The sequence below is a fragment of the Meriones unguiculatus genome, chromosome 16 (assembly GCF_030254825.1).
Source record: "Meriones unguiculatus strain TT.TT164.6M chromosome 16, Bangor_MerUng_6.1, whole genome shotgun sequence".
Classification (NCBI taxonomy): domain Eukaryota; kingdom Metazoa; phylum Chordata; class Mammalia; order Rodentia; family Muridae; genus Meriones; species Meriones unguiculatus.
Window position 1 is genome coordinate 64,509,605 of NC_083363.1, and position 104,962 is coordinate 64,614,566.

General features: G+C 43.7%; 2 protein-coding genes across 5 annotated transcripts; one reads left to right on the forward strand and one right to left on the reverse strand.

Moving 5' to 3' along the window:
- Positions 1–2,453: 2,453 nt before the first annotated feature.
- Positions 2,454–13,104, forward strand: C16H2orf49 (chromosome 16 C2orf49 homolog). Its single transcript, XM_021652931.2, has 4 exons — positions 2,454–2,621; positions 4,388–4,554; positions 8,457–8,832; positions 10,396–13,104. Exons 1-4 carry the CDS (start codon positions 2,523–2,525, stop codon positions 10,450–10,452), a joined length of 699 nt encoding a protein of 232 aa, XP_021508606.1. The 5' UTR covers positions 2,454–2,522; the 3' UTR covers positions 10,453–13,104.
- Positions 13,105–15,784: 2,680 nt separating this feature from the next.
- Positions 15,785–87,914, reverse strand: Fhl2 (four and a half LIM domains 2). Of its 4 annotated transcripts, none has more exons than XM_060369974.1 (6): positions 87,761–87,914; positions 45,923–46,096; positions 33,167–33,341; positions 23,628–23,797; positions 20,873–21,059; positions 15,785–16,368 (listed from the first exon to the last, which is right to left on the reverse strand). In XM_060369974.1, exons 2-6 carry the CDS (start codon positions 46,076–46,078, stop codon positions 16,217–16,219), a joined length of 840 nt encoding a protein of 279 aa, XP_060225957.1. In that variant the 5' UTR covers positions 46,079–46,096; positions 87,761–87,914; the 3' UTR covers positions 15,785–16,216. The 4 variants fall into 4 exon arrangements, with proteins under 4 accessions (XP_060225957.1, XP_060225958.1, XP_021508605.1 ...); XM_060369975.1 differs by lacking the exon at positions 87,761–87,914 and adding an exon at positions 58,570–58,716; XM_021652930.2 differs by lacking the exon at positions 87,761–87,914 and adding an exon at positions 57,918–58,124.
- Positions 87,915–104,962: the final 17,048 nt, after the last annotated feature.

A 104,962-nucleotide genomic window follows, 5' to 3' on the forward strand; every position in this document is an offset into this window, starting at 1 on the left:
CGGACTGACAGCCCAGCCCCGACTCACGGGCCGGGATGCCTCCGGGACCTCCGTGTGCCAATGCCTGCTGCTAGTCCAGGCAGAAGAAATGCAAGTCCCGAAGGGGAGGAGCATATTTGTAGGCTATTCTCTCCTAGCTGGGAGTCCCGGGGAGATCCCACCCACTTCTTTTAGAGCAACCCTTTGGGTCAGGCTGTAAAGAATCCTAGGATCCTTCTGTATAAGATGGAAACCCAGTTTCCTGATGAAGGGCTAGGAAGCTCCTCCAGAGTCCTCAGTGCTCGCAGCAATACACAATAAAGCCAGGTTTCTCCAGTTATTTCCCGTCTTAAGAACCCGCTGACAAGGTAATTTAGGGTTCCCTCCCACCACCCCCACACTCCCACCACCCCACACCCACTAACCCTCCAATCCCCCCCGCCGCCAACCCTGTCCCCAGAGTTTGCAGGAAAGATGCCATCCCAAGACCCCTGAGGGTGGATAGCAAATCATACTATTCTATAGTCAAAGGAGGAAGAAATGTAGGGGTGGGGACCTAAAAAGATGGTGGCACACGCCGGTAATCCCAGCACTCTGGAGGCAGAGGCAGACGGATCTTTGTGAGTTCAAGGCCAGCCTAGTTCAGGACAGCCAAGGATACACAGGGAAACCCTGTCTCGAAAACACACAAAAAAAGAAGAAACGGGCTAGAAAGTTGGCTTTGCGGTTAAGAGCACTGGTTGCTTTTCCAGAGGTCCTGAGTTCAATTCCCAGCAACCACCTGGTGGTTCACAATCATCTGTAAAGGAATCTGATTCCCACTTCTGGTGTGCATGAAAACAGAATACTCACATAAATTAAATGTATCATAAAACAACAAATCAACAACAACAAAAGAAAAACATGGCCAGGGCTGGTACACTGCTAATCCCAACACTGGGAAAGAGGGGGATCTTTGTGAGTTCGAGGCCAGCCTCGTCTACAGAGTGAGTGCGAAGACAGCCAGGGCTGTTATACAGAAAAAAAAAAAAAAAACAAAACAAACAAACAAAAAACCTGTCTCAATAATAACAGCAACAAAAACAAACAAACAAACAAAAAAACCAAACCAGAGCAAAGCAAAACCAAAAAAACAATACAAACAATAAACGCACTAATTTAGAGAGATAGTACCTAACCAAATCCCAATGTTCTTTGGAGGTTTGGTGACAATGGAGCTCAGGTAGGAAGTGCCTAAGGATCATTCTCCACAAACAATTCTTGCTGTGTGCAGGTGTTATGTTCGACACTGAAGACCCAAAGATAAAGAGAGAGAAATGTAAAAGCCTTTAGGAAAAAGCCCATGAATGGGATTATCAAAGAAGTGGAACCTTTTACCCCTCTGCCATATGCCTTCTAAGAACCCAATGAGAAGTTGCCACCGCTGTGGAATGGATGCTCACTAAATGCCAAGCCTCCAGCACCTCGGCGCTCCCAGATTCCAGAACTGTGAGAAATGTCTCTGGTGTCTGGATGGTACCTAGCACTCATCAATGTGTCTGCACACAGTAAGACACTGGGGTTGTAGGAAAACCAGACATTTTAATAAGTAAATGTATCCCTACCATGCTCTGAGGAATGAGAAACAGTAACGTTGTCATTAATACTGTTATAAATATTAATTGCTAAGAACACAAACCCAGAATGTGAAGTACTTCGTTAATTGTTACCTTTATTTTGAAGTTCCTCACCTTAAGCCCAGATATATTTTTTTACAAATAACACATTTGTAGGGGCTAGGGAGACAACTCAGTAGTTTCAAAATGCTAACTGTTCTTGCAGAGGACCCAGGTTCCATTTCCAGCATCTACAGCTTACAACTATAACTCCAGTTTCAGGAAATCCAATACCCTATTCTGGTCTCCATGGCCACCAGGCACATGCAAAATGCACAGGCAAAAATGCAGGCAAAACACTCAATAGATATAACAAGCAAAGTAATATTTATAGCATACCTTAAATATTACTTTACAAAGAGAACCAATACCCAAAGTCCTTAGTGAATATTTTTCTCCTGTATTCCTCCCATAAACATTTTTATTATTTTTGTTTTGAGACAAGATTTCACTATGCAACCCACTTGCCGAAAACTCAGTCTCCCAAGTGCTACGATTATGCCATCATCCTGGCCACAAAAACCTATTGGGCACCAACTAAATGAAACACAATACACACTATCAGCCCTCTTGGTCGATTCTGTCTCTCCAAGTAGTCCGGAGAATCCGTTCCCCTTCTGCCATGGGACGTCACAGGAGGCGCGACCAATGGCGGCCCGCTCGGATTGCTTCACCTTCCGTGCTTCCGGCGCGACCCGGGCAGGATTCCCCACCCGCTCGGCATCCTAGTCCCTCCCCTTGGCTAGGTGCGTCAGCCAGGCCTGCTATGCTCGAACTCCACCCTCGGCGCGCTGAGCGACAGCAGAGCCCCGCCCCCGTGGGTCACTGCCGCGACGCTTCCGCCGCGGTGCCTTGTGGGTAGCCGGCCGGGGTCTCCTGGCGACGACCATGGCCGGGGATGTGGGCGGTCGCAGCTGCACCGACTCGGAGCTCTTGCTGCACCCTGAGCTGCTGTCGCAGGAGTTCCTCCTCCTCACCCTGGAGCAGGTGGGGAGCTCGGGCCCGACTGAGGGCTGACGGGCAGCCGGGAGGACAGGCAGGCCTGCGGGAGGCTCGTGGCCGTTCCCCGCCCACACAGATCCGATGGGGCTTGCCTCCCTCGGATCCCCAGAGAAAACCTCCGGAGAGCGGCTGGAACCTCCGGGAAATCCTCAAGAGTTCGGAGGGGTTGTCTCAGCAACCGCTGCCTGTGTGCAAGCGTAGGCTGCGGAAGAGAGGGACTGGGAGAACAGACCAGGAGGGGAGAAGTCTGGGGCAGTCAGGGCTGGATCCCAGGCATCTGAGTAGTCTGTTTTACAGCTCCTTGCCTCCCTTGGAAACGCTGAAACTGAGTTTCGGAGAGGTGGACTTGCTTCCTAAGATCATTATCTGGACAGTCACGGATAGGAAAACTTAAGGCACCTGGCTTTCTAGGTGGTGCTTCCTCCCCCCACCCCCCAGTTGGTGTGACTATCTTTGCCTAAGATAATAGGCAAAGCACCAAAAAAAAGTGTGGTGACACTTATTTAAAGTGACAGAATTGCTGAAAGTTTCGCTAGGGTTTTACGTGGCACGTTTTGTTTTCCGTGTATGTTTGTTTTTTTTTCCTCTCAGTACAATATCTTTCTCTAATTTTTTGAAGTTTTCCTCCATGTGGTATTTTAATAATGACCTTCAACCTGTGGCTCTCAAGCTTTTAATCACACCAGGATTATTAAGGGCTTATTAAACATATTATTAAGCTTTATTATCAGTTTCTCATTATGTAGGTTCAACATGTGCCCTGAAACTGCATTTAACCAATTCTTGCTGTTGACCCAAAGGCAACACTTTTAAGCAGGAGACAGCCCCTTTCCAGTGCTTTCCAAGTAAATGGAGTCCTCTGGGAATGTTGTTCAAGAGCCTCAGTGTACCCCACCACGGCAAGACAAAAGCCAGCTATACACTGTATGAAAGAGGAATAAGATGGTTTAAAAATTCAAAAATGACACCAAACTAATCAGCTGGCGTCGGCTTTTTGGTTATACAGGGCATGCATTCCTCAAGTCTCTGCGTGGTTTGCGTTACTGTGCCACAGGGTGTTGAGGGGGAGCTGGAAAATGGGGACGGTGGAGTTGCTTAGGGGTATATGGAAATGGCGTGGAACAGGCTGCTCTAACGGTGTTAGTGTCATCGGAGTGGAAAGTTAACTTTCCTTCTGCTATAGTTAAAGTCATTTCAAGAAGCTGTTCAGGAACTGTGTATGTGTGTGTTGGGGTGGGGTCTCCATAGTAAAGCCAGTGTGTGAAGTACTTAAAGCACTGGGTTCAGACCCCAGCACCAAAACAAACAAAAAGCAACGAGAAATAGAACAGGGTGAGACTGCAATCCTGCCCCACCAAGTTGACCATAATAGTCATGCTCAAAGTAGCTTATGGACAGAGTTTTGATAATATGCTTTCTTTTCCCTGTTTCCCTCAGGCAATGCCCCATTTTCATTTGGATTAAGAAGGGAGGGTTGGTAATGGTAATGGTCCTCTGCTGCTGGAGTTGGCCAAGAGTTACAGCCAATATTCCTCTCATAGCAAGGGCATGTGGCCAGTCTAAGACGAGGCTGAACTTAGTATCTGTAGTTTAATGGGTCTTTAATACCCTATCCGATACCATTTGCCTTTTAAATGGATGTGATTGTGAAAATAGTTTTACAGTTTAAGCATAGTGCTTTTACCATGTTATGTGGATAAGTAGTTTTTAAATAAGATGTTTTGAAATTATTTTTGTTTGCTTTCACACAGAAGAACATAGCTGTTGAAAATGATGTAAGAGTAAACAAGGACAACCTTACTGACCTTTACGTCCAGCATGCAATACCATTGCCTCAGAGGGATTTGCCAAAGAATAGATGGGGGAAGATGATGGAAAAGAAAAGAGAAAATCATGAAGTGAAAAATGAAACCAAAAGGTACTTTTTAATGGTTGTTCGTATAATCCTTTACAACTGAAGTGTTTTGTTTTTGGTGAAACCAGGTAAACTTAAGCAAAAAAAAAAAAAGATACTCATTTGGTAACTGTCAGTTGAGCATTAATTACTATGATTGTTAGTGGGTACTGGGTAATACTGACATTCCTTTTTTCATGTATTAGTTGAGAGAAACTTAAGTTAAATGTATGCTATGATGGTAAACCATGGAGAGAATGCTAACTTAGTAAGCTAGCCAGCAGCTACTTGACTTGGAAAGACCTGTAAGAAATAGAGATATGTTCTGTTCCACACTCAGAACATGGATTGGCAATATGCCTGTCAGGTATCAGGTCTAGGAATGGAGAGAGAAGGAGGTAAAACAGCTACTGTGGATGAATGGTACGGACTGTGGGATCAGTTGTGAATTTTGAGGATTTTCCTTTACTCTAAGATGATAAGCTATGAGAAGGTTTTGCGACAGTGATGGTTGTGACCCTATAAGATTTGACAGAATCACCCTCCTTACTGAACTGAGAAGTAATTCAAGGTAGGGGAGTTTCAAGGATGGAATCAGGGAACTCAGTTAAGAAGGATGTGCTGCAGTAGAGCTGGCCCTGGTGGCAGGGACATGGGTGAGATGGCATGAGAGTGGGAGAGCTGGCCGTGTCCCTTGCTGTTGTGGCAGTGCTGGAGAGCTGGCGGACTGACCAGCTTACCTATCACCCAGGCCCAGATTCAGGTCTATGATTGGCCCACCCTAACTGTTGGAGTGCATGAAGGGACCGGTCCTGCAGATCCAAAGCTGCAGGAGCTCCATGACACAGGACAACATCAGGATACCAGAGGAGTCCTGGTGGGGATCTAGTATTGATAGTGTAGCAGAAGCCAGAGGCCTCGAACCAGACCAAGGACTCAGTAAAATGAACATTTGCAAGTAAAGATCTGTGGACAAAACCGTATATTGTGGGACACACTGTCACATAGTACAACTTCTATGGAGATTTCTGTTGTTATTTTGTTTTTATCTTATTTATTTTTATTTTCTTTTGGTGGGGAGGTTGAAGAGTGGAGGGCTGATGCGAAGGGATGGGGAGTTGAGTAGGATTGGGGTGCATGATGTGCAACTCACAATGAATCAGTAAAAGGTTTGGAGAGGAGGAGGTTGTGCTGTAACCCAGGCAATAAATGATAGTTTTGACTAAAGTAAGGAATTTGATGGGCTATGTTCTAGATGTATTTTGTAGGTAGAACCAATAAAATCTGTAAACTTCTGAGGAAAAAAATGAGTCAAGTACGATCTTAAGCTTTTTGACTAATGTGGAAATGAGTATATCGCTTGGATTAAGTGCTGTCATTTAAATTTTAAAAGATTTTTAAATTCCAGAAAACTGTAAGCAAATTACTTTATAAAGAAAATTACATTTAATTGATGAATGTTGCTGAGTGCTTCATGAGGGCAACATTCTAAGATCCTTGAGTGTTTGTTCTAACAAGTGGTGGTATTGCTGTGTTACGCAGGCCTGATCTTAACAAGGCACTGTCATAGACAGTGCACTAGAGACAGGAGGGGAAGGAAGAGAAGACAGCTGGGGAAAGAGGGGCTTGTAAGCTCTTAACCTCTTGTGATTCTCCAAACTGATGTGATTAACAATGTGAGTGTAGCTTAATGTGTGTATGCTCTTAGTGTTTTGAAAAAGATATACAGACATCATCGTGCCTCTGATCAGGAATGATTACACATTAGTGCAGGCTACATGTTAAGGTTAACCTTCACTGAATTATGTTACATGTACCGTTCTTTTTTTACTGATTTAGGTTCTTAAGTTTAAGCAGTATTATTAGCACATTTCAGCTTTTGTTCTAATAATAAGCAAAACTTCCAGTGCTGGTCATACTTTTTTCAAAGCTGCACTTAATATGACAGTCTCTGAGTATTGTTTGAAAAAGATTTTTGGCTCTATTTTAAGATTTGCAAGTTGTGGGATGAGGTTTAAAGCTCAGTTGTGGAGCACTTAACTAGATGGTGTTCAAGGTCTGGGTCTGATACATAGCACCATATGACCCCCAAACCCTGTGTTCTGCTTGTGCACCTACACAAATCTTGAGCCAGAACATTAGAGTTGAAAGGATCTAAAAGTATTCTATTTTGTTGAACTTTGGAACCAGAGGAATGCATGACTTGCCCAAGGTAACACACAATGTGTTAGTTTCCTTTCTATTGCTGTGAGAACACACTGCCCAAGGCAGCCTATAGAAGGAATAGTTTATTTGGCTTATGGTTCCAGGGGGATATAAAAGCCCGTCACCGTCACAGTGGGAAAGCATTGTAGCAAGCCCTAGGCATGGTACCAGGAACAGCTGAGAGCTCATATCTCAAACCCCAAACAGGAAGTAGAGAGAACAAACTCCAAATGGCATAAGGCTTTAAGCCAATGGTTCCCAACCTATGGGTTGTGACCCCTTTGGGGGTTTCTAATAACCCTTTCACAGGGCTTGCCTCAGACCATCAGAAAACATGGCTATTTACATTATGATTTATAACAGCAAAATTATGAAGTAACAATGAAAATAATTTTATGATGGGGGGGTCACCGTAACATGAGGAAGTGTTTTAAAGGGTCCCCACATTAGGAAACTTGAGAACCACTGCACTAGAGTCTTATGGCCACATAATGCAGGCCCTCCCTCAGATGGTGGAACTGACCAAAGGTGAGAGTGGGCATGGAGGCCTCCCCATGTGTGTTAAAGGTCAGGCTGTGTTTCACGATGCAAGCATGCTCCTTTGGTCTATAAACACCATGGATTTATTTTACACCAGATTTATAGAGTATTTTTTTGTAAACAACAAATTATCTTATTGAAGCATCTTTACAGTCTCAGCCTTCACTTCCACTCATCACTCCCTCAATCATTCATCCACAGCAATGGCCAGCCCCATGAGCTCTATTCACTGAAAGTGCCCTGTGCTGGTTCATTTTTAATCTTCTATACCTGTTTTTATTCTGTGTTTTCTATACTTATCTATGTTTAAATCCACAAATATTCATGATTACCTGCAGTATTCAGGCCTGTGCTTTGGAGTAGTAAGATGTACCAGTTAGCCAATGGGCATGAAGACTGAGCAAATCCATGATTAAAATTATACAGATGTTTTAATCACTGATTGGAAAGTGTCCAGACCTTGGAGACACTTGTTGAGTACAGTAGGGTTTTTGCTTTGTTGTTTGTGGCTACTACTCTTGGTACTTTCTTGGTACTGTCTTATAGTTTCTCTTTGTAAGATAATAGTTGGTTATAATTGCATGATCAGGATAGCATTACTAATAAGCTTCTCTTTTTTACTCTGAGGTTAACTAATACTTACATTAGTTACTTTTCTGTTTCTTTGATAAAACACCAAGATCAAGGCAGTGTGTAGAACGAGGGGCTTACTTGGGCCTATCGCTCCAGAGGGATGAGTGCAGCAGGCTGCAGGCAGAGAGCTCACATCTTGAAGTGCAAGCAGGAAATAGAGAACAATCTGGGAATGATGGGAGTCTTTGACCTCTTGTACCCTTTCCACAGTGAGGTTCTCCTCTAACAAGGCCACACTTCCTAAACTGTCCAGACTGCACAGCCTACAGGGGACCAAGCATTCAAACTCCCAAGACTATGAGGGACATCTCATTTCAACATTTTAGAAATAATTACATTTTTTATAAATGATAATAAAATTTCTTATAAATAGTATTTTATACTTTAAAGCACTAGAAAATTGTTTCTTTGGGCCTGGAAGTCTTATTTCAAAGTTTCCATTACCACAGTCTGTTCAGGAAAACTTGCTTCTTCTTGTTCTAACTGAAACAGTGCACTGATATCCAGCCTGTGTGGTGCTTTTCAAGAGAACATCTCTCTGATTTCAGGAGCACTGCTGTAGACGGACTGAGGAAAAGACCCCTTGTTGTGTTTGATGGGAGCTCAACAAGCACAAGCATCAAAGTGAAAAAGACAGAGAACGGAGCAGACGACCGGCTCAAGCCTCCTGCCCAGACAGGCTCCAGCAGTGACGCCATTCGGAAACTACCAAATTCCTCTTCAAGGGTTTCGCCCCTGATTTTGTCTTCCAATTTGCCTATGAACAATAAAATGGAACACGGTAATAAGGACACTAAACAGAACCATGACTTAACACATAGGAAAAGTCCCTCGGGTCCAGTGAAGTCTCCGCCTTTGTCCCCTGTTGGAACTACTCCCGTGAAATTAAAGCGGGCTGCTCCTAAGGAAGAGACAGAGACCATGGTAAGTGTGGGTGGCTTCTGAGCTGAGTGTGGCACTGAGCATCCACCTGTAGCCCCAGGTCAGCCAGCCGTGCTTGTTTGCCTGTTGGGGGGTAGGGCGCTAAAACTAGGCCTAATTCCTTAGTGAGACATGATCTGGAAACTGCGGAGTTTAAAACTTGGCTCCTTGTCAGCTGTAATGGAATTTTGATAGTTGAGCTGGCACTCTTTCCTTACTATGATGATGTAAAGGACCAGCCCTTGCAGCAGGGAAAGCCTAGTGGTCCCCCCCCCCCCGAACCTGCTGAAAGCCTGAGTAGGTGCCACCTCACATACTCAGGCTCTGCAGTATTCCCAGTCTATCCCACTCTACCCACAACAATACAGTGTGCATCCCTGGCCAGGCGGGCTGAGGAGCAGAGGGTGAGGTCCCTAAGCTCAGTAAGTGCTGTTTCAGGGTGGGTGGATACTGCCAGGGAAGAGAGCTGACGTGCCCACTTGGCTGCCTTTGAACTCTGCTTTTTATATTACATTGTTCATATACTGGCATTGAAAATACACCTTGATTATTGTTTTTTAAAGTTCACTGAATTTCTTTCTATGCAAAATGAATTCAGAAAGGCAAATTTCCTAAAATTTTCTCTTTCTCTCTTGGAATTAAAAAGCTAAGTACTCCATTAGTAGTGAAGCCCAGAATGTTACTGTCTGTGGCAACACATTTACGAAGTAGTGTTTGGGCCTAGGCCTAAGGCTGTTTGTACTTCCCTTAAACCTACCCTAGAATCTGTCCTTCCCTGAACACCAAATTAACTTTGGAAGGATGGAGAAGTTCTGAGGAGAGTCTCTTTCATATCTGTGTTCTGCCATTTTGAAGCATCTAGATACTTAGATTCCACATGCGAGTCACAGTCGCATGACTTTTCCAGTTAGGTGGCCAGACTGTGCTTTGGTTACAGGGCATACACTGGACACCAATCTGCCTCCGTACACATCACATACATACATACCTACCTTCGTGAGATAGATGTGGGATGAAAGTTAGACTAATCCACACCTGAAATTGTACAATGAGGAGTAAGCCTTGAGGCTTACACCATTTATATGTGTATGTATATATAGTGTTCACTATATATACATGTAGACACACATATATATAGGTACTGCTTAGAAATGTAAATATGTAGTCAACATTTCCCATCAAGTTTAGACTGTGACTTCAGAGAGGGAGGTGGGCTAGGTAAAGAAGTAAGTTTGCAACAGCCAGTACTCAGCTGTGCTCATTAGAATCGCCCTAGTAGCTTCTAGAAAGCCAAGAGATCCTATTCCCTCTACCTTCTGAAGTTCCTGGCTCTGCTGTTTGTGGGTAAGGTTTGTGTAAGTGATCTTGGTACAAAGCATTTGAGAACCACAGAACAGACAAATGGAAGTTAAAGAGACTTAAAAAAAAAAAAATCTGAGCACCATTCCCACCAGGGGGCAGCCGTGCTCTAGCACTGCTGTAGCCAACTTTGGCCGGATGGGTGCTCGTTTAAGTTGTTCTGAGTCACCTTTGCTGTTATAAATTGATTCTGCTCCTGTCTTCTAGAATCACCTGAAGCCTCCAGAAGCTAAGAGGAAGATACAGCACGTTACATGGCCGTGAAGGGAAGCCTCCAAACTGTAAATAGTCCACAGCATTTTCAGGGGTCCTGATTACTGTGGCATTTTCTTGAGGTTTAAAATAGGTTTGGAAAAATAAAAGTCTTTCCCTTCCTTCCCTCCACTTCTTCCCTTCCTTACAGTGTCTTGACTTTCATGTCCCAGTCAGGGAAGACTTTCTTTTTAGAATAGAGCTTTGCAAACATTCTCTGTAAGTTTCTTTTCCCAAGCAGAAGCATATAGCAGTTCACAGTATTGTGGTAAATATTGCCACCTGCATTTTGAAGGGTTTGCCAAGAAAAGCATTTTGATGGTGTTCATGGAAAGCTTTCTGTTCTTCAGCTGCATGTGCCACTGTGTCCCATGGAAAGCAAGAGGGAAGTCAGGGCTTGCCTTTCTTCCCTCTCAGCATCAAAAGCTGCTGCCGCTGAGTCTTTAGAATGTTCCTGTCTTTCAGGGGTCCTGCCTAATCTTTTGTGCCGCTTGAAGTCCCACTGTGAGTTCAGCTATTTCTATTTCTTTTAAAAATGAGACAGATTTCAAAGTCTTCAGGCTGGGTGATCATGTTAGAGTCAGTACTTGATGGCAGAAAGTTTGGGAATGATGGGTGCCGGAGTTCTAGACATTAGAAAGTCCAGAACATGTGGCAGTGGTGGTGGGGGGTCCTTATTGGTCCACTGTGAAGTAGACAGTGGTCACTGTCAGGCCACTGGAGTTGGAATACTGAGAGTACAGCAGGGAAGTGGACTTCTAGCTGAACGAGGTTCCTGCAGGGCTCTCCCTGCAGGGTTAACTGGCAGTCTCTTTATTTTTGTGCAAGTAGCATTATCCACTTGTATAATACAGGCAAATGAGAAAGTACTGTTCGCTTTACGTTCATGACTTCTAGTTTCTGCTCCCTCCTTTATATTTCTAACTGAAAGTGAAAGATACTTCATGCTTTTTTCCATGTATAATCTTCAAATTGGTGGTTTGCCTTGTTGGTATGCCTTAGGGTCATCTCCTTTATTTGATATGTTAAAACAAGAATTTTAGTTCAGGTCTCAAATAGCCTTACAGAAAATAATTCAGCCTTGCAGGTAAGTACTGTTCTTAGACATCAACCCTATCGTTTTTAAGCGTTCTGCTTTTTTTCCAGACTAAATTTATACACATAAGACACAGTCGATGCATATTAAGTGTTGCATGAATTGTTGATGTTACAGTAACATTTTAAATCTATTGCTATCTGCAGGGCTGATAAATTAATATTGTTGAAGGGAACTGTGCTCCTATATGTACTTGTCAAGGGAGATTTTAAAAATGTAGCTTTTAGAGTAGAATGACATTTTATATTCAGTTGACCCTTCTGCTTCCACCGGCATTTCTCTCTTTAAAGAGAGAGTTAGCCATTTGACAGTTTTAGGTCAGTGGGAACTTATTTTAGTTACTCAGTGAAATTAATTTTTAATTTGTATATTTAACTTACAGAGTAGGTTGGTAACAACAGCTGAGCTGTGTAACATTGTTGCTTCAAATTGAAGTTTATCTATGGCCATTCAGCATCTACGCTCACATAGCAGCATATTATTGAGCTGTTTTGAGTTTGAGAGGTGGAGAAGCTTTGACCCATGCACTGTGTATTACGTATTCTCTCTGTCACAGAGCGCCGTGCCTCTAAAGGGATCATGGAACTGGCTTCTTCCACATGGTGAAGTGTGCCAGGTGCTGGGAATCTGGAGCAGCAGCATTGGGAGTCTTGTTCTGAAGTGGTGTTTCAGTTTGAGTTAGAGGACTCAAAGAAAGTGGTGAACAGTTCTGGAGTAAGTTTACTGACCAAAATAGCATTAGTCTTGTTGCTTTTGGTTCTGTGTCCCAGTGAGGCCAGCTGTTCTTATTAGTGGGTGGGCAAGCGGATAATGGCTTTCGAGGTAGTAGGTAGCTTGTGAGGTACAAGAGGCACCAAGCCTACCAGTGGCAAGTCAGCCTTGTTCTTTTTTCCTACTTTGTATATCCTGCTCTTTCCTGTTCTTCCTCTCTCCTCTAGGTCTAAGCTTCAGACTTAATTGCAAGTTGTATTGTATCTGTGACCTTACTCCATTCACTAACGGGTGAAGGTAGTCTGACCCCAGTCCTCTCACTCCCGAGGGATCATAGACTGCTGTGTGATTCCTAGAGTCTGGAACCCTGCAGCACCAGGGCATGAAAGTGCTTCCCAAAGGCTGTTTCAGCAGCGTAGTTTTCCAGAGTAGCCTTATTAGTTTAGACAGCTGCCAGACACCTGGAAGAGTGGCTCACCACTACCATAGGCTCTATTTGCTGGTGTTAAAATTCTTCAGAATTGAAGTTTTTCTTTGAATTATGTTTTGGTTGACTTAAGTGTGAGAGGCAGTTTGAAAACTGATGTGGAGACTCATTCAACAGCAACAACCTTTTAAAAACTTACATTAAGTAAAACTGCCAGTAGATTCAATCATCCCCTTTGTGTGAGAGCTTCCTCTCCTTAGCATTGTTGAGAGGCTACTAATTGGTTAACATGTTTTTAAGTGTGCTTTTATTATATGCTGTGTAAGTTTTGTAATTCAGTAGAGAAAAGGTTGACCTTGTAATGTATGTTTTTTGTATGTATTGTCTTTTAAGTAGCCTTATCCTTATTTAAATAAACTAAATAAAATTACCTTGAGTAGATCTGTCACTTGAAACAAATAAAATGAAAAAATACTCCTGTGACTTACATGATTGAAGAAACTGATTGAGAAAGTGTCATTGTGTGTGCCATAATCTTACCCACATTCAGACAGCCCAGCTGGGACCTCTTTGTGAGCAAGAGGGCATTTACTGACGCCATGTTTAAGACATCTTGCTTGGTGCCAGGTGGTGGTGCCTCTCGCCTTTAATCCCAGCACTCAGGAGGCAGAGCCAGGTGGATCTCTGAGTTCTAAGCCGGCCTAGTCTACAGAGTGAGTTCCAGGACAGCCAGGGCTACTGCGCAGAGCAACATTGTCTTGAAAAGATACATTGTTTGGCATGAAAAGAAAGGGAGAGAAAGGGGCATGAATCATAAATCAGCTTTGAACCCCGATGAACTGTTTAAAAAGGATATGTGATCTTGGAGGAGGGGTGTCACTGGTGTGGGCTTTGAGATTTCAAAAGACTCCTGCAATTCCTAGTGCTCTCATCTTTTGGTGTGGATCAGGATGTGAGCTCTCAGCTGTTTCTTTACTCCACCATCCTTTCTCCAAATTCTCTCTGATATCCCTTCAAAATCATGGCCTTTTTTTTCATCAGCTAGTGTTTTTTTTATAAGGTCTCTGTCATGGTGTTTTATCACACCAATAGGAAACTAGCTTAGACAGTGGCAGAACCTCAAGTCAGTTATACGTCCAGAAGACCAAAAATGGTTATAGTTAGTTTTCTGTTGCTGCAAAAAGACACCATGACCAAAAGAAACATGGAGAAAGTATCGTTTTTGTTTACAGTTGGAGAGGAGTAAGAGTCCATCATGGTGGGGTACTTAGCAGCAGGGCCAAGAAGCTGAAAGACTGAATCTATATCCACACACAGGAAGCAGAGAGTGAACTGGAAGTGGGGTGAAACTATAAAACCTCAAAGTCCACCTCCAGTGACATACTTTCTCCAAAAGGTTGCATAACCTCCCCAAACATTGCCACCATCTGGGGAACAAGTGTTCAAATACTTGAGACTTTGGTGAACCTCTCATTAAAACCACACCCGTGTCACATCCTACTAAACATTACCCAGATTAAAAAACTAATAAGCACTAGCGGAGAACTTATTGTTTTGCTAAATGTACATGGAATCCAACTGCCTTTTGCACACTTGTTTATCCCCATAGACTGGGGCTGCTCTCGGTTGCACTCTGTGCACTAGGTGGTGAATAATAAGTACTTGAGTGTTCAGATATACATGAGTTATCTATATCACTCCAGCCAGGGGAACACTGCAGCAAAGAAGGAGGAATGCAAGAGCCAAAGGACAGGAAGAACTGGTGAGAAATTCTGTCTTTTAGAGATAGCATGCTGTTTTACTCATGAAATCACCAATTCTGGTTATCTGTACAAGATGGGTTCCTCAGAATTCCATCTTGACTGGATGAGGGGTTTCAAAGGCCTCACCCCTCCCTTAGGAGCTATTATAATTAACAATTGCTGGAAAGGAGGAGTAATTTTCTTCCACTGATAAATTGTCCATGCTTGAGTAAATAACCCCACTCATGCTCATGCAAGCAACCCTAATAAAACAAGGTGGATTATAACATGAATGTAGGAGAGGAGGGCTTGTTGGGGTTCAGCAGGAGTGGTAAGGGGAATAGAGAAGGAAAGGTGAGTGAAAATGACTCATACATTCTATACATGTTTAATAAAAAAAAAATCTGAAGGACTTCCTGTACCTATTAAAAGAAATAAGCTGACTTTATAGTCACACACTGAATGGAGGTATTCTCTTTTGCACGGCTTGCCTCTTTATCAAACTGTCTTCTTAGGGAATAGAAGGAAGAAAAATTGTCATGCTGTGATCCTAAAGAGAAATTAATGCATTGTCAGACACACAAATTTGGTTCACTGTGTCAGAGATAAGCTGCTAGGCAAGATTCTTGTACAGACTGTTGCCACAATGTGAGTTCTTGGTGTGTCTGGGCATTGGTTTTCCTCTTTAGCGAAATCCTGAAGATGAGCTGGATACAATCTTATAATACCTGTACTTGGAAAGCTGAAGCAGACTGATACAGAATAAGACTCAGACACCTCCTACGTATATGCACGAGTTCTCTCTCTCTCTCTCTCTCTCTCTCTCTCTCTCTCACACACACACACACACACACACACACACACACAAGATCTCAGTGCCTCAATGTGCTTTCCCTTGCGGGGTGCTGAGCTGAGGGTGTTAAAGGAGCCGGGTACTGTCTCTGGCCTCATGTTGCTTGTATCTTCACTTGATGGATGAGAAGGCAGTCAGTGCTTACAGAGATCTGTGCCAATGGGACAGAGCAAAGCTCTGCTACTGAAAGTGACTCAAAATTTGGGCTCCCTGTCATTAGCCTTCTAGGCTTGCTGCCATTCATATTTTGGAACACAGGTTTATACATCAAATCTAAAATGTTTGTGTTCCAGGAGAACACAAGGAGCCCTTGTGTGGGAGAAAAGTTAGTGATGGGAAGCATGATGTTACCAGAAGGCTTTCTTGAAACAACGGGTGGTGAGGTGGTGCATTTTTGACAAACACCACCCCAGCCCAACCTACACTGACCAACAGAATGTACTACAGGCCATGGCCACTGTACCCTTAAAAATGTTATTTAAAATAAAACTAACATTTAATCATTATTTCACACATTGTGCTTTTTATTCTGAATAACTTTATTGTAAGTCACATAAATCTTATTCTAGGTTTTACACAAAAAGGAAGTTACAATGCTGCAAATCCCAGCTTTCCCTTGAAACACAATTCAAGTTCATAACAAATGTTAATTGCACTTTAAATAGGCCGTGAAAGAAGGATGCATTATAGAGACACTCAGGACTTTTTCATTTAATCTGCCTTGAATTTCTATAAAACTCCAAGCCATCTTCCCATCCAGGATTTACAGACGGGTTTTCAAGCCCCTGGGACTGAAGTGGTTCAGAGAACTAAAGGGTTTCAGGAAACATGAAGCCAGAGCAGCGAGAGGAGGCCTTGTGGTGGCTGGTGGGAATCAGAACATAGCTTTCCTGGCTCAGAAAGAAAACGCTGAATCTGTACCACAGGCTGCGGCTTCCGTGCTGCCTTCAGATGTCCTTTCCGCAGTCGGGACAGAGGATGTCATCCCTCTCAGTGAGGAAGCCTCGCCCCACCAGGGACAGGGAGCACTTCTTACAGTTAAAGCAGTCGTTGTGCCACTGACGTTCCTCAAAAGAGATGTACTTTGTGCCACCAAGACCTGTGCACAGGAGAATACAAGATGAAGTGTGTCCAGGTGACAAACTGCAGCAAAGCAGTGAGCTTCAGACAAGCAGCTGAGAGCAGAGAATTCACGCCTAACCACCATCCTCCAAAGCCTCAAGGAACTCAGGGTCATCAGAAGAACAGACACTGAAACCAGTTCCAACAAGGGTGTGATAATACTTGAAAAAGCCCGGGTTTGGTCTAGGTGTGTAGCTCAGTGGTAGAGCGATTGCCTCTGGGGTGTAAGCACCTGGCTTCCTCCCCCAGCACAGTAGAAAGAAAAGTCTGCGTTTCCTTGATTATTGTCTGTTTTCTCCTGAAATGAAACCTGCTCCCCACACGATAAGGGAGCAGATTCCTTTTGCCTTTGCTGACTACTGTAACAAATGGAGTGGATGCAGTGAGGCAGAAGAGAAGGGTTAGGAAAGACCAGACCCTGGTCTTTCTGGGCTAGGTCATCCCAGGCATGACCCTGGGATCAGCTCCAAAAGCAGGAGCTGAGAATGAGAGAAGGGAGTCAGTGAGTCAAGGTACAGCACGGTGAAGGAAGGCCGCATCACAGGCCAGAGCTGCCCCTTAAAGTATTAAGGACTGAGCAAAACCGCAGTTTTATCTTTTCACAGTGCTGGAGGCAGGGCCAGGGTCAGGAATGCTTCAGAAGTGGTTGACCAATGAGCCACAGCCTGGGTTCCAGTATTGGTGAACAAGAAAGCTAACACATTTCACTTCCATCCTTTTTCTAATTCATGCTTGACTAGTCTCCATGACGTGTTTAAGGTACACAGGGGCTGATTGCACTGTCAAAAATGGGTCTATATGGCCACTGGACACCCTGATACAAGAAGGATGGAACACATGGACTTATGTCACAGTTGCCATTTGTTCTGGAGAAATGCAGATGATGAATTTCAGTTGTCAAATGTTTGGTGCAATAAACCATACTGTAACAAAGTAGCTCCACCTACACCATTCCACTATTACCAAGTTCTCAGACTTACAAAGATGCTCACTCACCAGATAGTGTAACAAGCTCCTCCATTCTGGGAACATGTCAAACTTCTCCTGTTTGGCAAGCTATGCCAAGGCTAACTAGGTCTTAGCATGGGTTTCAAAGAAGTACCTGTGTCCTTCAAAAGGCCACTTCAGCTCCTGATGGAGGACACACCAGCAAAACTCATCAGCCCTCTTTCCCTAAATAACATTTAGCTTAAAAAGGAACAAAAACAACAACAAAAACAAACGAACAAAAAGGCAAATTCCTAGAGCTGAAGCTGAAGATAAAACTCAATGGCAGAGTGCTTGCTTGCCTAGTATGTGTGTTGCCCTGTGTTTGATCCACAAAACCACAATGGGGGGGGGGAACACTTGAGTATTCAGCTTCCCTAGAACCAGAGCCATGGTGCTGGCCCTGGGCAGAACCCAATCTATGTTTCAGGCCCATCCTCGTAACTTGTCTCTACCTCTGAATCGCCTACAACGCTCTGGAAAGTTCCAGGGCTGAGGCTTGGGAGATGGTAGTGTCTCTTCTTAGCAATGATCTGAGTGAGTTGTAAACCTGATGCTTTTTAATTTTTCTTGAGATTTTTATTTTAATATTTATATGTGTATACCTGAAAAGATGTCTGTGCACCATGTCTGTGTAAATGGCCAGAAGAAGGCATTGGATTCCTGGAGTTGGAGTTACAGACAGTGTGTACTACCATATGGGTGCTGGGACTTGAACCCAGGTTCTCTGAAAGAGCATCCAGTACTCTACACCAGGGAGTCATCCTACAGCCTCCCTCCAGGAGGATTTTAGACACCCTGGAATCGCTGCCATTCTATACGTCTCCTCACACCCTTGTAAAGGTCTATGGCAGAGAGCTGGGGTAGAGAGGAACGCTGGTGGTGAGGTGTGAGTGTGCAGAAAGATGTGAGAACACCATGGAGGGCAGGAGTCCCAGCTTAAGCGCCTCACAGGCTAAGCGCCTCTACTTTTGCCTGGAAATGCTGGCATATGCAACAAGAGGTAGAAACAGGAGCCAAACAGAACAAAGGGAAGGCTCCCAAAGGAAACATATGCAATAAATATATGCAATATATTAATTTAAATATGTGTATATTCACTGCTCATTTTTATGGTGGTTTTATCCTATAATGCCCCTAACAAGACTAAATTAACAAATACTGAACTGTTGCTTTTAAGAAAGGCAAAATAGGTTTCTAAAATCCTTTGTCACGTTTCAAATGACCAACTCAAATGTTACTCTACACGTACTTCTCTTTGAATATGAGACACTTTAATATAATTTAAAATCATTGACATTAAAACCAGCCAACAAAACTAGAATGCTTGACTAAACCCTCTCTAATGCACTTTTTCTGTTAAGGCACATTGTCTTACACTTAGGTGCCCTACATGGAAATGCTCTGCCTCCAAGTAAAAAAAAATGTAAAAAAACAAAACCAAGCCTATTTCACTGGGTGTGTCTTCTAAAGGACATGTATTTAAGGGGCGGGGGGGGGGGGGAGGCTGCAGCCCAGGTCCTGCACACACCTTTAATCCTGACACTCGGGAGGCAGAGGCAGGTGGATCTCTGTGAGTTCAAGGCCAGCCTGGTCTACAGAGAGAATACCAGGACAGCCAGGGCTACACAGAGAAACCCTGCTTTGGGGGGGAGGAGAAAGAGGAGGGAGATGTAACATAGAGCCAACGCTTCATTTGTCCAGTGTCAGTGAGAAGCAAGGATGTCTGGACACTCAAACCTCCGCAGCTCTGTGCACATCTGTGTGTGGGTCACTAAAAGCAACATGAATTGAATTAATTAACCTTATTGAATTAAGGTTGCAAATCAATTTTAAAGAGTAGACATGTTTGTAGCTCTATGTGGATAGATAATGTGATCAATTACAGGTGAGAAGTAAGCATCACTGTACATAAAATTGTAGTGTTTTCCAGTTATTCATAAAAGCAGCTTAAATTGTGTTCAAGAGGAAAAGCACTAAGGACCTATATGAAACTTCATCAAGTCAGTGTGTGTAAGTCTTTGGAAATCTGGCTGAAAGCACATTTTATTTGAAATTTCAAAATCATATATGTATTTTAAAAAAGCAATCACTGCTTTTCAGAGAATCAATTCTGCTGTTTTAAAGGGAGGATTCTGCTTTTTTGTTGTTTTTTTTTTTTTGTCCAAACTATAACTGCAGAGAATATCCATGTCTAATAATAAAGTACTTCACATTTATACTACTTTTCTATAAAGTATAAAGTGTTGGAAATATTTTCTTATCAGAAATTATGAGAATGGCAGCAAAGATGCCACTGAAAAGGTCCCATTTTCCTCCCTAACTAAGTTCAAGGGAAATACAGTGTCTAAGCCACTAGAATCAGATGGCTCAACCAAGGAAAATTTAACTGTCTTATACATTTTGATTTTACATGCAAATAAGGTATGAGCTCTGGGTACATGCCAAAGGCATGCCAGCTGGGAAAGTCTGCAGGACCACGAGACTTGGTTCTAGCAAGGCACAGAGTGGGGTGCGAGTGTGTCTGTGAAGCCACAGGACAAAGTGTGTGGCTCCTTCTCCCTGCCAGATATGTCTGCTGACTGTGCATCAGGGACGAAGAGATGGTGGGCTGGTTAGCTTTCTGTCAACTCCAACCAACCAAGGGTTATGGGGGAGGAGGCAAGTAGTCTGTGGGTATTTTCTTGGTTAGGGGTTGATGTGGGAGGGCTCTGATGTGGGGAGTGCCAGCCTGGAAAGGTGGTCCTGGGCTATACAAGAAACCATGTTGAGCAAGGCATGGAGAGCAAGCCCATAAGCAGCACTCCACCATGGCTCTGCTTGAATTCCTGCCTCCAGGTTCCTGCTCTTACTTCTTTTACGGTGTTTATCAGAGCAATAAAAAGCAAACAAGGACAGATGGTCTGAATAAATGGTGTTGTAAAATCCACTTCAGGAAACACATGATAGAACACCTGCATTTTTTGATCCCCACCTGATTGGCGGGTGATGAACAATTAAGGGACTGTAGGCTGAAGCCATCTATATCACCTTCAATATCTTTAGCATCTTAATCCTGATACTGGTCTGCCAGCCAAGCACATTTTGGGCTCTCTGTCAAACTCTTTAGGGACTATGCTATGAATAAAATGCTCAGAATATGCCTTGTGTCCCCATCTAGTTGTGGTCGTTGATCAGAAGAATCTCACCAAGATGACATTGGACACTTCAAATACCAGGTCTGCTGTTGAGGCTGAAAAACACCATTAATTTCGCTCACATGACTATAACAGACTCGTGGACCCAAGCAGACACACTCAATGACAGGCTAATGGTTCCCCATGACCAGTCTTGAGGGAATGTCACCAGTCACCAGCTGTGTCCCAAGGATGGGCAGCAGAGGGGCAGAACTGTGTGCTGGGCTCAGGGCCTCAGGATGTTAACACTCTAGGCCTTCATGTTGCTCCAGGAAGTGGAAAGCCTGTGCCCTGGAATTGCCTTCCTGGGACACTTACCGCTGATGGGGTTGGTGCACCCAGCACATTTCTTGGCATACAAGTCGCAGAAGCAGGTCAGGCAGTAGGGAAAGTCATCCCGTGCCGTGAAGCGTTGCCCAGACAGCTGCTTCTTGCAGGCTGTGCACACGAAACACTCCTTGTGCCAGGGCTGCTCCCGGTAAGTGACACCCCCTGTGGTGATAGGCTAAGGGAGACAAAGGGAAGAGTCAGGGCCCACCCATTTCCTGTAGACATCTGTCACTGCTGTTGACAGCGGATGATGAGAGACAGCCCTCCACCCCCCACAGTTTGTTGTCAAGTTTGTTGAAGCTGTAAAGAAACATCCTATCTCAGGCACCTCGTGCTCCCGCCCACACCACTCCTATTGCTTTCTCCCTGCTGATGCTGGGTCTTCGGGTGTCACAGGGGAACAGAGGGCATGGGTGCTATGGGGCATGGTCACCATCCCAAATAGGGAAGTGACAATATTGAAGACATTGACCCCTCCTTCTAAGTAGCCCTGCAGCTGAAGCAAGACATGGCTAGAGACCTCAGCACCTCAGTTCTATTTAGGAAGTTGGAGTGACAAAGAGAGAGGAGCAAATCTATGTAGAACCTTCCTTCAAATTCCGGCAAGTAGTAAGCTCTCCTGATCTGGTCTCTTGCTCAGCCTGTACAGTAACTAGAGGGTCAGGAAGGGAGAGGCTTAAAGACACCTGGAATTGAGATCGGCTGGTGTGGCCCAAAGGGACCACATTGTGGGAGCCAAACCCTGTCTCACAGTCAAAGGTTTGTGAAGAAGCTGCAAGTGATAAACAGCTTACCATACCACAAATGCATCCTGCAACCTCCAAATATTGCTTTTCATGTTAATTTCAGTCATGGCCAGTCTAAATAGGTCTCAGCCTGACATGCAGAAGATGAGATGAAGATGCTCCAGGCTACATTTTAGTGCTTCTTACATTTTGAATGGTGTGGTAGCATTTGGCAGTTGCTGGGGTTCCTGTATGAAGCTAGTGCAGCAAGATGCTATTTCTATGCTACGGAGGAAGGAACTTTGACCAGGCGCTGCCCAAGAATTAAGTCAGAGCTGGTTAACAGCAAGGCAAGAAGTAGAATCAGGACTCCCATACATCAGAAATCATTTGCCTGTCACTCCCCTGCCCCAGGGATAGAATTTATGGAAAATATTCTGGGTCTCCATGTTCTGTGAGATACAGGAAACATGCATGTTTAGTCTGCCTGGGGGTCCTCCCTGCTCCTCCCTCTGTGCTCGGGATCCAGCACCCTCCACCCGCTCACCCTCCACAATCTCCTATACCCTGCACTACTCCACCTCCCCCACCTCTCCCTACCCCTTCTGCTCTCTTCACCCCTTTTATTCACCCTTCCCACCCCTCCACCTTCTTCATATCTTCTACTCCCCCATCCCTCCACACTTCCTCACACCCTCCACCCCTTTTCCCATCACATCAGCAGGCTCACCTTCACTTCAGCTTAAGCATGGCTTTCCTGGAGATTTCTTCCCTAAACACCTGCAGCCGTCACCCCTGCCCAGGTTAGCTGGTTCCTTTGGCTGCCTACTCTGTGAACAATCTGTCCTGTCTCACAGCACACATATCAGGACAACCTGCTTCCTGCAGAGCACTCTCACCTAGATTAAAACCCAGCCTTTGAATGTCCTGCCTGGCCTCCGACCTAGTACCTCAGGGCTTCTTTCCTTGTCCAAGGAGGGATGTGTCTAGATTCAAAGCCAGGAGTGTATTTAGGTAGCATACGTTCAAAGGCATGTGCCCATAAGGCTGTGCCACCTGCACTTTTGCAACTAAAAGGACCACACAGGAAGGCAGATGACAGGAGGGGAGTAACTAAAGAAGCCACAGGGAATGCCACCATGGTGTTGCAATGTGGAGTTTGTAGGGGTGGTCTACAGATTTGTAGACCCAACAGTGGGGCTGAGCTCAAGGTCAAGGACCTCTAAACAGTGCTTGGGTTTTTGTTATGCATACGTACAAATATAGAGTGTCTACGGCCATCAAACATACAGGAGTGAACATTCAGGAAGTGCTACCTGACTTGCTTACAGAGTTCATGATGGGTTAACCCACATAAGAGCTTCCCCCCACATCAAGATGAACCTTACTGAAAGAGACCAAACTGTTTCCAAGCCAGAAGGGATGGCTGACAGCAGAAAGATACCCCAGAAGAAACAAGAACTTAGAGTGAAGGAGTAAGTCCAGCAAAGAACAACCATAAATGTGGTGGAGGGTACAGGTGAGCAGGAAAAGGGAGGAAGGGAGGGAGAGGGCACAGGTGAGCAGGTAAAGGGAGGGAGGGAGAGGGCACAGGTGAGCATGGAAATGAGGAAGGGGAAAGTCTTAACAGGTTGGTGTGAGTCCTAATGCCACTGGGCCCTGGAAATGCTACCAACTATGGAGCTGTATGTGGGAGAGAGTGGTGGACCTCTCCTGTGGTCCTTGTTTATTAACAGAGACAGGTTAAGATAGGGAGTTTCCCTCCAACATCAGATCATAAACATTTGGAAATGTTCTGGAAGGCACATTTTTTTTTTTTCCCCTCAGAGCTCATCTCTTTGAAAAAAGAGAACAGATCACAGACCCAATAGATCAATGCACAGACGCCCACAAGAACAAAGGTGCAGGGCAGGAATGGCCAAGCTCTCATAGCATAGAGATATGACACATATTCCTTCATGACAGCTGGGCCAAGGATGGGCACTGAGAAGGACAAGGCCCTGGAGGATCTCGAGCACCTTTTTGCACTGCACACACTGCAGGGCGTACTGCTTCTCATAGCAGGGCACGCAGAAGTTCTGGTTCTCCTTAGGTATGAAGCTCTTGGTTCCGATGGGCTGCTGGCAGCGATGACAGGTGAAGCAGGTCTCATGCCAGCTGCTGCCCTTGTATTCCATCTTGCGGGTACCTGTGGTCAGAGGCAAGAAAAATCAGCAGCCGTCAGTAGACTGGCTTGGAGTAGCGTGCCGCCACAGCCTGCTACCACCTAGTCTGATGACGTGGCAAGCCTCTGCTGCTCTAGCAGGCTCGCCTCTAACTGGAGATGATTCCTATTATGCCTTTTGTTTTAACGTTATATATGTAATCCTAGAACAATATGTTATATGGTAGGAACTTGAGGTTTACCTTAAATATGGTGGCTGGAAATGTTAAACAAAAATTAAAATGTAAGTGTCTTTCTACATTGTAAAACATGAATGAAATCAGCACAGTTTAGCTAATTCTTTTTGGGGTGGTGCTGCTAAAGGCCACTACATAGCCAATAACAATCTGTCTGTCCATGGTTTCAGTTATCTGTGGTCAAACTGAAAATATTTAATGGAAAATTCCAGAAATAAACAATTCACTCATTAAAGAAAATCGCACAGCATTTTGATGGTGAGATATCACATCGCCCTATCCAGTCTTCAAGGATGGGCATTGCCCTGTTGCCCAGGGCATCCGCACTGTGTGTGCTACCCACCCACCACAGTTAAAAGACCAACTATCATGGTATCATAGAGCAGCGATGACTAGAGGCCATTGAGATGACTGAGCAGGCAAATATTCCTGCTGTGAGAGCTTGACAACCTGACTCAGATTTCCAGAACCCACCATAGAGGAGCAAGCCAAAAGGTATCCTCTGACCCCTACAAGTGCATCATGGCCTCTGCATACCCCACTCCAACACACACCATGTGGAAACAGACACACAAGATAATAATAAACAAAATGAACGTCTGTGGGATTGATGATCTCGAGCCCACCACAGTGAGGCACTCCTGCACCACCCGCTGTGTGTAACTGGCTGGGTGAGCCATTTGTGGTGAATCCCTCTGGTTTTCCACACTGTGCCGTGAGCTAGAACTAAATCTACTCTCGTTACTACTGTCATTGGACATTTCTACCACTCATCATCAGCGTGTTCTAGAAAACAGAAACACATTTTTCTTCACTCCTCCATCAACAGCAAACACTGCATTTATCGGCTGATTTTTTCATATACCCTAACATGTGTGTATATTTATAAAATGAGCAAATTCAGACCTGAAGCTCTGTGCAAGCATCCTTTGTATGATGCAGTAGAATGGAAAAGTTATGGGAAGGAAATAGAGGGGTCTCTTGTATGCGATACCTTAGGGACAGCCCACAGTCTGTGGGCCACACCCACACTGCTGTCTGTTTTATAAGCTAAGGGGGATGCTTATGTGCTAGGAAGGACTATACCAGGGCCCACAAACAGGGTGCTTATAGAGCACAGGCAAGCCCAAGCATTTACTGTCATGGTCTGTCTTTTCACAACAGCAGAGGAGCTGCAGAAATGGCTGAGCTTGTGACAGACACTGTGTCACTTGCAACAGAAACAAGACAAAACAAAACATGTTTCTGGCTTTTAAAAAAGTATAAGGTGTTCCTATCTAGCCCTGGCTGGCCTTGACCTCACAATCCTCCTGTCTCAGCCTCTAGAGTGGGGATTCTCCATGCAGTACCACATCTGGCTTTTGTGGATTTGGTGGGAGAATTTTTTCAGTGGTGAGGATCATATAAAGGAAGTAGAATATGGGCTGAGTGATGGCAATTCTTCAGGCTTCAGCCTAGGCCCCAGGAATGGGGTTAGGTAGCTGGAAGTGGCCCGCTGCTCCAGACCCACAGAATTATGCAAGCAGCCGTGAATCAGTCCTTAGCTCTTAATAAACACCGCAAGGCTTGGGCTGTATTTTTGCTGGCAGCGACCAGTCAGGAGAGACCTGTGCTTGGAGCACCAGCAGTGCCCTGAGATTACCACAGAGGCATTAGACAGAATTCTCGGGCCACTTTCTCAGCCCCTAACTTTTCCAAGAGCGGAAATTCTGGTTCTGTGTACAGACCATGTAAAATGTGCGGGCCCATGTGTGGGCAGCACACAGCAACGCTTAAAGTAGAGGCACAGTTTGTCCTCCGGCGACGGGCCCTGAAGTGAAAATGCCGCTCAACAATCGGGGCTCGGTAGTTTTAAAGCGTGCTTCCTTGGCACCCAGGGGCGGGCTCCTTTACCACCATGTATACCTCACATGCCTACTCTTGACTTTCTGAGCTGTTACTGTTAGGCAGGCCACCAACCAACTGATTTTTCATGGAATACAGTCAGTTACAAATCTCCAGTGGTTCACTCTTGGTGTATGCTGTTTATTTAAACAGGATCTGGCTTTGTACCTTTGGGTGCTCTAGAATTGATAATGTAGAGCAGGCTAGTCTAGCCCTCTGCCTCTACCTCATGAGTTCTGCGATTACCAGTATATGCCACCATGCTGGGCCCTGAAGTAAAACTGATAGCAACAAAGGGCAGAGTTACCATACAATGTGGCTAGCCTGGTCCCATTCCCATCCAAACACATGAGTGCAGAATCAGGAATGTATGGGTGCAAGATCAGAGCTGCTGAGCCTTCTTGAACCCTCCTGCCTCTGAGATCAGCAAGGAACCTGCTGACAGAGGGCTAGCCTGTTGTGCAGACTGGCTTATGATGAAATTCTAGTTTCCTGTCATGCCAGTGTGGGGTATGGAGCTGGATAAGGAGTAGGACTTGGACTAAGCCTCTGTCCAGTCAATCTGAATCTACTCCTCAGAAGTCTGCCTACTATTCACCTGGTTCTTTTGTGTTGTGTTTTAATTGGTATCTGATATCTACATTTATCTAATAGAGTAATATAACTCTAAGCTATAATTATAAACAGTGAGTAGTGATCAAATCAGGGCCATTTCTATGCACAGTCACGTCTGTAGTACCAGCTATTCAGAAGGCTGAAGCAAAAGGATCACTTGCGCCCGGAGTTTGAGGCAAGCCTGGCAACGCAGAGAGATTCTGTCTCCTAAAATATAAACAGAAAAAACAAATCTCCTGGTCTGGATGCTGCTGTGAATGTGTTTTTCAGATGTGATTACTGTTTGCAGCCAGCAGACTTAGAATGAAGCAGATTATACCCCTTGCAAGAGAGAGGCCTCACCCAATCAGCTGAAAAACCTTCTGAGTAAAGACCAAAGTTTCCTCAAGGGTGGGAATTCTCAAGACCAACTCAGAGAAAGCGCCTATGCTTCTAGCCCTGTGGAATCTGGATGCTCCGGTGAAAGCTGCAGTGTGGAGGATGCTCCTTGGACGTCAGACCTTCCATCACCTCGTGGGCCAGTCTCGACACACTTGTACCTCTGGGCTTACTAACAGACTGCCATGAGTCTCTCTCAAAGACAGTGAAACTTCCAAAGAGCCCTGTCATGGCTGGTGCTAAGGGTTCTAGTCTTTCAACAGGTCCTGAACTGAGACTTTAAAACAATTTCAACGAATCATTGGCAGACAAATTTCTAAGACTTGTTGGGAGGGGATGTGATGTCCCTGTGAAAGCCTGTGACTTCAGACCTGTCATTTCTTCCCAGGAGAGCCAGAAGTCCAGGGCAGGAGCCAGGGTGGAACAAAACAAACTAGTCTCCCATGGCCCGCCTGCTGTTCAGCAAGGACAACACCAGCAGCAGAGAGGCTTCATGGGGAGCAGAGAACAGCGAGTCAGAGCACATGCGCTGCAGTGTATAAAGGTCCCATCAGCCACGCTGCTCCCATATTCAGATTAACACGGATTAACAGGGCTCACTTAACCATGCACTGATAGAGGAGAGTCTTACAGACCATGGCCTCCCCGTGAGGTGAGCAGACCAAGGCCCACATAGCTCCTAGCCACACGTAGGGCATAAAGCAAAGAACACTCAGGTTCTTCTCCCAGCAGAACCATACAGAGATGCCTCACTGGGATGGGCCCCAGGACTGTTCTTCTGTCCTCTGCTAGGGTGTGTGTGTACTTTGTGTGCTCGCTACAGCAAAGGCCTCAGGGACTCCTCGGCCCTCTACCTTCACATCGATGTCCTGGAACCCAAGTAAAGGAAATGAGCCACACTGCATGTGTGAGCATCCTTGTCCACTTGTCCTGCACCCGTGCTGGTGTAGTGTATCAAGAAGCACAAAACTCTCACCGGTGGAGATGGCCATGCTGCTTTCTACAAACCCCAGTTCTTCCTCTGTCCCTTTACTTTCCCAGGGCCTGCCTGCCTGTTCCCAGGCACGAAGGGTCCTAGCACTGGTCCTCTGGGTATGAAGGATAGGGAAAGCTGGAAGAACTGAGGGTCTGCAGAAGTCACATAGAAGATGGTGGAACACTGCTAAGGTGAAGAAACAAAGCCAAAAGGGGAGAACAGAAGTAAGTAGAGCCTGGGCATGGGTGGCATCTGTGTGGCTGGCTGCAACTGTGTGGCTGAGCTGCAGCTGTGTGGCTGGCTGGGCTGCAGCTGTGTGGCTGAGCTGCAAGCATGGGGATGTTCTTAGAGAGATCCTGCCCACCAGAGGAACTGTAAATTGATTTCTCAGTTTAGAAGACTACATATATATATATATATATATATATGTGTGTGTGTGTGTGTGTGTGTGTGTGTGTGTGTGTGTGTGTGTATTTTTCTGTTTATTGGTGTGAGGGTTTTCAATCCTCTGAAATTGGAGTTTCAGACATTTGAGAGCTGCTCTATGAGTGCTGGGAATTAAATCCAGGTCCTCTGGAAGGTCAACTAGTACTAATGGCTGGACCATCTCTCCAGCCCGACTAGCAAAGATATAATTAATTTTTTTTTCTTTTTAAGATAGAGTCTTGTGCTGGTTTTGTTTGTTTGACTGCTTTTGCCACCATGATATGACATAGACTCACTTGAAATGAGGGAGCCTCAATTTCTAAGTGCCCCCATCAGATTGTCCTGTAGGCAAGCCTCTTGGTTGATGATGATCATTGTGGGAGAGATCAGCCTTCGGTGGGCAATGCTCCAATGTCCATGATCATGCCCCGCCTGGGCCCCAAGTTTGTAATTAATGTTGCTTAAAAATTCCACCACTGTTGACTGCCATGCAGCTCTGTCTTCCCCACTCCTCCTCAGCTGTGCTTTCAGGCTGGGTGCTTCTGTCCCTGTCACAGTATGTCACCATCGTTTAAGTTGTCTTAACCAGAAAAAATGTTGCAGCGATAAGAATTTATCTTACCGAAGGTCTAATTATCTCCTTTGGAAAAGTATTACTTCTCGCCTCATATATCTTCCCCAAATACTTCCCATATGTCAGTCTGTCACCCAGAACTCTGCAGTACCTCTTCCTTGCCAAAAGCAAAGGAAGCCAAAAATAAAACAGAAACTGTAGCTGGTTAGCCAGTCTCCCAGGGAAGGGTCAGGGCTCACGTGCCATGAATGTAGCTCAGCGACAGGGCTCACTGGCAGGTAGGAGGCTGTGAATACCAGAGCATGGCAAGTCAGAATTCCACTCTAAACTGTCTCTCACGAATCATGTTCTTCACGCATCAATGGAACCCGGCTACCCAATGACACGGCCTTATTCCATTGGTTGTTTTAGATCTTAACGTTAGTATTTGCTCCACTGAACTACAAACTCAAAACCCTTGACCTAAACTCTCCCCACCTTCTCTCTCTCTCTCTCTCCTGTGTGTCTCTCTGTGTGTGCGAGAGGATGAAACCCACCTGTAGAACCCAGAGGTCAACCTCAGGTATTGTCGCTCAAAAGCTGTCTTTTTCTTTTTCTTTTTTCTTTTTTCTTTTCCCCTCACTGGGACTTTAGGTTCACTCATTAGCCAAAAATGGCCGGGTTTTTCTAGACTCTTTATCTGAATGACGACATATTCACTAATAGATGTTGCAGACAGCCCTGAACAGCCAGATTGCCTATGTTCCTCACACAGCAGTGATGGCAAATACTTTGAAACTCCTAGGGAGAATGGGTAGTCCCTTCTCTCCAGTCCTGGTAGGAATTAGCTGCTTCTGGGTCTTACATTTTTTTTCTCCTTGGTAAAAGTGGTTAATGTATCTGAGGTGGGGAAGACAGAACAGAAATAAAGGGTGTCAATAACTTCCCAACAAAATGCACATTCCCGTGAAGAGCTCGCCGTGGCCCTGCCACAGGAAAGAACACTACACGCCTGTGGAAGGGGGTTGCTGTGGCTGATAACTGGAGCCTGGGTACACTTGACCCAACAAATCATGCTCCTCCTTTCTGTGAGCTGCTGCTGTGAGGGTGGTCACAGACTGTCACTGGACCTCTTCCTGTCCCTTCCGCCACGTGAGGAAGACCGCCTGCCACATGGAAAGCACGAATGTATCAGAAAGTAGGCCTCCTTTGCCAGACACAAGAATGATACCTGTAGTTCCAGCTACTTGGAAGACATGGTGTGGGGGGGGAGTCAATTCTTTCTACCCCTCCCCGTCACATGTAGTCTCAATATTGTTCTCGTTGAACATTATTCTCTTGTGGGTGTTTTTAGACTGTAGCTTATCATGTAACTGGCTGGCCTAGAACTCAGAGATCTGCCTGTCTCTGCCTATGGAGTGCTAAGATGAAAGATGTGTTCCAGCTCAACTGGCATTGGATGTGATTTAAAAATAAATAAATAAACTTTTTAAATGACTTTATGCTGCTCTCATTTATCAGTGGAGCAAACCGAATTTCTTTTAGACTTCACTTTCAAATTTAATATGTTTTATAGCTTTACTTAAAAGTTCTTTGATTAACAAACTTCAAATTCTTTTTTGCAAAACTATGCTAAAATAATAGATATTAGTAATAATATCTATTATTATTATAAATGATTATAAGATTATAATCATTTATAAAATGATTATAAAATTATAAATACCTTAGGTGACTAAATAGCTAATACATTAGGAAATTTCAACTTAAAATCACAATCATAGATCATTTTCTCAATATGTACTTTAAAGTGTAAAATCCCAAGGTTAATTTACATTTTTAAAACCTCATACACATTTCAGTGGTTACTTAATATTACTGTACTCCCAAAGGTATGGAACCTATTGACACTGCAATATGATATTGTGATCTACAGATGTGTTAGCTGTCTTAGGACACATAAAGCCTGTGGGCCACACAGTTGATACACCTGGTGATTCTGAAGATTTTCTTCCTCCTCCTCCTCCCCCCTTCTTCTCCCTCCCCCTCCTCTTATTATTTTTTGGTTTTTCAAGACAGGGTTTTTCTGTATAGTCTTGGCTTTCCTGGAACTCACTCTGAAGACCAGGCTGGCCTCAAACTCACAGAGATCCCCTCTGCCTCCCAAGTCCTGGCATTAAAGGCTTGTTCCAACACCTCTCAACTTAAAGTTTCTTGATATGCCTGCTTCCCCTTGATTCTAAACCTTCCTATAATTAAAGGATTCTAAAAAGGCTGTCTTGACACTTTAAATTATTCATTTATCTTACATAGTCTCTGGCTGTGTGTGGCCCAGGATGGCCTGGAAAGTACTGTCCTCCTACCTCAGCTTCCCAACTGCCCAGGTTCAGGACTGCATCAACATAATGCCTTGTAAGCAATTTGAACTCAGTCTATACTCAGTTTGTCCACTAGAGGGCGCCTGATGTCCTTGCTTGGGCCATTGTCTGCACAGGATCTGTGTCCTCTACATTAATAAATCGGAGCCCACAAGCCCAAAGTTACACTTCCCTAAATCCTGTCTGCTCACAGATATCTCTATCCTCCGTCAGTTTGCCAGTCTCCCTGCCCCCACCAAATGCAGGTGATCTGCTACTGCTGCTTTGACCTACCTAGCCTTCAGGGAGGGCCCACACTTCCATGGATGGACTCTCTCTGCTCTCTGTGTATGTGTATACAAAGCTACACAAAGCTACACACCCATTAGCAGCTACGTGACACAAGAACAACACGATCTGGCTCTGGACACCCTTTAATAGGTCATGCAAAGGATAGTCCTCACAGTGGCCCCTGATCCAACCACTTGTGCTAAATCACACCACCTTCTAAATATAAACCTACCACCTTCTAAATCATACCACCTTCTTAGTTGCTTGGCGTCAGAATCCCCAGTCAGATTCTCTGAGCTGCTCTAATGCTTATCTTTACATCATGTGTATAAGATTTGTTTCTTAGGTCCCATATTTGCATATATGTATTTGTGTGCGTTTTTGCAGTAATGGTAATCAAACCCACAGGCTAGGCAAGCACTCTACTATTGAGCTATACCAGTCCTTCACCATATGCTTATTAACTTACCTTGGCTGGTCTCTAACTCACAGAGATCCGCCTCCTCTGCCTCTGCTTCTGACATACCGGGATTTGAGAAGGCATGTACCACTTAGACCGGGCTTGTTCTCTCACTTTTTAAAGTAAAAAAATTCACTTTTCTTACATAAAACCAAAACTTAGAGGAGAGAGAGACCTGACCCCACCCTCTGCATTTGAAAAAAGAGGCACCTTATCATTATGTCTAGTTCTTAACCCAGTTGTGGTTCTGTCCTTTTTTGATGTCTGTCTGCCTAGGACATAACTCCATGAGGTCAGGCTGAGGGTGCACCTCTCAAGCCCCAGCTAAGCAGCATGTAGCTCTTGGCCAGTCCGGGCACAGCTGGGCACAAGTCATCGTGGCTGAAATAACAGAGTACAAATTCAGCAAGCAGGGCAGAACAAGCAAGCACATGTACTGGGAAAAGTGAGGCAGAGGAGGAGATGCATTTCCAGGGAACCACGGACATTCTTTTACTGGTCAGTTCTCTCAAGCCACAGGCTGCATGTCCAAGTAATTGCAGACCAAGAATCTCCCAAAAAACAAAACAAAACAAAACAAAACAAAACAAAACAAAACAATTGTATCCATAGAAAACTTACACAGACTTCTGTCCTTACTTCCCAGAGCACACAGTGTAACAGTGTTCATATAACACTTGTAGATGATATAAAAAAATGTTCTATATAAGCATTAGGCTGTTTTGTTTGTTTGTTTTCTTGTTTGTTTGTTTTTGTTTTTTTGCATAGGGTGCTTGCGAACTTGTAGGGTTTGGTAGCTGGACTGTGAATATACCAAGGGGTGATTAGACAGGAGTTCCACCTGGAGATTCCACTTCTCCTAATGATACATCTCACCCCACTCCCACCCCCATATTTTGTTGGGGGAAGGGTTCCAGATAGGGTTTCTTTGTGTAGCCCTGGCTGTCCTGGAACTAGCTCTGTAGACCAGGCCAGCTTCAAACTCAGAGATCTGAAGGCCTTTTTCTCCTGGATGCAGGAATTAAGGGTGTGCGCCACCACCGCCTAGCTCCCACCCCTGCATCTTAGATTGTTAAACACATCTTCTAACACTGAAATATTATCACCAGCATCTGTGGTCAACTGAGACTCCCTCCCCACGGCCCATCACAAACTGGCTCAGCACCAGAAGGGCTTCTCCTGTGCCATGTGCACCTAAGAAAGGCATGCGCTCTGACCTGGCATGATGGTCTTCTTGCATTCCTGGCACTTGGATGAGTATTCATTGGAATAGCAGTCGGTGCACAGCAGCTGCTCCTCCTTGGCAGCAAAGGGCTTGTCCACCAATGAGCTCCCACAGCGGGAGCAGTGGAAACAGCCTTCGTGCCAGTGCCGGTCCTTGTAGGACAAGTCCTGGAGAAGCAGACACACAAATCGTCAGAAGCAGGACAGAGAAGGTGAAGCTACTGACACACAGCACAAGGTCCCTTGGTGCACTGCATGGCTGGACTGTGTGCACACACGAGTGTGTGTGTGTGTGTGTGTGTGTGTGCAGGGCAGCATGGAGGGTGGCTTTTGTAAAATGTACTTCCTATAAGAAGTATTGTCAGAGATGGGCTCCTGTGGTCACAAGCATGGCAGAGAGACCCTGGGTGTTGAGGCGTTAACAGGATCCCGGGCCAGCAGCTGGGGTGAAGATGGGAAAGAGAAAGAACATCTGTGTGGACAGTGTGGGACGGGGGAGGGGGGGTACAGAGACAGGGTGTCTGTCAGAGCTTCATGTCACTGGCCAGGCCCAGGGTGAGAAGGTTTATGCCCAGCTGGATCAGGACATGTTTCTGTCAGCATGGAGTTCATTTCATCCTCAATGCTACATGGAGAATAAGAAAAAGAGTGAATAGGGGAGCCAGGATGGAAAGGAAATGGTCAGCACTGAGGAAGGAGGGTCTACACCCAGCTGCCTCTGAGGAAAAGAGAGGAGAGGGTTTGCTCCGGGTTGCCTTTGTTGTACATATGTGGAAGGCCTGGAGAAGATAGAAGCAGGGTAAATGATAAGGATGACCAAAGAGTCCAGGGGAGAAAATCCTCAACCTCATGTCACCCATAGCCTTGCTTGAAAAATGATAAAAGACCTTTCTATGTTTGCCTTAGTGATTTTGAAAGCTCTTGTGCAGAGCAAAGTGATAGTTTTTGCAGCCTTTTCATGCCCAGCTTCAAGTTAGAAAGTCTCTGCTCCTACATTGCAGCCATTGACCCACACCACCATCCACTGATCAATTAGGCAGAAGCAGAATATGAAGCCACGATGTTTCCTGGACTAAGGCTCAAACATAGCACACCAAGAGCAAACACCCAAAGCTCTGTGAGCTGCACCAGAGTGACACCAAGTAGAGGTGTGCACAGGCAAACATTCCCTTTTGCTAACACCAACCCCGACTCTGCCACTGAACGTGTTCTCAGAACCTAGAGCCAAACTGAAGTTAGTTGATTTGGTAACCAAGCCAAGGGGTGTGTTTTTGCTTTGTTTTGTTTTGTTTTGCTTTGTTTTTAAGATGTAGGACTAGGTGGGCTGAGAGACGGCTCAGTGGCTAAGAGCATGCATTGCTTGTGTAGAGGACCCATGTTTAGTTCCCAGCATCAAGACTAGGTGGCTCATGACTGTCTATAGCTCCTGCTCTAGGGGACTTGACACCCCCTTCTAGCCTCTCAGGGCACCTGCACTCATGTGCTCATATTCACAAGCAGAAACGAATACATACACATTGGTTAGCATGCCCAGTTTAAGCACTGAACAACTTTGGTGTGGCCGTGCATGCCTGTAATCTCAGCACTCAAGAGGTGAATGCCACAGGACCAGAAGGTCATCCTACTTGACTTCACTTCTAGGAGATGTTTGGTGTCACTCCAGTACCATCCCTGCAGAAGGGGTGGCTTCTTAGAGCGTCTGAAAGAGCTGTTGCTAATGGAGGCTGATGTGGAATGAAGGTGAGAAAAGTGTGAATATTCTCAAAGAAACATGGCCAGTTTACATCAGCGTGGCACAAGGTAGAGTCATTTTGGAAGATGGAATATCAACTGAGAAAATGCCCCACAAGACTGGCCTGTGGGCAGGCCTGTGCTGTATTTTCTTGATTGACGTGGGAGAGACCAGCTTACTATGGGTTGATGGTCCTGGGTTCTATTAAAAAAAAAAAAAAAAAGGCAGCTACACAAGCCATGGGGAGGAAACAAGCCAGGAAGAAACCCTTCTCCACAGTCTCTATATCTGTTCCTGCTTCCAGGTTCCTGCCCTGACTTCCTTCAGTGATGATGTGTGACCTGAGAGCTGTAAGCTGAAACAAGGCCTTCCCCTGGACACTTCTTTTGGTCATGAAATTTTTTTTCACAGCACTAGAAACCCCGACTTTGACGTTGAGGGAGAGAGCCTTGTTTCTGTGAGGTTCAGGAGTGTCAGTGAGGTGCTCCCTTGAGGAAAGGGACCAGCGACATGCCTTACAGACTTGCGGGACTCCCACAAGTCTATGTCTGATGACAGTAGGGGGTAAGAGAGTAGAAGCCTAAACCCGTCTTTTGCAGGTTAAATAGAATTTTTTTTTGTGGGGAGATCACATGCGCTTTGTTGTTGATTTTGACAAGTGACATATAGTATAAACTGCTTTAATTTGAGCCCACCTGTCTCTGTGTTAACTCATTGCAAACTGCTAAACTCATACAATGTATATGTTATCATTACATATGATATGATACATTACATATATTGCTATCACTTGAATTAGGCAAGACCTGGGCTCTCTCCATACATATACCCATCTTAAACAAAACCCCTTAGGGGACAGGTAGGAAAGAAAATAACACAAGTGTAAAAAATAAACGACAGAAATTTCCACTATTACTGTTGATTAGGACCATGTTGTAAGCTCACAGTACTACACAGCCCTGAAAAACAGTCAGTACTGAAACTCAGAGACGTTGGAAAGCTTGCCCACAGTCACACAGCCGGCATGCAGCCACGCCTGGCTTTGGGCTCAAAGTCAACCCAAAGCTGTGGTGTGGCTCCACAAACCACACTAGAGGAAGATGGCTTTTTCAGAAGTTAGCTGGCCTTCCTTCGTAATAAGTCTCCCCACCAGTGAGGGCTCTTGGCGGCAATGCTGCAGACTGCTTTCCACGGTGGCTCACTGCTGGACGGGAGTGAAAGAGAGAGGTTAGAAGCCTCTTTTGTAAGGCGGCCTATGGTTACTGGGCAGCAATCTGCTCAAGGAACAGCCACTGAATGCACACCAAGGGGTCATTTTCATTAGTAGGAGAAAAGCAACGCTGTTTGTTAGTTACTCTTCACTGTGACCAAACACCATGACTAAGGCAACTTATGAAAGTATTTAATTGGGCTTAAAGTTTTGGAGAATTAGAATCCATGATGGTGGAGCACAATCATGTTGGCAAGAACTGAGATCTCACATTTCAAAACAGCAAGCAGGAAGGCAGAGTGTTAGAGATGGCAAAGGGTTTTAAAACCTTAAACCGGCCCACAGTGACACACCTCTTTCAACAAGGCCATACCTCCTAACCCTTCCCAAACTGTCAACTGGGAACCAGGTATTCAGATGCCTGAGACTTAAAGAGAACATCTCCTACAAACCACCTCCAGGGTCAAGGAGATTTGCATTTTGAGGTAATCTTCAGAAATGACAAGAACGGGGGAGGAAACTTTTAAGAAATACAATTTGGAAGCAAAGCCACCAGATGTCGCCAGTCCCCACCCAGGTTATCGAGGCCCTAGAAGGGCAGAGTCCGATACAATGAGACATTTGCAGAAAAGCTAGCTGCATGCTCTAAGGGTTCTAAGGTGTTACAGGAGCTCATTTTTCTTCCCATAGTGAACAATCCTGCCACAAAAGCAGACTGCCTTGCTGATGGTCATTTGATCCTTGAAAGTATTACCTTAAGGTAGTATGAGCATTGTCATATTGCCTGGGATAAGGTAATAAGGTAAGATAAGGTAAATAAGTAAATAAGGTAAATATGAGCACTGTCGTGTCCTTTAGATGGAAGCATCAATGTAGGACTTTAGACCTGTCCAAGGCCACAGCATCTACTGACTTGATTACTTCTCCTGCGGTATTCCAGAGTCTCATCCACACACCAGAAGGTGCCTGCCCTTGGCTGTGACAGTTCACACTTGCCTCCACCTGATGCTGCCATTTCTTTCTGGCTGTTCAAGAGTGAAGAGATAGGGGGGGAGAGGGAGAGGGAGAGGGGAGAGGGGAGAGAGAGAGAGAGAGAGGGAGAGGAAGACGGGAGAGAGGGAGGGGGAGAGGGAGGGAAAGGGGAAGGGAGAGAGGAGTCCCATCTCACTCAGAGAGCACATAGAGATCACTGGAGGCCTGTGAAGAGTTGGGCAGAGCTCTCCCTGCTGCCTTCCTGGGACCAGGGATCTCAGCATTTTCTGGGGTCTTCTTAAGTTGCCTGCACCTCTTGCATGAACACACATGCTCACCACAGATAGCACAGGGAACTGATCACTTTTAAACCTTTCTGACAGAAACATTTTCTCTGAAGGTAAATACCAACCTCTTATTACATTCCTCAGTTCAGTGGTGGACCCGAAAGAAAAATGCCACTAACAGAGTTGCAGTACCATTGCTGGCAGGCCCTGGGTGTGTGCATGTGGGGCAGTGTGAGTCGGACCGACCCTTCCCCTATTCCAGCTAGAGATGGTGAGGAGCTTCTTGGCTGAACCTCAGGATATGTGAGGTGTGCAGGCAGTAGGAGGGCCAGTTGTCACATGAAAAGTGCTATTATGGGATGGGTACCCAACCATTAAGATCGGGTGCCCAAGAGCCAGACCAAGTGAACCCCTGACCCTCCACCTGCCAGCTGCATGGTTGAAGAGAAGCACTGAGCCTCTTAAGCTCAGACTTCTCTTCTGAAAACCAGAAGTAGGGTTCCTGCTATTGGTTGTGACAGGAGAAGGAGTTAACATATGTAAAAGGCTTGCAGCTGCTTTTGCTTCGTACAAACAAAGCAGTGAATGTTAGCTCATAGTCATGAAAGTGGTGGCCTGAAAGTGTCACTTGCTCACACTAAAACTTCCACATGAAGATGGCAATGAAAATCAGAATTTCTTTTTTCTTGTGTCTTCTTGCTTTCTTTGAGCTTACTGTGGAGACCAAGCCTCAAACTCAGCATTCTTCTTCATTAGCTTCCCATCAGCTAGGGTTCCAGGCATGAGTCGCCACACCCTATTAAAACATTTTAACATCTTGAAAGCTCTACAGTAAGAATTCCAGCACTCTATTTTTGTATAGCGCTTTTAAACTTTCCTTGGCCCTTATGATCTGAAAATATATTTCTAAAATTCAACTTGCCTATTTTGAGCCACACAATAACCCTATAAGATAAAACTTTATGCTTATGTATGAGCAGATTTGACACAAGGACGAAAAAAGAAGCTGTATTTCCCCAGCTTCCCCCCACTCCCATCCCCATATTTCCACCTTCAGTGATTCAGCAAACCAAAGTGTGCTATCGTTTTTGTTGTTGTTATGATTTGTTTATTTGTTTGTTTGGTGGCATACCAGTGTCAGCCCTTTCCAGATCATCTCAATATGCTAACCAGCCTTGGCTTCCTCCAGCCCCAGGCTTTTACTCCCCCATCCATTTCCCTCCTCTCTGCCTGCTCAGCTGCAGGATCAGCCTATGTCTCACCTGCCCTGTGACAGTTATGGCCATTTCCCTGGCCAACCCCATGCATTTCTCTCAGACTCACACAGGCAGAGCCACCCTAACTGATTAGGCCATTGAGCTCTTCCAGGAGCTGTCTGGCTGTGCTCTTTAGAAGTCTGAGGTTGCTTGGTTGATGTCACAGCTTCCACCTGGTCTCCCTGCTCCCTATACTAATCAGGAAGTGGGCAAAGAGTGCACGTGAGAAGACTGGGATGGACTGTGCTTGTTTCAGAGCATAGAGAGGCTTCTAGGCCCATTTAGCTTCAGTATCTTGAGTTTTAGTGGGAGAAAAGGCCTTAGTCCCAGGATGCCCTGAGGCTCAGAAACAGTTCAAAAAAATACCAGTCAAAAACTGAGATGATGGGAGGGAAGGAGAGAGGGGGCTACAGCTGGGACACAAAGTAAATAAACTGTAATCAATATAAAAAATAAAATTATATAAAAAAATAAAAAACAAACAAACAGAAAACTGAGATGATCGGTCACAGCTGACCAGTGCCTGACACTACATGCCAAATATTCATCATGAAGACCCAGTGCCAAATGATCTTTCCATTCCTCAGAGTCACAGCTCCAAATAAAACTTGAGCATTCACAACTAGCATCATGCTGGTGTTGGCTGTTTCATTTTTTTCTACCTTGTTTTGTACAAATGGCCCTGATACCCACAGAGTCTGAATCTTTGGGTTCAATCAAAAACAAATGGAAAAGATTCAAGACAAAACTTTCATCATATTAAACATGCACATTTTGGGGGGCTAATATTCCCTAAATAACACGACACAATTCTTTACATAGTATTTATACAGCTGTGAGTACACAAGTAATCTAGAGACAGTTTATAGAAAACTGGAGACTATGTGTAATTACATGCAAATTCTGCACTATTCTATATAAGAGACTTGATTCCTTTCATATTCTAGTACAAAGAGATCCTGCACCCAGTCTCTTTCAGAGACTGAGGAGGACCATACCACATCAAGAGCACTGACAACACTTCGATGCTAAGGGTCAGGGTAGTTGAACTGGCTTAGCATGCCTAAAGCCCTATGCTCATCCCAGCATGGAAAATGATGGGGGTGTCTTCTAGAGATTGTAAAAAGAAGAGAAAAGAGTTTTTAATTTCCCAGAAAAATATAAAACACTACAGCTAATCTTGAAACTGCAGTAAAATGTGATGCTCACAGAAGAACAGCACAGACACTTCTCTTCAGGCTATAGTCACTTTGAGCACATTCCCAATCTAGGACGTGGTTCTTGCTTATCTCCAGATGTACCTTGTTGGGAGTTCAGCTGAGCCCTAGGAGAGTCAGTGACCTGAAGGAAGCTCCAGGTCTTTTTGTGGCTTTGACTCTAGGCAGCAGGGTCTCTACTGCTGCCTTCCCACAGTCCCTCTGCACAACTCTCCACCCAAGCTAGATGTTTTGCTGTCATCTCCCCAAACTAACTGCTTCTCAAGCCGTCTGATTTCAGAGTATAAGTGTACTTGCTCACAAGTTATGCCCTGCATGCTGAGATGCTCTCTGCTTTGAGACTATCAGCTGATCCTGTATCCACTGTGTTCTTTCAGATCCTCATGAATGAAGTCTGGAGAAACGGGCTGCAGGCAAGAGGGTGCTGCCACACTGTTCCGGAGGTGAACAATTTCTTCACGTTGTCAGTTTCCCTGACAGCTCTGTGAGGTAAGCAACCTCATTTGATAGACACAGGAAAGAAGGCTGATAGGTGGCAGAGCTGGTGCCTGTAACAGTGCTTCTTGAAGATGGAACCAGGTGTAAGCCTAGGCTGATTTGTTTCAGGGTCCTGCCTTGAGCAGGCCAGTGCAGAGTGCTGGCTTCTTGAGCAGAGAGGTCTTTTTTATAGAACCCAGCCAGCTTTATTTCTCACTCTGAAGGCCCAGATTTATTAAATTTCCTTTAAATATAGTGTTTTTTTTTTAAATTGTCCAAATAAATCCAATACTCACCCTTTTCTACATACTTTCAATGCCTGTAGTCAACCACAATATAAAATTATTAGTGGAAAATTCTGGAAATAAACACTTTTTCAGTTTTAGGTTGCAACACATCCTGAGGAGCATGACAAAAATCTCAAGAAATCCCACTTTATCCCAGATGGAGCACGAACTGTTCTTTGGTTTGCTGTCCTCACGTGTATATGCAGCCCTTGGCAGCTGACCTGTTAGTACGGTCTTCTGTACTTGTATGAACCACAACCTTAGGTGTCCACCAGGAACCCAGGAATGCACCCTGAGGGGCAAGTAGAATCTTTGTACCCAAGATGTCTGTGTTCATTGCAAAGTCTACGGACAGATTCTCCATGGAAAATCTATAAAGGTGGTTCACTCATTAAGAACTGAGAAAAAAGGCCAAGGAATGACCCATCTGATAGAGGAACTTGTGTCTGGGCCTGATCCCTGGGTCCTATAAGTCAGAAGAAATCTGACTCATAGGAGAGCTGTCCTCTAATAGCTACACAAACACACAATGACCCACATATGTCTATATGCACACACACAAACACTAATGAAAGGAAGGAAGGAAGGAAGGAAGGGAAAGAAAGAAAGAAAGAAAGAAAGAAAGAAAGAAAGAAAGAAAGAAAGAAAGAAAGAAAGAATCATTCTAATTTGTAGACCAGGTCTCACTAGGTAACCTTGGCTGGCCTAGGACCTTCAATTTAAACTGGAATAGCTTTGATCTCATGGAAATTCCACTTGCCTTTGCCTCTGGAGTATTGGGATTAAAGGCATGAGCCACCACACCCAGCACAAGATCTCATATTTTTAAAATTTAAGAAAAAGCTTGAAAGTCATGCCCAAGAATAAGCATCAAGTTGGCAAAAGGCCATGAGAGGAAGAATGGAGTAGCACTCTTAGCAGAGAAGGCCTGCATCATGCTGGCAGGAAGAATGGCCTTTCCCTAACACCTCCCTACTCTACCGGTGCTTGAGAACTTTTTGAAGCATGATGGGACATCTGGATCTTCACTGGGTATGTGAGGACCAGAGTCTATCTTAGAGTTCACATATGCATACCCCAATAGAGAACTTTCTAGATTTTCTGTTAAAAACTTTCCAACATTAAGTGAGAAACTGTATTCTGATGGAGAGAATCTGTCCAAATTCCATTATCACTTTAATGTTTCCCACTTAATTGACTAGAAAAGCCAATGAGTAGCCCACCTCTGTGCTTGGTGCTCCTGAATCAAGCCTCCAGACCACAGACCCTGTTATTCACTTCTAGATGAGTAGAGATAACGCCTGAGTGGACCTGGATGCTGCAGGTGAGGAAGTTTGGTACAATCATCTACTTCATATTTAACTATTCCTACCCCGCCCCAGGGAGTGGACCTACGACTTCCTCTTGAGTTTCCACAGGCTTGTGGAATAAAACCTATTGAGAACCTCAGTATTTCAGGACCCGAAGACCATGGCCAAGGCTGCATGCAGGTAGGCAGAGAGCATAGCTTGTTGGTTAGGAACCTTCCAAGTCTATCTTTACTACTTTCTAATCCCAACTCTCATGGCATCTACAAAAGATGAAAAAGTCCTTTATCCATGAGAGGGCCCTAGATGGATTTAGATTAAACAACAGAGTAATTTCCAACTGCCAAGGCCAAGTAATTACACAGCAGGTGCTAAGTGTTAGGTGTAATCTTGGCTACTAGCTGTCCTCTACAGGCACATTTCATGCTCTTACTGCTCTCTTCAGAGCACCCCCTCAGGGTATGCTGGTATGTGACAGACTGCTCTGCATCAGGACTTTGCCCGCAGAGACATGGGATATCCCGTCTGAGGCCCTATTGTTAAAGTCATCAGTTTTTCACGTGCACAGTTCTCTGTGAGCAGCCTATTTTTCTTGACTTTCTGAGGTTCAAAACTCAGGCTGATCAAAACAATTCTATAGCCAGTACAAAGTTGTTTTCTTCTTCTTCTAATATTTACAGGTATCCAAAACAAAATATTAAAAGATGTAGTATTGGAGGGTGACACAGTTACTTTTGTTTTGTGATTTCTCAACTGCTGCACTGGTTGTCAGAGTCAATGATCTTGCCCCCGGAATCACTACATTCCTGAGGAGTGACTGAATGCAGAAGAGGAGGATAGCTAGGTAGCTGCCCGAGAACAATTAAATAAATCTATGTATAGTAGCTACAAGGACAGGTTCTCAAGACTCATCTATCTCATGTAAGATTTAGTTAGTACCTCAAAATTCCCACAGGCCAGAGATCTTAACATTTTACAGACAAACGTGTCTTCCAGAGAGCTGAGCGCAGTCCGTGGTGGCTGGACCACTTTAACATGCATGAGTGGCCATCGGCTCAGTTAAGCACCCACCCTCCTGCTGCAATTCTTGGCTTTACTTCCTGAAGAAACAGAAACTTTTTTTTGCGGGGGGGGGTCACTTCTTCCTCCACAAAATCAACCATACGATTACATTTGACAGTTAAGAAAATCACAGCAAAACATGTAAATCCTCCACTGTAAAGGTCTCACTTTAACCCAACATCTCGTTGTTCCCAAATGAGGGAAATCACAGGGCAGGACCAATACCCACTGAGCTCAAGTTGCTGATGTGGGTTGAAAAGTTCAGCACACTAGCTTCTACCCTTCAGGAGTCTTGTTGACTTTGGTTCCTCGCAGAGATTCTTATTTATTTATCCAAAAAATGCCTCTGGAAAGAAGACTGGCTTTGGGATCTTTCCATTAAATCATTCTGGAGAAATGATAAGTGACTTGTGTCTTCTTTTTATTTCAGTCCTTGGTCAGGGATGACTAGTCCCAGATATGCACATTTTTTCCTTTACATTGTAGTTCTTCTTAGGAACACTATGTAGACCTCTTACAACTTAGCTATTTCATACCCAGGCAAAAGTTTGATAAAAATACTTGACTCTATCTAGGAGTTTGTTTTCCATGTGGGCATTTTTACTGATACTTGCATCATGAAAATGGATAGAGAGTTGAGGGTTCTAGGAGGCATGTGTTACAGAAAGTGGTACATAAGGATGAAGGGTGAATTGAAGAGAAAACAGAGGCATGGCCTCACAACATCACAGCTGCCAATCAGTGTGAAGACTTTGTGTGAGAACACTTATCAGAGTAACCTCTCTCAGCAAACACCCAATTTTCCATTTTACAGATGTGGACAAGAGTACAGAGAGGTCAAGTAACTGGTTGAATTTCATATTGCTCATGAAACGCCTAAACAGGAAGAAATGAGACTGTCCGGCAGCTGAGTTCTTGTGACTGGCCTATAAAATAAGTTGCATTTTCCTACGTAGTTTAGCTCCCAACATGGAGCTATGGGGAGACAGCGGAACCTGGAGAAGGTAGAGAGGCCCTTAGTGATCCAGGGTGTGCTTTAAAGGGGGGGGGAGATCCTGGCTCCAGTCTCTTTCTAGCTTTGTTTCTTAGGTCACAGAGCAAGCGGGTTTGTTTTTCCATGTGCACCTACCTTGATCAGTTGGTACAGACCTCAATAAAAGTGTGTGTTCATCCAATGGAGGGAATCCTCTGAAGCTAGGAGCCTTACTTACTCTTTTCTCTTTAGAAGCTAATGATCTATGCTACCATAACGCGAGGCTAACACAGAAAGAAGAACACTTCCCAACTGGAACATAACATGTACCAGCACAAACTGGAGAAAGGAGGAAATGCAATTTGAGATGGGTCAGGTCAGCTGTTTGTTCATGGTGGCCAAACTTGCGAGCATTTTAAATTTGTCTGACAGAGCTTTTGAGTTTCCTCTAACACTCCATACAGCAGTCCTGCTCTGAAGGTAAAGCTACCAGGTTGCAGCCTGGTTTTGAGTGACCCAGAACCACAACCTTCATTTTTGCCCAGCCAAACATCTCTCTACACCAGAAAAGTATTGAGAAATCTTTCCTCAATACTTAGATACCTAGCAACAGAAATTATTGGCACACCCATTTGGTTACTCTCTTCTAGAAGGCAGACAACAAAAGAAATGAGTAAGGGGAATGCATTGGACATGCCAGAATGTTCCTACTGCACACAGAGCCTAAGACAGTCAGAAGTTATGTACTGATTTTTATAGACTTGAAAGAGAATAGTAAAAATCCCAGAGGAATGCAAAATACTGACAGCAGAAATTAGACAGAACAAGTCCAATAACATAAATTTCCTTTGAGTTCACAGGCCCTCAGGAATTAAGTCCATCAGTCCCTAGGAACTCCCTAGGGATGCCCAAGTAGCCCCATTTTTAAATCAGTTCTGTGGCTGTGGGGGTAACAATCACTTGAAGTGCTTTTTAAGTGTGTTCTAGGAGTGCTTTTGCAGGTAAAGATATCAAGAATCTTGCATAGAGTCCCACTATAGTTGGTGTCTGAGATGTTCCCCCAAGGGTGCTAAAACCTTGGTGTCAAGCTTGGTGCTGCTAAGATGTTGTGGAACCTTCAGGAACTGGAGCGTGGGGGGCTGTCCCTGGAACGTGTCCTTGAGGCTAATATTGGGACTTTAGCCCTTTCCTATCTCAGTTGCTTTCTTTACTACCAGAAGAGGAGAGGCATTCTCTGTCATATGCTTTTGCCGTGGTGTGCGCCCCAAAGGTGGCAATGCTAATCAGCCAAGAATTGAAAAGTCTCAAATTGTGAGCCAAAGTAAACTTTTTCTCAGAAATTGTTTGTCTTGGATATGCTCTCACATTGAAGGAAAGCTAACTAAGACAGTCGCTCCCTTGTGTGACAGGTAGTGTGACCTTTTGTCACTGGTCAGTTAGAGGAATGAAGAGGTTTCTGTCAACCATGATGAGCCAACTGTGGGAAGCTGCTGATTCCTTCATTGTATAAACCAAATGCAAACCCAGTCATTCTATCCAAAGGGAAAAGGGCCCAAGGTATCCCAAGGACTTTCCTGCTTTTCTGGGCACATTTATCTAGGGGGCTGACTAGATAATGCATATATACATTCATTCATCAAATATTTACTAAGCAGCACCTGTTCCCTGTTAGTCACCTAGAGGCAAACAGCAGGGGCAGGAGACTGTTCTACCATTGCCCGGAAGGGTGGAGTAGATAAGGGCCCAGTAACCAGAGAATGGACTTAGAACACCAAGCATACAGTCTGTCCAGGCACTTATGGGGTGGGCAGAGACTAAATCGTGGAGAGCAGCTCTGTCCTGTAAGAGATCAAGGCCATCAAAGGGGCTTTCAAGACGGAGCCTACTGGAAGATAAGGACCAGGATACAGAGAAATAGCTGGCTCTTTGGAAAGCCGAGGGACGTTGTTACGAGCTAGCAGGAAGCTACCTTGCAGTCACAGCCAATGGGTGTGCCACACTCCTCACATGTGTTGGCATAGAGCTCCTCAAAGCAGGCCACGCAGTGCGGGTTCTCCTCCTTCAGAATGTACTTCTTGCCATACAAAGACTCACTGCAATGGTGGCAGTCAAAGCGTTCGGTCATGTTGACACTTGACTTTGCCTGTGAAAAAAGAAGAGAAAACCCACACTCAGACTCAGGGATACTCCACATGCCATGCATATGGAGGCACTTTCAGTGCTCACAGTTTTCAGTGAAACCCTTTTTAGCCATTTTAGCTGTTTGTGTTTGAATGTACTTCAGCCATTAAAGCAGCAATTACTGACTGGATCAGAATGTTGGATTCCAGAAAAAGTGGCAGAACCTTCACTGTACCCTAGGTATGTGTAGGATTCCAATGTGTTATCCTGTCACACCTCTCAACTCTCAAAATAGAAAGGCAGGCACAGAAACAATATGTCTACCTCTATAAAAAGACTTTCCATGGACTCTGCTTTATGATTCATGAATCTGAATAGGAAAAAAGCATGGTGGCACAAGGGAACAGCCTCTGACAGGAAAATCTGTAGTCAGAGTTCGGGAGAGTATTGACCTTAGCCTGAACCTGTCTTGGGAAGTACAATGTACGTGAGAAACTGCCAACTTCTTTTAGGGAGTCATTATCCGTCAGCTGTCCAGGTACCCAGGAGCAGGGTAAAGAGAAAGGCGTGATTCCAAGGGGTTAGCACAAGTTTGGGAATGCAGTGACTACATTCCAGGACTTTCCAGGGGACCCCGCAAGCTTTGCAAAGGGGCGATAAGAATGTGTCTTTATGCCAGACGCATTACATTTTTCCAGGGTGAGTAGGCAGTGTGGAGAGAAAGGGATGTTCTGTGGCGTGAAAGAAAGGAAATGACTGATTTTTCACTTCCTCACCTTCAACCATGAACCCTCAAAATCATCTCAGGACTATTGTGGATACAGAAAGTCCACTCTGATGACAATGGTACAGACAAAGGCTTCTGGCCATTAACATTTTAGACTTGATTTTTTTCCCAGAAGATTTTTCTTAATTGGCAATAACTAATATGTTAAAAGTGCAAAGTTTTCTCAATCATTAACAGGCACACCAGCTAGTTGTGTGACTAAGCAATATTTCAAACTTAAGCAAACTCAACTCAATTTTCAGTCATTAAAAGCCATTCAAGGGTGAACTCCCAGAAATTGGTTCTCTGATGTGAAAAAAATATTTCTGTCTGGTTTATGATTACAGTAAATTTGATAGCAGTTTTTAATCTGATACCTTGTATACACAAGGGTGCAGTTACTGTAAGCTTTTGTTATTGGTTCATGTCTGTGTTTATAGAATAATTTGCTTCCAAGAGCACAAAACATGCAGCTGGACACATGTGGCAAGATTCTTCCTGGAGTTAAAGAAAACACTGTCTGGACATTCCTGTGATATCACTCAAGATGAGGCTCTTGAGCATTTGAGTTATTGTTCTGAAACAGGACATATAGCCTTTTGGCTTAGGCTATCTGGGTCTGTAGCAGCTAGACTGGCAGATACTTCCATACTTTCCTGTAGTCTTCACTTATTTCATCCCCGGGGAGTCAGCCTTTAAATGTTGCCATGTAGCAGTGAGTGAGCACCACAAACAGAAAGACAATGGAGCGTGAACTGTGAACCAGGGGATTTTGAAAGCTGGAAAGAACTCCCCAAATCATCTTGAACAACTACCTCATTTTATGAATGAAAACCTCATACTTCAGAAATGATGATGGAAAAAAAGGAGTCTCATAGGCTCTGCCAAGAGCCACCTAACTAAGAAAGTAAACTCCCCTCTTAAGTGGTTCCAGGACTGGACATGCACCAGCCTTCCTGCAAAAGGGAGGCTCTCTTGCAAGCTATGCAGCTGTCTGCATAAACCCCATGCCTGTATCTGACGCCAGGGAGGGACACCTGCTTCTTCCTCTGGTCTTGATGCATGATGTATTTTCCACTTCCTCTGACACCATAGGTTGAATATGAAGAGAAAACAAACAAACAAAACCCCTAAAACCTAAGGGTCTAACCTCTAAGAATCAGCAGGCCTTGCACACCCTGCCAAACTTCATTGACCCCAAGTCCCCAGCAAGAATGATGCAGCCATTGCATTCCGCTCTGGAGGTCTAACAGGGATTACGAATTTGGCCCCATTCCATGGACTCTTTCTCATGATGGTTGAATTCATTCTGCCAGTCCCTTGCATTTTTTAAGAGGTCACTCCTTTTTTCTGCCTCAACCAACCATGTAAGGCATAAAACGAGCAAATTGGGAACTATTATCATTAGTTGGGAACATAGTGATACATACATTAGTGAAGTCCTCTCTTAAAATTAATTTTTATAAACATAAAATAATATATTTTTAGTTTTTTAAAATTATTTACATAATGTGTCATTTATTTCGTGATTTAGTAATTATTCTTGTAAATAATACTTAACAAAAGAAAAATACATGTTACTACAACAGTAACTAGAAGTCTTTTTTGTGATGATTAATTTGGATTATTTTTCAAAATAAAATATACATTTTAACCTATGCTTATTGCTTATGATTCTTGAGATGTGAGGCTCTATTTTATGTACTATAGATGTGTTCCAGGGCTTTTCAGTACTTACAAGAGACATGTACAGCCATCGGCATCTTTGTATTCATCTCCGATAACTGCCAACAAGTTGGCTCTTCCCTAGCTGGAAACGGGAAAGAATGGAAGCAAAAAAGAAAGAAAACCCCAGAATTTGGGATTTTGAGACCATTGTTATTTTAGAAGTGTTTTTATGTGTTCTTTCTTATGACCAGGCTATGTAAACTAGAATCTAGCCAATGTAAGTCAGTTAATCAGGAGTTTAATGGTTATTTCTTTCTTTGCTGGGACAAAAAGCAACATTCATAGGGAGGGTTTGTTTTGACTTATGATTCTTAAGACGCATGCTAGGTGGAACTGGAGGGGGAGGCTGCCTGCTTATATTGCACTTGCTGTTAGGAAGGAGAGAGACAGACAGAGACACAGAGAGATAGAGAGAGACAGAGACAGGGACACAGAGAAACAGACAGAAACAGAGAGACAGAGACACAGAGAGAAGCAGAGCCACACACAGAGAGAAACAGAGACACACAGAGAAACAGAGACAGAGAGAGATAGAGACAGAGACAGAGACAGAGAGACAGAGAAAGAGAGAGACTGGGACCAGCTTATAAAACTTTAATCTCTGCCTTCAGTGACCCACTTCTTTTAGCAAGGCTCCATCTTCTAAAGGTTTTGTAACCTTCCCAAACAGCACCATCAGTAGCTGGGGATCAAATGTTCACACACAAATGAGCCCAAGGGCGTCATTTAGTAAGGACTATGGAGGTGCTAAATAACTTCCTGAATTTCAGGAGTGGTGGGGTTAAGAACTGAATCCAGGGTCTCCCCCTCCCAGGTATCACCATCTGTTATTTATTTATCTTTGTATTTTCCTTTTTGGCTTTTAGTATATAAATTCACTGTGTACATGGAACCATGTAAAATAGTATGCAGGTGTATGTGCTGATGTGCAATATGATATGAATAGTTGGAGCCCTGTGGGTGGTACAGCTAGGCCATATGGCAGATCGATTGTTAGTTTTTCTGAGGACCCTTCCTGCTCATTTCCATAGTAGTTGGGCCTGTTTACATTCATACCAGGAATACATAAGGGTTCCCTTTTGTCTACATGGTCACCGGCATTTTCTATTCACTGTTTTCTTAGTGACTGCCATTGTGACTGGAATAAGATGAAATCTCAATGTAGTTTTGATTTGTATTTCTCTGTAGTGAGGCTGAATGTTTTTCATGCTTATTGGATCTTTGTGTTTCATCTTTTAAGAACTAACTGTTCATTTTACTAGTTTTCTTACTGATTGGATTGTTTTTAGATTTTTAAGTTCTTTGTATATTCTAGGTATTTATCTTCAGATAGATGTATGGCTGGTTAAGAGTTTTATCCCCTTCTGTAGGCTCTTTGCTTGACTGACTGTTTTCTTTGCTGTACAGAAGCTTTTCAGCTTCACGAGGTTCTATTTTCTAACTAGAGCTTTCTTCAGAAAATATTTACCTGTACCTGTATCTTAAGGTATTTTCTTCCACAGTTTCTGGTCTTACATTAAGGTCTTTGGTCTAATAATGGGCTTATTTATGGCATTTCCATATATGTATATCATTATACTTTGCTCATATTTGGCTTTCATTGTTTTTCCTTGACCTTTTTTCACTAGTCCCTTTACTCCCCTCAAATAGTCTCCTTATGTTCTTTTGTGTGTGTGTGTGTGTGTCTGTGTGTGTCTGTGTGTGTATGTATATATTTAAATTTAGGCCCCATCTCTGAAAGAAAACACGCAGTGCCTTGTTAGGTCTCCTAGAGTCAGAATCAACAGTTTCCAAGGTAATGTAATAGCTTAGAGGAGCTTGCCTCACTGTCACAAGAGGCTTTTAAAACCATTCATCCTTTTCATTCTTCTGTTGAAGGCCAAGCATTAAACTAGGGCTTGACATAGATGCACTTGCTTACCCTGAGATACATCTTTTTGAAAAGCTTCATGTTTAAAAATTACACACTTATCTTAAGCCACCTGCTAATGAGGTACCTATGCCATGCTTAATGAGGAAATACATTCATAGTGTTATATTAGAACTTCCCTACAAATTTGCCATTTTAAATCCTACAAAACACCTACCTAGTTGCTCCTTCATTCACTAAAAAATGGTTGAATAAGCTGGAATATGTATTGGATGTCAGACAAAGGATTGGATAAACGAAGATGAGAGAGGAACTGGTGCGGTAGAGGAAAGCGCTTGTGTCAACTTCCAAAGCTCCGCCACAGACTTTACCAAGAGCAACCTCCAGGAGCACAGAGGGGCTTGCCCTCTGTGGTCAGTCATGCTGCAGGCAAGGGCACAGAAGGCCACAGCACAGAATAAAAAAGAAGTCTCGACAAAGGCACATCAGAAAAATGGAAGATAAGCAGACAGGGTGGTGAGAGGGAAGTTCAGTCAAAAACATGAGCAAGGGTCAAGTTGAGGAAGAGTTGTGTTCCTAGTTCACTGACTTGGGTATTCCCTGTAGGCAGTGGGCTTACCGGGCATTTTCCCAAATCTGCACATCACTGAGTAGAGAATGTTTACTGCCTGGAAGCGACTTTATCAGGTAAAATGGGGAGGACAAAACAAGTTCAATACCTCCTAAGAATAATATCATGCTGTCAGAGTCTAGTTTTGGTTGTTTCGTCTTTGCCCCCTCTACTCCAACCCAGTGGTAAGATTCAAAAATCCAGGGACTTGCACATAATGGGTAAAGGCTCTACTTCAGAGCCACATCCCTGCTCTTTACATTTCAGTTCTGAATGTCTCTCCAGAAATATAAGTAGGTGAGTGTGGTGATTGGAATAAGAATAGACCCCATACATTCATATATTTGAATGCTTAGTCACTAGGGAGGTAGAATTCTTTGAAAGGATTAGGAAGTGTGGCCTTGTTGGAGGAAGTGTGTCACTTGGGGGGAGTTTTCAAAAGTCCATGCCAGGCTCAGCCTCTTTCTCTCTGTCTGCCTGTGGATCAGGATATAGAACTCTCAGCTAAGTCTCCAGGATCATATCTGCATGCATGCCATCATGCTTACTGCCGTGGTGATAATTGACCAAGTCTCTGAAACTGTAAGAAAGCCCTCAATTAAATGCTTCTTCTTCTTCTTCTTCTTCTTCTTCTTCTTCTTCTTCTTCTTCTTCTTCTTCTTCTTCTTTTTTTTAAAGAGTTGCTTTGGTAGCCATATTTCTTCACAGCAATAGAACAGTGATTAAGACAGGGAGTTTCTCACTCCACTGTGTACAATCCACTAGCAATTTTTGAACTCTCTCTCAACAGGTTCCTGCCTATTACCTGTTTCATAGGAATGCTGAAAGGATTAAGTAAGGGCATGCAGGGAGATACCTGAATGTGAGGTGTGACTGCTGACTTATTATTTCACTGAATCAAATTTAAATTATAGGGTACCAGAGTTCTCAACCTTCCTAGGATTAAATCATCCTCTGATGTCATTCCCCTCCTGCTGTGAGCAATCAGGGTATTTGAAGAAGCTGGATTTTAGGGCTCAGACTGGAGGTCAGACTCAGTTACCTTCGTGGGAGAAGCTCAGGGGTCGGCACTGGGGACATCTAGGGCTCAAATACTTTTAAAAATGACAGAAGCCTGCACAAGTCAACAGGCTTACAAATAGAGTTCTGCTTATGAATTTTCAGACAGGAAAGTGTTAGGGCTGCAAAGGAAGAAGAGAAACATGAAAAACAGGGAGAAAGAAAAGTAGAGAGAGGTGTGATGGAAAAAAGGAAGGGTGAGAGACAGGAGCGACAGGGAGCTCTTCTCTTGCTTTTCTTCTTAAATGAGAAGGGTTTCTCAAGAACCCAGGGCAGGGGCTAGCAGGATAGAAAACATTTTTTGGCCACTCGCCAAAGCCTTTGAGTTTTTGGTCCAACCTTGTGAAATAAGGTGGAGCACCACACACAGATAGTGTTGGGAAAGTGTCCACAGTGAGTACCGGTCTCAAGGCTTCTTTAACCTGTTTATTTTAACCAAACCTCTAAGGGCCCATTCAGATCCTAATGGATGTTATCCATGTTTCATGGTTATAAACCTTACTGCTTGTGACTCCTCCCATGTAGCCATATCTAAAGAGAAACCCATGACCCTTCCCAAGACCTTCTCACAGCACAAGTAGAAGCACCCACAATTAGCCAGTTTGGGACACAGCTGATATTCCTTCATTCATTGAATGAATGAATAAATAACAGGGTCTTGCTGTGCAGCCTTAAACATACATTCCTCATGCCTGTAACTCTAAAGAGCTAGGATTTCAGGCTTGTACCACCAGACCTGGCTCTTATTATGCTGACCTGTAAAAGTTAACACAGATTTAGAGAGAAAAAAATAATGTTAAGAAGCAACTGAGCACAATTGACTAATAAAAAAAATAAGAAATTGGTCAGTTGGCTGTGGGCTCTTTGTAGAAATACAGTGTGAAAACAGTGCATTCATGAGCTATGACAGCCTGTATCCATCGACCATAGTACTGGGCAGAAAGAATAGTATGTCATGGAGACCTCTCTAGCAGGAAATATACACAGCCTTTGTAAATAAATGTAGAAGAAATAAATACATGGGCAAATGAATTTTTAAAAAATCTTAGAGTGCTGGTGAGTTAGTTCAGTTGTTAAGAGCACTTACTGCTCTTGCAAAGGATTCAGGCTTGACTCCCAGCACCCATACAGAATCTCACAACCCTCTGTAAATCCAGACCCAGGAGATTTGATGCCGTCTTCTGACCTTCTTGGACACCAGGCATACATTCGTGCACAGACACACGTGTGGGTAAAATGCTCCTGAATATAAAAAAATAGAATAAACAAGCTAAAAAAATCTTGTAGAAATGTGGGCAACGGTCAAGAGTGAAAAGGTGGGGTGTTTTGTATGTACAATCTCCCCAAAAGTAATTGTGATTTGGCATCTGATGCCATTTAAATCTCTAAAATAATAGACCCAGATCTTTACTTTTTTCTCTTTAACACTGTTTTCATCCCTCCTTCCAGATAATTTGGTGCTTCCGCAGAAGGGAGAGCTTTCTTATTGTGTTTGGATTCTGAATTCAGCTCTGGATACAGCTTGACTAGGTCAAGAAGCAAAAAGCCAGCGAAGAGACACTCCCAGGCCATGAGAAAAATGTACAGATCCAGACATGGACTGCAGAGATCAGCAAAATTCCCTGGTGGGTGTTGTGTTTGTAATCAATGATACTCCACCCAAGCCCAGAGGTCAAAGAACATCTGTACGGTTTCATTTGTTTTCCCCTGGATGGCAACAGGAGTCTAAGCAAGCTGACTTAGTTTAAGACTGGTGAGAGGGATGGGTACCAGTTCAAATGATGGTGCTGTGTCTAAAATTAGAAAAACCTACCTAGAACCCACTTGAGATCAACTCTGTAGGTTTGAACTGCAAATATTTTAGATTATAAGGTATATGCTTAATGACTCACTTAACAAGCCCTCATTGGATAGTGCATCAAAAGGCAAAGGCCAAGGTGAGGTATCGTGTGCTATATATGCTAGTAACTTCTAAAAACTGAAAATGAAAACAAAACCGGCCTTGTCTTTGAATATTTTAAGATACATTTTTGTGTTCAAAAAATAAAAAAAGGTAAAGTGCTTTTCTGAATGATCCCTGGATTATTCAGTAACGAAGGCCAATAAATGTCAAGCTTCTCATCTAGAGCCCACGAATACAAGGATGGCCACACATCTTTTTTTCTTGTGTGCTTCAGTTTTTACTACAATCACAAGAATATACTGAGTAACCAAGAAGTCCTCGCACCATGTTAGATTAAAGGCACTCTCTAAAGGAGCCCAGTCTGATTCTATCTCCAAGCCATCTTTAAGAGCCTATCACAGCTGTTACTCTCAAAACACGGCAGTTCAGTCTTCACAAGACAAACTAGTGAAGCCAAGAAGGACAGGCTGCTTCAGGTTCATGAGTCTTACAGATGGAGGCAGATTACACCAGCCGGCTCTACCCTTCTTTCTAGGGTGTGAACAACTGACTGATGCTGTCAGCTTCCACACCTACAGAAGAAAGCCAATTGTTCTCTCTCAGCAGAGTCCTTCTTTCTCCAAGGTACGAATCACTGGCATCTGCCCGGCCTCCATATCCTAGCCCAGCCTCCTTACACAGACATCCACTGGCCTTTTCCTTTAGTCTCTCCCACTCCGGGAAAAACTGCTCTCCTTTTCATGGTAGCCCTTCTCATTTGTGGTTCTGCCTCAGTGCTCCACATCAGGACTCCATAAATAGAGGCTAGCATACTTCCTTCCACTTACTCACTCAACTAACTGGCTCCAAAGGTTGCATCAAAAACAAATCTATATCCTCCTTGACTGACAGTCTGGTTGTACAAGTTGTATTTGCAGGAGCCAAGAACACTTTCCAACACCCTAAACTCTGCAGCTTTGTGTTCAGCTGAGTTTATTCAACTCATAGTCTTGGTTGTTTAAGGACATCATCTCTGCTCTGGTGAGGACCTCACAGAAGAGGAGGGAGAGAGAGAGAGATCACATCACCAAAGGAAGCAGAGACTGAGAGAGACGGCTACCACAGTCCCTTCCAAGGATGGGCCTTCTGTTGACTAGGGCTCCTTTCTTAAGATTTTTCATTTTTATCTCTTATATGTGTGTATGTATGTGTGCAGGGGCTCATAGAATCCAGAAGATGTAGGATCCCTTGAAGCAGAAGTTGCAGGGAATTATAACTTGTGAACCAAACTCAGACCCTCTGAAAGCAACCTTAACTGCTGAACCATCTCTCTAGCCCCTACACTCCACTTTTTAAAGGCCCTACCTCCCAACATTTACACAAGGATAACCAAACTTCCAACACATGAGTCTTGGAGAAAAAACATATACAAATCACAGCATCTCTCTATTCCCTAGACTCCACTTTTTAAAGCTCATACTTCCCAACATTTACCCTAGGATAACCAAGCTTCCAACAAACAAGTCTTGGAGAGAAAACATGCACAAATCATAACCCTCTATCTAGCCCCTAGACTCCACTTTTTAAAGGCCCTACTTCCCAACATTTACACAAGGATAACCAAACTTCCAACATACAAGTCTTGGGGAAAAAAAAAAATCATATCCAAATCACAGCTGCTTACAGATGGGGCAGCTGGTATGGTGGTTTGGATCAGAAGGATGCCCACAGGCTCATATGTCTGATGCTTAGTCACCAGGGAGTGAACTCGTTGAAAGGATTAGAAGGATTAGGAGGTGTGCTCTTGTTGGAGGGAGTGTGTCTCTAGGAGTGGGCTTTGAGGCTTCTAAAGCCCAAGTCTGGCTAGATGCACACGCACGCGCGCGCTCTCTCTCTGTCTGTCTCTCTCCCTGCTGTGGATCAGGATATAGAACTTTCAGCTACTTCTCAAGATCCCTGTCTGCCTGTGTTGTTACCATGTTCCATGCCATGATGATAATGGGCTAAGTCCCAGAACCTGTAAGCAAGCCATCAATTAAAAGTTGCTTTGGTCAGTGGTGCCTCTTCACAGCAATAGAACATTGACTTAGACATGGTGTGTCAGATGCTAGGTGCAGAACAGGGGTAGAATCCAGGCATTCTACAGGTAGAATGTTGGCATTCTGGCTTGTTTTTGTTTGTTTGTTTGTTTGTTTTGTTTTTCTATATACTGCTGGGTATTTCTGTATGCAGCTGAGCTATCACTCAGTATTGAAGAGGTTTAACAATCTTAGGTCACAACAAAATAGGGCCTCAGCAAAATGTTCATTCAATGGATCCCAATATGGAGGTCAGAACTCAGATGTCAAGCTCTCTGGTGTTAGCTCTTGGGGCCACCATCTATGGGCTGGGAAACTTCGGCAACAAATTTATTTCGATGATTCTCTGGGAGGAAACTGAGGTACCAAAATATTTTGTTATTTAGGTAAGGTCATATGGGCTGAGAAATGCAAATGGCAGGTTGGTTTTGGTCCAAGCCCATCTGCCAGCTATGCCTTCTACACCCATCCAAGCTGTGTCTGTGAGGCTGGGCTGCAAGAAGACAGAACAGAGGCCTCCAACGCTACACACACTGTTCTGTGAAAAACTAGGTCAGAGGTGAATCTGAAAAAGAGTTAGAAAAAAATAAAGCATTTTGAAACTTAGTTTCATTGACCTTTAGCTACTGGGTTGGAAATTCATAGATTCTAAATCTTAGTGTGAATTGTTGTTCTTGTTTTTTTTGGGGGGGAGGCTGTTGAGGTACAGGTTCTAGATCACCATCACTGCAGGGTGTGTAGGTCATTCCTGAGGCTGCAAGGCTTTGGTGGCTGAGGCAGGAAGATAGGAACCAGTCTGAGGCCACCTGAGACGCCACAGTGAATTCCAATCTTTCCTGGCTACAGAATGAAGCTTAGTCTCAAACAACAACAGCAGCAACAAACAACCCACACGCACCCGACACCCACAAGCATCCTTTCTCGAATACATTGCAACAAAATATACACATAAGCAAATTAGCACCACAACACCGGACACATTTAGTAGTACTTTGAAGACAATCCCGTGACTATAAGCTTAAATTGTCGGTCATTATGTCCCAAAACGTGTAAGAAAGTGCATGCCACAAGTTGGCTTTACCGAAGATAGCTACGTATTTCATAAAATGCCTGTTTCGTGGAGTTCCAGAGATACCGCTAAAGACTATCGAACAAATATGGCTCATTCTTCATTTTAAACCAGAAACAGCATTGAAGAGTTTCTGTGAGTTACAAGACATCACAAGTCGGAATTCTATCCGTTAGAATTCTTTTCATTTACAAGTTTGTTTACCTCCAAGGCTCAGGTTTTAGTCTGTGGATGGGACAAGATGTGTGGTCAAAGGCAAACTCCCACTTCTTCCTCAAGGGAAATGCCTGGCCATCCGCGCGTGCTACCTCCCTTCCACAGAGTTCAGGGACCAGTTCGCTTCATTCCCGGGAGCTCGCCTGTAGGAGGGGAGCTCCTGGGGATGACCCACCCCTGTAGGGCTGCAGCCCTCCTTCTGGATGGTCCCTTCCCCACCATTTCCAAATTCGGCTCTCCTATGCTCAGGTCCTCCAGCACTCATGATTCTGATCCTCTCTGCCCCGCATCCGCTCTTCCTGGGCGTGTCTCCCTGTAGATCAACTCGCAGGTCCTGGGGTCTCCCTTCAAGGCTGCCTCTTTCCCCCACATTTCCGGTCCATCATCTCCACCACTCGCCCCCTTTCCCTTCATTTCCAGTCCCTACCCTGGCCGTCCCCTGCCCAGCTACGCTCTCCTCTCTCCCGGATCTGTCCTTTCTGTTTTGGGTGCCCATCCCGGGTGTCCTCCGAAAAACAGGGCTCTCTTCTCTCCCAGATCCGTCCTTTCCGTTTCGGGTCCCTACCGTGATGCGGTCTGCACAGCTGCGCTCCGGGCTCCGAGTCTCTCCGCCCCGCAGTCGCTTGCGCTGGCCCCTGGTGTCTCTCCACGCGTCCTAGGTGGCGATCCCCGTGTGCCCGGCCCGGCCGTGGCCTGGGCGCCGGCAGGAGTGCTCACGCACGGTGGGGTCGGGGTCTAGGGGACCCGGTGGACTGTGGAGCGATAGTGGCGGCAGATCCGCCGGCGGAGTGCAGCCCCGAGCTCCCGCCCCCGAGAACCCCCGCCGAGTCATTTGACCATATAAGGACACGCGCGCCGGGCGGCGGGCGGGCGCGCAGGCCAGGGGAGCAGGGCGCGGTGGCGAGCGCCCCTTGGTCGCCACCAGTCGCCTGTTTCTCCGCTGCAGCTGCCACAGACCCTTTGTTTGACTTGACCTTCTTTCTTGCTTCCTGGTGTTCCGCGCACGTTCAAGCCTCGCTGCGCCCTGGCCCCGGCTCCAGGGGCTGGTTGCTGTGCAGCGAAGAGGGAAGAATGACATGGGTCTAGTACTCTCACCAGGACCCTCCTCTGCGTTGTGGGGTCCGCGCCTCGTCTCAGTTTGATGCAAGCACCGATGGGTCATTTGCAGATTTGGGGGAGGAAGGATATGAGCTCAGGGAAAGTGTTTTGGGCCTTACCTTGCAGACACCTCTCCATCGTGGAATGAAAAGAACCAATGACCGAAAGAGTGGTTGATGAGTGTGTTCCACAGGGAGCTCACTGAGAGAAGGTCCTATATCCAACACTCGGGGCCAGAGAGCCTTTGGACAGTCAGTGGCTCCCTCCTGGTGGAAAGAAAGTGCATGTCTTCATATGTCCTTCACTTTCAAAGCCAAGGTCCTCTGCACAGAGCTGGCCCTTAGTGAGCGCAGGGGACACTCACTCTTCAGCGTGGAGTTGGGAGGCACAGGCTGCCTAGGACAGGCAGCACCTGCTTTTGAAGAGGCTGTGGGTGTATGGTGGAAGACGGGCTGGAGGGGCAAAGGATGTGAAGTGGCTGGTCACATGACTTCTCAGCCAGGAAGCAGGGAGAGATGACACTCCATCCAGCCAGAGACCCCAGCTCTTGAGAGTGCTGTTCACCTGCGCGGACAGTCTTTGCTCCTCAGTTAAGCCTCTCAAAGACTCATTGCTCCTAGGCGATTCTACATCCAGTCAGATCGACAGGGAAGTTGTGTGGATAGGCATGTTATTTTTATCGTTCAAGGGGAGCTCAAGGCAGCACATTTTCCAGAGAAGGCAGGAAGAGCAGTGTGATGGCTTTCTTCTGATTGATACTTCCTGACTGAAGCCACCAAGGATCTCCATGGTGGAAGCTCAGAAATTGAGAGGCAAAAGCATTCGGTTAACTGTCGCTAACTCAGCATTAGCTGTAACTGGCCTCTCCAAGGATCCTTTTGGTAAAGTTAGTTATCTCAAACAAGTGATAAGGACATTTGCTCTAAATGAGGGAAATGGTTTTTACACCAGCTGAGATTTGCACTGGTGTCTATGAGCCATCAAGGCAATGCAAGTATCTTCCAAGTTCAGAAATCCTCAACTCCTGTCACTCACTCAGGAGACTCCCTGGAGCTAACACTTTCCTCAGAGGAGAATGGGCAAGCTGGGATTGGACACAGGAAATCCATCCCACTCCTGTCCCTGTCTTCGAAGTGAGTTAGTTCCAATTCAGTTAGGATTCCCCTTGATGGTCGAGATATGCTGTGACTTAGATTCAAAGTGTACACAGACACATTGATCACTCTGAGGCTACTAAAATTTATTTTCTTTATGTAAAAGCCACAAATTGCAAAATGGTCTAGGACACATATAGTGGGTCTTACGCCTCAGTTTTAAAACACAGGTTTAAAGAATAATGAAACACGAATACTGCATGTAACCTTTTCCCGTTTTCTTTTGTTTCATTTGTTTAAATTCTGTGAGTTTTGCATTTGGCTTTATTCTGATTGATATTATTAGTTATGTAAATTGTCTTCTAACTACTACAGCTATTCTGTCATGTTGCTTTCTTAATTAAAAGTTCTCTGATTTAATTTTGTGTTCTTCTTCTGACATTAGAGAGCTATTAAATACCACAATGGTCATGTGGTCAGGAAAATTCAGTCTGTCAAAACAGACTTAATCATTTCTACAAGAATGCCAAGAAAAGAGAGATTGAGAAGGAAGTCAGTAGACCAAAAACAAACAAAAAACAAAAACTAACCACAATTTATGTTTGGATTTTGATCACAAAACAAACTATTAAAAGAAGAAAATTTTATGAACCAATCTGGGAAATTTTGGCATTGACAGGATATTTGATGATATTAATATGTTAGTTTATTTTGTATGAGATTACATACACATTTTTCCTTTTTAAAATGTTCTTATTTTAAAGACCCTTTCCCAGAGTATTTACCAATGAAGTAACATGTCAGAGTTGATGTGAGATAACTTGAGGCAGAGGAAGTAGATGTAGCCAAAATGTATATGTAAAACAGGCTCATCCATGAATTTGATAGTAATTGAAGCTCAATAGTGAAAATTCATCACACCTCTCTTCTCCCTTTGCAATGTTTGAAAAAAAAAAACTCAAAATGAAAAATGTCCTTAAATTAAAAATGCACATACTGTTGGCAATTTATAGGTTTTCCCCTTACAGGAACCTATCTTGTATGTACTTGTACAAAATGATATGCACACAGGAGCAGTCACTGCAGAATTGTTTGTAACAGCAAAATACTGAACTCGATCAAGTCCCCTGTTGGTGAACAGGGGACTTGTTAAACAAAACATGGTACATTTTCAAATTATTTATGAGTGTAGCTGTTAAAAATGTGGTAAGTCTATTTACTGATTTGGCATAGTCTCCAAGATAAAACAACCAAAAAATATATAAATAGAGAACATGTCGTGAGTTGTAACCAATTTGCCTTTGTGAACAAAGAGGAAAAACACTACATTCTTGTATGCGACTGGGCCTGGAAGGCTGGGGGTTGGAAGCAAGAGGGAAGGGAGACTATTTTTGATTGCATATATTTTTATTTGTTTCCTGTGACATTCAAGAAACTCAAATTTGTTATTCATTAAAAAGTTTAAATGTTTTAAAACTGAAAGTAGCATGTGTTCATTTAAGAAGAATAAGAAATTAATCACTGAGATAAAATTACACAGTCAGGGAGGTTTTCCAGAAACAGAAAGTTAAACAATTTCTAGGTATAATATCATCTGCTTGTATTAACAACTCAAAAAATATTTAAAAATAAAATTTACAAGACAATCGCTGAAAGATAGCTTTGTTTTTTACATATTTATTTATTTATTATGCATACAATGTTCTGTCTGCATGTACACCTGTGTGCCAGAAGAGGGCACCGGGTCTAGATGGTTGTCAGGCACCATGTGGTTGCTGGGAATTGAACTCAGGACCTCTGAAAGAACAGGCAGTGCTCTTGACCTCTGAGCCATCTCTCCAGCCCGAAAGATAGCTTGTAACAACCTCTTCTTAAAATTAATTTTAAACCATTTTTGAATTGATGGTTTTATATCACATTGGAGGAAATGTTCTGGAAAGTAAAAATTCTGCTATGGAAGTCTAGAGCCCTGAATTCAGGGCACTGTACCGGGTGCCCAACCTATGATGAGAGTTGTGACCTCAGGTCAGCCTTGAGACTTCCTAGCTCTCAACTTGTTTATAACATGACCTAAGCAATATCTATTTTAAAGAATTATTGTGGAGGTCTTTATTCTTTAGCAGTCTTGCATGCAAACCACTCAAAACCAAACAGTATGGTGTTTAGCACACAGTAGGTCTCCAGTAAACATTAGCTCTTATTTAAGAGTAAAGGGGTGGTGGATCCATGAATAAGAAGGAAATATGCTTTATTCTCACCATGGAGGAGATTAAGTTCATGTTTTAAAAACAGAAGATTCTCTTCCGGATAACTCTGCTCTAGATAACAGCCTAGTTCATCAAAGAAAAAGAAATTGGGAGATAGTCTAATTCCCTACGCAGAACTAAGCCACAACACTGCAAATGACAGGGCATTGAATCCTTTTGTCTATTACAGTGGGATCTGTAATTCTGTCACCACTCAACACTCTCAGGCCCTGGGGCCACGCAGCTGGTGTGGCTGGAGGGAATGAGCTCCTAGTTGCATGTCCCAGGATGCACTAGAACCATGTGAGAGTGCGAGTCCTTAGAGAAGCAACTCTCCAGGTGATCCTGAAGGGCTCTGAGGGAAACAACTCCTTAGAATTCCAACTGCCTGGAGTAGGATATTTTTGCCCCCTCTCAATTTCTGGAAGAGGAGAGGGAGAGCAGAGGCAGACTAAACAGAGCACTGCTTGGAACTCTAAAATCCAACTCCAAGTATCACATCCCATCATGGGAGGAAACACAGACTGAAAGTTCACAAAATCAAAAGGTTCGGTCTGTGGACCAGCGTCATCCAAATGTTGACTTTGGATCAGCCTGAACCAGCATGAAGATAGAGCGTCTAAGGCAGGTGAGTACTACCACTTGGTGGCAAGCCAGCTAGCGAGAGAGGCTGGCACAGGCCCATTTGTGAGGAGTGGACTTGGGTCACCTTTCTTTGGTGGTAGTCACTCCATAGGGACCAGGTGTCAACACTGGGAAGACAGACCTCACTCTGGGTTTCACTGACTGGCCACCAGCACTGGAAAACTCTGAGAGCACGTTTGCCCCACTGAAGAGAGGTTTCTCCCACGTTGACATCCCAAATTCCAAATCCACCACGGCCGGAAGCTGCCTGAATGACTCAGCCTTGATTCAGAGCTCATCTTCCAATTGCCTCATATGGTTGAAAGGTGAGTAAGTGTCTAGTTAGGATCAGAAAGGCAGGAAAAGCACCAGGAGTAATAAAAAACTATGCCCTCTCCACCTGAGGATGGGAGGCAGGTGTCTGCATGCATCCAGATGACACAGAACCAGACCCTGGTGTGGTGGCTGAGCAGGTTCTACTTGCTTTTCTAAAAAGAGCTATGGCCTTGCTCAGCAGGAAATCGAAACAGTTGACAGAACACCCATCTCCTCAGAACTTAGGCAAACAAGAACTCCCAAGGTTTCTTCCCACAAAAGGGAGGAGCTTGATCTTGTTAGTACTCCCATCTCCTACACCTAGAACCCATACCTCCTTTATTTGTCTGCAACTCCCAAGAGAAGCTCAGCACCCACCAGAAGCCAACACTTCTCCTTTGTCCCCTCTCAGGCTCTGCTTAGGAGAAAGATGGTTGGCTCTCTGGGATGCAGTTTCCATATCCCATTTCTTTGCTCTCTCTCTCTTTTCACAAACTTATTTAATGATCAAATAGTCAGTGTTTGAAGCCTCAAAACACGTCTGACTCCCAGCCAAACCCACAAATGACTCTATGATTCTGAGTTTTCCATGGGTGGTTAAAGCTTGCTTGGAACGCTGGATGCAAGTTTCCACTGTGGCTTTGACAGGACAAGGAGAAACACTCTGGTTGGCTGAATCACCAAGGGGAAGAAAAAAAAAAATTGCTGGCATCACAGATCAGTCCTGTCAGCGAATGTTGGCCTCTTACTCAGGAGAGCTTTCCTGGTGCAGACCCTGAAAACATGTGCTCTTGCTTTTCATTTGAAATTTTAAAGAGAAGCAAAGCTTGATGCATGGACTACATGTTTGAGACCTCTGTTCTTTGCTCTCAGATCTTTCCTGGAGAGAGTTACTCAACTTTCTGTTTTACTCTCTCTTGCTCTGGTCAAGACAGACACCTTGAAACACTTGCACATGTGACCTCTGACCCTTCATCCTTACATCCCTGAAAGGGGACAATTCTTGTTCCTGGGATGTTTACTTAAGTCACACTAAAACTGTTTCCCTGGGCAGAGTAGTTTTACGAGTCAGACTTGCAACTTTGAGATCTTTCTCTCTGCTTCTCATTGGCAGACAATCTGAATGATCTATCCAGAAGGGCTTTAGGCCAGCCTGGCTAGAGAAGGGAAAGGACTAAACTCAGGACCAGAAACTATGGGGCAGTGGTAGCCTTCTGTCACTATAGAGAAGATTAGTTTGTCATAGTTTTGAGTGTTCTTGATTAGCTCCATTAGGTTAGGTTTTGATTGAAACATTTCTATGATGCCACTCCTGTGTGGGTAATTCTGCACCAGGAGCAAGTTAGCTGCATATGTTTTAAGTTCTTCTAGTAAGAAAACTGACGACAATCTTCAACCTAGTTTGGAAGATGCTTTAAAGTTAGGCCTGGGAGTCACGGCAGAGCTTTCTGGAACAAACAAGTTTCTTTTTACATTACCTCACTGGGTGGTTGACTGTTGGAATACCAGAAATATGTATTCTAAAATGTATGATGTTCAGTATCTTCTGGTAGTAATATTTGCCAGAAAACTATAAACAAGTAAAATTTAGGCTATACTAACTGTACAGATACTTTGGGATTCTTTTGCAGAGGGAAGATGCTGGGCAATTACTATACAACAGGAGTAGGTTGGTGATCTGCCTTGTGGGATAGCTCCAAGCTATTCCAGTGCAAATGACTGTCAGACATCTGAAAGAGCTAGCAAGCTGTCCAACTCAAATGGGACTCTTTTTCTCCCCTGCCCTTTGCCATCCTTTCCACAATTTAAAATTCTACATTTTTCATATATCCTCAAGACAGTCTTGGGATAAACTCTCCCACCCTGTTGAATCACTTTCTTGTGTCTGCTTTCTTGTGTTGCTGTGATTCTCTAGTAGGTCAGGCTTAAAGCAGAAGGGCATACTTGAGAGGTTTTACTAAGAACATGCTTGGCAAGTTATCAGGCCAGGGAATCAGAGACTGTAATATAATCCTAAGCAAGAAGAGGGGCTTTAAGACCCCTCCCTGTTTATTCTTCGCCTCCATGTCATCCTGATCTGCCTCTAACCAGTGAGGGAACAGTCCTTTCGGTACAAGGAATTTTTCTTTTTTCTGTGTCAGTATTGTATTGTTGACTAGGACCTTGAACAAGCTAAATTCCCTCTCTCTTAAACTCTCTCAAAATTTTTTTCTCTCTTTCTCTGATGTGCAACCCCAGTTACCAGGGCGAACCTCTGGGAATGTCTGTCTTTACTCTGTCCCTTCCCTTTATTACCCAGAACCCCACCCCTTACCCTGCCAAAATACTACACGTGGTTACTGCACCACGGAAGCTCTGTGGAATACCCGTGCGTGCGTTATGTCTGATCATTCCACATTCGCTTTCTCTTGCTCCTGTCAGCATAAAGGAAGAACGTGAGCCCCTCCCAGGAAGGATTCAGACATTTCTGTATTCACATTATTTTGCAGTTTGGCCATTATTTGCTGAATTGAACTCAGGCTTCCTAAACATGCCTGAATCAGTATAAGGCTGCCATGTAAAAGCTGTCCTGAGTCCAAGGTCATTGGGGCTGATTCCCATTCAGGCATTATAGTGATCTGGGCTTTGCTCTGAGATCTACCTGCAAACAATTTGACTCCAAGCTAATTAGAAGCTGAACCTTGCAGGAGGTGGCAGCATACCTGAGATTGGGAGCAATCCTTCCCTACCTTGAGTCTACCTGCTCTTCTAGAGCAGGGCTGCTGCCTGCCCTCTCAGCACTGCCTGCCCACGCTCTACCCAAGCTCAGAAAAGTTTGCTCATAGGGCCTTCCAGGATATCCCCAGTCTACAAATGAACCCTCTCTTCATTTCTAGGAACCGAATCTAAATTCATGTATTTACTTTCTGCAAGGTTATTTAATTATTTATCTATTAATTATTATTAATAAATATTAACCATCTAGATAGATAACATTATTATCTAGATAACATTAATTATCTATCAATTGCTTTCTTAAAATTTTGTCTATGCAAATGAGAACATATAAAATAAAGCAAGAAATCTTGCTTCCCATCACAATTTCATTGAGGTTCTCATCTTTCCAACAGCATAGGCATGTAAAATGGGTCACAGTACAGGTAGGTATATGGTCCTAGGACAATAGCTCTGCCATAGAGAAGCTTTCTCAGCCCTTAGACTGTGTTTCTGATAGTCTGTGGGCAGAGGTAGGACAAACAGAAGCCCTCGGACCTCTCTTCACCCTACTTGTCTTATGACAAATTCACTTGGACTGAAAGACTCAAGTTGTGAATAGAAAACACTGGCAAATACAGACAGGACAAGAAACTTTGCGCCTCCCTTGACCATGGCCCTCTGCACCCACAGGCAGTCATGAGGGTTTCCAAGCCCAATAATCCAACTTTGATTTCAGCATTGGGATTGCTTTCCAGCTCAGAAAAAGCTCCTTATCATCTGCTGTTGGAAGACGGTAGAACCTTTAGGAGGTGGAGCATATTGGGAGGTCTCCAGGTCATTGAGGGGGTATCCTTAACTGAGACTGGGGGGATCTAGCTCTTTCTGCACCTATCTCTCTCTTCTCACCCAGGAAGTGAGCAGTTTGTACCAGTATATTGTCCCTGCTTTGACGTACTGTCTCCCCACAGGACCAAAACAATAGGGCTTGAATGCTATGCTACTCCTGTCTCAGGGCCTTTCTAGGTTCTCTGTCTAACAAAGAGGCAAGGAAATGGGCATACACTTACCACAAGGCTGCTCAAGGCCAGTGTTTTAGTTTTCTGGAGTCCCTAAGGTGTCTGTGTGAACTAGATGGAGAAGCATGGGGAGCATTGTTCCATGGCAGCAGATATCAAAGCCATGGCTGGGGGCTGGGCCTACATAGTGCCTCTGCCAGGAGAACAAGTCCGCACATATCTGGTTCCTAGACAGGTCTACAACCCATTACTGGAATGGAGAGATGTTACAGAGATCAGGAATCATAGGGTTTCATCCCTGTTACCATTTGCACTCAGGTGGAGCTGGAAGCAACGTCTGTGATTTTGAAGACTGCAAGACCCTGAGTCCAGGGCTGGGACACAGGGAACTTGGTAACCTGGATAGGAACCAGAATTAGATGAAAGGTGAGAGGGTAGTTTTATCTCTGAAATGAAATCAGGGAAGGGCTGGGAAGCTGGCCAGCTGGAAGGGAAGCTCAGAAGGCTAAGACCAGCGTGACGTCACTGGCAACTCCTCCACCTTCTAGTAGCCTTATTTGCCTTCCTCCTTTCACAGCGTCTGCAGAGACTATTCTGCGACACAGGCGCTCATATAAGCAAAGTAAAACATTTTCTCTGCATCTAGTGGGTCTGTGGCTACTCTTCATGCTGAAGGAGAGGGCTAGCCTGCGTGTGGGACTATTTTAATGGAGTACCTGTTTTCATCAACACCTCTTAAGTATCAGACCCTCAACAGGACTTGCTCTGCTCTTTGACAAGCTATCTGCCAGCAGGTTTATTAGGGTGAAACCATTTGAAGTCTATTTTGATTGCTAATCTCTGAGAAAACAGGTCACACATTGTATTGCTAGTTGGTGGTGGTGTCCAAAACCAACACTGGCCTGTGTTTCTCAGGCAAGTAGGATTCTTGGCTCAGGCTCCAGAAGGAAGTATGTGGTATGCATGTCTTCTTGTATCAGCTTGTGTTCTGTTGTGCTGGCAGCAGAGGGTCCACATAGGTGGGGAAAATGCTGCCAGATGTAAGGTAAGGAGCAGTGAGGAGCTTGATCCTTTTAGATCAATGCCAAATGCCAGTCAAGGGCAACCAAAGCTCTGGTCACTGGCATGAAGGAGAGCCATATGATAGAAACATGCTAGTTTTTTTAGGAAGCTACACCCACACAGTAAACGCACCTCACATGAGAAGCCATGGGACCCATTTAAGATGCCGGACAGCTTCAGGTCATTTTCATCATTTGCTGAATCTCCAACATTTTGGCCCTAAACCTATGGCTGTGTACTGAATTGCCATAAAACTTAAAGGGGAAGGGAAACAATAACATGAGCAAACACCCAAGGAATGCAAGTAAGCCACACAGAGTGCTCTCTCCTGAGACACCTGCAACCCTTTACTCTAATTTCAGCTTAAAAACTGATCCTAAATGAAGTCAGACTGACATTCACTCTATCCTAAAATGTAAACAAAATTAGGGTATTATTGTACATTTCTTGTGTTATTTCTGAATTAGTTAAAAAAAATAAGTTATAACTTTAGAAGAAGTATTAATATCAGTGCTGTCCCATTGGAAGACTTTCAGAAAGATTTATTTATTTGTTTGTTTGTTTATTATTTATTTATTTATATGTAGACAGTGTTCTGTCTGCACACCAGCAAAGGGCAAAGGGCACCACATCTCATTATAGATGGTTGTGAGGCATCGTGTGGTTGCTGGGAATTGAACTCAGGAGTTTTGGAAGAACAGCCAGTGCTCTTAGCCTCTGAACCATCCCTCCAGCCCCCTGGAGACAATTTTTAAGATGATAATCTGTGGGGTACAGATTTGTCTCATTAACCCTTTCTGTTTCTGTCTCATTAACCCTTTCCAATAAGATTCCAATAAGATTCACAGCCTAGTGAATTTTATTCTTAATTTTAATTAGACTCCTTCATTTCTGATGCACCTGGAAGCCTCACCTTTGGAATGAATAACGTGAGATAATGTGAGAACTTGAGGCTATTTTTACATTTAAAGCTCATAGGGCCAAGGACAGAGCTCAGAGGTAGAGCCATCGCTTAGCATGCTTTAGGTTTTGAGTTCCATCTCTAGGATAACAGTGAAAAGGGGATCCTAGAACATCTTTCTGGGAGTGGGAGAGGGTGGCCAGGAGCAAGTTATTAAAAAGGAATCTGCTATTTATTAAGTGACTCATGCTTACAGTGCCACCAAGATGAGTAAACCTTCCCTTATCCCCTTCAAGTACGACTACAAGGAAAGAAACTAAAGCCAAAACTCCAGTAAGTTCTGGTCAGAACTGAGATATGGAAGGCATATCCTACTTCTAGATAGATAGCTAGAAGAGCAAAAAGCAGAGCAGGATCTGTGTCACACTCACAGACATACTCATGATTGCCAAGAGGTGTATATAACTAAAGTATCCATAGATAGATGAACGGATGAACAAACTATGGTATATACAATGGAGTAATGCACATAACAAGGCCTATTATTATAATAGAATAATTAAATATAATATATAGTCTTAAAAGTGAAGGAACTGCTGACACATGCTACAACACAGATAAAACTGAAGGACCATATGTTAAGAGCAATAAGCCATTCACAAAAATACAAATCCACAAAGCAGTCAGATTCATACAGATAAGAAGAGAAGTTCAGAAGCTGCATGAGGGCGTTGAATAGGAGAGGGGTGGGTGGGATGGTAGTAGTGGAAACAGCTATAGAGTTTAATTTTTAGAAGATAACAAGTCGTCCAATTGGTATATTAGGTTCAAGTACACAGTGTGACTGTAGTAGATATTGAACAATGATTAAGATGGTTGGGGAAATATATGTCAAGTTCATATATAGAAAGTGATAGAAATACAGACAGAGCCCTCAGCCAGACCCAAGAGTCCACAGTGCTCAATTTTATGTGTTGTTGACTTGACTGGATTACTAAGTATTTGGCCAAACCTTATCCTGGAGTTTTGGGTGAGACTGACACTTGGCTAGTCAGCTTTCTGATACTGAGACAAAATAACTGAATCAACTTAAAAGGAGAGGAGGTTTATTTTAGCTCATCATTTCCAAGGCTTCAGTCCTTGGTCCCTTGGCCCTGTGTTGCTTGGGATCTATGGAGAAACAGATGCATATGAAAAAGGAGAGTGCTTATCTCATGGTGGCCAGGAAGCAAAAAAAAAAAAAAAAAAAAAAAAAAAAAGAGACAAATATGGAAAAAAAAGAGAATGGAACTTCAATTACAATTAGTGGGCACTTGCCCAGAGCCTAACTTTCTTCCATTAGGCCAAACTCTTAAAGGTTCCACAGTCAGGGACCAAAATTTCAACACCTGAGCCTGTGGTGAAACATTTAATGTTCAAACATAACAACACTTACCTTTTCATGATGAATAAAGCAGTTTATCTTGTAATTTTGTGAGTATCCTTCAACCAGTGAGGGCCTCGATAAAAACAAAGCCTGATCTACCCAGAGTAGGACAGAATTCTTTCTGCTGACATTCCTAGGCTGGCCCATCAGGCTTTTCTTATCATTAGCTGAGATGGAATCTCAGCAACTCCTGTGTCCTGAGCCCACCCATCCTCATCAGGTCAGTGCTCTCTTTTTTACATTTCTCAGGCTCAGGCTCCCTTTGGCTTTCAGCTTGTTGATTCTGGGACTTGTCAGCTGTCACAATAGTGTAAGCCATTGTGTGCATGTGTACATAGTCATCCCTCAGCACAGAGGGAGTGGCTCCAAGAGCCACAACAGAGCACCAAAATCTGAAGATGGTTGACTCTCTTATATAAGATGGCATAGTAGAAAAACAGAGGGAGAGAGAGAGCAGGAGGGAGAGGGAGAGCTCATCTCTTCTTCCATCTTAGCACAACAACGAAATAAAAGACAAGGAAAACTCATCAGAAAAGCAGCATCCTTCTCTTGGGAGTTGAGTAGAGCATGCAGGAGGAATAGAAGCCATACGTACATTTCAAAAGATAGTAAGATAACGCTATCGAGAACATCATTATTTGTATGCATGATAGCAGAGTGTCTGTCCACTTTTGAATGCACACTGCACAATGGCATTTGTCATAGCTGCTGTTGCTCACAAGAACTAGACAGTAAGACCCCATTGCTAAAGATAACTCATGATTTGGTTCCAGGATATAGAGAAGATAAGCTGGAACCAGAATGGAGGCTTCCACCCTGCTGGTTAGTTCACATAGTGCCAGACAGTGCTGCATGGGCTCCTCGGGGAAAGTTGTCATCAAAAGTCTTACTCAAGTGTGGAGTCTGCATATTATGCTGCAGGTGGACTAGGTGATAAGTGCCTGCTTGTGGGTGACAAAGCACTAGTGGGGGTAACCAATCCTCTGACTGGATTCTAGGCTCACTCCACTGGAGGGAATCCATGTCTGGTTCTGTAACCCTAATCTAAAGCCTATGGCTGGGGAGATCATAGGCCATAGCAGAAAAGCTATAGCCTTTGTTTAGCTAAATGGACATGATGTGCCCATTGAATGGCTGCCTAAATAACTATATTTATACATGTAGGAGAAGAAACTCCTTTATTTAGAGGGCAGCAATAACTCAGACTTGTACATGGTCAAAGTACGATATTGAGGAATAGCTGGATACTCAGCCACAAATGGGATGTCTATGTTACTCCCTCCAAGGCTCAGTGAGCATCATGGAAGATAAGTAAGAATGTAAGAGCTCAGGGAAGGGGCGAGTGAAGTAAACTTCTATCTTCAGAATATGACATGGCTCTTAGGCTCTTAATCTCATAGCAGTTGAGATACAGACAAAACCCATGTAAGACTGGCCTGTCATTCTTTGAGCCCTCTCACCCCCAGGGCATACAGGAAGATGCTAGTAGCTAGGAGGAAGGAGCTCAGGAGGCCCCCTCTTCCTCAAGTACCTATAGACATTTAATGGTGGCTGGCAGAAAGAGAGAGATTCTCTTCAGTGGTTGCATACACTGGCAAGAAGCCTATGGTTCTGTAAATAATTTCTCAACCATGACACTGTAATTAACCCTAGTGAAATATATTGGAGAGCCTAAAAACAAACAAATAAACAAACAAACAAAATAAGACATGACAGTTGAAAGGAACTAAGATAGAAGTAGAAGGGGATCAGCAGGACCAGAGAAGAATAGAAGATAAGGGTTAATATGGTAAAAGCAGTGTATGAAAATGCCATAATGAAATCTATAAATGTATTCAACATGCACTAATAAAATGTGAAAATAATGCCATCGGTAGCACAATTTGGTAACACACTTTTAAATAGAGAGTGAGGGCGCACTGCATCAGGCAGCGCAACATACCCACCCTGACAAAACCAAAAGAACAAAGATTGCATCTGTGAAAAATCACACCAGAATGTGTTAAAGAAATGATGAGCTGAAAAGATACCCCTAAGAATAGGACAAAGAGACAAAACAAAACAAAACACAGGTAAGTGAAACAAAGTGCTTAAGCTCACAGCCATCTACATGCCAGTGGCTCCACAGCGAAGTTGCCCTGGCAGAGCACACTCATTCATGGGTGTGCTCGGCTGACCCAGTCAAACCAAGAAGCACATCTCCAGGCTAGCATGAGGAATATAAAATGGAAAATGTGTGGAAACATGCTCGGTTTCATTAACCACGTATTATCTATTCCCCGCTCCACTGAAGGCTGTCTTATTACTTGTATTAATTATGCCTACACAGCAGGCTTTCCTATCTCTATATATTGGGAAGGAAAACATGAAGATCTGTAAAAGGCCACCAAAAAGGACCAGGATGCATCATCCTCAGTGCCAACTCTGTCCCGGTGTAATCGTTATTTTGAACCTAAGGCATTTAAAAGGAAAAAAAGCAGAAAGGACATTTTGCCACTTCTGTTCCCCATCTGTGCAAAAACAAGACATAAATTTCCTTTTATGTCCCCCACCTTCTTGTATCATGAGAACAACCCTCAAGGCACCCAGGGATCTAGCCAACAAACTTGTCTTCCACTAATTTCACCTCCCACAATTCACTATTCCTATTAGCCTAACACCTTTTCCTTTATTTAAAAAAAGGAAAAAAATCATAAATCCATTTTTTTTAAAGAGACTATAAATTCCAGTGTCTGGCCCCCCTCTTTGGCTTTTTATTCTACTGTGAACATCTCTGCAGAATAAAATAAATTCTCAGCAAATGCAACTCTGGTATCTTTTCTCCTAGTGATCTGTTTTCTTAGTCTGACTTGCAGGATTCATCTTCAGAACATGAGGCTAGAGAAAATAGTTCTTTTCTTTTCCCATACTGACAGTACAGCATTGTGAGCCACACACAGTAATCAGTGGAGTGGGGTCCAGGACGCACTGGCCAACGCTTAAGAGCAGGATTGACCGCTTGGATTCAGTCTCCATTTTCTGAGACACATGATGGGCCTCATGCTTGTCTGTCCCACCAAAACCTAAACACCCTGGGTGGCCTAAACACACAGATTCGTTTCCTTAAAGCTGCAGAGCCTACAAGCCCAGGACCAAGGTTCCAGTAGACTTGTCTCTTCTGAAGGCCATAGACAAAAAACAACCCATGATTCAACTGGCTCTCCATGAGTTGCTAGTGATTGTTGGCTTTCCTTGTCTGATCTCTGTCTTTAAGTTCACACGTCGTTCTCCCCATTCATATACTCCTCTTTTATCAGGACACAGGCTATACTGACACACAAATGCTAATCACTTCATCTTAACTGATGGCGTTTGTAACAAATGAGTTCTACCTTGGGTTGTTGAAGGTTAGGGCTTCAGCACAAATTCTGGGGATGGGAGAATGTTCAATCCCTTAGCTAGACTAAGGGACAGTTGCAGATTAGAGTCAGAGACCCCATGTAGTCTAGGCCTTCTGGGAACAAGGCTATTTGGTGGGAATAAAGTGAATATAGCTTCCATCTATCATTATCACCTTATCTCTAGCTTGGGGAATAGTCAGTTCTTCATAGGCTCATGGCAGAGTGTTCATAAATTTGATTTGGTGCTAGTGATGATAGCTCTACAGTTGCATCCTGCTTTGCTGGGGGTTATGGACTAGGGTTTAAAGGCTGGCAGTCTAGTCCCTAGTTATGAATGGTGGGTGTTAGGGTAGATTAACCACAAGTACAGTTGCCTTTCCCTAACTGTGGGTTCCTCATCTAAGGATTCAACTAGCCATGCATAAGAAATACTCATTAAACAATACTCATAAGAAAAATAACATTTTGAAAGCTTCAAAAAGCAAATCTTGAATTTGCTGCATGGAAGAATATTATACTACATTGCATGTATGAAGTGACATGTAGGCTTTGTACCAAGTATATCTGAGCTAGAATATGTGAAGAGCGCATGAGTTATATGCAAACATGATACCATCCAATGCACTTGAGTGTCCATGTATTCTGGAGGTCTGGAACCATTGCCCTGTGCCTTCAGCTCTCATCAGGAGACAAATTTATCTGAACATAACATCATTACATTGATGTCAGAACTGCCAAATTCAGGAGTATAAGTGACATGGAAAGCACAGAGTGTACTGGGATCATAAAGCAGAACCCTTGCTCTCAGGGACTCCTTGTCCAAGAGTTTCATTTTCCCAGTTAATTTCTTTGATTTAACAGAAAAGATGTCTTGATTTCCTCACTATGCTTACACTGAAATTAATACTGGTAATATTTCTTACTTTCATTAGCCTTTTATTCCTCTTGGAGTGCTGTAGTTGGATGTTAGGGCAATGCAATGCAAAGGGGTTGCCAACAAGGAATTGCACTCACTCTCCCAGATTCCTGCTGCTAGTTCCTCAACATGCCACTTGCTGTACCGTGCATGGGCATCAGAAAGCAAAAGTCACGGGGAAACTGCCGCTTAGCTTAACGATGAGTTGGTTAGCTCAGTTTTGTAACTTTTATGCTTATTTTTTGCTCTGGGTTTGCAAAAGGCTCCTGTCCACTATAGTGAAGATGACATAAATTGCTACCCCTATTAACTCTCACTGCTTCCTGGCTTTTCTGTGTGTGTGGCAAGCTGGGCTTGGGGGCCAAAGTCTTATGCTGAGAACAATACAGGTCCATGGGAAAAGACTTGAATTTTCTCAGATAAGACAAAACTATGGAGAAATGAAATGGTAATGGAAACTAGGGGTCACAGAGAAGGCAAATATCTTTTTGATTTATAATTTCCTTTGTTTTTATTTTCTTTTGACTTCAAGATTATAGCGCTACATAAAATATGATCTACAGAGCAAATTGCAAGCTACTTAGAATCACAAGGAATAGTAAAGCCAATTTTCTGATTCTTTTGTTTGCTTAAGAAGATGTGACTGGATAATGTCCCAGATCCAAGACATCAATATTAAATGCTGCCTGCAATTTGAAGTGCCACCATCTGACATGGCTTAGATTGATCTCATTCTCTTTATTAGATTAAGAAATCCATTGTCTAGATCAGTATACTGTGAATGGATTTATTTGGCTTCATACCAAAATCATCACAGAATGACTGGCTTCATGCTAGCGTTTTATCACTAGACCATATTGCCAGCTAGCTAGGAAATCAGAGCTAATGCAGCATATAGCCCACTGTGTCAAGGCATTAAGTTGCTCATTTCCTAATTCCTCTGCAACTCAACACACCTCGGAATCCAGCAGCATTCATTAGTAGTTGAGTGACACCGGGAGCAAGCACGGTGTTTGAGCCTGATCTAGGCAGTGTGATCATGGATCAAGTCTCTGGGTGACTCTTCCCATCCCTGACTTCCGCCCCAGGGTAACATGAATATTCTAGATTTTCCTGCCAGGCTAAGGTTACCCAATATGTTCCTCATATCAGAGGAAATGAGGAGTAGCCAATAGCACAGAGTTCGCCACCAAAGGCAAGATGGCACCAGCACAAAGACAGCTCACCTTCAGATTCCAAAAGCTTATTTCATAAGCCCTATCCCAACACCTTACAAGCACAATTATCTGCAGACAACTGTAGACAGAAGGCCAGAGAGGAAGGCATGCTTGAGACCTTGCTCAGAGCGACAGTGGCACCAGATTAAAAACACCCCTCTGTCCTGTCTATGCATGTAGACCTGTGCCTGCCACTGTGCGCATGCGGAGGTCAGAAGACAGTTTGTAGGAGTCAGTTCTCTCCTTTCACCATGTGGGCCCCTGGGAGAGAACTTGGCCTTGGTGGCACATGTGTTTACCTGCTGAGCTGTCTTGCCTACCACACAACAGACTTTTTATTCCTAACAATATTTCAGTATTTTAAACTAATAGATGAATAATTATTTATTATTATCATTGCTGTAGCAATTGAGCAAATCACCCTATTTTTGCTGGAGGAAGAATGCTTACCTTTGCGTTTTGTTTCTGGCTCAAAGGCATCTGCTTCCCCTGCAGCAGCTAATGGCCACACACTTTGTGGTCTCTAGCTCCTCCTCCACTGGGTGCTGAGTTTTACCATGTGCATTAGTCAATGCTCCCTGGGCTCTTTTATAAACAGTTCCTGTTCTCACAAAAAAGAAGGAAGAAAGGGATTTTCCAGATCTCTAGAAAGGCAATGTGCTTTCTGTCTTAGCGACTCATCTTTGTTACTCCACCCCAGACAAATCACTATTCATTTTTGAGGTCGAAAACCAATTTCAACCATGTTACCTTAAGCAAGCTCCATAATGGGAGCCAAGAGTAACCAAAACAGGAATGAAACACACATGGAGAAGATGGAAACAGATGTCTACTCAAGTACCTTTGCACTTTGCTCTCTCTGGACAAGCTGCAGAGTGCTGCTCCACACCAGGGCCCCGGCATCCTCTCCCTCCCTCATTGCCGGTCAGGAAGGGGGCCTGTGACGGGAGGGCCTGCCTCCTACATCAACCTTCTGCCCTAAGACAGGAAAAGGCTGGATGCAAGCGCAGTCTCACAGATCCTCAAACAGTTCAAAGTGAGGCCTTGCTTTGGAGTTGGGGTATTTTCTGCTCATTATGTGGCACAGATTGGATTGGGACAGAATGCACAGAGGCAAATGCCTAGCACACCCCACACAGAACACACAGTAGGTGCCTGTGCTGAGGCTGCAGTCTCAGTAACCACAGGAGCTGTTTTAAGCTTCTCAGAGAGTTCCACTCCCAGGAACTCTTGTCTTCCAGGGAAGAGTGCTTAGTTTTGGTATTGATTTCTTTTCCTTTTTCAAAAAAGACACTTGTTAATAGAGCTGAACCATTAGGAAGTTACTTCAGCAGCTCTTCCAAACCTCATCACTGATAGAACAAGAATTTTTGAAGAGAATGCACAGTATTAAGCGAGGTGTTCTAAGCATCCAGACAAAAGCAGAAAGCAGGAAAGCAGTACAGTCTAAGGCCAGGGATCAGGAACTCTGCAGCAACCGCACCTGAAGGGCAATTCATACCCACTTCGAAAGACATGGCACTGCTCTAATATACTACTGTGAAAGAATTCTCACTCTTCTTTCCCAAGGCGCACACCCTTTCTGATTTTCTATTTTTAATGAATTTTATTTTGCTATTCAGAATATGTTGGGCTGTATCCATGGACTTGAAATGCTAATATCATGACTCCTGGTATGCTAGGAAACTGCAAAAGTTGAAATTTTGTAGAAACTCAAAGAAGGAAGGAGTCATCCTGAGCCTTGAGATAAAGGCACTGTAATTCAGGGCAATGTCCTAGAATAGTATGTGAACAGGGCCAGTGCTCCAATATTGACAGCCATTGCACTTTGAAGACAGTGCAAGAAACGTGCAGAGCCAGACTGGAAGCAACTGGACTTCAGCATTTCTAATCTTCTACAGGAAAGGAATTCAGATATTTGAGGCTGCAGGCAAGCTCGCAGAGGCCACGTGCTTACAGTGCAGGCCGCACTGCTGGGGCCCTTGGTGCCTGTGTTCTGAGAATTTGTGCCAACAGATTTTGGCTCTGTCTTCAGCAAAAGCAACAAAGACTTTCCCAAGCAAACTTTTGAGCCCAGCATACAAACACGCATCTCTTAAATGATGACACATTCTGAAAACCATGAAATCTGGCAAGTTCATCTTCAGACAATTTTGTCACTGTGTGAATGTCACAGCATGTACTTCCTCAACCTTAGATGGTGTGACCTCCTACGTGTGTAGGGTAGAAGGATCAATCTATTGCTTCTTACTGTAGCCCTATATAGCATGTTACTCTACTGAGTTATGGCAGGCGACTGGGACATCATGGCAGGGTTCAAGTATATGTTAATTTTGAAAAGGTACGGTAAATATCCTTGATGTGAGCCATTTTTTTTTAACTTCTACCATGATTGTATGGTAGTGTCACCACATTCCTTTGATCTAAATGCTATTCTGAAGCTAATTTAAAGAATTATCAAAGGGGCCTTAGTTTGGGAAATACGTTTTGTAAATGCTATAGCCATCCTCCATAGGGAGAGATAAAGAATGTATGTCTACACACACATACATACACACATACACACACATACCTATTGTTGCTTTGTCACAAACATACAGCCAATATGTACATTCACTTCTCTTTTGTAATATTGCAATATACACGTTAAGCAAAGGGTGAACATAGCGCAACTAACGGGGTGCAGCTATATAGCCCCATTCCTGACACTCATGGTTATACGCTGTCTTTTAGGAGTTTGCTGACCCCTGGTCCCTTATGCCTAGAGGATGCTTGCAGCTCTGGAGGCCTTGTGTATTTTTGTGTGGGGACAGTCCTGTGCTTTTTGTGAGTGAGGTCTGGGTAGGAATTACCTGGCAAGTTTGGGAGCCAAGTGCTTGGCAGATGTTGAGGCTCAGGAAAAAGATGGTTCAAGATGAAGGCCTCAGAAGCAAAGTTCTCTGCTGACCTTCTCCTGACCTCCCTGTCCCTTTTTTCTCCTTTGAGGCAAACCACAGGAACCCACATTAGTCTTCCATAGGCAGCTCATGGAAGTTGATCATTGAATATAAAATTGTCCTCTAGCTTTTATGTCTTTAGGAATTAGAGTTGAATTACTTTTACATGCGTATGTGCATTCCTGTGTGTGAATGCAGCTGTATATATGCCCTGTGCACGTGTGGAGCTCAGAAGACAACCTCTGGTTTTGGTCCTTGCCTTCACCTTGTTTGAGACAGTTTCTTGGTTATTTGCCACTGCATATGCCAAGTAGCTGATCTGATATTTTCCAGGAATTCTCACATTTCCACATCTCAACTCACCATAGAATCAGCAGAAATGCATGCTGTGCCCAGCTTTTTGTGGGTTCTGAAGACTCAAAACTAGGTTCTTATGTGTGTTAGTCAAGGTTCATGACCCCAGCACCTCCCCTGCCTTTTCATTTAAAAGTTAGCCAAAAAGAAATTCTCTAATCTATCTTGTCTGAAAGTAGATTACAGACTTCTAGTTCAGAAGGATCCTGCCTCACACCTGGGAGGAAGGAATGCTGCAGAGAGTGGCCGCAAACAATGGGAACAAGCCCTGTGGTTTTCCCACCTGTCTGCTCCCATTGGGTCATCACTTTTTTCTAGTCACATTTCTATACAACAGCTTCTGCCTTATTGACCCCAAGCATGAAAATGTGTTGTTCTTCCTAGACCTGTGCTCTTTAATCTGACAGTTCTTACTGTCATGTTCCAAAGAAACCTGGGACAAATAACTAATTGAGGTGCCTATTCGCATACCAAGCAAACTGGTGGCCAGGCTCAAGCAATACCTGTGGCTCCTCTCTGCTCTTCTCCATCCCTACCCCCTACCTCTCCAGCCCAGGGACTTCCCTTCCCTTCCCCCAGCTTCTTTTTCCTATATAAATTTGCCATTTTAGCCCACATTTTCCTGGTCATCCACTCTTGGTTTAGTCCTTCTCTTGCCCCTCTCTCTTCTCTTCTTTCTTACCCTACCCCTCTCATGGCCTAGTTCAGCCTACTGGTCATGTCTAGTCTAGTACTTTTTCTCCCTGCTCTGGACTTTTCCAGATGCCTCTGGCTGTACTCTCCCTCATATCTACAGTAAAAAACCATCTCCACAGCCATGACTTGGAAGGGTCCTTTCCTCATTTTCATTTATTTATGCCATATATATAAAACTACACTCATATAAATGCCTTATGTGTCCCTCCTGTTAACCTGACAATTGATAGTTTATTTCAGCAGATTCAAGTATTGGCCTTCAGAAGAAAAGCTCAAATGGAACACTGTGAATATCACTGTTTTGCCAAATGGTGATTGCCTCTGGCTCCTTGTCTCCCTTACACTTACTGTGGACCTAAATAAGCTCTTGTCTTTGCATGTTCTCTCTCTCTCTCTCTCTCTCTCTCTCTCTCTCTCTCTCTTAGGTTAGACGCCTATAGTGGACATCTCCTTTGACAGCCTTGGAATTGCCTGTGGACTCTTTCCAGTCTTGGGAACTTGAGAGTCCCATAGACCCTGCAGCTTGACTTTGATACCAGACAGTCACCTCCTGTTCTAGACAGGACCATACTCAACTACTTCAACACACGGCTGTGCCCACCTTTTCTTTTGTCCTTATATATCATCTTGTTTTGCCACCCTGATAGTCTGGTCTTGGAGCTTCTTCCTTTCCTACTCTGGCCAACCTTCTCTTAATGACTACTTGGCCCTGGCATGCCTAAAGGACACTGATCTAGCTTGGCCTTTCTGCTGGCACTTCTCAGGTGTTAAAAGGCTCACCCATCTGATCCTCTTGGCACCAGGCTCCATTCAGAGTCTGCCTGCTACTCCCTGCGTTCTGTGCAGGCAGCTGGCTCATGATGAATGGGAGGTACAGATCACCCTGTCTCCATCAGGGCTTTCATTTCTCCTCAAGACTGACATTTATCACATACCTGTGGTCTCAATCATGTTTGGAGATGCAGTGAGGCTGATGATTTGAAAACACCTTGGTGAGATATGGCCATTTTCAAAGTGCACTGTGAATTTGTGTCATCCTGTACTGCAAATGAGCAGATAAAAGAATGAACTCCCCCATGCAGAGTCTCATGGGAACCTGAGCCAGGCTCCATTGCCTCCTAACCCTCTTATAACTAGTGGTTGACACTCAGTGTGATGGGATTTCAGCCACTGTTCTGCCACAGAGCCATTCCCCTAAGATGTATACACTTAATTCCTGGAACTTGTGGGCATCCCACCTTACTTGGAAAAATGGACTTTGCATGTGTGACTAAAGGTCACAATTTCATGTAAATAATTGTTTTGCTTTCACAACAATCAGGTACTCTTATAATTCCTAGCTTTCAAATGAGAAAATGCAGTGAAATCCACTCATCGGAAGCACGGAGGAAATCGTCTTGAATTATGTGAGTGGCCTGAGGACCCTCCTGAGAGTTCTTACCATGTCAAAGATGGATGCAAGAAGACAATGTCAAGGAGAAATTTGAAGGTGCTCTACTGTTGTTTTGGAAGGGGAGGCAGAATCCACAAGCCCAAAACACAGGCAGCCTTCAGAAGCTGGGTAGGTCAGTGTCTGAATTCTCTCTGGTGTGTACTCAGTTATAACACCTCAATTTTTAGCTCAGGGAGACACTACAGACTCCTCACCTTTACAGCTCTAAGACAATGAACTTAGATTTAAGGCAGTACATTCATGCTGATGAGCAGCATCAATATGAAACTAATGTAGTCACAGCTGTGCTTCAGTTGAGTGGATTTCATTGCATTTTCTCATTTGAAAGCTAGGAATTATAAGTACCTGACTGTTGTGAAAGTGAAACCATTATTTACATAAAATTTACATCATATTTACATGTTTGCATATTCAGTACTTATTGTAAGTCATCTGGAGAAGGATATGGGAGAACATGAACATGCATAATTTTCATATAAATGCTGCACCACTTTATTTGAGGGACTTGGACATCTGTAGATTTTAGAATCCAAGGGGCCCTGAACCTAATTCTCTGTATATGCAGAGGGACAACTGAATACAAGCTGCGCTCATGCATGTATTTATACATATAGTATTTCTAGGTATATATATGTGTAAGATAATACTTTGAAGAAAATATACAAAGAGAAGTAAATCAGATGAGGCACTAGAAAGCAACTGTAAATTTTAGACAGGGTAAGAGGTGGGCCTCAGATGTGGTTTGATAATGAAGAGAGTAAGATATGTGTGATATGTGTGATTCTTTTTTTTTTCTTAAATGATTTATTTATTTTTATGTGCATTGGTGTTTTGCCTGCAAGTATGTTTGTGTGAGGGCTCCAGATTCGCTGAAACTGGAGTTACAGACAGTTGTGATCTGCTATGTGGGTGCTGGAGAATCGAGCCCAGCTCCTCTGGAAAAGCAGCAAATGCCCTTAACCACTGAGTCATCTTTCCAACCCCCAAGATGTGTGATTCTTAGGTAAGTACATGATTGATAGAGGCAGCAGCAAGTGTGAAAGTTCTTGGCCGAAGTCTTCTTAGCTGAAGACTGATAAGTAGGGTGTGGGGGGAGAGAATTTGCAGGATGGGACCAGATTTCTGGCTCCTGGGCCGTGTAGGAATCTGCAGGCCGTGGTCAGAATCTGGATGTGTTGGTTTGGGAAGCCTTTCTAGGGTTTTGAGGAGGGGAAGCCATGTTGGGGTTCAAGTTACAAATACTGTAATGGTTTATAAAGAAAGCTAGAGGTTAGGTTGAGTTTAGTGGCAGTCTGGATGCTCCTGCCTTGGGCTTGGTTTATTGGCACTCCCCAGGAGAGAGAGAGGTGCTGCATACAAAACTATCAACAGTTGAGGGAAGGGAGCCAGGCCCTGCCCAGGGGCTCAGGAGCCAGATATCTATCTGCTCTTGCTAGATAGATAGTAGATCTATGACCTAGTGATTCTTCCATCCAGATCTCATCATGTAAGTGAGGCTGACCTTGACACTGTGAATTTTCCCAAGCCTCTGATTTTCTAAGACCCCTGTTTTAATCATCAGGTCCCTTCTCAGCCCTTTCCTACATCTTGCAGAGGTTTTCCATCTGGAAGTGTGTGTTAAGATGGCATGGGGATTGGGATTGGGAGTATTTCTTCCCTTCAGGGATGATTGCTAACAGTGGTTAACTTGAGTACCCACAAATTTGCATCTGCTTAAAGGATTTCTTTGTATTTGCAATTTGTAGGGGCAAAGAAAACTTCATTTTAGCCTCTTTTTTGTCCCTCCAAATTAAAAATGCAAAGAAAGAGGCTAAAATGAAGTTTGTCTGTGTACAAACTTGGTGAGTTGTAGTTTTATCATTTTTTTCACTGATGTTAACTGATTGCCTGCATCTTCTGACTCTAGGGTTAGAAGAGAATAGGTCTTGACCATCAGGCCTCATTTCATTGTAATTAAAACTGGCTTTGAACTATACTATCTTACCTACCCTTTTTGTTTGTTTGTTTCTTAAGTTGTATTCTAAAAGAGAAACATGTCTCTTTAAATTAATTAAAGGACTCTGGCTAAAAATTGGATAACTGTTCAGAAAGGAAGCTTACAGAGTTTGGAATTTATTCAGCACCATTCCCCCAACCCCATCACACTGGCCCCACACTGCGGAGAATGAAAATTTCAAGTCAGATGGTCTACTTAAGAGTACATTGTCATCCAATATTAGTATTCAGTGACCAATAAAATAACAATTAAAACATTATTCTAAGCACCATGTTCTTGTACTGTGTACAAAAGTGTCAGGGATAAACATTAGGCTCATTTACCAGGCAGCATTGCAAAAGGACAAACTGTCAGCTAAGAGAAAACTTCTAGCTCCTTTGCATACTCCTAGCGCACTTGGATGCGTCACTATGCCAGCTCTGAGTTTGCCTGAGAAAGGTAAACACACCCTTCCCAAGCTCCAGGAAGTGCTGTGTCCTGTGAAGAATCCATGGGAGAGGAAGTTGTCATTCCCACTTTCTGTTCGACTAGAACAACTCTCCCTGAAGGTGGGCCCAATCCTGTTTTTCCACTCACTGCTTCTGTGCCTCCTGCATCCACGAGGGTCTAACCAGCCAGCCTCCTCAGGGAGCCATCATTTGGGGCACAAGCTCAGTTGTGTGTTGTGCTCACAGCAGTGCTGGCTGGGCCTGTGCACACTTCCCACTTCAGTGCCCGCGGTTCGTCTTCCTCATGTTTAAACCGAATGAAAAGCACAAACATTACGTGTGTGCATGAGGACATGTGAAGTTCCGAGTGGATGCTTCAGGCAGAGAAATGCATTTACTGACCAAAAATTCCTCCAGACACACAGGCCTCTGAGGCTGCTGCACTGCCCAGAGCTGCCTGGATGTAAGCTATGATGCAGCTAACTCAGGGCTTCATATAAAATGTGAGATCCCTATTCAGTTTGTTTGTTTTTTTTTTCTTCTATTTTTATCTTTAGGAGCCAAGACATGTCTTTAATTCCTTTTATAAAATACTGGGTGTTAGAAATGTCCCAAGAAGAGCAAAGAGAAGCAAGCCAGCCCTGTCCTTAAGTCAGAAGGCTTCAAACACACACTTAGTGGATTTCCTGGGCCTGACAGAAACGGCTTTTGTTTCCGTCTCTACATTTTGTCCACACTTTTTCTGATTGCCAGGTCACAGATGTCAGCAATCCACCTCTGCTACCTACAGGCTGAGCAAGGCGTGAGGAGCAAGCCAGTGAGCGGCGTTCTTCTGCTGTCTCTGCTTTAGATCCTGCCCGACTTCCCTTCATGCTGGACTGTGAGCTGTAAGCTGAAATTAAGCCTGTCCTCCTCAAAATGGTTTTGGTCATGGTATTTACCACAGAAACAGAAGCCAAACCTAAACACGTATGTTATATGTTGTTGGCTGACATGGTTTTCTTTAAGTTTGACTTTGATTATTATTTTTAAATTGTAACAAAAATCCCATGTTGAATTAATTTTCATTCCTCTTCTATTCAAAATGTGCCTTTTAAATGCAAATAAAGCACTAAATTGCAAAACCCTCTTTGAAGCTGATGAAAAAATTAAATGGCAGGGGCCATGCTTAGCATGAGAGTGGCCTGAATTCAACTTCCAGCATGAAAAGGTTAAAAAATATATATTTACTATTTTTCACTTTTAAAATTCCATATTTATGAAGTACATCTGTTACATTTCAGACTGCCTAAGGTTCTATTTGTTCTTTTCTATTTTCACTCACAGTTTAACACAATAGGTATAAAGTAATGAGCTGCTGATTAATCAGTAATAATAAAAAAATCAATAAAACAAATTTGTGAGGCTGGCTACATGGCTCAGCAGGGAAATATGTTTGCTTGTGTGGCCTGACGACGTGAGTGCAAACCCAGAATCCATGTAAAGGTGGAAAGAGAGAACAGACTCCAGAGGATCATCCTCTGCCCCCAGAGGCATGTTGTGGCACATAGGCACACACATACACAACAATAATAATTTTTAAAATAAAAATGTTAAAACACAGTTTATGTTGGTTTGTTTGTTTGCGGGGAAGGTCTGCCAATAAAGGCACAGAAATGGTTAAGTTCTGTTTGAAGAGGCATCAAAAGGCTTCAGTAAGAGTGCAGAAATCACCAGACCCATCAGACCTAGAAGCTAGTCGGTACAGTCTAATAAAATGTCTGTCCAAATCTCCAAATATGCTCTTGGCTCCCCATTTATGCAACCATTGCAATATTTTAATAAAAGAACTAAGAGGAATTATACTGTCACATAGAAATAGTTTTCAAAACATTGGTTTTTGATTAGACAGTAAAACTATGTGGACCATAAATTAGACAAAAATAGGCTACCATATAACCTGATTATATTTATAGTTAATGTATATTTATATACTTTTAAAATAAAAACAAATCTGTTTAGATTATAATGACTAATGTTTTTCTTTATTATTTTTCTTTTTTAAAATTAATCAATTAATTTATTCACTTTACGTCCCGACCTTAGCCCTCTCCTTTCTCTCCACCCTATCCCACATCCCTCCATCTTTCTTCATCCCTTCTTTCCTATTCCTCAGAAAAGGGGAGCCCCTTCCCTCCCTACCCACCTCAGCTCATCAGGACTGAGCCATCCTCTTTCCCTGTGGCCAGGCGAGGCAGCCCTGCCAAGGGGGAGTGATCAGAAAGCAGATAACAGAGTCTATGTCAGCCCCCGCTAGGGAACCCACATGAAGCCCGAGCTGCCCACCTGCTAGACCTGTGTAGGGCATCTGGGTCCAGTCTATGCATGGGATGACTAATATTTTAAGATGAATAAAAAACACTTAGTTGTGGAAGAAATATATAATTCAAGGGTCTGTAGACCTCTTTTTCTCTATTAAAACTCTATTTAGATTAATGATTGTTCTTCTCAACAAGGATGTCTAGAATCAGGAGGTAGTAATGGGACTGGAGAGATGACTCGATGGGTAAAGTACCTGCTGCACACACACGAGGACCAGAGTAAATGCCAGGGAGGCATGGCAGCTAGGCTAGAACCCCAGCGTTGATAAAGTGGTGCCAGAGGATCCCTGGAGCCGGCTAAATTAGAGGGATTGGTGAACTCTTCAAGTGTGATCAAGGAAGAAATCTGATGTCAACTTCTGACCTCATAAACATATGCACACATTTACACTACTCCTACATATACCACACACATATGAATACACATACATATGTACAATCACACTACATACATACACAATCAAAAAATAAATTAAAACAAGAGACAGGATAAAATATAAAAATGGAAAAATGGTTATCTTCAGTAGAACCACGCGTAGTTTCCCATTCTTTCCCTTTCAGATTCTCTGTATTTCTACGACAAACAGACATTATTTGTACAGTTAAGGAAAACCAAAGGGAAATGCAAACACTAAGAATATGGTTTTATCTTCTATTTTGATAGGGAAAGAAGACTTAAAATCAGCACCGGGGTTACATTATTCCCAGAACTAAGTATTTTGAGATGAAGAGAAAAGTATCTACACTCTGGGTTTGGGAACTGAGGAAAAATATGCAGTGGTCTAGAATCTTGGAGGGAAATTTGTGGAAGCACTAAGTAGGATGATAAAATCCACATGCTCAGAACATGCTTAACAACAGGTAGGTCTGGACAGTCAGAGAAGCCTGGACTGGGGAAAATACATAGTAGATGTTCTCTATTTTCTTAAGGCTAGGCAGGATATGTCTAGCTGATGAGAGAATGTTTACCTAGCATGCACAAGACCTGGAATTTGATGCCTAGATTTTCCATTTTTGGAAAACACTTACTTACTATTGATTTTGTGTATGTATGTGTGTTTATATATCGGTGTGTGTGTGCATACATGTATACGTTGATCAACAGAGGCCAGAAGTGGAGTTAGAGGTAGTTGTGAGATGGCTGCTGCTCTCCAGCTAAAAGCAGCAATTACTCTTAATCACTAGGCCATCTCTCCAGTCTCCTAATCTTTTCTAAATATTAGGAAAAGTTCCTAAAATGTAATGATTTGTACTGATTAGTCCTCCACTAAATGAAAAATAAGTCCTTTTGTAAGGTAGGATGAATCCCACTGTGTACCTGGCTTTATCACAGAAAATTGATTATCAACCTAATAATAACAACACAGAATCCAATTCACATTCCTTGAGAAATAAAACAACAACAACAAATCTATAAACTGCACTGTGAGATAAAATTATATTAGCCTAAAACTTGGGTTTTATGTTTGGGTTTTAGAGTTAAAAAAAACTGGATTGAGAATATTTTTTTATTATGACAAAATTCATCACATGGAGTCTGGCAGGAGATGCTTATATATGCTACCTGGATTGCCATCTGTGTCATCACTAGTGGGAATGTTATGCCATCTGCCAGTGCACCAGTCAGTCCTGTAGATCTTAGCTGCAAGAAATAGTAAACTACACACACATTCCTTTTAAAGTGCACAATGGCTCTGGGCTTTCAAACCACCAGCCCTAGCACATAAGTCATCTTGTATAAACATGCTTTCCCAGAGTAACCAGACGCATCAGTAATTGGCCTTTCCACCCAGGCCTTCCGGAAATACTGGGATGGGGAGGGGGCAGGCTCAAGAACAGCATGGCTTGACCCTATCCTGTGTTTATGTTAGACTTTTTCTTCTTCCTTTGCTTTCTCTTTTAAAAGGTCTTGTGGTTTTCAGTTCTGGTTCCCACAAGGAGAGGTCAAGGTGAGGGGGCACTCTGCCTGCTCTCAGTTCTGGTTCCCACAAGGAGAGGTCAAGGTGAGGAGGCTCTCTGCCTGCTCTCAGATCCAAGCAGTCCTTGGGGAAGCTGGGGCCTTGAGGTCTAGGATGATACCTTTGCACTGAGCACAAAGCCATCTAAGGCCAGTTGGCATCTAAGTATGGCTAAGGGTGTGCTGTGGAACCCACAGGCGTGAAGAGAAAAAGGCCAAGTAAATGTGATCCTTACCTGTGGTCTCAGAGCTCTTCCTTCTGCACAGCAAGCAGACCAGTGGGTATGAGGGCCACTGCCATGCAGGCCGTGTGCCTCATTGGATTGTCCCAGTGTTGTGGGCTTCTGTCAGAAGTGCTATAAATAATGCATGTCCACTGACCCAGCCCAGCAGATAAGAGTCCAGCCCTGGATCCTGCAAGCCTTTTATGGTCTCTAAATGCAAAAAGTCCAAGGCTCCATTCGGAAAGGGCCTGCCTGCCTGAAGGACACCCAAGACCTCACATGTAATACAAGAGCAGCCAAAAGAGGGAGGCCATTAGGTCCAGAACCTCCCACTGTGTACCCCAGGGCTCTATGCCTCACTGGAGGTTGCAGGCAGCTGACACAAGAGCTGGAGGGCCCTTCTCTGGGGATACATGAGGGCTCAGGGGGCTCAGAGGAAAAGCCTGGTGCCTGGCCCTCCCTGTGGGAAAGAGTTCACTGACCTTCCTTCCCCAGCTTACACAAGAACAAGGGCATTTGCCTGGGTGAGTATTCTAGAAAGCCCTGAAGGATTCATAGGCTCTAGCACTAGGCACGTGTTTGGCTGTGGACTGAAATCCATTTTCAGAAAGTCATGCCCTCTCTGTCATCCCTGCTCAAGACTGACAACAGTAATTCTGAAACAGACTGTTTACTGGAGTCTTTTAAAGAGCTGTATGCCAGAAAACACCAAAGACTACTCCTGAGCCTCCTTAAATTTCCTATTTGTAAGCAGATGGCAGCAGCATCTTTGCCCCTGCCCACCCTGTCCCTAGGCTGTGTGCTTGGCACTAGCTGCTTGAGTTCCCACAGTGAATTGGCTTGGGAATTATTCCCACTGCAGCTGGGGGTGTGGGCAGATAGTGGGCAAGGACAGTTCCTGCAGACTTCTTCCCTTTAGGGAAAACCATACACCATACACCACCTTCCCACTCAGCAAGAGCAGACTGGATAAATTATAAAGGTGAAGAAAAATTGCTACCCCTGCCCTGCTAGGACAGGCTCTAAATAAATTGATACCAAGCAGTTTAGCAGGAGAAAAACAACTCAATCACATGCATACAGTAATGAGTGACTGTTCTCCTAGTCAAGCAAATACCATCTTGGGAAGTTCAGCTGCCCCCTGTGGTGATTTGAATGAAAATGGCCCCCATAGTCTCATAAATTTGCAGGCTTGATGAACTGTTTGGAAAGGATTAGGAGGTGTGGTCTTGTTGGAATAGGTGTGGACTTGGTGTAGGCGTGGACTTGTTGGAATAGGTGTGGACCTAGAGTAGGTGTGGTCTTGTTGGAGTAAGTGTGGACTTGGAGGGGGTGTGGACTTGGTGTGTCACTGGCAGTGAACTTTAAGGTTTTGAAAGTCCACACTAGCCCCTCCCCCTTTCTCTCTCTCCACCTGCTATCTGTGGATGAGGATTCAAACTCTTAGCTTTAGTGTCACACCTGTTTGCTTCCTAAAAATGGATTAACCCTCTGAAACTCTAAGCAAGTCCCCAATTAAATGCTTTTTTTTATGAGTTGCTTTGGTCTTGGGGGTCTCTTCATAGCACTAGGACAGTAATAAAGACACCCTCTCCCTTTGCAAAAGATTATCTCAGCCTGACTGGTCAATGTTTTATACCCTCACATGGGCAGGTGGAATTTTTGGCAGACTCTGTTCCTGGTCTAGGGAATACACTAGAGTTACATAGAGGCTGGGGAAGGCTAGAAGGCAGGGTTTCCAGCTATCCTTGTTAGATAAAGCTTTTGAGGGTGTAATTGGTTAGGGGAGAAGTGCCCACACCTTTGTAAGTAGCCCCCCATCTAGGATCCATAGGAAGCCCAATAAATTCAGTTTCCTAGAGTGAACTTTGGAGAATCATGTCTCCATTTGCCATTAGGGCCTTAGGAAGAGGGGTAATCATTGCTTTGTGTCTCTCCCAGGGAAGAAATTTTAGCAACACATACACAGGAGGATCTCATAAAATAGGAGGCTTGAAGAAGAGTCAGATGATTCAGGCTTAGGTAGCATCCTGAGAGACTGAAGAAGAATGGAGGCTTAGCCACCCTGGGGTGTAGTGACAGGTGATGGGAGAGCAAAGATAGGAGAGCTTGGCTGATAAAGCTTGTCTTGTCACACTGGTAAACTCCCAGGTAATAAGAGTTGCCTTGGATCAGCTCTCTGTAACTTCACCTTCTGCATCTGTGGATTCAGTTGTGGGTTATGGCAACCCTGGATCCAGACTAAAAATACTACCCATCAAGTTGTATCTGTGGAATCCATTTTTCATCCTCACTAGCTGTTCTAAAGCATAGAATGGACTAGAATCTCAAAGAATTCTTGTCAGATGGCTGTTTTGAAGAAGGGCCTGTGATAAAAGCTGTGGCCCCAGAACAGAACTCTGGAACAGAGCGTGGGGCTGAAGCCTCAGCTCTCTAGATTGTCTTTCTGAATTGCACTGCCAAAGCCCTTGGACTGTCCAAATCTTTCCTGAGAGTAACTCTGATGTCACTGGCTGATTCATGGGGTGCTGGATTGACAAAGTGATGCTTTAAAGCAAGCGCCTCAGAGGCAGCCTCTGAGCTCGTGCTGCCCTCCCGGCTCTTGCTGCTCATTCTGCTCTGAGGCAGACCACAAAGACTATAATTCGTCTTCTGTAAAATGGGTTACAGAAATCACAACCACTTTCCTTTCCCCTAAATGCAGCCATAAAACATAAAAGTATCACACTAAGTCTTCCTGGCACTTCAATGGAAGAGTCAGTGATAAAGCAGTTCTCTAGCCTGCCTTATTCAATAGCCTATAAGACCCTCTGTCAGAGGGATCCTTTCTCTGGACTAAAGAAAAGCTGCATAGAGTGATCAGCAAGAACTTGAATATCCAGGTCTGACAGAATTTCCCCACTCTACCCCCATTTCCCTCAGACCTCTTTCACATTTCTACCTATGCTTCATGGATCCAAGCGTAAACATAGGTAGTCTCTGAGTCTTCACTCCACAGCCTTCTGTGTCATGTGGAACTGTGATCAAACGCATGTATGTACTTTGCTCTTGTCAATAAGTCTGTTGTGGTGTTGGCCGTGGTGGACATGAAAAAGATTAGCTCTCATACAAAGCAAGGACTTGCAGTCTGAAATCAGCCTCTGGGGCTAAGGGGTTCTGAAGGAAGTCAGAGAGACTGGGGGCTGAGAAAGACAGGCAGGTGGTGGGGGCTGCTTTTGGGTGCCCTCCTGAGGAGGGACCTTCTAAAAGGATCTGTGAGTTTTGAGGGCACAGTATAGCAAAGGAAAACTAGCTCTCTCCTCACCCTTGTGAAATTCCTAGCTGAGATCTCTCATAGTCAAGGACAGATTCACAAGAGAATAACAAGTGTAACAATATAGTGTGCACGAGGTAAAACTGTGACTGGATCTGAAGAAGAGACACAGCTGTCCTTGTCTTCTCAGACCTGCCCGCCTTCTGGTTCCCCAGATATGGGGTAGGAGCTCTCTGAAATGAGAGTCTTATTGTCTCCCATCAGACAAGATAGATGAGAGAATTTCTTCTTGGCAGCTTCAAGACAGAAAAGCAGGGGAAGATTATATCATCAGTGGAGGGTTCCTGATAGATGTAAATTCCTCTAACAAAAGCATCTCTTCCCCTGAGGTTTGGTGTGGCACATTTCTGTCTCTGTGAGTAGCATCCTTCCCTGACATCCTGCTTGCTACAATACAAGCAGGCTTAGGCACACAGCTCGGGGGGTGGGTGGGAGGTGATAAGCAGGCTGCCTGCCTGACATTCACACGCTACCCACTGCAGCAGCCACTGGTGGGAGGAAACAGCATCTGAGGCAGCTGGGGACTAGCATTCTGAGCTGTGATCAGGCCTAAGCATGCTAGGGAGAACTGGCCTTGAATGTGACACTTGTTCATCTTTCACAACATCATAAAAAACACTTCTAGATTGTGGTCTCCAAAACTCAGGGACCAACATCAAAGACAGATAGGTCTACAGTTAGCGGTGATTCAACTTGCAAAATGCATAGTAAAGATGGATGAGATCATTACAGTGTTGTTCAAAGATCGTCATCATCATTTTGAGAAAGGATCTATCTATGTAGCTCAGATGCCTCCCAAGCCTTACAAGCTTGAGCCACTGTGCCCAACCATGTAAGGATTTCAACTGGCTTTATTTATAGTTTGCATTGCACTACACTTCATTCCACTGAAGAGAAGAATAAATGTCTGATGGGATGGCAGAAGAAGTTGTTCTGGAAGTTTCTGTCCTTGTGTAGAAACAGGAGAAAAACAGCTTGTTTGTTTATGTTGGGTCACTTCAGATTGCCCTTTAATGTAAGGATGAAGGCAAAGGCCAGTTAAAGCTGGTTGGGGAGTTTGGCTTTTATTTCTCACGTGTGGCACCTCCTTAGGTCAGATGAGCAGCTTAGTTTCAGAACAGTGCTGTATAATGCAGTGTGGGTGACTGCGAGTTTTAGCCTCACTTGTGTACAAACAAGCATAGAGAGACAATAGACTCAGAAAGGGAAAGTAAATCACTGGGCACCAGCCTTGGTAGAGATGGCCAGATGACCCTCCATGGCAGGGTCTTAAGGAGAATCCCAGCCCCCCATATCTGCACACTTGTGTATTTTGCCAGTGGGATCATGAAACCTGCTTATTAGTTCATCAGCTTTGGTCATTTGCTTTGCTTGAGAACTGTCTGTGTTGCTGTCCATGCTGGATCTCAGAGCTTCAGCACTCAAGCAGGTGGAAGATCTTCCCATTGGGAGCTGGCAGCACTGTTACAGCAGTCAACACCCAAGGCTCTCGCCTTGACCCTGCGCAGCCCTGTCACTCCAGCTCACCATAGGTAGCACTGACCATTGATTGCCATGGCCATCTTTGAGAGTCTCTTTGCTCAGGGTTGGGCTTAGAGTGGTTGCGTTCCTTCTGTGACCATGGTGCTATGGGTGCCAGAACCTGTCAGAGCCCAGTGAACAGCTGTGCTTCTTGTCAGTTCTAAGGGCCAGTAGACCCACATTTCTCTCCTTTCTTTCCTCTCTTATCTTGCCTGTTACTGTGACTGCCCTTCCCCCTCACCATCCCCAAGGACTGGGTGTAATGTTAGCAAGCTTCCTGCCCCTACCCCAAGGAGTTAGGTGTCTTTTGCTGGGGCTCAGAATACCACACCACAGTTTTGACTTTGTGCTTTGAATGAAAAGAGACCCGAAGTCCTTACAATCCAAGTCTCTCTGCCCCTCTCTTGGCTCTCTGTCTTTTGTATCCTACCTCTGTTCTTCTACAAAGTAAGTCAGAGAAACCAAAATTTCTCTTCCCTAATAAAGATCATAAGAATCAAACCTCCTCTTCCCTATAGCAAACCATGAAGCATAGGCAAGCCATTCTTTTCTTTTTCTCCCCTCGAATGCCCTTATTCCAAAGGAGTCCTGCCTCATATCTGCAGGCTGGAGGAAGGAAGGATACACAGAGCTATCAGGAAGAGTTCCAGTCTGAACAGATATGCCCGGTTAGGTTGTGTCCCCATCCCTGCCCCCATCTCTTTCCATCAGCTCGACCTCCCAATTACATCACTACACAGCTGTCTCTGCTTCACAGACTTAAGCATAAACAGGGATTGTTTTCCCTAGCCTTTGGGTCTTGGTTTCTGAAAGATGGCTATCATGTTAGACATTAATTGCCATGTTTCTCTTTGCTTAACCAGGAGAGCCAACTGTGACCCAGCGATGGAGGAGGAAACTGACCACTTTAACACCCTTGCTCTTCTACCAGATGGTCCATGGGGGTTGGATTAATACATTTCATGACAGAGGAAGAGAGGCAAGCCAGGGAGCCTGAGGACATGCTGAAGGGAAGGAGGAACACGGTGCTGGATCAGGGAGCCTGGAGGCTACATTGCTAGGAAGGAGAGGCACAGGAATGCACCATGTGATGTCAGCAGAAAGAGCAAAGGTAAAGAAAGTTGCGTGATTCTGGACTAGGAAATTCGCAGATGCAGGACCAAGGTGAGTCTGGATGTGGAGCTGAGTGGCTTAATGTTTCACCAGAGAGAAAGAGTTAGCTTGTTCCAAGTGGCTGCTGGGACTACCCAGCCACTCTGTCTGCTCTTACTGAAAGCTCTGTGTAAACAGCCCTTCTGCATTTCCCAGAACAACGACCAGGAAGGCGGCTGCAGAAATATATGCAGAGTAAACACGCCCCTGCAGCTCTGGAAAGTCTCAACCTGAAAAATAGCACTAGCTTTTGCTGATGTGACAGAATCCAGGCACCTCTTCCTTTTAAATGTTGTTTGGCCAGAACTCCTTTGGACAAATTATCTTCTCAAGAAAGGAACTCAGACGGGAGTCTCTGGTATACTAATCATCACCCTTCTGGGGGATGAGAAGAGTGATGCCCCACAGTGAAGACTTCTGATGCTGAACTTTCTCCTTATCCTCTCCTGCCCTCCTGTCTGCTACCCATTCTTCCTGTGGTTGTTCAAATTAGAGTAGCCACCATATTCTCATAGATTTGAATGCTTAGTCACCAGGGAGAGGCACTATTTGAAAGAATTAGGAGGTGTGGCTTTGTTGGAGAAGGTGTGTCACTGGGGGTGGGCTTTGGGGTTTCAAAAGTCCAGACCAGGTTTAGTATCTCTTTCTTAGACTAAGAATCAGGATGTAGAACTCTCAGCTGCTTCTCCAGCACCACATTGGCCTATACGCCACCACAATGATAATGTACTAACCTCTGAAACTGTAAGCAAGCCCACAATTAAATGCTTTGATAAGAATTACCTTGATCATTGTTTCTTCATAGCAATGGAACAGTGGTTAAACCACTTTCTCAAGGCAAGTCATAGAAACTCTTCCCCATCATAAGACATAGAATCCAGGATCTCCTTCCTCCACAGCTAGTTACTTGTCCACATGAGAGGTGGCTAGAAAGATATTATCTGATCTATAGCATAATAGTCAATCACAAGACACCACCACCCAATTGCAGGAAAGGTTCTGCCCACATCTAGCAGAAAGGAATGCTGCCCAGAGGCATCAAAACCCTATCTGAATAGACAGGCCCTGCGAGCCCCATGCTCAGATCTATTCTGTTAGCTTATACCCTTTTGTACAATCCCATTTTTCATGGCAGTTTTCACTTTGCAACTTAAACATGAAAAGGGATTGTTTATCCTGGTCTTTAGTTCTTTCACTTCTAGGCTTCCATGTCAGATGGAACTATGGATGAAATAAATTTATTATTTTTATTAGATTTCTGTTTTGGTGACAACATGAGATAAACCACTAAAGGGAAGAAAGATTCATTTTTGCTTTCGCTTTCAGAAGTTTCAGCCCATGGTCATTAGGCCCTGTCATTTTGTGTATTTGTGATGAGGCAAAATACCACAGGTAGAACATGGGACAGGGCCAAGATGCTGACTTCATGGGAGGCAGAAAGAGAGAAGATGGGTACAGGGTCTAATTACTATGCCACTCAAGATACGGGCTTCAATGATCTAACTTCTTCTACAGGTTTCATCTCCTAAATATAGGTCCCACCTCCTCCCACCAGAGTCATCAGCTTGGACATTTGATAGTCAGTGTTGGGTGTTATGTCATAGACTGGAGTCCTACCACTCAAGAAGTTGGATCAAGAACTTGTGGTCTGCCTTAGCTATACAGTGAGACCCCATCTAAAACAAAACAAGATAAAAATAAAACTAAATGTCCAAACCACCATACCTGTCACACTTGTTATGGTGTGACAATTGAGAGTGAGTTAAATGCTTTCCTGTGTAAACTAGCCAGAGTTTACATGGGAGCCACGCCTAGGTGTAAGGGCAAGGGTAGTCTAGTGATAGAGTGCCTGCCTATTTATTGTGCACAGGCCTTAGGTTCCATTGATAGTACTGCAAAGAGAGGAGGGAGGGAGGAGGAGGATGTGGAGGGGAAGAGGAAGAGGAGAAGGAGGAGAAGGAAGAAAAAGCCAGTTAGCTAATCTTGGACCTCAATTGTCACTGTAAATAATGAGCATAACATGGTCAACAGACTATGGCTTTAGAATCACTTATAGACATCATATAACAAGGCCATTGAGAAAATCTAACCCACCGAGAGGTAGCAGAGCACTCCTTTGCTGCCGAGCATTGGGTTGGATTTATCCAATGAAAGGAACCAGTAGGAATTAGAAAGCAGGAGGAGAATGATGACAGGTCCTCCGGAGCCTAGAACATCCTTGCAGAAACATTTAAAATCAATTGTGTCCTACTTCAGGTAATCAACGCTTTGTCCCTAGGGCTGAAAGGGATGGTGATTCTAACAGTGCCAGAACCAGGTTCCTTGTTTGTTTCTCTAAGTGCTGACCTCACTTTTCTTTCCTTGGTTTGAATGTTGCTACAGTTACCTAGATTAAATGTGTTTCCCAACCATAATCCAGTATGACACCATTGAGAAATGGGTTTTCCAGAGGTGATGAAACCATGAGCAACTTTTCCTCATGAATGGATTAGTGGTCTCGCGATTAGAATGGGTTTATTGTAAAAGCCAATTTAGCCCCCTTGATCTCTCTCAGATGTCCCCTTACCATGTGGTTCCTTCTTACGTATTATGATTGGGCAAGGTGGCCCCTAGCACTTGTGGACCTACCTTGTCTTTCCCAGCCTCCAAAACAACAAGCCAAATCAGCTTTTGTTGCTTATAGGTTTCTCATTCTATAATATTTCTTGTCAGCAACTGAACGGCCCTGCTCCACCTTCCCTAATAGATGTTTCCCCCACTCAGTCTCTGTGTTCACTAACCCATAGTCTTCCTAAAGCTCAAGGGTGGCATTATCTTACATCAGAAGACCCAAGAGTTTACAAAGCAAGATTGTGTTATGAGTCACTGAGTTACCTTATGAGTCATAAGTAACTGTGAAGGCTGTTTTCCAAAGTCGTAAATGCTGGGCCTTCAGGAGGAAACCACAAGGTATGTTTTATATTGTGGTAAAAACTGAGTAATTTAATCTTTTCAAAGATAGAGTTCAATGTGTAATGTTCACATTGTCATGTAAATCTACACCATCCATTTCCCAATCATTTTCACCTTCCTAAACTGTAACTCTGTCCTCCTTAAATACTAACTTCTCAGCCACCCTCCTATCAGCCCCTGGCAGCCATCATTCTACTTTCTGTTGGTGAACTTGACTATTCTCTGCACAGTATTTTTTCCAATTGTGTTTGGCTTTTTTCCTCTGCAGCCTGTGTGAGCACTTCTTTTTGTAATGCTGAATTAAATAATTTCCAGTGCAATGTATGCTGTATTTTATTTAACTATCTGCAGGGATTTGGGTTGTATGAAGTCTAAAAAAGCTTTTTTTTTTTCATTAAATTGCCTTATATACTTCGGAATAAATGAACATATCAATAATTTTAGGTACAAAAAACCCCAGCCATATGGCTTATTTGAAGGATGTCAGAATATGTGTTTCCTAAAGGAGATATATGTCCCAGTCTAGAAATGTGGGTATTCAAGAAACAAAAAACAAAAAAAAAATTGTTTTTGCAAGTCTCAAACCAATTTTGAAAACACTAGCCAGCGTATTTATAGATACACAGTTAAGGTCTGGTTTCTCAGGGTAGGCTGGAGCAAGCAGCCATCAGTCATCAGGCTGCTGATGCTCTCAGCATCAGCATACCCATCTTGTGGGTATGGCGAGATCATTGGCTGCTGATGCTCTCAGGAGGTGGTAGGGACTGAACGAAGCCCAGCTAGGCCCTGAAGCATCCTTAGCCATGTACCCTGAGTCATCTATGCTCTGCCCATGGAGAAGAAAGCCCTGCCCTCTACTCTCAGTCTAATAACCTCACCCCATACCCACTCTGTCCTGCCACAGCCATGTCACCAAGCTTCATTTCTTAGTTCTGGTTTCTCAGCCACTGGGCAATGCTGGCAAGTGAAGGAATGAGAAGCCAGGAATCTTATCATCCTTATGTGGCAGGAACTCTAGTTTGTTTGAGTGTTTTGATGTTGTTCCCTGTATTTCAGCCTCTGTGAGGTCACCCAGCTACTATCAACAGGGACTTCCTCACCACCCTCCCACGTAGTACCTAGGCATGTCCACTCCCTATATATTCACTGCCCGGCATAACCCCCTCCACTGAAATTACTTGAGTTGAATCTGTTTTCCTATTTAGACCTAATTTTTCCAGATTTAGTATTAAGGTTTCCTCATCTCTACCTGTCCATGAACATGAACCAAAAATGTGTTCCTATTTTCTAACCCCAACTGACTTATCTTTTCAGGTACAAGCAGGCTCTGTGTCCTCTCAGTGCAGGGAGCTTGGGCTCTGAGCCCCTACAGTTGGTTTTTACACCTGTGGCTTCCATGTCTGAAGAGCAGCCAGCATCAGACTAAAATACTTGAGAAGGAAACCTATATCTTTTACTGGACGTATACAGACTTTCTTTGTCTCAAGTTCCTAAACAATAACTATATTGCCAAGAAAACAAATGACAATAAATGCTAGCAAGTGTGTGTGGAAAGGGATACTCTTATTTACTGCTGGTAGGAATGTGAATTTGTCCTGCCATTATGGAAATCAGTATAAAAATGCCTCAAAAAAGCTGAAAATAAAGATAGCACATGACACAGCTATCTCAATACTGCATTTATATTGGAAGGAACCTAACTCAACATGCCATAGAGACACTTGCACATCCATGCTTATTGCTGCATTATTGGCAATAGCCAGGAAACTGAACCATCTTAGATAAACAGATGAATGGATAAAGAAAATTTGATACATATATACAATAGAATTTATGTAGCTGTAATGAAAAATGAAATTATGATATTTTCAGGAAAATGGGTGCAACTGGAAATCACTATGTTAAGCAAAATAATATGCACTCAGAAGGACAAACTGCTGCATGTTTTATCTCTTACGCAGAACATAGATTTAGAATTATATATACGCATAAGCCTATATATGACCTTGTGTGTTTCCTAAAATTGGAAAGGGAAACACTCATGAGGGAGAAGACAAGATCTTAAGGGAGCCTGGAACCAGAAAAGGCAGTTAGTAAGTGGAGGAAGAAAGGGAACCAGCTGGAGAAGACTGAGCGTGAGACAGGGCAGTGGGGAGCATGGGCTGAAGGAACCATCACCTCTGCAGGAAATGGGTGGCTTTAGATGAGAAGAGCTGCTCTGGCATGGCCAGTGACTTCTGACTTCTCTTCCAAACCTTCCACATATGTCAGACCCACAAAGGCATCTTTTATACATTGAACTGTATGTGTACAAGTGTTTTGTCTGCATGTACATAGTGCACATGTGTGCCTGACGTCTGCTGAGGTCATCATAAGGTGTCTGATTCTTTGAAACTAGAGTTGCAGGTGGTTGTGAATCACCATTTGGGTGCTGGAAATCAAACCTGAACCTTCTGCAAGAGCAACAAGTGCTCTTAACTGCCAAGCCATCTCTCCAGCATCCCCAAAGGCATTTGTAACAATCTTCTCTTCATCAGAGATCAGAATCCTTTGCATTTGATCCTTCATTATGACTTGTGAATGTATTAGTTAAAAGTTACTGTATCTCACAGCAATTAATCCTTGAGAATGCAATGCATTGGTTCGTTCATTCATTAAACTCCTGCATAGTGAAGTGAAATGTGCTCTGTATTACATGGACCCTAGGTAGTCACTGCTCACACTGGCTTCTCATCAGCATAAAGGCCATTGCTTCTGGGCTGACGGCACAGCTCAGCAGCTGAGTGTTTGCCTAGCATGTGAAAGGCCCTGGAGTTGAAAACTCCTCAGTGCTGAGAACAACAGCAACAACAATCTATTGCTTCTGCTCTGTTAATAAGTTTCCAGCTGAAATTATGTATAGTGACCCATTCCTGATCCCTTATTTGATCCCTTTTTAATCTTTCTGTTTTATTGTTAGCCACTTTTCAGTCTTCTGTGGGTACAGCACGGTCTGGAAAACTTTGCCTCCTATAGACAAAATTTCTAAGAAACAGTCAGCCAGTAGTCATGTTCAGGTCTTATAGGGGTTAACTTTCCAGACTGCAGTCACTCGTCCTAGCCTGTGCTCAGCATATGTGCTCTGCTGAAGGCACACAGCCCAAGGGAGAATGCATCTTGGAGTCATAGCGAAACAGCTGTTGCTGTGATAACTAATGTTTATTTTCTGTGATCGTGTCACAGTTACTCCTGGCATGAAACTGGTAACCCAGCCCCTAGCAAGTGCCTGGCCAAGTGCTGATGGAGAGCTTCTATAATTAAAGCAGGACGGAAGGGCTGGTTTCCATCCTTTTAGCACTATGAAGGGAACGTAGGGGCCTGGGTTAGAAACTTTCTGATAAACTAACAAGCAAACATGTGGATTTCCTGAATTCAGAGGCCAGAGATCACCCCACCTGTCAGATGCTGAGATTAATAGAATGCTTTTAGAACTTTCACATCAGTGGAGGCATGAGTTAAAACCATGTGGGAAAACAGTGTTCTAGGATACATGGAGATTAAATAATAGGAGTGCCAGGGTACACAGTCCGGTACAAATGCCCCTTTAATGACTACAAGAGTGAGAGGTGTGAAGCAAAGAGGGGAAAACTACATTCTGCGAGGACAAAGAGAACTCTGCAATCAAAGAAGTGATGGGGAAGAAAGAAGAAAGAAAGAAAGAAAGAAAGAAAGAAAGAAAGAAAGAAAGAAAGAAAGAAAGAAAGAAAGAAAGAAAGAAAGAAAAGCACAGGAAAGCAAAAAGGCAACTCAGAACAGACCGGGAAGTTTCTCTCCGCTCAAACGCAGTTCCCAGGTGGTGTGGAGGGGACTTCCATGCAGAAGTTCAGGTAACCCTGGAGAGCAGCCAGCCCTAGTGACAATAGCCTGGTAGCTCCAGGCTCAGAAGGAACAAGCAAGTTTTTGTTTTAAAAGCTTTAAATCCAGGGTTGGAATTCAGTCTGAAAGAAATTGCTCCTGCATGGCAGGTTAGTTTTAGAGAACATAGCTTCAAGCTCTATATCCAGGAGCATATTGAATAGTCTTATTAAGGACCAAAATATTCTAGAGACCAGAAGACATTGAACAATCTTAATTCAGGGTCTCTTGGGGGGTGACCCTGCTACAGACTGGGGCCAGAAGGGGAAATTATGGAGTGACAGGATCTCAGAAAGTTGAATAGAAATGTAAAAAGTTGGAACCAGGGAATATGGAGGATTGTGGTTGGTGCCTCCATGGTCTGTGATAAGCCCAAGACCAGCCATATATACTGTATTGCATAGGCTTGTCAAGAACAAGGCTCAGTGCCCACACACGGCCTCTCTTGTTCCAGTGTAGGGTTCTCTGGAAGCACATACTGAGGTATTTGGAGACATGTCAGAGCATAGACGTTTGCAAAATCCCCGAGTGCACCACTATAGGTGCCCCCCCCCAGCCTCTACTCCCCCTGGAATGCTAGGGAGGCTCCGGAGTGAATATAGCCCTGCAGCAGATAATCTACACGTAATCATACCACTGGGAAACAAGGAGCAGGGCTCCCGCTATGGTTCAGCACTGACCTGCTTGGTGGGAGCTTCAGTTGTGATCCATCACCCAATCTCTGGTAGATTGCACTATTTGAAGACCACTTGTGCACCTCAACTATGAAGAGTTTTAAACTTGCTCTTTCTTTCTTTCTTTCTTTCTTTCTTTCTTTCTTTCTTTCTTTCTTTCTCTTCTTTCATTCTCTTTCTTTCTAGCCAGTTTTTTTTACTTATTATTCTTTAATTAAATCTTACATCTTGACTTTTTCCTTTTTTCATATAAAAATCTTACTTCTTACTTTTTCACTTTCCCTGTTGCCCTTTTTTTATAATTCATTTCACCATTATTAATATTCAATGGTTGAATTTATTCTGTATTATATTGTTCATTTCTATTGTTACTGGTAGTAGTACATTTCTCAAACACTGTCTTTCTGTAACATCGATGTGTATTGTTTCTGTGTTATTGCCATACTGTGGTTTGTTCTGTTCTCTCTGAGTAGCACTGTGGGATTCAATCCACACAAGAAGGCTGTTTCCTGAGGAGACTCTTACATAAAAATGGAAGCAATTTTCATCCCAGTGATGTGCAAATCTTGACAAGACACACCAGAAATATGAAAAAAAGCAACATTAATTCCTCTAAAAGTTCATAACTCCCCAGTAAATGAATCCAAAGATATTGATGTGGATGAAATTCTGAACAAAGAGTCCAAAAGTTGTTTGTTTGTTTGTTTGTTTAATGATCAATGACTTCAAACAAACAGCTACATGAATTAAGGAGACACTAAAAGATTATGAAAGAGCAATTCAATAAAGAGATAAAGCCTTATTTGTAATAGCCAGAAGCTGGAAACAACCCAGATGCCCCTCAACTGAAGAATGGATGCAGAAATTGTGGTACATCTATACAATGAAATATTACTCAGCAATGAAAAATAAGGAAATCATGAAATTTGCAGGTAAATGGTGGGACCTGGAAAGGATCATCCTGAGTGAGTTGTCCCAGAAGCAAAAAGACACACACGGTATATACTCACTCATATAGACATACAACATAGGACAAACCCACTAAAATCTGTGCATCTAAAGAAACTAAGCAAGAGAGAGGACTCTAACTAAAACGGTCAGTCCCCATCCTGACAGGCAAAGAGGATGGACATCAGAAGAAGAAGAAAACGGGAAACGACCTAGGAACCTTCTACAGAGGGCTTCTGAAAGCCTTTGCCCTTCAGACTATCAAAGCAGATGCTGAGCCTGATGGCCAACTGTTGGGCAGAGTGAATGGAATTTTATGTAAGAAGTGGGAAGTAGTAAGAGCTGGAGAGGACAGGGTCTCCACAAGGAGAGCAACAGAACAAGAAAATTTGAACACAGGGAACTTCCCAGAGACTCATACTCAACCAAGGACTATTCATGGAGATAACCTAGAACCCCTGCACAGATGTAGCCCATGGCAGTTCAGTGTCCAAGTGGGTTACATAGAATGGGAAGAGGGACTGCCTCTGACATAATCTGATTGGCCTGCTCTTTGATCACCTCCCCCTGAGGGGGGAGCAGCCTTACCAGGCCACAGTAGAGGACAATGCAGCCACCTTTGATGAGAACTGATAGACTAAGATCAGAAAGGAGAGGAGAACCTCCCCTATCAGTGGACTTGGGGAGTGGCATGCATGCAGAAAGGGGAAGGAGGAGGAAGGGTGGGATCAGGAGGGGAGGAGGGAGGGGCTTATGGGGGGATACAAAATGAATAAAGTGTAATTAATAAAAAAATAAAAAATAAAAAAAAGAATAAAAAAGAGATAAAGATTCTGAAAAATATCAAAACAGAGCTTGGAGAAACATAGTTCAACAAGTTAGATAAAATGCTCAGCCTTATTGCCTTCATTTTTTTCCTGTCACTGTGATGAAATACTCTGACAAAGACACCCTGAGGCAGAAGGAGTTAGTTTTGGTCCATAGCTCCAGGCTACAGTCTGTCATGATGGTGAAGTCAAGTCGTCTGGATCTTGAAGCCACTGGTCACATTACGTTTGCAGCTGCAAGAGAGCAAGAACGCATGTGCCAGTGATAGGCTGTCAGTGATAGGCTGTCTTTCTGTGATTTAGAAGATGTCCTCCTCAAGGAAAGTTCCTGTCTGCAAGTTGATGGGTCTCCACATATCAACTAACATAATCAAGATCACCCCCAATGCCTATCCAGAAGCCCTTCTCCCTGGGGAGTCTAGATTTTGTCAAGTTGAAAATCAACATTAACCATCATACTTAACAAAACAACAGATAAAATAGAAGAAAGAATACCAAGCACTTAAGAAACTAGGAAAAAATAATGAACAGTACATACAAGACCCTATCACACAACTGAGAGACCAAATTTACAAATAATCAATATAGGCCAAGGATTAAGGTACAAACTAAAGGCACAGAAAACCTAGTCAGTGAAATAACAGCACAAATCTCTCAACTCCAGGACATGAATATCCATATACAGAAGCTTTTAGAGCCCTGTGTAGATATGCCCAGAACAGAACCTCTCTATATCATGTTATTTAAGGTAAATAAAACAAGAAGAATACTGAACTCTTCCAGAGGAAGCACCTAGCCACATGTCAAGGCAAACCCATCAAAGTAACTGTAGGTCCCTCAGCAGAAAGGAAAAGGACCAGAGAACATGGAGTGATGTATTTTAAACCTTGAGAGGAAATAACTGCCAACCTTGATCACCACATCAAACAAAGTTGTCCTTTGAAATCAAAGATGAAAGAGGACTTTTCCAGCTAAGCATAAGCTAGAGGAACGTAACACCACTAAACCAGAAGATACAAGACTCAGCCTGTCACTTAGGAGAGACTAAGAATAAATTAAAAAGGATAGCATAGACAATTATAAGCCTTCCCAGGAGAGAAACAAGTGAGACTTAGGAAAGAAAGACAAGACTACCTTGCTGAATCTTTAAACCTTTAGGAAGAATAGAAAAGGAATAGACTTTGAATGCTCGAAACAACGGAAGAAAAACAACAAAATGTCAGAAACTATTACATATCTATGTTTGTTTTGTTTTCTGAGACAGTGCCTTACTGTATAGCCTTTGATGGCCTGGGAATTACTTGAGACTAGGCTGACCTCAAGCTCAGAGAGGTCCACATGTTTCTGCCTCCTGTGTGCTGGGATTGAGAGCAAGAACCACTATTCCAATATACATATCTTGAAAAAAATCAGTGTATTTTTAAAACATATATATTTCATTTTTAAAATTAAGAATTAGATAACCATGACCCTCCCCTTCATCCTTTCAATTTCTCTTACTTGCCTTTCCTTGTTCTCTTTCAAAATCAAGCCTTTTGCTTTAAAAAAAACCATTTATTTTGTAGAAAGTATTTTTTCTATACATTGTATTCTGATTTTAGTTTCTCCTCCCAGTTCCTCCCCACTGCCCTTCCTTCCAGATCCATACCCTTTCTCTCTCCTTAGAAATCAAACAGGCTTCTAAAGAATGATAATAGAATAAAATAAGAGAAATAAAAAACAAATCAGAATATGACAAAACAATCAAGTAAGAAAAAGAGCCAAAGAGAAAACATGAGAAATACATAAAGACACAGAGATGCATACTCACACTCTCAGGAATCCCTAACCAGAAGCCATAATATACACACGAAGGCCCTGAAAGGTCAAAAAGGAACTAGTTATCTGTGAAAGGACAGGATGGTGATAGAAGGGATAGACTGGAAGCTGTTAC

What these genes read in the sequence shown, in the direction of transcription:
- C16H2orf49 (XM_021652931.2), top strand. Translation starts at nt 2,523, where the DNA reads ATGGCCGGGGATGTGGGCGGTCGCAGCTGCACCGACTCGGAGCTCTTG. An exon ending in GTGAAAAATGAAACCAAAAG is followed by an intron (nt 4,555 to 8,456) that starts GTACTTTTTAAT and finishes CTCTGATTTCAG; the next exon opens with GAGCACTGCTGTAGACGGAC. An exon ending in AGGAAGAGACAGAGACCATG is followed by an intron (nt 8,833 to 10,395) that starts GTAAGTGTGGGT and finishes CCTGTCTTCTAG; the next exon opens with AATCACCTGAAGCCTCCAGA.
- Fhl2 (XM_060369973.1), bottom strand. An exon ending in CCATTGGCTGTGACTGCAAG is followed by an intron (nt 33,342 to 45,922) that starts GTAGCTTCCTGC and finishes CTGCTTCTCCAG; the next exon opens with GACTTGTCCTACAAGGACCG. An exon ending in AGTGTGTGCAGTGCAAAAAG is followed by an intron (nt 21,060 to 23,627) that starts GTGCTCGAGATC and finishes TGTCTCCCTTAG; the next exon opens with CCTATCACCACAGGGGGTGT.